General features: G+C 43.7%; 3 protein-coding genes across 8 annotated transcripts; all 3 read right to left on the bottom strand.

The window, feature by feature from the left end:
• Window positions 1-5,632: 5,632 nt before the first annotated feature.
• On the bottom strand, window positions 5,633-8,207 carry C2CD4D (C2 calcium dependent domain containing 4D). 2 transcript variants are annotated; one of them, XM_037143691.2, is made up of 2 exons: window positions 7,851-8,207; window positions 5,633-6,838 (listed from the first exon to the last, which is right to left on the bottom strand). In XM_037143691.2, exon 2 carries the CDS (start codon window positions 6,750-6,752, stop codon window positions 5,718-5,720), a length of 1,035 nt encoding a protein of 344 aa, XP_036999586.2. In that variant the 5' UTR covers window positions 6,753-6,838; window positions 7,851-8,207; the 3' UTR covers window positions 5,633-5,717. The 2 variants fall into 2 exon arrangements, with proteins under 2 accessions (XP_036999586.2, XP_053526442.1); XM_053670467.1 differs by lacking the exon at window positions 7,851-8,207 and adding an exon at window positions 7,433-7,666.
• Window positions 8,208-9,712: 1,505 nt separating this feature from the next.
• On the bottom strand, window positions 9,713-20,737 carry THEM5 (thioesterase superfamily member 5). 2 transcript variants are annotated; one of them, XR_005082265.2, is made up of 7 exons: window positions 20,611-20,737; window positions 19,506-19,707; window positions 18,292-18,430; window positions 14,236-14,346; window positions 13,847-13,971; window positions 13,409-13,541; window positions 9,713-11,280 (listed from the first exon to the last, which is right to left on the bottom strand). XR_005082265.2 is itself a non-coding variant. In XM_037143686.2 (6 exons), exons 1-6 carry the CDS (start codon window positions 20,731-20,733, stop codon window positions 13,507-13,509), a joined length of 735 nt encoding a protein of 244 aa, XP_036999581.2. In that variant the 5' UTR covers window positions 20,734-20,737; the 3' UTR covers window positions 13,354-13,506. The 2 variants fall into 2 exon arrangements, 1 of the variants encoding a protein (XP_036999581.2); XM_037143686.2 differs by lacking the exon at window positions 9,713-11,280 and having other exon boundaries at window positions 13,354-13,541.
• A 61-nt stretch (window positions 20,738-20,798) lies between these two features.
• Window positions 20,799-85,603, bottom strand: THEM4 (thioesterase superfamily member 4). Of its 4 annotated transcripts, none has more exons than XM_053670407.1 (7): window positions 85,302-85,603; window positions 59,416-59,517; window positions 57,185-57,371; window positions 49,942-50,116; window positions 49,292-49,402; window positions 42,152-42,276; window positions 20,799-20,884 (listed from the first exon to the last, which is right to left on the bottom strand). In XM_053670407.1, the coding sequence occupies exons 1-7, from the start codon at window positions 85,386-85,388 to the stop codon at window positions 20,838-20,840; spliced, it is 834 nt and encodes a 277-aa protein (XP_053526382.1). In that variant the 5' UTR covers window positions 85,389-85,603; the 3' UTR covers window positions 20,799-20,837. The 4 variants fall into 4 exon arrangements, with proteins under 4 accessions (XP_053526382.1, XP_053526385.1, XP_053526380.1 ...); XM_053670410.1 differs by lacking the exon at window positions 20,799-20,884 and adding an exon at window positions 39,089-39,533; XM_053670405.1 differs by lacking the exon at window positions 20,799-20,884 and adding an exon at window positions 39,089-39,453.
• Window positions 85,604-127,101: the final 41,498 nt, after the last annotated feature.

Raw genomic sequence — 127,101 nt, 5'->3', positions numbered from 1 at the left:
CTGCAGAAGTGAAATGGCATGCCCCTGGGCCAGTGGGCATGGGCACCTTTCTTCCTCCTCCCAGCTTTGTCTGTCATCCTCATAGGCAGGACAGGTTTCTCCACTGGTGAATGAACAGAATTGGAGTGGCCACCTTTCCAGCCACCGCTCCCCAGTCCCAGACAGCTGAGCCTGTGCAGCAGTGTCCCCACTGCTACCAGGGGCTGCTGACATTGGGGGGGGGGGTTGCCCACATTCTAATCCTTCTCTTGATCTAGCTTCCCTGCCTGTGCCCATCTCCTCCACCCACCCCACTCCTCTCCTCCTTCCTCACTTCTCCCTTTCTTTTCCCTTCATGTATTTCCCATTTCTTATTTCCACTCCTCTGTCATGTCTCCAGCCCCTCCTTTCGCCTCTATCAAGACCTGTCCTGTCTCACCTGCCTGTGTTCCCCTGACAGTCCCATCTCTCTCCTCCCTTGTCTTGTTCCTCCTCCCTTCCTCACTTCTCGACCAGTCCCATCTGTCTGTCCCTCTCCTCTGAACCTCCTGGCAGCCCCTTCCACCTGCCAGCAGGGCGTAGGGCCTCTTACCCCTCGTGGCTCGGTGGTGTCTCTGTGGGGCCCTGTCCCTGGGGCAACTCTCTGAGTGCCGTCCTTGCTGCCCTGGCTGCCCAGGAGGGCAGGGAGCAGGGCCCAGGGGAGGGGGGAGGGAGGAGGCAGGGAGCACCTGGCCCGTCAGCAGGCAGGGGAAAGGAGTGGCTGGCAGAGCGTCCTGGCACCAGGAGGGGACAAGGGGAGGGACCAAAGGAATAGACTTTGGAGCTCAGAGGAGCAACAGGGCAGGTGAAGGGAAGGGAAGGGGACTAGCATTCACCTACTGGGTGCTTGGCCCTTTGCCATGTATTTTATGTAAATTCATTATTTTTTTCAATCCTCACAACACCCACCAGGAGGCAAACATATTTACTCCAGATTTACCCATAAGCTAAGTGATTTAACACACTTTCAAAAGGACAGTAAGTGGTTGAGCTGTGATTTGAACCTGGGTCTTTGTGACTTCAAAATCACAGAGTGCTTTCTCCCTGACAGGTGACAGATGACAGGAGATGAGGAGATGGGAGGGAGCGGTAGGCTTATGTGCAGGGACTGTGCCTCTTCTTCAGGATGCGATCAGTCATCCCAGTGGTTCCTTGGTTCCTTGAGGCCTCTGCCTGCTTAGTCCCGTCCCCTCACTGCCCTTCCCTAGAATTCCTGGACTCCTTAATGCCTCTGCATCCTCCTGGGCTGTTGGGCCTGGGGGAGAGTGTGGAGGCAGAGGAACAGTGGGAGGGGAGTGGGGACGAGGGGTGCTACACTTCACTAGTCACGGGGCAGAAGGTCCCCCAGGCTGCGTGGGCCCACACTGGCACCTGCACCAAAGAAGGGCTCTGTGGAGGGAGGGCTGCAGGGTGGGGAGGCTTCAGCGGGTCCTGGATGCCACTTCTCTCACGCAGCCTTGGCCCAGAGTTTGATTAGCTGGGCCTGGCTCTCCTCGTTACCCAACAGGCCAGCTGGCTAGGGGCCAGCCTGCAGCGGGGAGGCTCCGGGCACCTCCTCCTGCTTTCCCTCACAGCTGGTAAACAGCAGAGCGAAAGCCGGCCACGCCACAGCCGCGTGACCTTCCCACTCCCCCCCACCTGGTGCACGTGGCACCTGGCGTGGAGAGGGCAGGCAGCTGTCCCTTCCCTCTGGGCCCTCCCGTCTTGCCATAGTCTGCTCCTGCCGGGCCCTGGAGCTTCCCACTCTGCTGCCATCAGCACCTCTGCTCCTGGGTAGCTCCCAGAGTCTCCCAAAGGTTGCAGCTTGAGGGACAAAGGTTAGAGGTAGAGGAGGAATTTCCAACTCCCCAAATGGTTGACAAAGGAGATGGGGAAGAGTGGAGTGGAAACTTTGGGGGACCATCTTGTATGGAGAGTAGGGTGTATGTCTGTATGTTTGAGCCTCTGACTATCCCCGTGTCCTTTTGGTAAATTCGTGGCCCACGTATCTCTGTGCACTTCCCTGCACAAAACAGGATGTTGGTCTGTCTGGGGGCTCTGTCCTTAGGCAGGCTTGAAATAAGAAGCAGAGCTCTCCAAAATGCCACCCCACCCAGCACCCTCTGGCAGAGGAGTAGAGGGACAGAGGGCAGAGGGACAGGGTGCTGGGCCATGATGTCCCCCTCCCCCTGCCCTCTGGTGCCTGGATTTGCTTCCACTCAGCATTTCTCTGTCTCTCCCTGAGCCTTTCCCTGTCTGTGGCTCTTCCATTTTCTGTCCTTTCCAAGTCTTCTTTCTCTGTCTCTTCTCTTTAAGCCCCTCTACCTCTGTGACTCTGGGTCCCAGGCCCTTCCTGACCTCTCAGTCATGGACACAGAGTGAGACCATGCAGAGTGCCCGGGAATGGGCTGTTGGCCGTGGCGCCGTGCCAGGCAGCCCTGCCTGCCCCAGATACCACAGGTATGGCTGCCTCTCCCAGCTGGGCCACTTCGTACACTGTGTAGGATGCGGAGGAAGTGAGGGGTGGAGCAGCGGGTGGGAAGACAGGGTCCTGGCCTCTCGGCCTAGGTGAGTCACATGCTCCTCAGATATTTTCCTGTCTCTACGCTTCTCCATCCCTAAAGAGCATGGATGACCGAGGTTCTTTCTTCCCAGGGCAGGAAGGCATCTTGGTCATCCTTTTGGGAAGTGCCCCTCACGCCTGACCTTCCTTTCTGCTCCAATCACAGCCCCTTTTCTGAATGAATCAGTCCTTTCAAAGCCGGGTGTTTCCTTTTCGAATACATTTTTATCTTCTTATGCAAGGAGGAGGCTGATAAGGATCGAGAGAATCATTTTACCCCCCACAGTGCCCAAGTTACTTTATCAGGCTGGGGCATCTCAAAGCAGGGGGCAAGCAGCCTGGAGCGGGTGGAGGGTGGTGGTGGTGGCTTGGAACTGGGGAGCAGTCACCAACTTCTTTCCCTTCCTCCCCACCCCCTAAACCACAGAAACCACTTAAAGCTCAGTGCAAGCCTGTCCTTCTAGGGAGGGCCTGGGGTTGTGAAGGGGAAACGTATGTGGGTCTTGGGCAGCCTGCCTGCCCTACCACCCTGGTGCCACCCTTTGAGGGGCCACCTGCTCTGGGAAGCCTGATCTCATGATTAGAGACCAGTTTTCTTTGGGTCCTTTCTAGCAGGTCCGTGCCTGGGGACCCCTCAACCTACTGGAGTGATTCAGGGAGCGGGCGGTACCCTCCCCCTCATCCATTTAAAAAGAACAACCCTCTCTTTATTAACATCTGTAGATCTTACAGCTTCCACCCCTCCCCCCCTTCCTGTCACAAAGGCCACTGTGGGTGGAGGGAACAGCTGGAGTTTGACCCCAGCTCCTGGCCCTGAACTTCAAGAAGGGTTGAAAAGCAGGAGCTCTGAATTTGGGAACCAAAAAGCTTGGTCAAGAATGTGTGCATCCTGCCATTTATTAGTCCTCAGTTACAAAGGGGTCTGACGTATGTGTTTGTGAAAGTGCTTGTGCTTGGAGGCCAGAGCAGTCTGTGGCAGGAGGTGTTCTTAGGACCTGATCTGCCCCAGGCGATACCTGTGCTGCTAGCTCGCCAGGAAGTTCCTCCAGGAACACCGCGGCCCCCATCACAGGGGGACAGTTCACAGCTCTGAATTCTGGGTGCAATGCTCCGTGATAGGGTGGACTTGGGTACTACCTCGCAGCCTCCTCCGGGAGGCAGGGGGCAGTGAGGGCCCGGGTGGAGCTACAATCCTCAGTCTTCCCTGTAGCTAAGCTGATTCCCAGGTAAATTTCCTTTTCCTCTCTGATCCAGCTCCTCAGTCAAATGTGTACATGTGCAGGTGGCAGTTAGCTGGGTGACACAAGGAAAATACAGGACCTGGTACAAAGAACTTGGTTCCTTTCTCCTCCCTCCTTTCCTCCATCCTTATAACTTTCCTTTCTTCCCTTTACCTGACTCTCCTTCCCTATGCCCTCCTTTTTTGTTTCATTTTTCTCTGTAACATATCACCTAGTTACATTTTTCCCCATGTAACTTATTTATTCTGTGTCTTGTCCAATCCCCACACCTGACTGGACCACTGCTGAAGCCATGCCTGTTGTCCTTCAGTGTTTGTTGGAGAAATGCACCAACAAAGGTTAAGTGACCTCAACATTTCTTTCCAGCTATTTTCAAATGGTCGTTGCAGGAAGATTTGGGGCTGAAGTAGAGGACTGTACTAGAGATAGCATTAGACAGCGGGGGGTGGGGGGTGGGGGTGTGTGGCCTTCATAGACTGAAATGGTTGGAAGGAGGAGACCCCTTTCAGAGTGACCCGGTAGGGAGGCAGCAGCTGGCATTGAGGGATATTATAGTGAAGTGACTCTGGAGCCAGACTCTGGGTTGGAACCCTAATTCTACTCCTCACTAGATAAGTCCAAAGTCACACTGAACCCAGTAGTACTTAGCTTTCATGGGGGTCGCTGACAGGAATAAATGACTTAAATTGTTGGAACCATAGTTCTTTGCCTGGTGATAATCTTGTTGGTCAATGCTACCACCTGGTGGACACCTGGAGCAGGTCATGTCCCTGGCCTAGGTGGCCTAGGGCTAGGGCGGAAGAACCTAACTTCAGGAAGCAAAGGAACTAGGGAGCTGTTTGAATGGAGAAGTGTGTGTGTGTTGTATTAGCTTTACACACACAGAGGTGTATCAAGATCCAGCAGGCTCGGCCCTGGATCAGGGCGCTCTGGAAAATGAGAAAGGGCTCAAAGGAAAGGGCCAAAGAAGCTGGCCCAGTGCCTCTCTCCTTCCCTCCTACCCTCCTCCAAGCCTGGCCTGAGCCAAGAGGAACCAGCTCCAAGGAAGGTGGAAAGGCAGAATAAGGTCACTGCTGACGTCAGAGACATTCAGGTAGGAGATAAACACAATCTGACCTACATTCATTCATCCACCTTCCACGCCCTCCCCCCACTCACGGGGGCGCCCTTTTCTGGGCATCCCCAGCTCTCACATTCCCATAGGACCCCCTCCTCACCCAGGATCTCAATTCCTGGGACATCAGATCTCGGTCATTCAGTACCACAGTGCTACTCTGGCTCTGGGCTCTGGCTTTGCCCCCCCAGGATGGCACAGGTGTGGAAGGGACAGGCAAGAGAGAGGACACCTAAAGGCGCTCCCAAGACCCACACATTTCACCTTTCTTCAGGACAGATGTGGCTCATGGAGGGAGGTGGAGCTCAGAGAGGGAGCTTTGATTTCCCCAGCGTGGCCCCAAGGAGCCCTCAGGGGAAGGTGGCTTTCCTCACAGAACTTTTTCTGGAGCGATTCAGCGATTGGAGGGCTCCCTGAGAGGGCGGGGGCCTTTTTGGACAGGGGCCCCAGGTCCTCCTCAGTTGAGATCTACTGAAACTAGTTTCTGCGTCTCTTGGGGCATGGAGCCCATGACTCTGCGTGTTTAACAAGCTACCCTGGTTTTCCGATGTCTGGTTATTCTGATGCTCTTTCGAGTTTGAGGGCAACTACTGTAGGTCTGCTCCAACTTAGACCATGTCGATGAGCTCCTTCCATACCTGTATGGCCAGGGCAGAGGTAGGGGGCTGGGAGGCAGACCTGAGAGTTTGTAGGGTGCAAAAAGTGGAGATATCTCACTAGAGATAAACAGACCTTTTATTAGCAAAAAATAAATACTCGCCAGGCAGATGGAAAGGAATGGGAACTGCAGACCGGTCTCAGACTACAGGCTGTGGTGTGTAGGTGCCAAGGAGGCCCCTGGACCTAGCCCCCCACCCAAGGGGGGCAGCAGGGCAATAAGGGGCGTCTCGCACTCCCCCAGCAGTGCGTCCCTGCGCAGCCCTGCGCCCCTTTCCAGCACCTTGGCCCTCAGTCTGCGGGCGGCCAAGTCGGGCGGGCCAAGCCCGTCGAAGAAGAAGTCCTCGTTGAAGATGGGGTTGGCGCTGCATCTGACCACGCGGCTCCGCTGGTCCCGCGGCCGGACGCGCGGCCGCAGCCCCAGCACAACGAAGCAGCCGCCGCTGCTGCCGGGGCCGGCTCGCGGGCGGGGCAGCCCCTCGGCGCTGACGAGGCGCAGCCGCAGCTGCCCGGGCCCCGCCGGGTACTCGGCGCAGAGCCGCAGCTGCCCGCCGCGGGGCCCGACGCGCACCACGCTGTACCGCGTGGGCCGCAGCTGGCGGCACAGGAAGTCCAGGTGGAAGAGCGGCGGCGCGCGCGGGCTGGTGTCGGCCGAGCTCGCCTCCTCCCGGGGCAGCGAGCGCGGCCTGGGCGGCCGGGCCTGGCCCGGGCCAGGCCGCCGCGAGCTGAAGGGCGAGGATTCCGGCGACGAGGCCGTGTCGCTGTCGGGGGCCCAGCAGAGGCGCAGGTCCGGGGCGGAGCCGTGCAGCCGGTCCGGCGCGGGGGGAAGCCTCTCGGCGGGGGCGGGCTGCGGCGAGTGGAACAGGGACTCGCGCCGGCGCGTGTGCGGGCTTTCCAGCAGGAAGGTCCAGCCTTCGCGGCCCGCCAGGTGCGGCAGCGAGCAGGCCGCCCGGAGGCCCCGCCCGCTCGCTTCGCGCGCGGGTTGGGGTCCCGCGCCTCCGGGGCCCGGGAGCCGAGGTGGGATGAAGAACTGAGGGATGCGGTCGGGGGTGAGCACGTTGGGGCAGGCGCGCGCGGTAGGGCCCGGGTCGCGGCGCTTAGAGAACAGGCTGCAGGTCGCCCACCGGGCCTCGGGCTCCGCGGTCCCCACCCTGTAGCCAGCTTTCTCCAACAGCCACATGCGGTGGATGGGGGTAATGAAAGTGCGAGCTCCGAGAGGCCAGAAGGTGCCAAATGCAGGGTCTCAGTGGCGGTCTGGGGAGTTGGCTGGACGAAGAGAGAAGAGGAGAGGAGTCCGAGGTGGGTGTCGCTGGAAAGAACACCTGGCCGTCCGCCACCGCGACCTCGCCCGGGGCCCACGGTGCGCACGGGCCCCTATTGGAGCAGGAAAATCCAAGGGCGGCGAAGTCTGGGGGCTCGGGGAGAAATGGAGGGAGCCGGGGGCTAGATACGTTTTCAGATGCAGGCCTTGGGACCTCGGAGTACACACCCATTAGTACTAAAGATGTCATCCACTTTAGAGTTAGAAAGCCGAACACACCCACTGGAGTCCTAGACTTCTGTTGTGAGACTAGAGTAACACCTGCTTATCAAGGTATGTCGTCACGAACGGACCCAGGTCCTTAACCCTCTTCATATACACACATTCACCCTGAAGAGACACCGTGGCCCTTGGCCGGCTCGCCCATCTCCAGCTCTCCCCCGCCCATTCCTTAGATCCGGGGTCTCCTCCAAGATCTGCTCTGGAGCCCCTGGAACCCCTTCCCCCCCGCTGCCTGGGCTGCTATATTCCCTGTTCCACCGCAAGCTTCTCCAGGCTGAGCAATCCTTCAACCGCAGCACCCTCCCGCAAACCCCCACCTGCATCGCCTCCTCTTGCTCCTCCCTCGCCTTCCGGAGTCGCTCCAGGCTAGAAGCAGACTCGCGGCACACCCAGTTGCTGCAGACCGACACCCAGGGCCAATCCAAGAGACGCACCCTCCTGGGACACAGAATCCCACCCGCTTTAAGCCCCGAAGGTCCGGCTGCCTCCCGCTCGGCCCCACCGCAACCAGAGTGTGCAGGGCGGGAGGGGCCTGGGCCGCCCCTCCCACTCTCCACTCCTTTCTCCCTGGCACCGAGCACAAAGGCAGCATTGATTCTCCGCCACCCGCACGGGCTCCGGGAGGCTACTGCCACCTTGCGCTCGCCGCACCCCTGTGTGCGCGGGGTTCCGACGGTCTGCCTGGGAGTCTGGGCCCATGCGGGCTCTGTCGGGCACCCAGAGGGCAGGCCTCACCTTTGGGCGGCCTCTGGGTCTTGGTCTCTGGTCCGGAGGCTTTCAGAGCATGAGGGAGCAGCTTCCTCTCTAGCTTGCTCCCATAGCCCAGGCCTTCTGGGAGGAGCTGGCAGGGGCCTCCGTTGCCTACGTACGACCTCTTTTCCTGGATAAACAGCGCTCTGTCTCTGTGGCCATCAGCCCGGCCTTCTTAACTCCTTCCTCCAGCCAGGTTTCTAGCAGCGTGCCAGCCCGGTGCCCCCGCCTCCTCTTCTGGGCCCGGGCTCCTTGGGAGTTGGAGAGGGCTTCAGTGAAGAGGGAGGTGGCCCTCAGCGTGCGGTGGCCTCCAACCCTCTCTGTCGCGCTGGCCCCACCCAGCCCTCCTAGGTGAAGCCCACACCAATCACGTCTTCTGCAAAACCCTCCTGCTGGAGTCGTGTCTTGGTCCCCATTGTACAGTTCTGGAGCCATCCCAATAGCTCCCAGACAGAGTCACTGGCAGTGACTAGTTCTCCGAATTGCAGTGGCCCAAGGAAAAGTGACCAGGGTCAGGATTTCTGAACATAGAAACACTAGGAAAGAGCTGGTTCTGCCAGTAGCCCAGGTCAGGCTTGTCTACAACTTCCCCCACCCCATGCTTAGTGGAGGGCTGTTAAATTGTGAACATGGAGGATGTCTCCCCTCCCCTCTTCTCCCCATAGGCGGAGCCTGGGACGCACAGGCCACTGCTGACAGTGTGAGACAGACGTCAACTGCAGGCCAGGCATACCCATCATCCTTTAGTCTCTCAACGCATTGAGCTAATTTCCTTTTTAGGAGGCTCTCCTCCGTCCCTGGACAGCGCCCCTTCATCCTTCAGGCCTGGAGGCCCTCTCTGACGCCCAGCACCCATAATTTTCCCTTGTGGCATCGATCACATTTTTTTCCCTGTGATTTATGCCTGTGATTATTTAATGTCTTACTACACTGTACACATCATGAGGACAGTGCTTAGAACAAGGCAGGTATTCAATCAGGATTGTTAAATGAATTAATGATATTAAGCAGAATTGTACTTGGGTCACTTCTTTCCTCCATTCATTGTGCCAGGTGTTGGGGGTAGATGGGGGGAGAGGAGTCTAAGGGGAGAGACAGACAATAAATGTGCAGAGAGCAACAAAAAAGATTGTGAAATGTAGGAAATAAACAAGATAATTATTTTGACCTGTGATATTTGAGGGTTTTGAGGGAGCAAGCATTTCTTTTGTGGAGACTCATGGCCACGCCCAGGCCCGCCATTCCCACGCCTCCCGCTTCTGCTCAGCCCTGGCCCTGGCGTCCTGTCCGGGGCAGGTGGTCTTTGTGTCATGCTGCAGCCAAGAACATCACGGCTTTGGCATTAGTCAGGCTGGGCCCTGGGCCCTGTGACACACTAGCTGTACTGTGTGGCCTCTGAGAGGCACCTTCATCTCTCTAGGGTCCACCTTCCCCATCTGGAAAGTGGGGAAAATATACCTAACCCTCAGAGCTGGCATGGTGGTTACATGAGATCACATGGGCATCAATGAGGTTGACTTCTGGTAAAGCACGAGACCACAGAAGCCCCAACTCAAGTCTGCCCTGACAATAAGGACACGTTTGGCTTCTGTAATAAGTCCAGAGGTAGGGTAGAATTCAGGGGAGCTGGATTCTGTGCCTTTATTCATTCATTTAGTCACCCATAGTTCTTTACTACCTTGTGGCAGGCACTGTGCCGGACTCTGGGGACACAACAGTGAGAAAACAGATAAATCTCCTGGCCAGATGGAGTTTATAATTCACTGGGGAAAGAAAGACAATAGACATAGATAAATTAGTGAAAATAGTATATTGAATGGAAGTCAGTGTTGGGGAGAAAATTAAAGTAGGGAAGGCTCACAGACAGTATCAGAAGAGTATGCAATTTTCAATAGTGTGGTCAGGGTGGCCACTTTGGGAACATAATGTTTCCGTAATGATATGAAGGAGGCAGGGAGGATATGTGAGGCTAAACTGTTCTATGTAGAAAAGTTGCAAACGCAAAGCCCCTGAGGCAGAAGCATGCCTGGAGTGTGGAGGAGGCAAAGAGGCCAGTGCAGCTGGAACAGAATGAGTGAGGGGAAGATGAGGTTAGAATTGGTGGAGCCTGTAACCACTGAAACAATTTCAGCTTTTACTTCTGGTGAGCTGAGAAGTGATGTAACTTGACAAGTGTTGGAAGCGTTGCTCTGGTGGCTGTAAGTAGGGGGATAAGGATGTAAGTAGGGAGATGAGATAGACTTTTGAAGTAATCTTTGCATGAGATAACTGGGGCATGGATAGGGTTGGAGCAGTTAGTTTCTGGTCATATTCTGAAGATGAAGTCAATAGGGTTCTTATCCCTATCGAAAGGAAAAGAATGATAAGGTTTTTGGCCTGAGCAACTGGCAGAATGGAGTTGCCATTTACTGAGAGGGGGAAGTATTAGGAGCTCAGTTTTAGATTTATTAAATTTGAGATGCCCATTAGACATCTAACTAGAGATGTGGAGTAAGCAGTTGGATATGCGAATCTGGAGCTCAGAGGAAAGATCCAGACAGGAAGTATAAATGTGGGCACCAAGAGAAATGTAGATGGAATTTAAAGTCACAAGACTTGATGAAGTGTAGGTAGCAAAGAAAAAGGATCCAAGGACCGAATCCTGGGCTCTCCAGCATTTAGAGGTGGGGAGGATGAGGAACCAGCTGTTCCAGATGCTGTGGCAAGGTCTGGTACGATGAGGCCTGAGAACTGACCATTGGATTTAGCAATGCAAAGTCACTGGTGACTTTGACAGGAGCAGTTTTGGTGGAGTGGTGGAGGCAAAAGGCACACTGGAGTGGCCCCGAGAAAGAGTAGGAGGAAGAGGGAGAGCAAAGGCTCTTGGAGAGTTTGCTGAAAGAGAAGAGAGAAGTGGGGTAATGGCCAGAGGGGGAGGGGTAATCAAGAGAGAATTTTTTCAATGACAGAACTAATGCTGTGCTGTTCTGCAAATGGGAAAGACCCAATAGAAAGGGGGAAATTGATAACACAGAAGAGAGGAGAATTTTGGGAGCAATATTCTTGAGTAGACAAGAAGAAATAGGTGTGGCGCATAAGACAGACCGTGCCTGCTGTGGGAACAGTTCACCCACAGTTACTGGAGAAACGGTGAAAAAAATGGGTGGAGCTATGGTGGTGGAAGCTTATTTTTCGTAGATGCTTCTGATTTCCCCGTGAAACAGGAAGCAAGGTCGTCAGCAGAGAGGAGGTGGTTCTAGGGGCTGGAGTAGAGAGGACCAGGAATAAAGCGGTCACCTAGGAGAGCAGGAGAGTGGATGGTGTAGGAAGCTGCAGGATGACCACTGGGCAGTCCCACAGTCCCACTTGAGGGTAGTGGTCATGACTTTAAAGTGACTGGACAGCGTGGTACTGTTCTTTCTCCAGCTGGGCTTGGCTGCACAATGTGAAAGGGGAAATGAACAGAGATTCGTATTTAGCCAGGAGTGTGCTCAGTCTTTGACAGTTTACCTTCCTGCTCCCTCTTTCCTTCCATTTCCTTCTCTTGGTGGATATTAAGTTAATGAAGTCAAGGGTGCCTACCAGAGCGCTCACTCTCCGCGAGCTGCACAGCAATGGGATTGAAAACCAACAGGAGATAATCTGCAGCCTGGCTGGATCAGTTAAGGTCCAATCAGGAATTTAGCACCTTTCTAGGCGGTTCAACAGAGGGAGTTTAACACAGGGAACTTGTTACAGAGGTATTAGAAGAGCTAAACAGTCAAATAGGATGGCGAGGGTTGTTTAGCAGGATCTGTAACCATGGAGGCACAGCTACTACTTGAGTTGCCTCCCAAAGCAAAGAGAAGAGGAGAAATACCTGACTTTTCCCTACTTCGACCTTTCAGTCTTTGGTAAAACTTCTCTAGTCCTTGACACACTCCTGGATATCACCTCCATATACTGGCCTGGTTGGAATCCTGTCCAGTGGAAGGATTTCACCTTCTTCCTGCGGAAGAAGCTGTTTCCCACCCCTGTCCTCCAGAGGTACCACTGTTTTCACTGACTTATTCATCAGTCCCCCTGGGTCTTGCCAGCTGGCTTGCACCTTCCTTTTACCCCAGGTTGGTGGCGCTCCAGGTACCTGGTTTCCAGCAGCAGCTAGGCCTTTGGCATGCTCAGCCTACGTGTACTTGGGCATTTGTTTTCTTTGTCCTCATAGTGACTCATCCAACTCATTATCTTCCCTCTAGAACTTTCCCCCTCTGATGGTCTTGCCTCCTATTTCACTGAGAAAGTCAAGGCACTCTTGGATGAACCCTGTCAACTTCCCCTCCTCTTCCGCCCCTCCCCTGCCCACTCCTTCCCTTTGGTCTCAGAATCATGCTGATGCTCTCCCATGACTACTGTCTCCAAAGTGCCCTTGACCCATCTCTAAGACCAGATGGCTGTTCTGTTGGATGACACCGCTCTCTCCCCTAGACTAGAGTTTCAGCCTCTCTCCACTGGCTCCTTCCAAAGCAGTTTATAAATACACCCAAACCTTTTTCTTTAAATAACATTTCAACAACAAAATTCCTGGAAAGAATCATCTAGTTTCACTTTGTCATTCCCACTCATTTTTTTATCCATCATAATCTGGATTCTGCTCCCACCTCCTAGCACAGGACACCAGCACCTTTCCCATGGCCACATCCGAAGGCCTGTTTTTACTTGTCATCTGTCTTGCCTTCTCTTAGCATTTGATACAGCTGACCTCACCCTTGTAAGGACCATCACTCCTGTGCCGCCTTAACAGGCTTTTTGTCCTCTGCCCCAGCTGCGAGCCTTAGTGTGACCAGTGGTTCTATCTCCGACCCCCTTTCCTGTCCTTCCTTTCTCTCCCCCCCACCCTCATTCCCCTCTCCTCCTCCTCACTTGCACTCTGCATGATCCACCCCCCAGGAGCTCCATGTCAGTTTTTATATTGATGACTTGCAAATGAAATCAGTCAGTCATCAATGTTGAGCTCCAAGCCATCATAACCAGGTTCCTGCTGTGTTCGCCACATGATGAAAGTTCCACGGACACTTCAAGCTCAATGCATGTGAAACTGAACTTATTATCTCTGCCCACCTCAAACTTGCTCCTTTATATTCCCAATCATGTCACCTGGAACCATCAAGCCAGAAACTTGGAGTCACCCCTGAAGGCTCCGCTGCCCAGATCCACCGTGTACAAGTAGTGGCAAAGTCCTGCACTCTGTGGTCTGTAACATCACCCATATCTTTCATCTTCTTGGCTCTGAGCCCTGTCAGGCCCTTACTCTCTCTAGTTTGGAGCCCTGCAAGGGGCGCTCTGTGACTCAGCTCCAGCTGTGCACGTCAAGGCCACGGGTCCTCTCTTTTTATTACTGTGTGGTCGGTGCCTCACTTAGCGCCGGTGCCTGGCAGGGGCTCGGTAAATCTCTTCCATTGGTGCAGATTGGGAAAGTGGGTGTGTGGGAGGCCCTGGAAGGGCTTTGACTTCCAACTACAGAAGGGTCTTGGGCTGAGAGCGGGGTTGTGAGACTTTATTTGCTCAGAGGAAAGTGCCCTCTCCCTCACCTCATCAGCGGCTTCCCTGGGGAGCCCTCCCTGCCCTGCAGTGGGTCCCAGGCAGGCAGGACAGTCAGAGGTAGGCTCTCCTGAAGGTAGAGGGACTGCTACTCCTGTTCCAGCTGCAGCTGAAGGAAAACACCTGCAAGAGAGGGGCAAACAGGTGGCAGGAATGAGGGCGGAGACGGCGGGAGCTTGGTGAGGTGCCCTGACCATTTGCATTCAGTCACCCAGCGCCTGGATCCTGTGGTACAAGCTGGGCAATCACACACCGGAAAAAATATCGTAGTTGATCTCTCCCTCACTTCGCCCTGTCTACAGCAGGTATCCAATCCCAGATTGAAAAGCAGGACCTCAGCTTGGGACTGGATCCTTAGTATTCTTTCTTCCATTTGTTCTGGGGCTGGTGGTGGCAGGACAGGGCCTGGGGCTGAAGGACCTCTTTACCTGAGGACTTGGCATAGATCGTCTTCTGGTCTCTGCTTTGGGCGACGCAGGACATGTGAAGCTTCTGGTCCTCAGTCTTTTCCACATCAATGTTCAGTACAGCCAGAGAGCCCACGGGGATCAAGCTGGGAGAGGAGGAGGCTTAGCTCAGCCTTCACACAAACCCCTGGCCCTCACTCCTTCACCCCTGTCATCCCCCATCCTTCTCTTCACCCCACCTTGCCTCAAGGACTTAAGTGGCTCTGGGCTCAGGACCCGCCTACCAGCTCCAAGAGCTGGGGAAGGTGAGAGACAGGCAGGGCTCCTGTACCCCAACTGCCTGGGACAGCCATCCCCCATGATCAAAAGAACCATGACTCACGGCCAGCACCGTGAGCATCTGTACTTACTTTTTGAACCTGATGTTGAGGCTTAGTGTGAACAGTCCCTCTCCAGCCAGGTAGGCAGTTTTAGAGAAGGTCTCGTCCATCATAGCTGCCAGGGACCCTCCGTGGGCAAACCTGGGGTGGGGGTGGGGAGCAAGGCTGGGCTGCAGCGCTAGGCAGACTGGTTTCCTGGCCTTCCCCGCCCTCAGGCACAACCACCCTGCCTCTACCTTTCCCGGGAGAAGAAAGGACACGGAGCTGGATCCCAGCTAATAGAATCAGTCAAAATCAAATGTTGCTTCAGCATGTGTTAGGTACAATTAGTTATTTTATTTCACCAGGAAAAAAGGTTTATTTTCCTGATAGAGTTAATAGGAAAACATTTTTCTGATTCATCACCTAATTGCTGGTAGCAGTTGCCAGGATTTGAGGGGCACACTCACAGAGGGGAAGGAAAACCCAGACTTGTTTGGCTTAGTCTCTGAGGAACAGGCAAGCTCCACCTTATGAGCCCGTGCTGAGCCCACATTAAAAAAGTATTGTTTGTTTATTTTTTTAGAGACAAGGGAAGGGAGAGAGAAATAGAGGGAGAGAAACATCAATCTGATCAGTTGCTTCTCTTATGCACCCCAAAATTGGAGCAGTGACCTTTTGCTTGGCAGGAGGACACCAAACCAACTGGGCCACACTGGCCAGGGCCTGAGCCCACCTTTTCAAGACAGGTAACTGTGAAAGCTAATTTATGACTCAAACTTATGACATAAAGTGCCGATAAGGCTCTTGAGCCTTGGGGGCTCTTGAGCAGCGCCGCTGCCTGGGAAAACCCAGGATCCCCTTCACAGGGTGTGGCCAGTGTCTGATTATTTGAAGTGCAGAAAACAATTATTCTCTCTCTGTAGGCTGACTTTTATGCCAACACTACTTCATTGTTGGTTAAGTTGGGGAAAATTGGAAGGCACCTGGCTTTAGAATGCAGATAACACAACACAGATTCCAGTTCCTGACATTCAAAAGCACAGTTCCAATTCTCCATGGACCCGGGCATGTGTCCGGGCTGCACCTCATGGGTTAGCTGTGATACAGCTCCTCCCACCAGCAGGCTCACCATGGAACCACGCCCACCTGCTGTGACTCCTGTTTGATCTGAGGCAACTTGTTAAACATTTCTGAGCCCTAGTTTTCCAGTATGAATTGTGAAAAAAAATTCTTATCAGATCAGTTGAGGTAATGGTTTCAAAGCCTCATATACACTTCTGGTCACTCCACTCCCCACACTGCTTGAAAGAGGGAGAAAGGGGTTGGTGTCAAAGAGCATAAGCTTGCCGCTTTCCCCTCACTGTCCTCACTGGCCAGGCCGGGACCATCGGCAAGTACCTGGATTCTGCAGGATGGCTCTCGGCCAGCCAGCAACCTACCTCTCCTTGCCTAGGGGTTGGGTGGGTACTGTACTTGTGAGACAATAGAAAATTTATAGATTGGTCTCTGCCCCCAGTTCCTGGCACAGAACTCTTGAAACCCTTGTAATTTCCAGGTGGATAGGAATCTTTTGTTAGGCAGATGTCTCCTGGATGCAGCAGGTCACTGGAAAGATCAAGCGTGATTAGAAACTTGGAATTTTCTGCCCTGACTCCTCCCCTGCCCCCCACCCCCACATTCTCTTGAGAAGGGAGAAGGACTGGAAATGGAGTTAATGATTAATTATGCCTACATAAGGAAGCCTCCATGGAATCCCGAAAGTATGGAGTTCAGAGGCCTTCAGGCTGGCAAACACACTCAGACTGGGAGGGTGATGCACCCCAATTCCACCAAGACAAAAGCTCCTGTGCTCAGGACCCTCCTAAGCCTTACCCCACACATCTCTCCATCTGAATGTTCCTGTCTCTTCTCAAATCCTTTAATAAACTGGTGAGCATGTTTCCCTGAGTTCTCTGAGTCACTCTAGCAAACTAATCAAACCCTAGGAAGAGATTGTGGGAACTTCAGATTTGTAGCCAAATCAGAAGTTATGAGTAACTTGGGGACCTACTACTTGTGATTGGCATCTGAAGGGGGTCGGTCTTGTAGGACTGAGTCCTTAACCTGTGGGATCTGACACTCTGTCCAGGTAGACAGTGTTGGAATTGAGGTAAATTGTGGGATACTTCACTGGTGTCCCAGAGTATTGGTGTGGGGAAGAACCTCCACATATTTGGTGGCCAGAAGTGTCAGAAGTGGAGCGTTCAGTGTGAGCAGCATGGGAGACGCAGGGGAAAGAAAGACGTAAGAACTGTGTTTTTCCCTGCACAGGAGGTCGACTGAACTGGGATTTTCTAATTCAGTAGTAATCTCTTCTCTGGACCCCTGCAGTACACTGACCTCAGGGTGGGGTGGTCCTCCAATAAAAGCCTCCCACACGTAACCCCCATCCCCACCTCCTTGAGGTTTTCCTCTTCAGAAAGGAGGGGATTCCTGAGCTGGGCAGGGCCCCGGCCTCGTCCACCGGGTCTGCATACACTAGTGTGGAAGTCAGTGTCTCCCTGGGAGGTGCCAAGGGCTGCAGTCTGAACGTACCACCCATGAAGGGGTTACGTCCACCAAACTCTGTGAATTCTTTTTAACTACATTTGGGTCCTTCTCAGGCCTTGGGACCCTGAGCTTCTTATCTCTCCTTCCTCTCTCTCCCTTGTAGGAATGCCAGTAACCCCAACAACCTTCAGTGACTGTCCAAAGCAGGCACTGGGATGGAGGAGAAGGTAGAAAGTTATGGATTGGGTGGCTCACTAGCCTTAGGCAAGAGGCTCAGGGACAGCCTGATTTTTTAAAAAATTCCTTACCTGAGAATATGTTTATTGATTTGAGAGAGAGGGAGAGAGAAACATCAATGTGAAAGAAACATCAATGTGAGAGAGAAACATTGATCCATTGCCTTCTGTATGCACCCTGACCAGGGATTGAACCCACAACCTAGGTATGTGCCCTGACCAAGAATTGAATCCGGAAACTTTTGGTGTGTGGAACGATGCTCCAACCCAGCCACCCAGCCAAGGCCACCCAGATATTCCTTGTGGATGTATTTATGTCCAGAGTGAGGTCTTTCCTAGCTCCCTTCCAAGTTTAGAGGGAGCAGAATGCAGTGGAGAGAGCAATGGACTTGGAGCCCCACTTCCTGGACTAGGGTCCTGCATCTGACCTTGATTGCATTGTGCTACCTTGGGCAAGTTAAGTTACCTTACCTCTGTGTGCATCAGTTTGCCTGTGGGTGTTGAGATCTGGGAAATGGAGAACATAGCCTGACCACAGCAAAACAGGCTGATTGTAATCTGTTTAGTTTTGAATTTTGAAACCCCACCCTGTTCCCGCGCTCGGTCTCTGTCAGCAAATAGCTAACTGCCATGTCTGCTTCTGTTCAACGCTTGCTTGCTCGCCCCTATATAAGGACTTAGCTGTAATCGCTCAGTGCGACTCTCATCTGCAGCCCTCTGGGCACCGTGTCTCAGGACACTCTGAGAGTTCGCCCCTGCGCAGGTTAAGCTTGGCCAATAAAATAAGATCAAAACCCTGAAACGTCTTCAAAAATTATTCTCGCGTCTGGTGGATATAACATGGGTAGAACATTAAGTGTGGATAGATGGTGTGTGATAGCTATTTTGTGCTTTATGGTTAATGAGCACATAGGCCCATGATATTATACCTATCGGCCACGCTGGTAGGTAGGTATTATTGCCCCAGGTTTTAGGTACGACGACTGAGAGCCAGAGGTTAAATTGCTTGCTTGGGCTTCCAAGGCCAGCAGTGGCAGAACAGGACTGGAGGCCTGGCTCCTCTTCCAAGTTCACTGCATCCCTCTCAGAGTGGCCTGTAAAACTTCTTGCTGGAAAATTTTTTCACTTGGGAGGAATTCCTGCAGCTGGGAGGGAGATAAGGAGTCTCTCCCTTATCTGCACAATGGGACTGGATTAAGTGACTCAAATGTCCTTGCAGTCTAGTGCAACCCCACCCAGCTCCTTAGGGAGAGGTAGTCGCAGGGCCTGGTGTATGCCCGATCTACCAAGCCCCAGAAGCAGCCAAGGGTGTCTACCCCAGCCTTGTCTGTAGTCTTACCCGGGGGCCCCCTCCAAGTAGGGGCCTGGTTGGAAAAGACAGACGGACTTCTTCTTGGATGGGTGGAAAAAGATGACATACTCGTAGCCTTGCCCTTCCACTGGGATGCACCTGGTGAAGAGGCGCCAGTCACCTTTGTCTGGGGAGAGAGGGCATTGGAGTAGCTGGAGAAGGGAGTGCACAAGGGCAAGGATGGAGTGCCAGTCGTTCAGCACCACAGGGTTGAGGCCTGAGTCAGGCACAGGGTCAAGGAGAGAACCAGAGGACATCCAGGCTCCACACCCAGGAGTCTTCCATCAGAGGCCAGAGGCACAGCCATGTCCTCAGGGAGCCCTTGGTCTGGAGGGAGAAACATTCAGGAAGTTCCCTGGCTAAGAGTGGGCATAGGATCAGGATCAGGTCAAGACTTTAACAGACTCTATACACTGAAAATTAAAAAAATGCAACTCATGTAATTCATCTATAGTAATTCAAAATAACAACAATACTAAACAGCAAAATAAGTGCAGAGAAGCTCACCAAAATTCTGATTCCCCCCACCCCCCGCCAAAGACAACTACAGCTATATCCTTTTTGGATGGGTATCAACTTCTTTTAAAAATTATTTTGGTGCCCTTGCTTTTTTTGTGCCATAAACCCAAGGGTAGTCTGTGTATCATACCACCCGTTCATTACTGGGCAGGAAAAACATACACATGAGTGAGAGAGTCAAGAAAACATGGACACACGCTTGCTTGTACCCAGGCACACGCACACACATATACGAGCAAAAAGATGGAGGTGGAAAACTCTGTAAATCTGGTGGGTGTTTCAGGAGAGTCGGCCTGGGCCTAGCAGAGCACTGATGTGGGCCATGCCTGCAGTGCGGGAGGGGGCCCCCCCGCAGCCTTTTGGGCTGGGGGAGGAGGATTTGGGGTGAGGCCAAAGGGCGGAGGGCTGAGATGGCAGTTCTCCTGTGGGGAGTCTAGGGTGAGCTCTTTCCAGATGGCAGGAGAGAGTCCAGACAAGCAGAGGATGCCTTCCCTGTCTGGGGCTGTAGCACAAGGGGTGGGGTTAGCAAAACAAAACAAAACAAAACAAAAACTTCTGGCTGAGAGTCGGGAGCCGGTAAGTTTCCTTCCCCAGCTTCTCTGAACACAGGGGAAGGGGCTGGCTGACCCGATTCCAGTGGCTGGGACAGCTGTGCTGATGAGCCCTCTCAGGCCAGGCCTTACCTGAGGTGACTGCTAACCCAGATGGGAGCTTGAGCCCCTGGATGTGATCTCTGTTGGACTTGAAGGAAGGCAATTTGATCCAGCCATCGGCCTTAGTCTTCTCCAGAAATTCCTGGTAAAGGCTCAGCATGTCTGGACACCAGCTGGCATTGGGAAGGGCATAATCCTTTAAATCTGTCTTCTCTGGGCAGAATCTTGAGACCTGAGTGAGAAAAATCAGGGAGATTAGACTAGTGCGCTCCTGAATTCTTGGTTTCCTTAATCCCTTCCACCAGTGGTGACCTGAGGGAAATGCCCATCTTCCTTGCAGGGGGTTTGGGTGACTGGGCTAGGAGACCTTAAGGCACAAAGTAAGGGGAGAAAAGGAATTGGGGCTAACAATTAGGGGCATGTTGCTTGTGGTTTGTGCCTGGCAATTATCTTGTTTTAAAATCTGTGAGCTGTTCTTTAAAGCTGTGAATTGCCAGTATTAATCCCACTGTAGAGATTGGGAAACTGAGGAAATATGGTAAGGCTGCCAAGCCTGTGAGTGTGAGAGCTGATGGTCAGACTAGAGCCCTTTCTGAGAGACTGTCTTCCCTGGGGGCCGACCGCAGTTGCGGAGGACCATGGTTACCAGCTCTCCTCCTCGGACTACTCCAGCTTGTCCACAGCTGTGGACCTGCCCCAGCAGGGTGGCTCCTTTGAAACGGGTTTTGAATGCCAGGAGAGGCAGAGAGGCATGGTACAGCCTGTGGGATGAGGGATCCCCTGTGGCTTCACACGCTTATGCAGCAGTCACAGCTGTAGGCAGTGAGCCAGGGGCTTGCCAAGATCACACACAGGGTCCTCCCACTGGGGACACCCCAGCTCAGCGGTAGCAGGAGGAGAGTGACTCACTGGATGGCCACACACAATTCGGGCCTGTACGACAATGTCCTGGTGGTCTTAGTTTTTGATCTAGGCTACTTGGTATCCCCAGAGCATCTTCCCTTTGCCAAATCAAATAGCTCCCCAACACATGTCCACCTGCCCTGGCCACAGTCTAGGAAGAGGAGATTGGGGTGCTCCTTATGTTCTAGGCCCCCAGGGAAAGGGCTGTCCATTGGCCGAGCTGGGAACTCACCAGGGAGTCTGTGGAGGATCCGAATGCTGAGGCAGGGTTGAGTCTGGGCAGCATGTGGGGGGCACCAGGAAGGGCTCTGTGGTGGCTGAGTCTTGCTGCCCCTTGGAGGCCTCTTCTTATCATGGCTGAGCACTGGGGTCCGGTTGGCAGAGCTGCTGGCTGACTCTTGAGGAAGCAGCAGGTGAAAGGACTTCTCAGCAGCACCTTGGAGCCTGCGCAGCCTGCTCTCAGGCCTCCCCCTTTCTGTCACCAAGCTTTCCTCTGCAACCTTCCACTGTAGGAGGCCAGACAAGATCAGGTTGGTTGAGAAACACCCATAGGTGCTTGGGGCCTTAGCCCCACCCAGGGCTTGGGGAGGAGCAGATGCTGTTAGGGCATGAATGTGTAGCAGGGCTGGTTTGAGTCCAGAAAGAAGTATTTGTTAAAGAAGCAAAAAAATGCATAGAGGAATAAATAGTACATGGAGGTGCGGAGAGCTGTCCTGGAGTTCTGCGGGGAGAACCCAAAAGAATTCCCAGAAAGCTAAAGGAAGCCTGTTTCTTTATAGGGTGTTGGTGGTGTGTCAGTGTATGTTGGTGTCTGCTCTCAAATCTTTGTTACCATTCTGGGACTCAGAAAACCCACCCAGAGCCCTTCGCCAGGCAAAAAGCAGCACGGGAATCCCCTGCCTGCTGGTCCCCAGCAGGGATAGACAGGGAGGGGAAGGACTTGGAGGGGGAGACAGAAAATCATGTGGGAGGAAGCAGCTTAGCAAGGGTGCTCCATGGCTTGGGAAACTCCAGGGAGGGGACGATCGATGGCAAACAGAAAATGCTGAGGGTGAGGGGAAGCATGGAGAGGGGGCAGGGGAAACTTTGTCACCGCTAAGCCTGGAAAAGAGGAAGGTTTGAGTTGGGGGTTGGCAGTGCTCAGCCAGCATTTGCAGGTTGTGGACTTTCTTTCCTCTGGTGGTGTCTCTTCTTTTCAATGAAAGCTGCCAGTTTTCAAGTAAAAGTCCCAGTTTCTAGTTCACTAGAATAAAGCATATTCTAAAGGTCAGAACAGTACAAATGTAGAGTTATGAGAATAATAATGGTGATGACGTTTTGGCAGGTTCTGAAAGAGCAAACTGATTTAACATGGAAATTTAAGAGTTTTGTCCCACCTTCTGGATTTGGCTGCCCTAGAAGACTAGAATATAAATATTTCCTCACCTCTTATGAAGCTTTGAATGAGACTTCCTCAAGGACTGGAGGAACTGTTTTTTTTATCTATCCTGGTTCTGGTTCTAACCAAAAATATGTGAATATGTGAATTAGTTGTCAACACTAAAACAGGGAGTTTCATACAAAGCAAAAAGGTCAGGTATCTCCAGGTAAGTGGGAAGATCTGGCAAGGGTGCATCTTCATTCCTGTGCAGCAGCAGTAGCTAGCTGGAGCTGACGCCCCGTGCCCTCTGGTTTGCCCTCTGGTTTGCCCTCTGGTTTGCCCTGGGGCCTCCAGGGTACTGGGTATTTCTTCATTCCCTCTGCCTGCCCCTGTGTGAGATTCTTGATTTGGAAGATGAGACTTGAGGAGGAGACAAGAGGAGTCTGAGGAAAAGGGGAGAGTAAAATCTCCACAGGGGCCCCCCCAAACTGGGAGCTGATCTCAGAAAGGCTGCCCAGGAGAGATGCAAGGGCTATTCTCCCAAGAGTCAGTAGTTGTACCTGGGAAAGGGAATTCTTGTTTCATTGCCTCGGAACCACTTGGGAGCTGGGTTATCACCCTTTCTGTGGCCAGACTTTCTTTGCAGATTGTACATCCCAGTGGAATCTCCATCTCTGGTTGCCTGACTAGAGGAGTAACACCTTCTGGGAAACAAGAGAAGATGATTGGTCTTTGCCCCGTGTTCCTGGCACAGAACTCCTAGATGGCTTAGAATTCCCTGGGTGACAGGAGTGTCTTTTGTTCTAAGGAGAGGACTCTGGGTGGGCTCCTGGATGTAGCTGATCACCAGAAGGACCAAGCCATCCATGATCAGAAACTTGGAATTTTTAGTTTCACTTCCCCTCCTGCAGGAAGGGGAGAGGGACTGGAGACTGAGTTAATAATTGATCATGCCTTTGTGATGAAGCCCCCACAAAATCCCAAAAGTGGGGTTTACAGAACTTCCAGGTTGGCAAACCCCAGCTCCTTGGAGACAGAAACATCTGTGCTGGGAGCCTTGCACACCACGGCCTATGTATCTCTCCTTCTGGATGTCCATGTGTATCCTTTATTGTAACCTTTATTATATAATAAACTGATAAACATATGTAAGTGTTTCTCCGAGTTCTGTGAGCTGTTCTAGCAAATGATTGAATCCAAGGATGGTGGGAACCTCCGATTTGTAGCCAAGTCTGAAGTTGTGGGTAACCTGGGGACCTACCACTTATAGTTGGCATCTGAAATGATGTCAACTCAGTTGTGGGTCTGCACTTATTCTGGTTAGTATTAGAATTAAAATGTGGGGCATCCGTCCAGCTGGAGTCACAGAGAATTACTTGCTGTGAGGGAATAATTCCCACATCTGGTGTCAGAAGTATTGTGTGGAGAGTAAAGGAGAAACACAAAATTTTTCTTATAGATACCTTTCCACTTTAGTTGTTTCACAATATTTGGCTAAATCAAGTTTCAAGTATTTACATCATTATGAGTTATGTACATTTTGCTCTGGGCCTTAGCACATATTATAGTTCTATTTCCTTTCTTGTATAACTCTTATTTTCCTTGAGCTGATAATTACCAAGGTTTGGCTGGATGCTCTGGTCTGGGGGAATACAGGGGAACTGAAGGAGTTGACTGGTGGTTGAGGTGATCAACTGTCATCTACCAGCTGGGAGGGAAGAGAGTCCAAGAGAGAAAGGAAAAGAAAATGAAGGTCTGGCCAGATCTGTGGTACTGAAGAGCAGACATAATGTATTCAAGAGTATGGCCAATTGAAGATAATTAGAAAAAAAGTGTCTGAGAGAACATTGATGGTGATGGCCAAACCATGGATGAGGCCCTGATTTGGGTAGCTGGAGAAGCATGGAGGAGGCCGGTGAAGGCCATCTTGGAAGAGAAACATTAGAATTGTGGAGAAAGCACTCTTCCCCTTTTCTGACTCTTTGCCCACTGTTTCACAGATCTTGTGGATTCTCCCTATAACAGTGATCCATTTCTAGATGTAGACTGGGGGGTCAGCTATCCAGAAAGATGGGAAGGTGCTTGACTAGTGCCTTGAGTGGTTTCTGTTACCTGGGCTCTGGCCCAGTAATTCTTCTGTGAACTCAAAGAGATCAAACAACCAGAGAAAAGAAAGTGTCTCCCCAGACCTGGGCTCTCTAGGGAAGCAATTAGAAAGGAAGAGGCCAGTCTTGTTGCCTGCCTGGTCCATTTCCAGTTTGGGATCTATGGGACAATGTTGAGTCTGGGGGCTTCTCTTGCTGAGATATTACCTGTTTCCAGAAACACATCCTGGATCTGACTGGCCAGGAGGTGCACAGGAGAATCGGCAGTGATGGGCTGGTAAATAGTTAACAACCAGCTCTTTGCACGGAGGAAGCTCTAAATTGGTAGCATTTGCCAATTTCTGTGGTATAAATGTTCCCGGAGTGGCTGATTTCAAGCTACCAGTGTGAAGCCACTGACACTCACTGTGAAGTTGGGAAGAAATGTGCACAACTGGCTCCTGCAAGTTTGTAGAAACTGGTTCTAGCACACCACTGGTTCTTTGGCGTGGAGAGAAGCAACAGGAGTAACCAAGGCCTTGGTAGGTGCAGCCATCACTTCTTGGTCCCAATCTTTTCTTCCTTTTATCAAGCTCCCAAGTCTAAAGTCATGTCACTTCTTTCCTCGGAGTTTCCTTTCCTCACAAGGCTGACTATGCTGTAGCACTTAGTCTTTCCAGATCGTTCTGGACATGTGGTGGAGCTCCCGTGAGGTGGGCTGCACTTCCAGGTCATTCTGTCGGGATGGCCCCCACCTGAAAGGAACTTCCATGGTGGTCCTCCCTAGATGCTATTGCTATTTTGCCCTCTGTGAACTCAATTCCTCCTGAAGCCTGGCCCTGCAGGCTCGCCCAGGGTGATTGCTGGAGGACTCCCAGACTGCCCATTTGCCTCTCGGTCCATGGCTGACCTTTAGACTGCTCTGGCTGGCCCGGCCCTCAGGGAAACTCAGTTTCTTGATATTATGACCTAAGGGTCAAGGGTCAGGCTGGGTGGGGGCAGCTGTGCACAACAGAGAGTGAGGGGAAAAGTGAGCAGACACAGAGTAGGCAGCCCTGGCTCAGCCTCACTCAGGAGCTGTCATGATGCAGGACAGGCCTAGTGCCAGCTTCCCAACTTTTTCAAGAAAAGCCAGTGCAAATCCAGACTTCTGTGTGAACCTTCTAACTTTTAGATGTTGCAATAGCTTTATTAAAAATATTGCATGAACCAAAGCAAACATCTCCAGCTGGATCTTGTCCTGTTGGCTGCTGATTGTGCCACATGGTGCCTTTCCTCCCACCATTCTTCCCAAGTCTGTTGCTTGTGTGCCCAGATCTAGTGTCTGTGCTCCCAGATCAGCTGTCTTTTCCTGGTTCCCTTTGGGAGGGACCTTCCTAAGATTCAGTTTGCAACATCAACACCCGAGGTGGGCCCTTTGGAAAGAAAAATAACTCTCACATGTCAAAGCCGGTTGGCTATATGTTGCCTCAGGGTTTTTGCTTTATCCAGTTTCTAAGGTTTTGAGTCTTGATTGCGGATGGGAAGTATCAGTGGGGATGCTTGGGGAAGAGGAGAAACTGAGCTTCAGACTATAACCAACACAGGGAAAAGGCTATCTTCACTGAGCGTGGGGCACAGCATGGAGGTAGAAAATGTGGTTGCTTAGTACTCTGCCCAAAGGGGCCCTGGGTGGCTGGACTGGTGGTGTGCCCACCTGGAAGGGCAGGGCTGTGGCAGAGGCCCATGTGCAGAAGGAACAGGGAGCTGATAGCAGGTGCTGGCTCCAGGTGCCACTGCCTGTGTGATTACTGGGCTGATGGAGGGGTTTGTACAGGGACAGAGAATGTGCCAGGAATGAGGGAAACCTGAGTTGCCCCCAGAAATGGGAGAGCCCCTGCCACAGCTCAGCTGGAATTGAGTTCCTGTTTGTAAACCCCTGAGAGCAGAGTCAGGACCTCTGCTCAGAAAGTGACAAATCCTGCAGGGTGTGTGTTTGTGTGTGTGTGCACACGCTCAGGGTGGACGCACAGGCACTACCAGGTCTGAAATCCCCTTTTCCTCAAACCCAGAAAATCACTGAAGGGGCAGCTTCTCCGAACCAGTGGAAAGGCCACATGGTGACACTGGCACATCTGCTTTACCAGCTTGGGGTACAAAGTAAGGTCACATTCCTTTTAAAAACATATTAAATGATTAATACCAGCCCCATGATATCCTGAGCCCCTTTGTCTTCTGAAAACTCTGATATAGGGTGTCAATAACTGTTCAACCAGGTCAGGGGCAAAGCTCACAAACCCGCTGAGTGTGTTGATGGTGACCCGGCTGCTGTCGAGGGCCTGGAACCCCTGTCCCCTTTCCTCAGGGCCAGGGGCATCCTGCAGGCGGAGCGTGTCCCCACAGGATAATCAGATGGTACAGAACCAAGTTCTGCAGCCATGATGGGGCATCACTTCTGCTGATGAGTCACAGAAGGGGCTAGGGTGTGGCGAGGGCCTAGGAAGGCTGAAGGAGAAAGGAGGCACCACCAGGCCTTGGGAGCAAGTGGAAGGAGATGCTCATTCGGTGATTCATCTCCCAAGTGGCTCCTGGAGGAGCCTGATCCCTGTCCCTCGCAGAGAAGCCACCCAGGGCTCTCTCACCTCCAGCCCTAAGCTGGGAGCCTTCTCCTTTTTGGAGCAGTTTTCCCTGCTAACCTCCTTGTAGCCACCCTTCTCCATCTCCCATCTCCACAGCCAGTCCTCGGACCTCCAGTTAGTGGTGTGGGGGAGGCAAATTTTTTTCTCCAAATTCTTCTCATCTTTCGCAAGAGTTGCCAGAGCCTCAAACACAGGCCAGAAAGGTCAGCGTCTGAAAAACCGGTTCCTCCTCCCTGGGAGCTGGTAGGCTCTATCGTCATACCTCTGGGGAATGTACCGTCTGCATTCCAGTCTTTGAAGGCCCTGGCAAGATTAAGGTTTGAAGAGGCAACCAACTGATATTTCTCTCTTATCAATGTTTCTCTCCCTTTCCTTTTCCAACCCTTCCCCTCTCTCTAAAAACAAACAAACAAACAAATAAATCTTTTAAAAAGTTTCATATTAAACTGCCTGACCATGGGTTCCTTCCTGGAAACTGAGCTGTTCAGGAGTGTCTAGCTCTGGGGCTCTGCCTTGGTCTCTGTCTATGAAGACAGAGAAAAAACCCATTGGGAGGGCCCTTCCTTCCTGAGGCTGTGACTCCTGGCCTTTAGCAGGGACGGGAGATTGGGAGATGTGGTCTTGAAACCAGAAAAGACACTGGTGTTTGGGCTGCCTGTCACTACTACACCCAATAAGCAATGACAGCGATTGCATTTTTATGGGCACTTTATTCAGATGGCCGGTGATCTGAGAAGGTGATGGGTTCATTCTCTAACAGACCATCTTGTTTTTTCTTTCCATGCCAAGGTTTTTATAGCAGGGAATAAACAAGGTACGGTGAGGGGTTTTGAAGTGTAGGGAGGATTAGGTGAAAGAAACTGCAACATTCCAGTCCTGGGCAGTTAGCTGTTCCCAGGGGTGGGTGGTTGTCTGTCTCTCCCTGGAACACAAAGGCCCGGATGCCTCCAGTTGTCCCCAGGCGGTGATCTTTAGCAGTGCCCCAGAAGGTCAGCTGTTTTCCCAGGAGCTAGGGTAGGTCTTATCTGGAGTTTCTGAAACAAAAGTTTTAACATATACACTACTTGCTAGGCTTATAACTTTTTACCTCAAACTAAAATTTTCCAACTCTTGAGTCCCCTAACAGTCTCCTTTGAGGGAGAGGTCTCCTGTTCATGGCTGGGCACTGGGCACATGGCACTGACATTGTGCCTTGGTGGCCTTGTCAGAATGGAATAATGCCATAGCTGCTCTGGTGTAGAGTTTGTTGGTGCAGAGAAAATCTTGCTCCCTCCCTGGTGTCCTCTGTTAGTCTTAGCTAGCCTGGCTCTTGGGCACTGCGGACCCCACTGCTTTTCTTTTTTAAAAGATTTTATTTATTTTTTAGAAAGAGGGGAAGGGAGGGAGAAAGAGACAGAGACATCGATTGGTGGCATTTTGCATGCCCCCCTATGGGGGACCTGGCCCACAGCCAAGGCATGTCAAGGAATTCCCTGACTGGGAATTGAACTTGGGACATTTCAGTTGGCAGGCTGGTGTTCAACCCACTGAGCAACACCAGCCACAGCCCCTGTGCTTCTTTTTTAGATAAACTTTTATTATTTTAATTCTTTTAAAAATTTATTGATTTTAGAGAGAGAGAAACATTGATTTTTTTTGTTGTTGTTGCACAGATGATTATTGTATGTGCCCTGATGAGGAATCGAACCGGCAACCTTGATGTATTGGGGTGGCACTCTAACCAACTGAGTCACACAGCCAGGGCTGACCCCAGTGCTTTACTCCCTGCCCTCCCACCTCTGGCAGTTGTGGCTTGAGTTACCTGGCTCTTTTAATGCACACACAAATATACAAAGAACTTACACGACTCCACTCTAAGAGGACAAGTGACCCAATTAAAAAGTGGGTGAAGGACTTGAACAGACACTTCTCCAAGGAGGATGTACAGAGAATCCAGAGACACATGAAGAGATGCTCAATATCGTTAGCTATCAGAGAGATGCAAATTAAAACCACAGTGACATACCACTTTACACCGGTCAGAATGGCTATCATAAACAAAGCAACAAACAACAAATGTTGGAGAGGTTGTGGAGAAAAGGGGACCCTAGTTCACTGTTGGTGGGATTGCAGACTGGTACAACCATTATGGAAAACAGTATGGAATTTTCTAAGAAAACTAACAATGAATCTGCCTTTTGATCCAGCAATTCCACTGCTAGGATTATATCCTAAGAACCCTGAAACACTAATCCAAAAGAACCTATGCACTCCAATGTTCATAGCAGCACAATTTACAATAGCCAAGAGCTGGAAGCAACCTAGGTGCCCATCAGTAAATGAATGAATCAAAAACTATGGTATATTTACACAATGGAATTCTATGTAGCAGAAAGAAAGAAGGAGCTCCTACCCTTTGCAACAGCATGGATGGAACTGGAAAGCATCATGCTGAGTGAAATAAGCCAGGTGATGAAAGACAAATACCATATGATCTCACCTTTAACAGGAAGCTAAACAACAAAACAAACAAGCAAGCAAAATATAACCAAAGACACTGAAATAGAGAACAGGAGGACAGTGATCAGAGGGGAGAGGGGAGGGAATTTCAGGGGAAAAGGGGAAGGATTTACAGGAACTAGTATAAAGGACACATGGACAAAATCTAGGGGGGTGGAAATGGGAGGGAGGTGGGAAGCACTTGGGGAATGGGCTGAGATGGGAGTAAAAAACAGAAAATTGTACTTGAACAAAGGGTAACAATGTAAGCAGTTTTTTGTTATGTTACTTCTTAGTTAAAGTGGGAACCTGAAAGCAGGTTTTGATAAGGAAAAGGGGGACAACCTTCAGTCTGAGATTATGAAAGTGAAATTTCCCGGGATGCACACTTTTGCCAGATACCCTCTCTCTGAAAAGGTGTAGCTGGACCAGTCTGATTCCTCCATAGGTGAAGCCCCACAGAACCCTCAGACCGAGTCTGGAGGTGCCTCCAGGAGCCTTTGGTCCAAGTTTCTCACCTTATAGAGAAGGAAACTCAAGTTCAATCAGGCCTCATTGGTGACATTTATAAAATATATCTCAATCTGTTCACTTCCCTCACCTCTCAACCATATGAAAAATCCCAGGGGAAGACTCTGATTACTTAGGTAAATGCCTTCTCTTTGGACCAGTGTCTGTGGTCAGTGGGATGAGGAGCCATGATTAACTAAAGCTGGTCCAGGGCCTGGCTCAGTGCCGAGGTGTGACTGGCAGTCCTCCTCCCCCACTACAATCACATGAAACCTGAAAGGGCTGTCAGCATAGTTCCGTTACCAGAAGATGGGAGGAAGAGATGGACAGACAAAAACAACTGATGTCCATGACAGTATCATAGCAATAGCCCAGCAGTGTTTGCCCCAGAGATGAATAGAAACAAAGAGGTCAGTCGTGAGAGGAGGGGCAGCTGAGGAGGCAAGTCCCATTGAGAAGATGGTGTTTGCGGGGAGAAGGGATGAAATGGAGGCAAAATGAAAGAAAAGAGGAGTAAAAGCAGCACTCTCTGATGCTCGTCTTTGAGGTGCTATGGTTCACAGTGCTTCAGAAACTCATGGAAGTTCACGGGCATGTTGCTAATGGACATGCTGAAACTTGGGTGACTTTATGGAAGCATTTTTTTTTCATATTTTAAATTTGGGCAGGGTGGATATCATTCCTGAATCTTGTTGCCAGTACTTTGCCTTTTGTCACATTTATCCTTACCTGCAGTGGTGGGTTTATCTTCTTAAGGACAGTAGTTAATTCAGAGGCAATCAACAGCCCTAGTACTGTCTGTTTACTAAGGAAATGTGTTACATTTATATTCATGATTTTGGATAATGGACAATTAGAGACAATTAGCTACTGCTTTATAACATCCACCTCTAGTCGTTTACACATATAAAATTATTATTATTTTAGAGGTTGGTTTCCTTTCTGATTCTAAATTGGACACTAATGATACAGCATTATCAAATTTTCCTTATTGTTGAAACTTTATCAATTTCTTGATCGGGGTATTGTTCTTTATGAAATAGACAGTTTAAAATATTCAGTGACAAAGGAAATGAGCTGGTTCCACCTCTGCCTTCTCCAGGACCCGTCTCTGTGGCGTAGCACTTCTTCCCTCAGACTTGAACACGCCTGCCTCAGTGCCCGGGTTTGTAATCTCAGGCAGACAGGAAATCCTGGTGTTAGAAGCTTGGGATCCGGAGTCAGAAGGATCCAGATGCAAATCCCAGCTTTGTCTCAGCTTCTTCATGTGTGAAATGGGAATAACCAGAGTGTCTACTCCATAGAGTGCCTGTGTTATTGGGGGAAATTTACTTAACCTCCCACAGTTTGCTCACCTGTAAAATAAGGCCATCAACAGTATATAAAAGTTAAGAAGGTAAGGCAAATATGTTGATATGATGCCTGGAAAATGGTTTTTAAGTAATAGCTATTACTTTTTCATAATATTTGTTCTGCAGTTGGTGAGAACCACTCTAGAGAAGCCTTATGGGTGAATTCCTCTTCATTTCACTCCTGAAAGGCTATGGCCTCATCATAACCAACCTCTGCATGTCTTTAGTGCGGATTCTCCCCTAAGGCAACCGAAGACACCACTGGCTGAGGAGGGCAAAGGCTTGCTTTCAAACCCATCACCCACCTGTTCATGAAGAAGGTTCTTTAAGGTCAGTGTAAATCACTGCCCCCGGAGGTTCACAGCCCTCAGCTTCTGGCTCCCTGCCTCCCCTCTCCCCTTTCGCACTTGCTAGATGGCTATGTTCTGGAAGCACAGGGCGGAGGGTACGGAAGGGCTGGCTTTAGGAGGTGGTGAGTGAACTGGCCACATGTTCCCAGGGGAGTTACTAGTTCGAACTAGTGAACTGTGAACTGTGAACTGTGAACTAGTGAACTGTGAACTTCAAAGGCCAATATTTAAATCATCAGAGTTTGGAGTAAGGGAAGGCTTATTGATCAAGAAGGCACAAGCTTGAGAATATGGGGAGCCTTAGGGCTTCCTCAAATCCATCTTAAGAGAGTCCAGAATTCAGGCCTCTTTAGGTCAGGGGATGGGAGAATAAGTGGGGCAACAGGCATGTGACTTCTTGGCACCAACAAGGATCCAAGGAAGAGCTCAAAATCTCTAAATCTTCGTTCCCTGGTCTGTTGACCTCTGCTGATCTGAGACTGGTCTTCAGGCTCCTGTAAATCTTTGATAAAAAATCACTATTTTGTAACTATTTCCCCACCTCCTTGGGAGAGGCACCCCTGGCAAGGCTGTTCTTGCAAAAACTGGAGCCTCAAGCTGAATTTCTCTGATTATTGGCATATTTATATCAGGAGCTATAAGCATGAAGGCAAGGGAAGAACCACAGGCTAGAATTAAGATAGAGTCAGAGAGAGTGAGCCTTTCACTGTTACGGGGGGACTGGGCTGGGACACTCATTTTCACTAATGTCATCTGTCATTGTGCATACACCATTCAGAGTGTGAATACTGAAGAACATGCCCCAAGTTTGACAGGTGAGCTGCAAAAGCCAATCCCTCGTAGGCAGGTGAGTCATATCTTACCCTGCCCCAGGGCTGCTCTTCCTGTCCTGCAGGAAGTCCAAGAAGCCAGGAGCCACCTAGGACTCCAAGAGCACCCCTATTCCTAACGTGGAAAACAGCAGTGGGGAATGCTGAGGGACCCAATCTCTGTGGCTGGTGCTCTGCTACCTGCAGAGGAACCTTAGTTCACTGTGGCAACTGAGACATGTTCCCCACTGACTCTGTCTTTCTTCCATAGTTACTGTGGCCACACAGGCACATCCTTGGTTCCATGAGGAGAGTCACCTTTACCTTCAGGTGGATGGGGCCAGAAGAGCAAGTTTGTTTCCCAAGAGTGAGGCTCACCTCTGGGGGCTCCTGTGAACCCAGTGGGCCTGGGTTCCCACTGCTACAGTGCTCTACAGACACAGTTCTTCAGCTGTGGTCACACGCAGAACCACTCAGGGCATGCAGATTCCACCACCCAAAAGGCTGTAAGGGGCCAGTTTTGGAGTCTGGCCAGCTTATGGCCCTGATTCCACAAAGCTCTTCCCTTTCCTACTCTTGCCCACTGCTCCTGCCTCTATCGGCCCTCTTCCCTCCCACTGCACTTCCACCCATGCTATCCAGGCACTTCCAGACAAGATTCTAACACTTTGAATTTTAGACCCCCAGGATCCTGTGCAGATAATCCCCCTTTTCCATACTGATTCTCTAGGTGCCATAAATCGGTAGTAAGGTGGGCAGGTGTGTGAAGGGCTAGAAAAATGGTGATTCAGCTCTACCTGTCCTGCAGGCCTGACAAGATTCCAGTACTGGAGACAGAAAGGTGGGTGATACATAAACCAGAACTGGCTACTTTTGTTGGAAAAATGTTTCCCTGTAATAACTCACCAGGTACTTCTCTGTTGATTCTAAGTTGAGTTTATCTCCTATTGGCTTTAAAGTTCCTTGACTATAGCTATGTTTATTTAATATATATGTTACAGAACAGGGCCAAAGGGGGGGGTATGATATACTATTACCAAAAGGAACCCCCACAAGGTTTGCTATGGAAACCTTTCCTCTGGCATTTCTGAGGAATGCCAGAGGGAAGACCGTCTCTCAATGCCAGAGATTTGTGAAAAGGAAAGGAAATAGTTATTTAAAGCTATATAGACTTAGAGTACTGACCTGATGTCTTCATTAAAATATTAAAGTCTTCTAGGATACCCACAGATGCACATAGTCCTTCCTTCTCCCTTTGCCCTAGTCTGGGGTACTGTATTTCGGGAAAAAAAGTAGAAAACCTGTGGTTCAGGCTCCTGGCACCATCGGCTGTCTCTCTGTCAGGATCTCCAGTTAATCCAAAGTCATGTGGCACCTTCTCATGGTCCACCAGCAAGAGTCCTTTCACCCCTTTTCTTCTAGGCAAAGTCTCTCCTGCTTCCTAAGCCGCATGGCAAAAGGGAACACCCCAAAGCCATGTGGTCCTTACTCTTGCCAAACCTGCAGGGTCCCCACTCTACCAAAGCTGCGAGGGGTTCTCCCCTCGAATGGCTGCCGAGCCTGGGTTTAAATCCCTGCACCAGTCTTCCTCTGCAGCCCCATTTCTGACTCCTCCTGCAATCCGTTAAACCTTCTAGCATTCCTGTATTATTTCAGGTTTACTGGGCTGCCATTGTAAGTCTGAGCAGGTGTGTCCCCATGTCTTGGAGCCAATCTTCTCCAAGCTCTCACACAGGTGCTGTAACCAGGGGGAGCTACACCCCCCTTACATCGTGGGTGGAAGTCACTTCCATCCCCCTGACTCAAAGCATGGCCACAGCTATTTAACATATTTATGCAACCAGTTAAATGTTATAGATATGTTAAATGACCGTGCCAGAGGTTAGCTGCAAAGCTGTGGCTGTACAAAGCAGCTCTGCATGTTCCTGCTCCATGAGTCTCTTCCCCCAAATCACACCTGTCAGGGGTGAGGGGTGAGGACATCCTATATATCTAATATTTCCTGGACACCTTGAGTTCTGGACCCCATTCCAAATCCCGATTTGGGCCCCCGCTCTTGGCTGCACCCTGTTATATATGGGCTCCAAACACTTAACACATTGCTGTGTCTTGTGGGCTCAAAAGTGTGCTGACATGACTCTCAACCAATATGGGCAAAGAGTGACAGTTACAGAAAACATGTGCTTTGCATTCACTGACTCAACCGCGATGGCAGTCCTAAAAAATAAGGACTCATGTTACCTCCGTTTCACAGATGAGTCAATGGGGGCGCTCAGAGGCTACCTAACTTGCCCAGAAGGTTAGGACTTGAACAGAAAGGACCTGAACCCGGGGCATCTAGCCCCGAAGCCCAGGCTCTGACTTCCTTTCACTGAGACAGATCGTGGGCTGCCAGAGGACTGCCTTCCTGAGGCAGCCTAGGCAGATGAGGAGCTAGCAGATGAAGAAGCTACCAGCCAGACACTGTAAATGTGGATTAAGTGTCTCCTTAGATGAGCAGCAACAGAAGCCAAGTTTCAGCAAGTTTTATCTTCTCAGGGCAAGGCTGTTCTAGTCCGATCACGTCCCTCTCTCCCTGGGGATATGCCACATATTGACCGCACACCTCCTCTGCACTGTACTAAGTGATGCATGTGAACTCCCTCTTCTACACCCCACATCCCTATGAGGTACTCACTGTTTTTAAAAATTCAGTTTTGTCCTGACATGTGGTTCAGTGGGTTGGGTGCGATCCTGCGAACAGAAAGGCCGCTGGTTCAATTCTCCATCATGGCACATATCTGGGTTGTGGCCAGCCCTCCGATTGGGGTGTGTGATTGATGTGTCTGTTCCACATTGATGTTTCTTTCCTTCTCTTTCTCCCTCCCTTCCCCTTGCTCTAAAAAAATAAATTAAAAAATCTAAAAAAAAATCAGGATCTCTTGACTGTAATAGTTATGATCCAAGAACATTTTTTAATTCAGTTTTTATTTTATCAAACTAATTTCTTGCATGGAGTTTGGAATCAAGCCTTGTGGAAGCAAAATTTATTATAAAAAACAGTGTATCTCCTCTGCCTTACTCCATTCGCATTTCCACAGACCCAACCCCTTTGAAATATTATAGCTGTTTCTTTCATTTTAAAAACTTGCTTAAAGTGCTTTTTGATTTTTCAGTGTTAGGTTTGTACTGGGTTACTTTGGTTTCACTTTCCTTACTAACATTTCCATATTTTATTTTGAATTAGAACCTATGAAACTTCAAAGTATACATATGCTGTTTTTAATAGAAGTTTTGTAAGATTCATTTAGTGATTAAATGCTGAGATTTCTATTATATTAAGTTTTCTCTTAACAAAATTAAAAAAAGGCAATCCTGGCATTGGGAGCCTCAATTCTGGTTTATTTTATTTTTAAAAATATCACAAGTCCTTAGTCTTTTATGCTGTGGTTTATTTGTTGCCAGTTTTCAAATTTTGAAGGCTTTGTTTCAACAGCACTCCTATGCTTTGATCACAAATACAGTACACAATGAGGAAAATTCAGTCACTCCTAATATCAGTCTAATAACTAGGCTTGCAAACCTGCTACATAAAAATGGTCAAGTACTACCTCCCCCCCACTGTAGGATTATGTAGTTTGGGATCATCCCTGCTACTCTCATTTAGATTACCTAATCCTCATTAGTTGTTTATTGCTACATTACCTCAAATTTTAGCAACATTATTTCTGAGGGTCGGAACCCACGAGTACATTAATTGGATGATTTTGGTTCAGGGTCTCTCATGAAGTTGCAGTCAAGGGAGCCAGGCTGGGGCTGCATTCTCTGAAGACTAGACTGGGGCTGGAAACTTCAGTTCCTTAACACATGGACCTCTCCGTAGAGATGCTCTTCACATGGGATTCCTCAAAGTAAATGATGAGGAGGAGGGAGAGAGGAATCTTGTATCTTGAAACTTTGCTTAACTCATTTATTTGCTCTAGTTTTTTTGATGGATTCTTTGGGATTATCTATATACAGAATCATGTCACCTGCAAATACTTCTTCCTTTCCAACTTGGATGTCTTTCTTTTCTTGCTCAGTTGCTCTGTCTAGGATTTCTAGTATTATGCTGAATAGCAGTAGTAAAAGTGAATCTGTTTTTTTCCTGATTTTAAGGAGATGGCTTTTAGTTTTTCACCTTTCAGTGTGATATTGGTTATGGGTTTCCTAGATGCCCTTTATTATGTTAAGGAAGTTTCTATTCTGAGTATTTCTGTCATGAAAGAGTATTGCATTTTGTCAATGCCTTTCCTGCACCCATTGAGAGGTTTATGTGGTTTTGTTTTATTGGTGTGGTGTAATACACTGATTAATTTCCTTATGTCAAACTACTCTTCTATTTCTGGAATAAACCCCACCTGGTCATAATGTGTAATCTTTTAAATGTGCTGTTTGACTCAGTTTGCTAGTATCTTGTCGAGGATTTTTGGTCTGTAGTTTTTTTCCTCCTTGTGGTATCTTTCTCTGCAGCTCACTTAATTTTATATACATAGTTAAGATGAAGAATAAACCAATCCTGTAATTCTGAGCTTATAATAGTAGTGCCAGACCAAAAAACACTGTTAAAAGAAAAAAATTTTAAAGATTTTATTTTTAGAGAGAGGGGAGGGAGGAAGAGAAGGACAGAAACATCAACTGGTTGCCTCTTGCAAACCGGGAATTGAACTAGAGACCTTTCAGTTCATAGGCCAACGTTTAATCTACTGAGCTACACCAGCCAGGACACAAATTTCCAACCTCTCTGAGACATAAAATCCATGATTGACATTTGGTGATTTAAATTTGAAAGAAACTGCCTTATTATCTCTATCACAGAGAATGTTGTATACGTGGTACTGAAAAATATATATTTGGCTAGGGTTCCATGGTGGCTGTTTATTAGGCAGAACAGTAATTTGGCTGCTGGCATAGAGAAAAGGCTAGGATCCCAAGAAGGTGATGGGGTGGGAAACGAGGGACACAAGCTTCCTTAACACAAAACAAAAAGGTTTTCTCGACTTCCTTTTGTTTCATTCTTGCTTTCCCATTAGAGAAAGAAGATATTTTTCATTTTTTTATTCCTCCAACAATGTATTTCTGCACATGACTATCTTCTATTGTGCTTCTTAGAAATTAAGAAACCTGTGGTTAAGACAAAAACTCACTGCCTAGTTTGTACTGATAGTTCAAAGATAGCTGGACACTGGACAACATCAATTTCCAATCTTTTCTTTAAAAAATATTTTATTTTTTATAGGGGAAGGAAGGGAGTGAGAAAGAGAAGGAGAAATCTGTTGCCTCTTGTACATGCCCTGTCCGGGGACTGAACCCACAGTCCACATACCCTGACTGGCAATTGAACTGGTGACCTTTTTGCTTTGTGGGACAAGGCCCAACCAACTGAACTGCACTGGTCAGTGCGATTCCTAACCTTCACTCTAAATGTTACTTACCGCTCTGTTAGAAAGGAGATAGTGGGCAATGAGGAACAGCTCCATGGTTTATGGAGGAAACTTGTGATAGAGAGGAGCTGGCAACAATTCTGATTCCACCTCCCTCCTTCCTGACTCTTTAGCCACCTTTTGCCAAATGTACTTTATCAAAATACAACCCCGTGAAGGCAAGAATGCCAGGGTTTGATGAAGCTTGAGAAAAGTCTGCTGCAGAGCAGAGAAACCATTCTGAGCTTACTAAGAACTCCTGCTCTCCTTTCAGCTGGGCTTGTGCAGTCTCATTCATATGATGCAATGTACCCTGGACGTGGTCAAACCAGTGTGAGAATTAAAACTAAAAATGGGTAGCAAAGGGAGCTGTGAGCGCACCTAGTAGAAAGAAAAACTGGTCATCTGGCACTCCTTCAGTTAGGTTCTTTCGCCTTGAATGTAGGTCTGATGTGCTTTAGCAGTTTTGAAAACCTGTTCAGATTCACTAAATGATTAAAGTACCTTCAATGTCTAAATTCCTACTTGTCAGGTGAAATGAGACAGCAGTGCTGGGCTCACTGCTTAGGCTCCACATGTCCACGAAAAGCAAGTTGTTAGAGCCGTCATAAGAGCCCACTGTCTCTGTAATTTCAGGATTAAATAGAAGGAAGACAGGGAAGAAAGGGTGGCTGTTGCTAGCCATGTAAACTGCAAAGCTGTCAGCCCAGGCAGCTCCGTGCCCCCCCCCCCCAGCTTTATCAGGATTTCCAGGAAGAGGAAATGGACAAACTCACCTCTGTACTGACCTGTCTGCTGTGGTCTTTCTTTTTCTTTTCCTTCTTTTTCATAAGAGAACGTTTATTTAGAAAGGTGCAGAGGTAGAAGAAGTGAGCCACAGAAAACATGGGTTCAGGAAACAAGTTACAGCAAAAGAAGGGCCCATGGAGCTTAGGAGAAAGATAGACAAGCACCTTATAAAATGAAAAAGGAAGGAGAGGTTAGGGTGTATTGGGGTTGGGGAAGAGAAAGAAAGGGAGGGAGAGAAAGAGAGAAGGAGAGAAACACCAATTGGTTGCCTCTGGTATGCAGTCAACTAGGGATTGAACCTGAAACGTAGGTATGTGCTCTGACTGGGAATTGAACCCACAACCTTTTAGTACATGGGATTGTTCCAACCAACTGAGCCACCCAGCCAGGGCTCTTCCCCAAATTCTTATGTTGAAACTCTAATGTCTAATGTGATGGTACTAATAGGTGGGGCCTTTGGGAGATGCTTAAGTAATGAGGATGGAGCCCTCATGAACGGGATTAGTGCCTTTATAAAAGAGGACCCAGAGAGATCCCTAGGCCCTTCCCCCATATGAGGAACAGTGAGAAGGCATCCACTATGAACCTGAAAGCAAGTCTTCACCAAGGTGACCATAATGGGGTTTTGATCTTGGACTTTCCAGAACCATGAGCAATAAATTTCTGTTGTTTATTAACTACTCAGTCTGTGGTATTTTGTTTTGGCAGCTTGAATAGATTATGACATGTAGGAAACAAATCCAGGCTCCTTCCAGTGATGGTAAATTAAGCTGTTGGTTAAGACACAACTGCCCATGCTAAAGATGGCACAGTGGTTTAACCCCTAGAATCCAAGAGAACTGAATTGAGGTACCTATTTCCACAAGAAATAGTAGTGTTTCCTACTGTAGTCAAAAAGGTTTGTTAAGAAACAACAAAGTTAGCTTTGTAATTTATTGATCATGAATGTACACATGTACATATTGCACATACATGCATATATGCACGCACATATTTGTTCCTTCTTTTGTTTTTCTGGCATGTACAAGTTTGCAGATATCACCCAAGGGAGAGCCATTCAAATGTCAGGAAAACCACTTATTCTAAGAACACATAAAAAACTGCTGATACTCTCACAGGAAGTGTTTTTATGTTAAAAAGTTTACAAGGTAGAAATAGAGTTCCTGGAGTTGTATTTGAAGACTGTTCTGGAAGACAGTGTTAGTAGGCTTCACACTATGGGGTGCTCAGCAGCGGGTGAGCAGAGCAGGACTGGGGCCACGTTTTCTTCTGGAGAAGGAGAGCCTTATGAAGGTAGAATAAAACTTATCAGAAACTCTTTCCACATCAAGCATTTTTTTCAGGATCCAGTTGTATAAGTAAGCCTAAACAAACAAACAAACAAACAAACAAACAAACCCCTTGAAGATAAGTCAACTGACTTCAACCTGATGGGACTTCTCTAAATAGAAATATATGTATTCAAAGAAAGGCATTTAGATTCATATTTAGATTCATTTTTTCAGCCAAACTGAGAATCAACTTTTGACTATCTCAATACTGTAATATTGTCCCTAGGTAACCAGATCCTCTACTTGGTCATTTTATGGTTCATTGTCACTTCCATTAAGGACAGTCAGGGAAGTGTAAGTAAGTAAAATTACAACCCAGCCATCTGGTACCCCTTACGATACTGAAAGGTTTGGTAAGATAGGAAGTATAAACCACAGCCTGAGATGAAGTTTTTAAATTTATGTATTCAAATTATTCATAATCTTCTTCCTGCTTCTCTCCTCTATTATTCCAGCAAACAAGTGATGCTTAGGGCAAAAAACAAATTTCTTTTTTTAAAAAATATTTTATTTATTTACCTTTAGAGGGGAAGGGGAGGAGAGAAGGAGAGAATATCAGTGTGTGGTTGCCTCTCGTGGGTTCCCTGCTGGGAACTGGCCTGCAGCCCAGGCATGTGCCCTGACTGGGAATCGGACCGCAATCCTCTGGTTTGCAGGCCTGCGCTCAACCCACTGAGCTACACCAGCCAGGGCAAAAAAAATAAATGTCTTAACACACAAAAAGCATTAACCATAAAGGAAAAGAATTTATGTGACTACATTAACATTAAAAACTTTTGTTCATAAAAAAGATAGTTCTTAAAGAAAATAAAAGATAATTTATAAACTGAAAGAAGATATGTACAGTTTAGGTATCCAATTAAAAATATTAGCTTAATATAAAATAATTATAAATAATTATAAACCAACCTACCAGTTCCCTTACCAAGGGCGGCCAATATTAATGTGTGTGACTTCCCTAAAATAGTTTATGCAATACAAATATATATAGATATGTTCACTTCCCTCCCACTTCTTTATTTTTCATTTTGAAATAATTTCAAGCTTATGAAAAACCTGTGAGACTACTACAAAGAACTATTTTCTCCTAAACCATTGGAGAATAATTTGCCAAAATTTGTACAAAATGACTATATAAAGTTACTCAACACAACATTACTTGCAAAAGCAAAAGAGTGGAAAAACACACATGTCCAACACCTCCAATTCCAACCCACACCATGGGGTTCATTTGCATTTGCTCTCTTTCCACACCTGGGACTCACTTCTCTGACAGGGAGAAACCTGGCTCTCGTGACTGCCAGCCCACACTGACGCCACCCTCTCTCTGTGGGTTCTACACCCATGCTGCTGTCTGTGGAGAAGCCTTGCTTAGCCTACTGGGGCTCTGACACCCTGTGCTGGGTCATGCACCCATGCGGACACCCGCCGTGCTCCACTCAGGCTCCAACAGGGTGCTGGGCCACAGCAGCCACCTCTCCCTTTGGCCTCCCCTTCGCCCTGAGGCTACCATGCCTGACTACATAAATTACTCAGGAAGAAACCGGTGGAAGGGAAAGAAGAAGAAAAGGGGAAGGGAATGAGAAGAACCTCTTTTACTTTTTCTACATTAATGATAACATCTGCATATTGTATTTTTCATTCAACATATAGGGTCCAACAGAAGTAATGCCTGCTTGAGTGTGGGTAGGGTAATAATATGGGTGTAATGTTTTATTGTTTTTTTAAAGATTTTATTTATCTTTAGAGGGGAAGGGGGGAAGGAGAGAGGGAGAGAAACATCGATGTATGGTTGCCTTTTGTGCGCCCCCTGCTGGGAACTGGCCTACAGGGAACTGGCCTGCAACCCAGGCATGTGCCCTGACTGGGAATCAAACCGCAATCCTGTGTTTTATAGTTTTAATTTGAACATTTCACCTAAAGTGTCATAGGGTGTGCTTGAGTGTGACGTTGTTATGTTACAGAATTACATACTTATGATTTTGTAATAAAAGGGGGCATTATTTGTGCTGGACCCTGTATATCAGTGAGGGCTCCATGTTATGTATGAAGAGTTTCCTTACTCTTCTTTAGGAATGGCACCACAACATTCGGAATGGCACCACAACACTCCGCAGTACTCTTAATGGCACACATTATACAGTCTGCAAATAAACTGTAGTCTTTTTAACCTGTCTCCTATCCGTGGATATCTGGGTCTTGCCAACCTTTCGTTATTGCACATAGTGTTACCTGAGTGACACACTCACTGGGACCCCGGAACAGCCACGTGCACCAGGATTTTGCACCTGTTATTACACTGGGGGGATGAAGTCCTGGAAGCGGGCCAAAGGGTACGTGTTTTGGTGATTTTGATCAATAACATCAAATACCTCCCTACCAGCATGTATAAGGAATATCTTTATTCTTAACTTATTCTTTGAATGCCAGGGAATCAAACATTTCTGGGCATATGTGACTTATAAAACCAAAGCAAAACAGACAAACAAACAAACAAAAACACCACCACCACCACAAAACCCAGAAAAACACAAACAATTTAATAAAATCCAAACAAATACCCCAAAGCAGAAACCCCCCCCAAAACAAACAAATAAACGAAATGACCCAAACCAAACTAAACCAAAATAAAAAAAGTGGCAGCTTCCTACCTGTTGCCTCCGAGTACAGGATATTCTCATCAACACTCCGAACATCACAGGAAATAAACACTTTCCTTCCTTCAATCTTATCAAGTTGGCTATTGATCACAACAACAGAACCAAGGGGGACAGGTCTGCAGAAGAAAAAACAAGGGAAAAAAATCAGTTCTTATCAGATTTATGTAACATTGAGACATGATCAAGTGCATGACAAGGGGTGGCAACTTATAATACTTAGGTTCAGAAAGAGCTGACTGTTCTCAATGAAATATTCCTTTAAAAAGCGGACCCCAGCAGCCACTCACATCCTTTTCCTCCCAAGCACCACTGCTCTGAGGTGGCTCCAGGGTGTCCGGTCCCTGACTGCTCTGCTGGGTTAGGTTCAGAGGACCCCCAGGGATTAATGCTTTGGGATGGCACAGGCCGTCCCAGCAGCCGATCCTGAGCAGTCTGAAGGCAGCTGAAATCCCTTAAAGAAATGAAAAGAGGACATGGCAGCTTCTTTCATTTTCCTTGTCATTATTGAAATTTCTCACCCAATCCCTTTAGAGTAACTTTCTCTAGAAAGGCACTTAATAACAACAAATTGCTGGTAACAGCTCAATGTGCTAATAAGCCTGTGCTGTCCAACAGAACTTTATGTGATGACAGAAATGTTACATATCTCAGCTGTCCAATATGGGAGCCACAGGTGACTGAGCATTCAAAGTGTGGCTATTGTGAATAAAAACCCGAATCTTTAAATTTATTTAATTTTAATTTATATTTAAATTAAAATAGCAACATGTGACTGGTGGTTACAGTCACCTTTGTGAATCCTGGAGGACACTACTATAAAGAAAAAGACCTTCCTGCCCTGGTCGGGTAGCTCAGTTGATTGATTAGAACGTTGTATACCAAGGTTGTGGGTTTGGTCCCCGGTCAGGGTGCATATAAGTATCAACCAATAAATACATAAATAAGTGAAACAACACATCGGTTTTTCTCTCTCACTTTCTTAAATCAATAAATTAAAAAAATATTCCTTTAAAGGTGAAATTATAGCTGGCAGAACAACATAGAACAGAGAGATGTGTCTTGTGCTCCTACAGTACCACCATGTGGATGAAGGAGCTACCCCAGGTGGAAAGGAAGTTATCACTGTGATTAACTTTTGCTTACTTTCCCCTCCCATTTGCTTTTCCGGAACCTCCTGACAGAACAACCCAGCTTTAGAAAATATTTCTTAGGCCAGTTCAAGATTTGCTAAGACCCAAGGGACATTAGGTGTTCTCGCCTGCCCAAATCCCCCTTTTCTACTAACATTGCTCCCTTCCTTTTTCCATGTCTTACCCTTTACCTCCTTCTGTCAATCACACACACTGACAGTGTCCCTTCTATGGGGAATCACCCCCATTCTTAACTCACGGAGACTGACTAGAGTTGACGGCTGACTCCCATCACCTCAGTACACAGCGAATGGTTGTGGGCGCTGGGCACAGGCCCAAATGGTCAGTCCTGGAACTCGAACTGGAGCCCTTGTGACTGGGTTCTTCATCTGCTGAGGCTTGTATGACACAAGCCTGCCTGGTGGCCATTGTGGCACTACATTAGGAAGGGTGCTTGAGGATAAAGCAGACCCAGAGGAAAGCGTGGCTGAGACACTAATGGCATCAATGAACACCTGCAGCCAGCCACACCTGTCTTCTCAGTCACACAGGCCAACAGGTTCCCTTCTTTCCTTAAGCTAGTGTGAGTTAAGAGTTATATCTCTTGTATCAGAAAGAGTCCTTAATTAATGAGAGGCTAAGAGAAAGGATCTCAGAAAATACAAAACAATATAACCACTATATTTATAAAGTATAATTTTGTAAATGAAAGTAATATTTAGGCACAGATTAGGTTGGTTGGCATAGGAAAGAGGCTTCAAATAATTTTCCTTAATTTAATTTTGCTACATAACTTACTAAGACAGTATTAGAGGCAGAAAAGAGATGAGAGATAAAAAGCAAAATTTAAAAATAAAAGAGAAAATACATATATATACAATAGAGAGTCTTAATAAATCCAAAGATGGCTTTTTGAAGGACTAATAATCTCTTTCAAGATAGATCAAGACAAACAAGAGCATAAATAAATACCATTAAGACCAAATAACTTCATGTCAATAAATTTCAGATGAACTATATTCTGATATATTTATTATGATATATATTCTGATATATTTCTATCATATATCAGAAATATATGATATCAAGATTGAAAAAAGATGAGGAAGCCTGAATAGTTGAATAAAGAAGATATTGAGGCCCTAATAGGGAAAGATCCCTAGTCTCTGAATCATCCCGGGGGAAGTCTCTCACTGACCAGAATACCACCCAAGACTAATTATAAACAAAAAGAGTCTACTGACTTAAGTAAGTAAAATTTTGGGACTATAATAGTAGCTAGTGTTTCCCTAACTGATTTACTATAGGTTTTTAAACAAATTCCCTTATTTTTGACTTCTAATTTAATGTGGCCATAGAACTTAGTTGTAAGATTCTGATTCTTCAAAATTTATTGAGATTTGATTTATGGACCACTATATGATCAATTTTTATAAACGCTCATGTGTGCTTGGAAAGAGAGTATATTCTCCAATTACTGGGTATAGGGTTCTATATCTGTCCAATAAATTATACTTGTTATCTCATGGTGTTTAAATTTTCTCTTTTCTAATTTTTTTGGTCTGTTTCTCTATCATTAACTGAGAACAGTGCGTTGAAATCTTCCACTATGAAAGTGAATTAGTCAGTCAGTTTCTCCCTGAATTCTACTAGTTTTATTTATATACTTTGAAGTTATTTTGCTAGTACATACTGATTCAGAATTGTTACTATCTGCTACTGAACTGAATCTTTTATTATGTAGTCGTCTCTATCCCTAATATAACTTTATAAACAATTAATTATATTTTTTCTGATATTCTAACCCTCTTCTTGTTCACTTTTTTCTTTCATATTTTTCTTTCCTTTTGTCTCATATAAACAGTTTATAGCTTTTCACATTTTATAATCTCCTTTTTAAAAATAAATTTTATAATCTCTTCCTTTGAAATAAGTTTGGTTCACTTATTATATTTAATGCAATTACTGATTTATTTAGACATTTCTTTTTTAAAAAGATTTTATTTATTTATCTTTAGAGGAGAAGGGAAGGAGAGAGGGAGAGACATATCAATGTATGGTTGCCTCTCGTGCTTCCCCTGCTGGGAACTGGCCCTCAACCCAGGCATGCACCCTGACTGGGAATCGAACTGCAATCCTTTGGTTTGCAGGCCCGCACTCAATCCACTGAGCTACACCAGCTAGGGCTATTTAGACATTTCTTTTATTGGCATTCCATTTGACTCACTTTTTTCCTCTTTCTTGCAATTTTAAAAATGAAAATTAATTTTATTTACCTTGTTTTTACTTTTCTACTAGTTTAGGCTTTAGTTATACATTCGTTCCTCTCTACTGAAAAATACAGAGATGTTGAACATTAATTATGTTTACCCTCTCTCAAACTACATGCTATTTTTGTTCAGTATTTTAGCTGTCCTTTTTTTTACTTCCAAGAATTTAGACATTATTGTTACTTATATATAGACTGTTTAGAGTTATATTATCTACATGTTTACTTATGTATTTGCTCACTATTCTGTCTTTTCATCCTTCTGCCTGGTGGGATTACTTTCCTTCTTTTTGTGGAACATTCGTTAGAAGATCCCTAGGTATCATCCTGTTGTTTGTAAACTTTCTCCATTTTGTTGAAACAAAAATGCCTTTATTTTGCCCTAATTTTTAAACTTTAGTTTTTCTGAAAGCATGATTCTGAGGCAGGATAATAAGAAGCTGGGCAAATTTCTGGGTAAGTGGGATGGGGAAACTGAGACAAGATCATTAAACAAGGCCAAACAATTTGAACAACTCACAGTCAACTAGTGAGTCATGAGACCTTACTTTCCCTAACCAAGGACACCTGAGAGCAAATGGTTTATACCTCTCCTCCCTAACCAGAGAATAAATAGCTTAAATCATCCTGTTTGGGGAGATAGAGAACAGAGACTCAGTTAATGCCATTTATGCTAGCCAAACCCAAGGACTAACAAAGGGGAACAAAAAACAAAAAGCCAATTAGAGCTGGAATGATCCAACATAAAAGTGAAACAGTAAAGAAGACTAACGACTAATCCCAAACTTCCCTATCTGTTAATTTATTATGCACTAGCATACTAAAAACACACCTGGCCCTGGCCAGTGTGGCTCAGTTGGTTGGAGCAGCATCCTATAACCAAAAGTTTGCTGGTTTGATTCCTGGTCAGGGGGTGTATGATCCCCAGTGAAGATGCATAAGGGACGCAACCAATCAATGTTTCTCTCTCTCTAAAAGCAATGAAAAAATGTCCTTGGGTAAGGATAAACAAAACAAAACAAAAAACAGCCCCTGGAAAGCTGATGAATATTCTGCCGAAACCCTCCCCTATGAAGAGAGATAAAACCCTGAGGACAGAATACCAGCATAGGCTCACTCTTGAGCATAGCCTTGCCCCTTCTCGGGCATGAACTTTTTACTTCCTCTTAACCTCTATGGGTCCCCATGAGACTTGCAGCCAGGGGAGCAGCAGGCAGTGGCAGCTTGTCCCAGGCTTACCCCCTGATCCTGTCTGCAAGGCTCCCCTTTCCTATGACTTTCCAGTGAGCTAGAAGCAGCCCCACCTTGGATCACTTCTTTCATATGACATTTGTAGGGAGCCAAAGCAGAGCACAACCTGAGCTTTCCCCTGTTGCTTCTTCTATCCTAAATCCTTCCTTTGTTTGACTGTCCCCAGCTTTAATAAGCACATTCTCAAAATCACTTGGACTTGTATTGTGAAATCTTTCCTGCATGAAGTCAAGAGCCCATACACTACAGGCCAGCTTGAGGCAGACCTGATCCAGGCCAGGCTCCTGTCCGGTGACAATTACAGGGTGCGCGTTTCTTTCAGGACTCTTAAGATATGTAATTATCTTCTGGTTTCCATTACTGCTACTGAGAAGCTAGCTGCCAGTGGGACAGTGCCCTCCTACTTCTAAGAAACAAGACTGCTCTGTTATGAGTACTGTTAGATCGCTGACTGTTTTTAAGATCTCTTTGCCTTCAGTATTCTTTAATTTCTTTGTAATATATCTAGATATGAATTTATTTTGATTTATCTTGGTTTGATTATGTTGTGCTTTCTATAGCTGTGGACTCATGTTTTTCTTTAGTTCAAGAATATATTCACCTGTTCTCTCTCCAAATCCTGGATATTCCTTCCATGCTCTCCACTCTCTTCTTCCAGAACTCTGAATAGAGCACATTTGAACTTTTCATTTGTCCTCTGGACCTTAACCTCTATTTTATATTTTTCACCTCTTTTCTTATTTTATGCTAGATTCAGGGTAATTTCTTCAGTTCTCTATTTCTGTTCACTTTCAGCAGTGTTTAAAGCCTTTTAACCTATCCACTGAGGGGTGCTTGTCTTTACACAATTACATTTTCATTTCTAAAAGTTTTAGGTTCTGTGGCCAATCTGCTTAGTAATTTTTGATAGCTCCTTAATGCTTTCTCTTTTTGTGATTTCATCTTTTCTTTTATATTGTGTATCTGATTATCATAATATATAAGTCCCTGATGATCAGTTATTCATGGTTTCTGCTGATTCTCACTTATTGCGGTTTATTTCCTTGTGAATTTGACACAGGGTCTAGTTGTTATGAAAGGGAATGTCCTTTGGAATTTCTTTTCTGCCATGTTGCATGAAGAAGTCTATTCCAGAGCTTCCCAACCAATATGTCATGAATGGGTTATAGAAATGCTGACATATTATTTTTCATCTGGCTAGCTACCACTAATAATTAGCTGCTTTGTCTATTTATCCTAATGTGCCAAGCACAAGGAAATAAGTCAGCATACTAAAAGCCCATAGCTAACATCACCACACTCAATGGGGGAAGACTGAAAGCTTTTCCGCTAAGATGAAGAATATGGCAAGTGTGCCCACTTTTGCTTCTTCTATTTAACTTATTACCATAAGTCTTAGCCAGAGTAATTAGGCAAGAAAAAAGAAAGGCATCTAAACTGAAGAAGAAGTACATTATTTCTGTTCACAGATAACATGATTTTATATGTAGAAAACCCCAAAGCGTCCACAAAAAAACTGTTAGAACTAGTAAATGAATTCAGCAAAGTTGCAGGATATATCAACACACAAAAACCAGTTGCATTTCTATACACTAACAACAAACAATCTGAAAAGGAAATTGAAAAAATGATTTCATTTACAATAGCTCAAAACTTACACAGGAATAAACAACCAAGAAGGCCCAAAACTTGTACACTGAATATCACAAAACATTGCTAAAAAAAATTAAAAAGATACAAGTCAGTGGAAAGACATCCTGCGTATATGAACTAAAAGTTAATACTGTTAAGATGTCAATATTAACCAAAGTGATCTATAGCAGTCAGGTCATCCTGCCTATCATGAGAACACACAAAATGATTTTTCTGATCATTAGCATTAGTCTCCATTAATAGGAATCAGGGATGTTTGTAGCTATTCCTTGCCCTGGCTTATATGTGCCTTATTGTTGCTAGAAGTAAAAGTAATGATAATAACAATAGTAGCAAGCTGCTAACAGTATTTAACATGAGTTACTGAGTATTTGTTATGTGGCCAGATATTGTTCTAGGTGTTTACATGGACTGATTCATTTACTACTCACCATGAGAAGTGATGAGAAATTTATGGTCCCCAGGATAGGATTTTCCTATGACTTATCCTATCTCTGGTATGTAAGAAACATGAAGTCTCTTTCCAGTTCCCTTGCCTGACATAGGGGCAATTCTGAGGCACACATTTCACTCCAGAGTTCCATGTATGATCAGGCTGAAGCTCCCCTTTGCACGACTGTGAGAGCTCCCGTCCTGCTTGGTTGGCTTCTTCCCCTTTCCTGTCCTGCTTCTCCCACTGCCCTGCTAGTTTCCTCCGGGAGCACTTCCTTAATAATTACTTGTACACAAATCTTTGTCTCAGGGTCTGTTGCTGGGGAACCTGACCTGTGACACCTGAGAGAGAATACTCATGAATTTACCTTTTCTTTATTTTTTTCATGAATTTACCTTTTAAAATTGATGTTGAGATTGGCAGTCATGACAAATCCTTTGGCTCTCATTGCAGATATACCAACAGTAGCATCAATCATGGTTGCAAGAGCACCTCCATGAAGGAATCTAGTTACAACAGGAGGGAAAGAAATGTTGTTAAATAGTGTGAAAAGAGAGAAACATTATCCAAGCATCTCCATATATTGTAATTTGCTTATGTCTATGATCAGTGTACTAAATGTCAAATATCCATGTCCCCAACTTCAATAGTGTAGTATTTGTAATAAAACAGAATTTAATGGTAGTCAGATCACAAACAAGCAAAAAGCTAAAATACCATTTAGAAAATTTATATTTTTGGTAAACTAGCTATATACATCATTGTTTAAAGATTTAGGAAATGTAAATAAACAGAAGGAAAAGAAAAATAAAAAATTATAAGGTCATCTAGTGACAAACCACTGTCAACATGTCAAAGATACTGTCTCAAACTGGACTCTACTGCATTATGTCCTATGCTTCTGTGACCATAATTTATTATAAATACCTTTCCAGGTGGATAAATACATCTACATTAACATTTTAATGCCTTCATTCTATGAATACTTGGGGATACAGCAAGATAACAATCTTTTAGACCCACAGGTCCAGGCTATCATTCTTACCCGAACATTCCTTGCAGGTGAGGGCCTCCTTCAAACAAGCAAACTGTCCTTTTCTCAACATCATTATAGAACATCACATGTTCAAAGCCCAGGACATCCTTAAGGCTTTCGGTGAAGACAGGGGCCTGTGACAGTTGTTCTTTGTCTATAAGTTTTGCAGTTGTAGGGAAACAAGCTGGGTGGTCACATGAGAAACAGATATGAGAAAGATGTAACAGAGCTATAAACATCTGTGCCCTGCTAGAATAACAGGTCAATAAATGACCGATTACAATGTTAACTAAAGGCAGCACTGACTGGTATGGCTTAGTTGATTGGACACTGTCCCACAAAGCGAAAGGGTGCTGGTTCGATTCCTGGTGAGGGAGCATTACTTGGGTTGTGGATTTGGTCTTTGGTTGGGGTGTGTAGAAGGCAATCAACTGATGTTTCTCACACTGATGTTTCTCTCCCTTTCTCCCTTCCTCCCTCTCTAAAAATAAATAAATAAAATCTTTAAAAAAAACTGAAGAGAATGGGAGGGTATCAAAGAAACAGAATATAAGATCTTTGCCCTTATGGAATTAACAGCCTAACTGGGGACATAGTAAATGTAAGTGAAAGAATAACAAAGAACTTTCTCATACATGGCAAACATGTATGTTTCTCATACATGGCAAACATTTATGGTACATAAATGCTGAGGATATACTGAATAAAATACTAAGGTGTACACAGAAGTCCTTCTTGGAATAAATGTGGTTTAAATGAGATTTAAAGCCCTGGCTGGTGTGGCTCAGTGGACTGAGCACTGGACGAGGTCGCTGGTTTGATTCCCCGTCAGGGCACACACCTGGGTTGTAGGCTGGGTCCCCAGTGGGGGGTGTGCGAGAGGCAACCACACATTGGTGTTTCTCTCTTTCTTCCTCCCTTCTCCTCTAAAAATAAAGAAATATGCCCTGGCTGGTGTAGCTCAGTGGATTGAGTGTGGGCCTGTGAACCAAATGACTGCAATTCGATTCCCAGTCAGGGCACATGTGTAGGTTGCAGGCCAGTTCCCAGCAGGGGACGTACGAGAGGCAACCATACATTGATATTTTTCTCCCTCTTTCCTTCCCTTCCCCTCTAAAGATAAATAGATAAATAAATAAATCTTTAAGAAATAAATAAAATATTTTTTAAATAAATGAGATTTATTTAAAGAAAATGAATAATGTAACAGGAGGTTTTCTTGCAGAAGTGAGTTTAGCCTGAGCAGAAGAGAGTTATCATAGGGGATCAGAAACCAGTTTAGTCCAGCCTACTATTCCATGTGATTATGACTCTTGACTCTTAAGTTCCCAGACTTAGGGTTAGAACCATTAGGGTTCATCAAATCAAATTGAGTTATAATCAAGCTTTAAAAAGAAGCAGAATGCTTCACATATATCCTGGGGAAGTAGTAGTACAATTTTTCAATTGGACAACTGTGTACAAGTTGTATATATTAGGTTGTCAGTCAAAATGCAGGTCACTTCAAAAGAAAGACTGAAAACTACTGCTCTAAACAAAGGGCATATTTGTCCTTTCATATCTACTTCAAGATTTAACTCCCAAAACTCTTAGCTTTCTTTCACAGGTCATTATGATTTGCTATGTATAACATTATCTAAGTTTCTTTTATTACTACTGAATTAATGTTTACTGACTTGGAAAAAGATATGAGAAGATCTGGGAGAAGTGGGAAGAAGGTCAGGAAGGGTGACTTTTACTTAGGCCATGAGCATCCTAAGGGTTGGGCATCCTGTCTTTTAGAATTTGTATGCTCAACAACTGGAATAAATATGTACTCTATATTCTCTAGCAGCTGTTGAGAAGATTAATGATTTAGAGGTTCAATGAAACTTAAAACTGAGCACCAATATCATGGTATAGTAAAAAAGAACCTTCTCCTGGGAATTGGACCCACAACTCACTCCTTTCCTCATACTTTATCCACACAGTGAGGAGATAAACCTAAATGACTTCTAAGATCTGACATAATGAAATTTCAGGGTAAGATAAGCACTGAACCTTTTAATTTTTACTTAGGAGTCCAAAACTTCTGGTCTAGATTCGAACCTTGGGGTTATCTCATAAAAATGAGAAAAATAAAGATGATGGAATAAGTTTGTTAGAAATGCAGAATCTTAGGTGCGACCCCTGACCTACTAAAGCATGACCTGAATTTTAACAAGGTTCCCAGGTGCTTCATATTCGCATTTAAATCTGAGAGGCACTGGTATTTTAAAATATGGGATAACAATGAAGGAAGCAGAGGAGTAACATGATAGGTCGGCATTTTCAATTACTCTGCCAGCTGGATGAAAGGAGGGATTTGGGGGGCATAAGAAAGATGAATGAGAACACACACCACTGAAACATTATAAAATCACAGTCACCCAGGTTACCTACTAGGTGGGATGATTTTCTCCAGCAATGCTCAGCTATATGAGGACCTGAGCAAAAAAAGAGATGGCAGATGGTTACACTCATCCAGGGCCCCAGGGCTGGGGTTTTCCTAAATGAGTAGACCAGAGAGGTTAAGATAGAAGAGGGCAACGGGAAGGAACAATGGGAAAGTAGAAGACTTAATGAACTGAAGGTTTTAATGAGGTCAAAGACTTGTTTCTGTGGTGCCCTTGAACAAGTAAGCTAGAAGGAAAAAGGTTGTCATCCGAAAACAGGATGTCTAAATGTGTGGATTTGGAGATTGTGCACTTTCTGAAGATGATAAGGCTCAAGATGTCCAAGATGACCTTGGGAGTGTGTAGCTGGGCCGAGTGAAAACGTTCACAGTTGATGGGGAAACAAATGAACCGAAGAGCCATGGTGTAGATGCTGGAGTTGCTGAGGACGGTGAACGGAATTGGGTAGAGAGGCAAATGGTTAACCAGTAGCTGAAATGCTCAACATGTGAGGGAGAAGTTGGTAGATGACAGCAAGCAGGGGAAGAAGAGGAGGGAGATAAACACAGGTGGTATAAACCTCAAAGGAATGAGGCTTTTCTCAAAGAAAGGGGAAGTAATGGTGTGAAAGCAAGTATAGATAGTGAAGAGGACCTCAAATTCTTCCCTATTCTGAGAGGGTCAATTTCCAGGCATGGGAGGGTGAGTAGGTTAGATGAGGGGATGAGCAGAACCATATGGGAACAAAACCGTGGAAAATACTGACATTTAGGGAGCAGGCAGAGAGAAATAAAGAAGATTGGTCAGAGAGGTGATGAAACCAGAGAAAAACAGTTTCAAGGTGAATGAAATCAGCAGTTAGGGTTGAAAAATGTCCACCAAATTCGGCACTCAGTGGCTTAAGTGAAGATATTTCTGTAGAGCTGTTTAGGGTAGAAGCCAGACTGCCCTGGGTTATGGACATTTAAATAATTGTGTGATATGGTAAGTAGTGAGAATGGAATTAGTAATATAGATTACTATTTTTCTGCTTCATTTTAAAATAGAGTAATTCCTGTTTCTATCCATTGGAGGTTCTACTTGTATAAAGAAACTTATAAACTCTATTTTTTCTTGGTCAAGGTATTTTTTTTAAAAGAATTTTACTTACTTATTTTTAGAGACGGGGGAAGGTGGGAGAAAGAGAGGGAAGAGAAACACTGATATAAGAGAAAAACATTATATGCAATCTGACCAGGACCAAATCCAGAACCCAGGAATGTGCTCTGACCAGGAATTGAACCAACAACCTTTTGCTTTGCAGAACAATGCCCAACCAACTGAGCCACATTATTCAGGGCTTGGTTAGGGTAGTTTTATTTTTGATTCATTCAGTCCTTCAGCAAATATTGAAATATGGTACCATGAAGAAACAAAGGTAAGGAAAGGTAAAATAACTTGTCCAGAGTCATACAGCTTTAAATTGTGGAAATAGAATTTGAATACAGACACTACACTGCAACCATTAAATTAGCAAGTTGCCAGCTTTTGGATGGCCCCTAAAGCCATAAAAATGAATGAGATTACCAATGGAGTACTGAGAAAGAGGACTAAGGCCTGAGACATGGGGCACCTTGACATTAACAGTGTGAGGATAATGAGGTATCAGCTGAAGAAGCTGATAGACTGCAGTATCCTGGAAGCCAAGTTTAAGGAGATGGGAGTCACCAACTTTGTCAAAAGCTGAGCGGTCACTAGCAACATGAAGGTTACTGGTACCCTTGGCAAGTGTAGCTTTGATGAAGTGGTAGGAGTGAGAGTCTGATTGGAGTGGGCTCAACAGAGAGTGGAAAGAGAGAAATGCAGTTGTGGCACATCTGCATGTTGATGAGAAAGCTCTCTCAGAAAAGGGACATCCTAAAGTAGGCCAAAGGGACAGAATGCAGTGCATAACTGGAAGGCTTAGCTTCTCCTAAGAGTATGGAGAGTTCACTTAAAACAGGAAAAAGCAGAGCATTTGGACAGTTGCAGAGAGGAAGTTAAATGAGGCAGTGGGAGCTTGGAAGTTCTATTCTAATTGTTTTTATTTTTTCTCTTACTGATATAGGAGGAAAGATCAGCTAAGAGTCAGACTTGAGGAAAAGGTAGGAAATAGCCAGCTAGGAGAGTAGCAGAGGGAATAGATGAGGGGAAAAAAGAAGCATGATTGTCAGGCTTACTTCAGTTCACTTTTATAAAACCATTCAAACCATACCTTTTAAAATATATTTTATTGATTATACCATTACAGTTGCCCCATTTCCCCCCTTCATTCCCCGATTATCATTAATAGAAATGTGGTGACGGCAGAGAGAAAAACTATGTTTCAGTAGCATACCTTTGTGGATATCAGATCCTATTGCTGTTCACTGTTTTTGAGGTTTTGTTATCTACCTGCAAACTGGCTTGGACCCTAAATTCTTCTAGTTTCCTCCAATACCTGGCTATGACTCTCCAAATTAATGCTTGCAATTTTCTCCCACCCTTTTTACTTGGAATCACCAACAATAAAAGCTGCTTTTCCTGAAGCTCTGTGAACTGAAGCTAGACAATGTGATATAAACTTCAGAGAAATCACCATAACGGCTCAAAATGGACAACCAACTGGACTGTTATTGTGTGGGCTACTCGGATAGTTCACTGAAATATCTGATGATACCACCAGAGACATTTAAAACTGCAAACCAGGAAAATCTGTCGGAGTGCCACAGCCTGTCCTCACTCCATCTGAAGATGCTCAACATCTAAAAATCTTCTAGACAAACTGCCCTCTGGATTAAAAAACTGAGTTTAAAGTTTGGTCTATTATCCTTTGTTTTTCTTTTGTTTCCATAGAAATGAGTCTTATGAAATACACAGTTGCTCACACCATTCAGACACTACTTGTAATACTGCATCCTGAATTGAGACACAACTGGGTAACTGGAATGATCTAGACCCAGGACTAAGAAACTGATTTGGTGAGATGGAGCAATCTACCAACTCAGCTTCTGGAATGTAAAACTTCTTAGGGAAGCTTCAAAGGCAAGGAATAAAGAGTAGAAAAATATGCCGCCCCTCAAATCTGGCTCTGGCTCTTAACCCTTCATTGGGGTTATGCTGGAAACAGCAGCTGTAAGAGATCCTTTGAGGACAGAATAGAAGTTAACCTTCTGTGAGGGAAATTTACATTTATGAGGAAAATCTCCATTTCTAAGGGTGGTTCCCTTCCTGTATCAGAAAGAGAAGGATAAGTCTACATTAGAAGAACCTTATCAATGGAGAAAGCACTTACTTAAATCTGCCAAACAAACCTTTACTCTTGTTTGCTGCTTTTCCTGCTAATCTCCCCACAATTTCGCCCTCTCCATGCCTTTCTTTTGTCATTAGGTGCAGATGGCATTTAAATTGACGTCTTAGACAACCTTGGGGAATTACTTACTACTCCCTGGGTATTTCCCAAGCATACAAAAGGGATTCATGTTAAACTTCTGAGTTTTGTTGTTGTTCTTGTTTTTTTTGCAAAGCAATGGGCAGGAAAGAAGGTGGTTCACTATTTCTCCCAATTTCTATCCCAAGGATCAGGCACCACATTTTAGAGAGTAAAAAGTTCTCCTTAAAAAAAAATTGGTGCACTTATTTTTCCACAGTAGCCATAGGACATTTTATGTTTTATTTATTTAATGGTTTGTCTCTGAACACCAGAGTGTCTGCTCCATGAGGGCAGAGAGTTTATTTAGGTAAAGGAAAAGAGCCTCTTACACAGGTCCCCTAGTATGTTTCTTTCCTTCCTTCTTCTCTTTTCTTCCTACAAATATTTATAAGGCACTTAGTATGTACTGGGTACTGTTGTAACCACTGGAGATATAGTAGGAAATAAAACGTGGACCTTACCTGCTAGTGGTGAGAGACAAACCATTAAAGAAAACGCAAATTTACATTAACAATGGCATATTATTAAGTAAAAGAAAATAATCTGTAAACGATTCTAACTATAAGGTATTCTGGAAAAGGTAAAACTATGAAAAAGATCAGTGGTTTTCAAGGGCTCAGAGAGAAGGAGGGAGGGATGAACAAGAGAAGCACAGAGCATTTTTAAGGCAGTAAAAGCAATTGGTATGATAATTTTATGATAGGTATATGTCATTACACATTTGTCAAAACCCATAGAAGTACAACTAAAGAGTGAACTCTAATGTAAAGGATAGACTTTAGTTAACAATAATGTATCAATACTGGCTCATCAATTGTAATGAATGTACTACACTAATGCTAGGTGTTCATAATAGGGAAAGCTAGGGTGGAATTCTGTACTTGCCGTTCATTTTTCTGTATATCTGAAACTGCTAAAAAAGGTCTTAGTTAAAGAGATCACACACACATAAAGAAGAACAGGAATTATAATGTGTGTATTGGAGGTACAGTAGGTTGCTTTGGGGCTCATGAGCCTGGGTGATGCGGGGGTGGCCTAAAGCATCCTAAGCTTATTTGGGTGGCAGAGCCATACACTGAGGTAAATGGTAAAATGATATGACTGATGACAGCCTCAATGCAGAGAAGCAATGAGGCTGTGGGATGGTGGAAGCTCTCTGGGTTTTTTAAAATCCTGCTAATGGTGATGAGGATGCCTGTGTGGGAGACAGTCCTATTTTTGGCAAAAGGCTTTATGTGTTGCCACAATCTGCAAAACGTATTGAGATTTCTGGCTTATAAAATTGGAGAACACAGAAACCCCTGTACTATACTCCTTCCTTTTTCCAAGTGGTAACCAGTGCTTAAATCTGTTCTTAGTTTTATATTTGAGATTTAAATATTCTTTATGGAAGAGTCACTGTTCCTACCATGAAAAAAGGTTATGAAGTCCTGAACATTTTGAAGTCTTTTATAACTATAGAAAGGCAAAAGTGTCCAGGAGCCATCTTCACATTTCTTCATGAACTGGTCAAAGAGGAGTCTCATGTCCTTGCTCCAGCTGGGTTTGGGGAGAGAAGGGTCCTTATGAATGACTGTCTCAAAAACAAATGATCTCTAAAAGACAAAGAGAAGAAAAGTAAGAGTAATTGGAGGTACATCCTATGCCATAACATATTCTCCTATTTTTGAAGACTATTGTACTGCTTTTCCTTTTCCCAGAAGCTTGATTTTGGAGAAGCAAACTTCAAGGATTATCTGGTCCAATTTCCTTGGGAAAAACAGGACACAGAGAGAGCGAAATGATTTGCTCAGTGTCACCTGACTAGCTATTGGCAGAGACAGCATTAAGCCCAGGTCCGTAAACTCCCTCTTTTTTTCCCAAACCTTAATCAAGCACAGTTGAGCCAGGTACTGGAGATTAAGAGAGACGATGGATAGACATTCTCCACCATGTAAAAAGTGGGGTATGTTACTAGTGGGGTATGCACAAGAATCGAGAGCAAAGGGGAGAGGTATTCATCTCAGATTGTAGCTCGGGATGGGGTTCTCTGACCTGAATCTTTTTTTTTTTAACTTTTTTTATTGATTATGCCATTACATTTGCTCTATTCCCCCCTCCCTTCCCCTCCACCCTGCATACCCCTCCCCCACCATTTCCCCCTTTAGTTCATGAACACGTGTCTCAAATTCTTTAGATTCTGTATTTCCCCCTGCTATTCTTACCCTCCCCCTATCTATTTTCTATCTACTGTCTATGCTACTTATTTTCTGTACCTTCTCCCCCCTTCCCCTCCTCCCACTCCCCTGTTGCTAACCCTCCATGAGATCTTCATTTCTATGGTTCACTCCTGATCTAGCTGTCCTCTTAGTTTGCTTTTGTTTTAGGTGTGGTTGTTAATAACTGTGAGTTTGCTGTCCTTTCACTGTTCATCTTTTTTATCTTCTTTTTCTTAGGTAAGTCCCTTTAACATTTCATATAATAAGGGCTTGGTGATGATGAACTCCTTGAATCTGGTCTTATCTGAGAAGCACTTTATCTGTCCTTCCATTCTAAATGAAAACTTTGCTGGGTAGAGCAATCTTGGTTGTAGATCTTTGGTTTTCATGACTTGGAATACCTCTTTCCAGCCCCTTCTTGCCTGTAAGGTCTCTTTTGAGAAATCCGCTGACAGTCTGATGGGAACTCCTTTGTAGGTGACTGTCCCCTTAGCTCTTGCTGCTTCTAGGATACTCTCCTTCATTTTAATCTTGGCTAATGTAATGCTGATGTGCCTTGGTGTGTTCCTTCTTGGGTCCAACTTCTTTGGGACTCTCTGAGCTTCCTGGATTTCCTGGAAGTCTATTTCCTTTGCCAGCTTGGGGAAATTCTCCTTTATTATTTGTCCAAATAAGTTTTCCACTGGTGGCTGTGCCCTTTCCCCTTCTGGTACCCCTATAATTCGGATGTTGGAATGTTTAAAGATGTCCTGGAGGTTCCTAAGCTTCTCCTCATTTTTCTGAATTCTTATTTCTTCATTCTTTTCTGTTTGATCATTTTTTTCTTCCTTCTGGTCCACTTGCTTGGTTTGAGTCCCAATTTTCTTTCCATTTCTATTGGTTTCCTTTGTATTACCATTCATTTCAATTAGTTTAGCTTCCATATGTTTCTCTAATTTGTGGCTATAATCAACCAGTTCTGTAAGGATCCTGATAACCAGTGTTTTGAACTGTGCATCTGAAAGACTGGCTATTTCTTCATCGCTTAGATCTATCGGTTCTGGGGCTCTGAGTTGTCCTAGAGCCATTTTTGGTCTATTCGTGCTGTTAAGTAAGCGGAGCAAAGCCTTAGTTGTTTACCAGGACGGGGAGACCCAGGTCGCTGGTTTGTGACGCTGTGTGTGGGGGCGTGGTCAGAGAGGGAGCAATGGCGGTCCTCTCCGCTAGCCCAGCCCGTCCAGTCACACCACACGCCTTGGGCTTGTTTATCCGATCGGAATTGTGCGAGGCTGCTGCCCCGCGCAGGCTTCCCTTCTCACTGGTTTCTCCGCACGTAAATGCGCGACCGACCGACCCGCCGCGCCTCTTCCCTGTGCGCTCCCATAGCTAGCTCGCTCACGATCAGCACTTTCGGCTGCTTGCGCGCTCACTGTGCACCACCCGGGAATTTTTTCTTGCTAACCTGTTCCGCTGCTGGCTTCGCTCCTCCTACCGGTCCAGCTGAGTATCTAGTTGTCCTTTGGACTCCGTATTGTCGATTTTCCATGTGGCTTGGTTGTGACTGCTGTTAAAAATAGTTGTTCTTAGATTTGGTTGTGCACACAGGCAAGGTGGTTCCTCCACCTACGTCTCCATCTTGGCGGAAGTCCCTCTGACCTGAATCTTGATGAGACAAGCAGAAATTGGGCAGCTAGAAAGAGTATTTTAGGCAAAGAAACAGTGTGCAGAAGCATGGAGGCATGAACCAATTTTGAAAGCCATATTATAGTTCTCTGAAATTAAATAGTAATTATTATCCCCATTTTACAGATGATGAAACTAAGGTCTTCAAGAAGCTTAGTGTTGTTTTGGTGCAGAGGGAGGAACAGATAGCTAGAGATGCAGGCAAGGGCCTGTGAGAAGCCTTCACAGTAAGCTATCTGGTTTGAATTGTGTCTGTAGTACTCTGAAGAATTTTAGACAAGGAGAGACATGATCAGGTCTGGCCATGATATAAAAGATAGTAGGAGTGACCAAGATTGGATTGGAGGGCCATATTCTGAGACTACTGGGATAGCCCAGGTAAAAAACTACAAGTGCACAAAGCAGAACTAGATGACTATTTAAATAAAAAGAGTGAGGGAAGAAGAAAAACACAGGAGCCAATCCCAGGTTTCTGAAATGTCCAACAGACTGGGTGACAGAACCAATTACTGAGAAAGAATATAAAGAGGAAGAGGAGGTCAGGGAAACAAATGCTTGGTCACAGTAACAACAGCTTCTACCCATGAAATTTCTTTGGCACTGAGCACTGCTACCACTACCATGGCCAGGCAACAAGGGGAATGAATGGTGCAAGGGCCCTGAAGCAGCAGGACGAAGGGAATACCCAAAGGCACCACAAAGGAAAATTGGTCCTTTTGAATTCTTCAGAAATTTTGGGATCTCACTGATCATAGAAGCTATCAACTTTTAAAAAATATATATTTTATTAATTATGCCATTATGGTTGTTCTATTTCCCCCCTTCATTCCCCTCCACCCTGCACACCCCTCCCCCACTATTCCCCCCCTTTAGTTTATGACCACATGTCTCAAATTCTTTAGATTCTATATTCCCCATATTATTCTTGCCCTCCCCCCTATCTATTTTCTACCTACCATCTATGCTACTTATTTTCTGTGCCTTCTCCCCACTTCTTCTTCCACTCCCCTGTTGCTAACCCTCCATGTGATCTTCATTTCTATGGTTCTGCTCCTGATCTAGCTGTCCTCTTAGTTTGCTTTTGTTTTAGGTGTGGTTAATAACTGTGAGTTTGCTGTCCTTTCACTGTTCATCTCTTTTTATCTTCTTTTTCTTAGGTAAGTCCCTTTAACATTTCATATAATAAGGGCTTGGTGATGATGAACTCCTTGAATTTGATCTTATCTGAGAAGCACTTTATCTGTTCTTCCATTCTAAATGAAAGCTTTGGTGGATAGAGAAATCTTGGATGTAGGTCTTTGGATTTCATGACTTGGAATACTCCTTTCCAGTCCCTTCTTGCCTGTAAGGTCTCTTTTGAGAAATCCGCTGACAGTCTGATGGGGACTCCTTTGTAGGTGACTGTCCCCTTCTGTCTTGCTGCTTCTAGGATTCTCTCCTTCATTTTAATCTTGGCTAATGTAATGATGATGTGCCTTGGTGTGTTCCTTCTTGGATCCACCTTCTTTGGGACTCTCTGAGCTTCCTGGATTTCCTGGAAGTCTATTTCCTTTGCCATATTGGGGAAGTTCTCCTTTATTATTTGTTCAAATAAGTTTTCCACTGGTGGCTGTTCCTTTTCCCCTTCTGGTACCCCTATAATATATTGAATGTTGGAATGTTTAAAGATGTCCTGGAGGTTCCTAAGCCTCTCCTCATTTTTTGAATTCTTATTTCTTCATTCTTTTCTGTTTGGTCATTTTTTCCTCCTTCTGGTCCACTCCTTTGATTTGAGTCCCAGTTTCCTTCCCATTACTATTGATTTCCTGTGTATTTCCATTCATTTCAATTAGTTTAGCCTTCATATGTTCCTCTAATTTGTGACTAAAATCAACCAGTTCTGTGAGCATCTTGATGACCGGTGTTTTGAACTGTGCATCTGAAAGTTTGGCTATTTCTTCATCACTTAGATTTATTGGCTCTGGGGCTCTGAGTTGTTCTTGAGCATGTTTTGATCTGTGTGTGCCTGTTAGGTATGAGGAGTGGAGCCTTAGTTATTCACCAGGGAGGGGCCACCCAGTTCGCTAGTTTGTGATGCTGTATGTGGGGGTGGGGTCAGAGAGGGACAATGGTGGTTCCCTCTGCCGCTTAGTGCCGCTAGGGCCTGCGTGGTCCGTCTCATCGCTCGCTCCTTCACCGGTTTATCCGCGCCCAAATGTGTGACCGTGATCAGCCCTCAGTGGGTCCGCCCGCTTCTCCACACCTGTGATCCGCCCACGGTTGCTGGCGCACCTGGGTCGCACTCCCATGTCAGTCTGGTGGATCTCTTCTGTCTGATCTCACTCTGCTGCTGGCTCTGCCCCTCTTACCAGTTTGGCTGAAGGGTTCGTTGTTGTCAGACTTCTGTGTAATTCAATTTTCTGTGGTTTGGCTGTGTTTTTGTTGCTAAAACTTTATTGTTTTTAAAGTTAGTTGTGCGAGAAGGCGCAGTGCTTCCACCTACGCCTCCATCTTGGTGGAAGTCCAGAAGCTATCAACTTTGTAGTGTTCTACTTCCAGCCACCCTTAGCAATTCATTCAGATTCAAGGTACCTACAACACTTGGAATGTAGCCTGAAATCATAACATGGAGGCATGTTTACTGTGATGGATTACCAGCTATCCAGACTTCTGTTGACCCTGGAATGGCTACAATCCTGGCCCAATGGTAATTTTAGAGAGCCTGTCTCAGGAACTCTATGGGCCTAGAAACTTCCTGGCTGAACAAAAGGAAGTCTTAACTTCACAAGGAAAAATGAACAGGGCAGAGAACAGGCCACTTCCTATAGCTCAGGAATTGTATCTTTGTTTGTTCCTTATGGTTTTGTATTGGCTCATCCCTTCAGAACTCAGCTCAGAAAATTTAGAAGAGAAACAACAACAAAACCCACCCATTATCTCTCCATCTTAATACACCAATAATAAAATTTTGACATATTTCCTCCAAGTTTTTTGAAGCATAAATTTTCTTACTTTTAAAATCTAAGAAATAAAATTTTTTGCTTCATCACTTAAAATTACTTAGTGTTCTCTTTTTTATGTTCTTCATCTCAATTATGACCATTTCCAACATTAGAAAAATAGTCCTTTAACTTATGTACTATATTTATTTAGCCATGTAGTTGGACATTTAAGTTGTTTTCCATCTTTTGCTGCTTTAAATAAAAATGTTCATTACAACATTTGAATATAGCTTTTTCTCTATCTTAGATTATTTCCTTAGAGTCCAGTTTAATTTTTCAGCTTTTAAAGTACATGATTTCTGGAAGTGACTTAACAGACACAACTAGTCACAAAATAGTAATGTATCAACCAATCCTGGTCAAATGAGAGGTAGGCTTTGAAGTCATGAGTCTGGGTCATCTCATCCATGGGTCTCATCTTAAATAGACAATTCTAGGATTGATCAGTTTTAGTGTCATTTATGGACCACTGCAACAGAAATAATTTAAGATTTTTAGGAATTAGAATGACTCCCTTGACTATGGACTCTCTTACCTGATTTTAACTTTGAAAGTCTGGTATTTAGCTAAATGTAGCAAACTTTTTTTAGCTCTACTATGTGCCCTGGTTCTGTGCCAGGAATAGGTAACACATAAAAAAAGAAGACTTAGGGCCTTCCTTCAAGTGCTTGTAGGCTTGAGTGTGAAAAATGCTAAAACAGAAGTAGATATAGACACAGAGTGACTTTCAGGAAAAACTTCAAAACGAGGAGTGATTTCTAAAGGATACTATATTTTGCCATGTATAATGTACACTTTTTGCCCAAATTTTTTGAGGGAAAAATAAGGGTGCACATTATACAAGGTAGTCCTAATTCTGTACCTATATATATGTTTTTAATTCTTTTATTTATGCTTATGTATTAAAAGTAACTCTAGTAAGCAATAATGATATCTGTATGCTAAATAACACCCTGGAATACTATAATCAGTTTTGTTTCTAATATAAATAAATTAAAAATTAAATTAAAAAATTAAAACAAAAGTTTTTTCCTGAAAGTTTGGGCCAAAAACATGGGTGTGCACTATACATGGGAGCACATTATACACAGCAAAATATGGTAAAAGTTCACTATGGAGAGAATGGTATGGTTGCTCCGAGCTGAGACATAGAAAGATGAAATAGTCAAATGACGTGTTGGGGAACTGCTAGGATTTCAGTCTCAGGAAGCGAGTAAGGTGCAAAGAGAACAGCAGCCAGATGCAGCCAGATGTGGATGGCAAAGTAGAAGGAGCATCACACTGCAGAGCCTGTCTAGACTTAATCAAGGGCTTAGATTTCATTTTTCTAGGTCAATGTTTCCAAAGGTCAATACAAAAGGTAATTTTAGATAGCACAAGGGTAAAATATATATATTTTAAAATGCATATTATAAAAGGACATAAATAACATATCACACTTGTGATTTCACAAATTTATTGCTTAGGATGAAACTAATTAAAGAAAGGGAGTTTTTAAAGGATCATGAAGGTGGGACTTGAGTGATAAAATACTTTTTTCCCGTTATGGGGAGACTTAAAGAGTTTTAAGCAAATCACTAACATAAACTTGTAATTGCAGAACCAGCTCAAAATGATCCTATCATATTTAATGAGATATTGAATTGCTTTACTGAGACAAAGACCAAAATGCAGGTCATGCAACCGAAGCATGGACAGAGAAAACTATGACCTCCAGCTATACCTGGAACCAAAATTTTGCTCTGCATCTTGCCACGGAACCAAAGAGCCAGGATATAACCAAAACTTGGAACGCTTGGAACCCTTCTAGAAACAAAGGGTCCACTGTCCAGGAAGATCCAGTGTTGATGTCCCACTATCATAAATGGACAAGTTTCAAGACCCTCCAATTAAAACTTGTCCCTCTACATACCTGTTCTCCTAACCCCTTAAAAACTCTTAAGCTAATCCAGTAAGCAAGATGGATCTGAGGCACTGTTGGTGCCTCAGATGTTCTTGGTTGGCACCTTTGTAGTCAATAAGCCTTTCCTTACTTCAAACTCTGACACTTTTAATTTTGGCCTTTCAAACTATTGGGCACATGGGTTGGTAGCAATGTGGCAAATCAGTAGGAGCTGATGCTCATAGCAGACCAGCCCAGCTGGGTTTCCCTCCTGAGCAGCTGCCAAAGCTGTTTTGCCTTGGGAGCTCAGGCTCAGGAGAATCTGTCCCTGGTAGCACTGGCTGCCCTAGGCACACAACTCGTTTAGAATAAGGAAATGTCTTTGGACTTCAATCAACAGCTGGTTTTATTTCTGAGGCAGGTTGCTCTGGTGTGAGCAGTTAGGAATCCTTCCTCTCTATCTGGGCTTTCTCTCCCTTGGGATAAAGCCATTTGCATTTTGAATTTAGTAGGGGGCCTTTGTCTGAGGGTAGGATAAGGATGGTTCTACTCTACCTATTTGTCTCTTTGTTTTTGGTAGACCATTTTAAATTTGTTTGTTGTGCCTATATATCTGTGTCTGTATTTTGAAAATTTGAGTTTATAAATAAGAGAGTGGTAAATTCCAGTTCAGTTTCATGGGATAGGCCATTAAGATGCATTCTTTAGAACTGGACTGCCATTAGGACATGATTCACAAGCAATGTGAGGTCATGGTGCAGCTGAAGGAAGCTAAGAAGAGCCCAGTGTTGCAGAACCTAAGCAAAACAGTGAAAGAGAAGATGATGTGTTATTAACTCAGACTAACCCTCCCACTGCACCACTAACCACTGCCTCCTTATGAGGGAACGGATGGTCTCTTGGCTGCCTGCCCAAGCAGGGTGTGAACCCTAGCAGCTGACCCTGAGTGACCACTGAGACCAGTTTTTATCTAGGCTCAACTGCTGGGAGCCTCCTCATGACAGAGTGTTCCAGGCTACCTTGGCACCATTTGTTTTTTCCCTTTTAAGAGAAGAAACAGCCTTTGCTTACTGGAGAGTACTCAATGTATTGTCTTGTTCGTGTGTTATTTGTGTGTCAATCTTGTTTTGTGCATACTTTGTTTATTAGCTTGGAAGTAATAAGTAAATGGCACCTGACACCTCTTCCCCTCCTCCATCTTCTTTGTCTCCAGACACATGGTGGTGGCAGCCACCATCCTGTGTTCACTCTCCCTCCCAGTGCCATCTTCCTCTAGGAAAATCTGCCACTTTAAATTCAGGTGTTCTGAAACCACTCCTTTTATTTTCTGAATTTTTCATCTTTATGGTTCACACTCATTTTCCATTTTCTGTTGTTCATGTTTGTCAACAAGTCCACATCAAGAGGCACCCTTGAAGGAGAGGATACCAACCCTTTCAAATATGATGGAGTGTATTCTTTGATTAATTATAATTACTTTTAAAAGGGGTTTAAAGGAATTCTTACAGCATGCAAAGCTTTGGTCATCTGAGCAAAATCTTAACAGTCCATCTGCCAGAAACAATTTGGTTCCAATTTTTCCTCTGAGTTTTGCATTGTACTCAGGACACAAAAGCTAGCATTTTTAAAACGAAAGTTATGCACTCTCTATGCTTATCTGTGTGCTTCATATACCTACATGTTCTAGATATAGCATATTTCTACTACTGAATGGTACTGCTAATTTGTAATATTAAAATGGCTTAAACAAGCACTTAATAAGAATTCCAAAAAATATAATAGAAACTAACCCAAATGCTTTTCAGAATCACCTGAGAAAATATTCTACATTTAAGCAGGTTATGAGTTTATTTTGATTAAATAGGCATATCTTTAGAATCATCAGCATTGCTCCACTTGGGTTTATTAGTCAAACAAGTTCATACTATCTCTCTTGCAAAAACTTGTCATCAAGAAAAATAACTTGGTATGATAAAATTTTCGTTAGTGATTTGCCTTGGCTGGTATGGCTCAGTGGATTGAGTGCCAGCCTGTGAATCAAGGGTTTGACAGTTTGATTCCTGGTTGTGGGCCAGATACCCAGTTAGGACCCTGCAGGAGGAAATTGATTGATATGTCTCTGAAACGTTGGTGTTTCTCTCCCTCTCTTTTTCCCTCCCTTCCCTGCTTTCTAAAAATAAACAAATTTTTTTTTCAGAAACAAAATGTTTTTATTTTATTTTATTTTTTTATTTATTTTTTTATAAATTTATTTATTTTTTGAATTAATTATGCTGTTACAGTTGTTCTATTCCCCCCTTCATTCCCCTCCACCCTGCCCCCCCAACCCCACCATTACCCCCCTTTAGTTTATGTCCATGTGTCTCAAGTCCTTTAGGTTCTATATTTCCCATACTATTCTTGCCCCTCCCCCATCTATTTTCTATCTACTGTCTATGCTACTTGTTTTCTGTACCTTCTCCCCCCGTCTCCTCCTCCCACTCCCCTGTTGCTAACCCTCCTTGAGATCTTCATTTCTATGTTTCCACTCCTAATCTAGCTGTCCTTTTAGTTTGCTTTTGTTTTAGGTGTGGTTGTTAATAACTGTGAGTTTGTTGTCCTTTCACTGTTCATGTTTCTTTAACTTCTTTTTCTTATATAAGTCCCTTTAACATTTCATATAATAAGGGCTTGGTGATGATGAACTCCTTGAATTTGGTCTTATCTGAGAAGCACCTTATCTGTCCTTCCGTTCTAAATGAAAGTTTTGCTGGGTAGAGCAATCTTGGTTGTAGGTCTTTAGATTTCATGACTTGGAATATTTCTTTCCAGCTCCTTCTTGCCTGTAAGGTCTCTTTTGAGAAATCTGCTGACAGCCTGATGGGGACTCCTTTGTAGGTGATTGTCCCCTTACCTCTTGCTGCTTCCAGGATTCTTTCCTTCATTTTAATTTTGGCTAATGTAATTATGATGTGCCTTGGTGTGTTTCTTCTTGAGTCCAACTTTTTTGGTACTCTCTGAGCTTCTTGGATTTCTTGGAAGTCTATTTCCCTTTGCCAGATTGGGGAAATTTTCTTTTATTATTTGTTCGAATAGTTTTTCCACTGGTGGTTGTGTCTTTCCCCCCTTCTGGTACCCCTATAATTCGGATATTGGAGCGTTTATAGATGTCCTGGAGGTTCCTAAGCTTCTCCTCATTTTTCTGAATTCTTATTTCTTCATTCCTTTTTGTTTGATGATTTTTTTCTTCTTCCTTCTGGTCTACTCCATTGATTTGAGTCCCAGTTTTTTTTTCATCTCTATGGTTTTCCTGTGGAATTCCATTCATTTCCCCTTAATTTAGCCTTCATATGTTTCTCTAATTTGTGGCTATAGTCCACCAGATCTGTGAGGAAGCTGATGACCAGTGTTTTAAACTGTGCGTCTGAGAGATTTGCTATTTCTTCGTCACTTAGATTTATCTGTGGGGCTTTGAGGTCTTCCTGCGACATTTTTGGTCTGTTCTGGCCCTTTAAGTGGGAGGAGCGGCGCCTTGGAGTCCCAGGTCGCTGGGTTGTGACGCTGTATGTGGGGGCGTGGTCAGAGCGGGGAAATGGCAATGGCACCGCCGCCGCAGGTCCAAGCGCTCACTCCCTCACCCGCGTAACCACGCAACCTCAGTCAACTCGCTGCCACCGCCTCCCCACTGACTCCTCCGCAGTCGCTCCCCCGTGGGTTGCTCACTAGGTCCAATCCTGGGTTTGGAACCCGTGCGACTGGATTCGCGCGCCTGGATTCCGCGCCCGGGTCGACTCCTTTGTAACTCCTCACCCGACGCCGGTTTCGCCCCTTACCGGTCGGGCCGAAGAATTTGTTGTTAGCGGACTTCCGAAAAGTTCAGTTTTCCGTGTTCTGGTTGTGTTTTCTGATGCTAATATTTAGTTGTCCCTCAACTTGGTTGTGTGAGGAGGCAGGCACATCCACCTTAAACCTCCATCTTGGCCCAAAAAATTTTTTTAACTAAAAAAAATTGGAGCTGGCTAAGATGGAGGCATAGGTAGACACAACTGTGCCTCCTCACACAACCAAAAGAAGGATAACAAAAAATGTAAAAGCAAAAAACAACCAGAACTGAGGTATGGAAGGCCAACAATTAAGGAGTTAAAGAAGAAACATTCATCCAGACCGGTAGGAGAAGCAGAGACAGGCAGCCAGGTGGAGCGGACTCATAGCAAGGAGGTGGCTGGAGGACTGGTGTCTGACAGAGCAGGTGGTCCCGCATTTGGGTGCAGATAAACTGGGAGGAACAATAGGGAATCGAGACAGACCACAAAACTCAGGGTTCCAGTGCTGGGAAATAAAGCCTCAAATCTTCTGACTGAAAAAACCTCTGAGGATTGAGGTGGTGGGAGAAACTCCTAGCCTCACAGGAGAGTTTTTTGGAGAGAGCCACAGGGTCCTAGAATATACACAAAACCATCCACCTGGGAATCAGCACCAGAAGGGCCCAATTTGCTTGTGGGTAGCGGCAGGAGTGATTGAGTGCTGGCCAAGAGCAGAGCAAGTGGCACTGTTCCCTCTCAGACCCCTCACCCACAGGCAGCTCCAGCAGGCAGCAACAGGGATTGTCCTGCCCTGGTGAACACCTAAGGCTCTGCCCCTTACTATGTAACAGGCAAGCAGAGACCAAAAAAAAAAAAAAAAAAAAAAGGCCCAAATGAAAGAACAGATCAAAGCTCCAGAAAAAAATACAACAAAGTGACGAAGAAATATCCAACCTATCAGATGCAATTCAAAACACTGGTAATCAGGATGCTCACAGAAATGATTGAGTATGGTCGCAAACTAGAGGAAAGAATGAGGTCTATGAAAAGTGAAGTAAAGGAAAATATACAGAGAACTAACAGTGACAGGAAGGAAACTGGGACCCAAATCAATGGTTTGGACCAAGAGGAAGAAATAAACAGTCAACCACAACAGAATGAAGAAACAAGAATTCAAAATATGAGGAGAGGCTTAGGGACCTCTGGGACCACCTTAAACGTTCCAACATCCAAATGATAGAGATGCCAGAAGGAGAAAAGGAAGAGTAAGAAATTGAAAACTTTCTTGAAAAACTAATGAAGGAGAACTTCCCCAATATGTCAAAGGAAATAGAGTTCTAGGAAGTCCAGGAAGCTCAGAGACTCCCAAAGAAGTTGGACCCAAGGAAGCACACATCAAGGCACATCATACTTACATCACCCAAGATTAAAAATAAGGAGAGAATCTTAAAAGCAGTGAGAAAAGGAAAGAGTTACCTACAAAGGAGTTCCCATGAGACTATCAGCTGATTTCTCAAAAGAAACCTTGCAGGCAAGAAGGGGCTGGAAAGAAGTATTTGAAGTCATGAAAGACAAGGACCTACATCCAAGATTGCTCTATCCAGCAAAGCTATCATTTAGAATGCAAGGGCAGATGCAAGTGCTTCCCAGACAAGGTCAACTTAAAGGAGTTCATCATCACCAAGCCCTTATTATATGAAATGTTAAAGGGACTTATCTAAGAAAAAGAAGATAAAAAAGATGAATGGTGAAAGGACAGCAAACTCACAACTGTTAACTGAACCTTAAAAACAAAACAAAACAGCCCTGGCTGGTGTAGCTCAGTGGATTGAGCGTGGGCCTGCGAACCAGAGCATCGAGGTTCGATTCCCAGTCAGGGCACATGCCTGGGTTGCTAGGCCAGTTCCCAGCAGGGTACTCACGAGAGGCAACCACACATGGATGTTTCTCTCCCACTCTTTCTCCTTCCCTTCCCCTCTCTCGAAAAATAAATAAATAAAATATTAAACAAAACAAAACACAAACTAGGCAAACAACTAGAACAGGAATCACAGAAATGGAGATCACATGGAGGGTTATCAACAGGGGAGTGGGATGGGGAGAAAGGGGGAAAAGGTACAGGGAATAAGTAGCATAAATGTTAGATACAAAATAGACAGGGGGAAGTTATGAATAGCATAGGAAATGTAGAAGCCGAAGAGCTTATATGTACGACCCATGGTCATGAACTAAAGTGGGGGGAATGTGGGTGGGAGGTGGTGTGCAGGGTGAAGGGGAATAGAGGGGAAAATGGGACAACTGTAATAGCACAATCAATAAAATATATTTAAAAAATTAAAAAAAATTAAATTCATAAGTAGTTGAAGAATTGCTAGAAGCAAGTAAATTAAATAAATGTAAGTAGTACAAAATGTTTCTTTTTGGTTAACTTTCTATCAATAATTATATTGTATATGTGTACTTAAAAATGGTTTTCTAAAGGTCTTTGGCAACTAGAAACTTTAAAGTTTGGTAGCTAAATTGAATGATGGATATTCATGGAATATGTAAGTCATTACCAATTAAGAATGTTGCTTACATTTTAGCTGTAGCTAGAAATTAAAGTTTCTAAAGGTTAAGAATTCTAACTAATCTGGAAAAAATGTATTCAGTAAAGAAGGTATAAGTATGAAGATACATTTTTTTTGAGGGAAGAGAATTTTGTGCTGAAATGAGGCTGGTTTTCAGACTTGGGAGAAAACAGAACAAAATGTAAATATAAAAAGAAAAATTGTGTCATATAAGGAAGGTTTGTGGAGAAGAAATCCTAAGAAAATATATTTTATGTGAGGTCAAGGTGAATAAGATTGAAATAAATGTGATCGAGTACATTTATTTATTTATTTATTTATTTAAAACATTTTTTAATTGATTATGCCATTACATTTGTTCTATTCCCCCCTCCTTTCCCCTCCACCCTGCACACCCCTGCCCCACCATTCCCCCCCTTTAGTTCATGAACACATGTCTCAAGTTCTTTAGATTCTGTATTTCCCCTACTATTCTTGCCCTCTTGCCTATCTATTTTCTACCTATCATCTATGCTACTTATTTGCTGTACCTTCTTTCCCCTTCTCCTTCTCCCACTCCCCTGTTGCTAATCCTCCACATGATCTTCATTTCTATGGTTCTGCTCCTGATCTAGCTGTCCTCTTAATTTGCTTTTATTTTAGGTGTGGTTGTTGATAACTGTGAGTTTGCTGTCCTTTCACTGTTCATCTCTTTTTATCTTCTTTTTCTTAGGTAAGTCCCTTTAACATTTCATACAATAAGGGCTTGGTGATGATGAACTCCTTGAATTTGGTCTTATCTGAGAAGCGCTTTATCTGTCCTTCCATTCTAAATGAAAACTTTGCTGGATAGAGCAATCTTGGTTGTAGGTCTTTGGTTTTCATGACTTGGAATACCACTTTCCAGCCCCTTCTTGCCTGTAAGGTCTCTTTTGAGAAATCCACTGACAGTCTGATGGGAACTCCTTTGTAGGTGACAGTCCCCTTAGCTCTTGCTGCTTCTAGTATTCTCTCCTTCATTTTAATCTTGGCTAATGTAATGCTGATGTTCCTTGGTGTGTTTCTTCTTGGGTCCAACATTTTTGGGACTCTCTGAGCTTCCTGGATTTCCTGGAAGTCTATTTCCTTTGCCAGAATGGGGAAGTTCTCTCTTATTATTTGTCCAAATAGGGTTTCCACTCGCGACTGTTCCTTTTCCCCTTCTGGTACCCCTATAATATATCGAATGTTGGAACGTTTAAAGATGTCCTGGAGGTTCCTAAGCCTCTCCTCATTTTTTTGAATTCTTGTTTCTTCATTCTTTTCTGTTTGGTCATTTTTTCCTTCCTTCTGGTCTACTCCCTTCATTTGAGTCCCAGTTTCCTTTCCATTACTGTTGGTCTCCTGTGCATTACCATTCATTTCAATTAGTTTAGCTTTCATATGTTTCTCTAATTTGTGACTATAATCAATTAGTTCTGTGAGCATCCTGATCACCAGTGTTTTGAACTGTGCATCTGAAAGTTTGGCTATTTCTTCATCACTTAGATTTATTGGCTCTGGGGCTCTGAGTTGTTCTTGAGCCATGTTTTGGTCTGTTTGTGCGCGTTAGGTATGAGGAGCGGAGCCTTAGTTGTTTACCAGGGTGGGGCCACTCAGGTCGCTGGTTTGTGACACATGTGGGGGCAGGGTCAGAGAGGGAGCAATGGTGGTCCTCTCTGCTCGCCAGTCCGTCCCACTGCCCCAGCCTGTTTATCCAAGTGGAAATGTGCGAGCCCGCCGCCCTGCACCGTGCGGTCTCAATGCTCGCCTCTTCACTGTTTTATCTGCATGCAAATGCTCCACCGACCGCAGCCAGCCAGCCATGCCTCTTCCCTGTGTCCGCCCATAGCTAGCCCGCACCGTACCAGGGATCTGCGCCTTCAGCTGCTTGCATACCACCTGGTTGGTGATCTTTTTTGCCAACCCGCTCTGCTGCTGGCTTCGTTCCTCTTACCAGTTTAGCTGAGCATTTCATTGTCTTTGGACTCCGTATTGTTGATTTTCTGTGTGGTTGGGTTGTGTTTATTGTTGTTAAAACTTTATTTTTAGATTTGGTTGTGTGCGGACACAAGGTGTTTCCACCTATGCCTCCATCTTGGCGGAAGTCCCAAGTAAATTTAAATATCTAAATTAAGCTGATACAAAATGAGAGTCAGGTTTTATTTTTGTTTTTGGGGGGGTTTTTTTGATTTGAGCTTTTTTACTTTCTGAGTCTGGTTTTTTTTTTTGTAATTCCTTTCCCACTTGTTTCACACCTTCAAATTTAGTAGCATGTATTATTTGTACTTTAAGCATTTAGACCCACCTTTGTTTGCATTTCTAATTTTATTTGTGTAGTTTTGTTTTTCTTGTCCTTTTTTTTTAAGATTTTATTTATTTATCTTTAGAGGAGAAGGGAAGGAGAGAGGGAGAGAAATATCAATGTATGGTTGCCTTTCATGTGTCCCCTGCTGGGAACTGGCCTGCAACCCAGGCATGTGCCCTGACTGGGAATCGAACCGCAATCCTCTGGTTTACAGGCCCGTGCTCAATCCATGGAGCTACACCAGCCAGGGCAGAGAGTCAGGTTTTTTCTCTCTGCTAAAAAAGACTATTGGTCTGCTACTGATACCATAAAGTTTTCTGCCTAGAAACCAGATTCGATGTTTTATCAAATACTTTTGTTTTATATTGTCTTAATCAGGTACTAGATTCCATAAGAAAACTGAGTATCCATAGTAAGAACTAAATTTTGCTAACAGTTATGTAAACTTTTGTATGTCTTTAAAATATTTTCTGTCACTTTGATTAAATGAATAATTATTACTTCATAATAACTTAACGATCCTATTTAGTCAACTTTGGATACATTTTGATAATCTTCCCAGGGTTCAGGGTTTAAAAAGAGATTTTTCTTAACCTGGAAATGGCTTTGGATTATCCCAGGGGCTTCTGGAACGCCTCAAAGATTTGTTCTCTCTTTATAAACCAAAATTTACACTAATTAGGCCTATTTGATACACTAATATCAAATGGGAAACTTTGTAAAATAAATTGTGTTGTATTAAATGCATATATTCTTTATTTGATTACATTATTTTTTCCATTACCATTTATCCCCTCTATTCCCTTGGGAGGGAGTGGGTGGAGATGAAACCTCCACCCACTCCCTCCTCCCTGCATATGTATATATTCTTATTAGTAAAATGAGCTTCTGGAGATCATAATCTTCAAGAGTCTAAAATGTCCTAATATAATATTTTTGGTTGTAATTCTCTTTGGTATCTTAAAATATAATGTTAGAGAAAAAAGCAATTTTCTTCATCAATTGCATTATAATCAGATCTACAACCATGCCATTTGCAGTTTTTTGTCATTTACAGACAGTCATTATTTTACCCTGATACTTTTGCAAATGTTTCATCTTCAGAAAGATCCAGGAAGAGGACTCTAACATTCTAAAATACTGGTCTGTGAGAATAAGCTTTCAGGTCATACCTTTAAAATTGATGAAGAATTACTGAACTTTAAAAAGTTATTGCATTCATAAAATGCTGGCAAGTAATAAAAATAATTGATTATATGGAACTCAGTGAACTGAGGATAATTATAATATTTATGAATTTTTATTTAAAATATTGTTGATTTAAAAAACTCTTTTCACTGGATCCAAGATGGCAACAGAGTAGGTGGAAGCTACATTAACCTCCTCCGAAGGACCAAACTGGAATTACAACTAAATTATAGAAATCGTCCTGAATAACCAACTGAACACTAGCTGGAAAGAAGCCACACAACCAAGAACTTACAGAAGAAATCACATCACCACAATGAAACTGGTAGAAGTGCAGAAGCTCGAGAGGGCTGGCTGGGTTCCTGTAGGCAGCTGCTAAAGTTCTGGAAGGATATGATTATCCAAACATGTTTCCAATTTTTCTCCCATCAAAACTTCTCTTTTCCTGAACCTTGCAATTACAAACTGCAGCTGGATGACATGAAATACATTTCAGAGAAATTGCCACAACAGCTCATGCTTAAACAATCTCAGTGACTGATGCTATGTAAGCCAAACAGTTTGCCTCAGCATGTGATGACATCATTACAGACATTTTAAACTACAAAGGATGCTTCAGCCATACATCTAAAACTCTCTCAACTGACAGCCTTATAAACTTAAAAACTGATTTATAATTTGCTCTGATCATTAACCTTTGCTTTTCTTATTTTCAAAAATATGCATCTTATCAAATACTAATATATGGAATTTAACCTGTATTGTCAGCAGTTTGTTGTACAATCAGCCAGCTCAGTATGTTGCATTTATATAAACACTTCTACAGAAGTTGAAACTCACCTAGATAAAATTAGACAGGAAGCCAAGTAGCTCCAAAGACCCCCTGACAAAGATTCAAAGTTTGACCTCCTCCATGATCTTTTTAGTTGGCTTCCCGAAGGTATCAGATCCTTCTTCTGATTTGGGTTACAGACTAAATAGTGTATATAAACAATAGCTAAGCCTCCCTTTGGGTAGGTTGAACTTTGAATATGAATCCTATCTCCTTTACTTGCTGCAAGTAAATAAAACTACCTTGTGAAAACCATATCTTGTTCTTGAATAGAGCACCCCAAGAAGCCAACCCCTTGAGTTTGGTAACAAATTTGGTGACTCCATATGGGACTCTTGTAAAAGGATATCCTTTTGGCTTGGTATAGATGCTTGGCAAATCATTCAACATCATCACAGCAGCTTGGCTGAGGCTTATTTGCCTGTGTCTTTGCTGGATGGAAGATCTATTCTACATAAGATCAGCACCGACTTGGTGCTGATCACTAGAGTGGCTGCCTAACCTGACTTGACAATGAAGTAGAGTGGTTGAACCTTTTTCATTCAATACTTTGAAAGGTCAGCCCCTGTGTTTGCTTTAATTAGTGTCTCTATTCTCATATTGGGCATAGGGTTATCAGAAAGGTAGTTTCAGTTCTGGTGTGCCCTGGGTTTCTGGTTGGTTAAGCAGGAACTGTCTCTGGGATGCTGGACTCAGGGCTCAACCTAGGTTTAACTCTAGAAGATTGAGAGATGCAATCTAAGACATCATTGGGTAATGACCTCTGGTATGATTGCCTAACTCTTGAAGGCTGAAGAACGCCACCTGCTGGCAACCCAAGACATCCTTCGGTGAGAATCTCTGGTCATCTGTCCTGCAGGAGTTGGACTATGTGTGTATATTTTCATTTGTCTTGTTTGTCTTTTTTGTTTATGTGTGTGTTGGCAACAGGAAACTCATATTGATCCCCAGATGCAGAAATTAAGGGTTATATATAAATTAAGAAATATAACAAATGGGTCAGTGGTAGAAAACTGCCTGTCTTACTCAAGGCAGACTTGCTTCTGGCTGAGTCTACTACGGATTTGGGAGGCACTGTTTTCTAAGTGCAGCTTCTTTGCTTTCTCAGGTTTCAGCACTTACTAACCACACATAAGTTTCTCCCCTCTCTCAGCTTCCATCCAAGGAGTGCACTCTTTGAAGAACCCCCAGCCAGGGGGGGAACTCCTGAGGGGAAACAGGAATGGCACCCAGCCATTCCCTGAACAATAAGGTTCCCATCAGGCAGGCTGCACCACTTTCATTAAGAAGGACAAGCAAGTGAGCGCATGGTTTCCAGTGGAGGTGATACGAGATAGAAGAGAGAATCTCTTACCTAGAAGACAAGCAAGTCTGAGAGGCAAAGGTGTAGCTATGAGACTCCGGGGCCAGTCTATGGCCAATGGTGTAAAGATATATGGAAAGAATAATTGGGTAACTGGTGTTATATGGAAAGAATCACTGGTTTTATCTATGAGCGCTGTGAATAAGATTCCCACTGCTTTCCTTCCTCTGAGGAATAAGGGAAAAAATTATATGATACATGTCTTCAAAGAGTCTCATTGATATAAAGAAATATTCTATTAGCAGTTTTGAGTTCAGAAATTTTCGAAAGGTGTGGTGACACAGGCCAAATATCCTAGGAGTATTGAAAAACAAAACAAACCAAAAAGATTACCTGACTGGATTGTTGCCAGAAAGAGAGAGAAAAGTCTGCTATGATTTAAAAATGTAGTTTGAGTCAGCTCTACTGGACTTGCAAAACGAAGCAACTGGGAACAACCACATGTATGTATTTTGAGTAACAGATGTCAAAAGGTTGGCCTTCTTAGATTCACAGTATGGGAAGAAGGTGGAAATGACACAGGAAAATGAATTGCTTTTAAGTAAGAATTCAGAGTGGTCTTAAGAAGTAATTTACCAATTGTCTGTTCCTTCATCTCCAAGGATGGTTTTGAGATCACTGACTCTAGGCAGTATAGTCATGCATTCCCTTGTGTCAGTGTCCAGTTAAGTTCGGAAGACTTCTGAAATCTTAGCTTCTTTTCTGAGCAGTAGCCTATTAATTCCCCCTCTTGCCTCTAAAGTGAGAGAGCTTGTTCTCTCAACCTAGGCTTCACCCTAGAAGGTTGAGAGATGCCTGTGCATCTACAGGCAGGATGAAGTGCTTCTAGGCTGTGTTATCTCCTTGGAGAGTGGCCCACACTCAGCCTTTGCAAAGGCCCCTATGGCTTTGGGAGTCTGCTGATTGGCGGTGGTATGGGCTGACCAGGGCACTTGCTCTTTTGTGGAAGTAGCAACGTGGAGCAGCCTAGTGTTTTGTCACAGTCAGAGGCAGACATGGAAGTTTAAGAACAGAATACTGCACTGCTAAGGTGTGAGCTGGAAGGGAGGCAGGTGCAGGGAGGAAACCACACCACCCAGAACCTTCCTTTTAGCAAACTGGGTCTGAGTTGTGGCATGTTAGTTAAGCTGTTAAACCAGGCATCCCAGACCTGTCCTCTGCCTCTCACAGTACCACCTGTTAGAGATGGGGTAGGGGGCAAGCCTTGGGGAGGCTTCTCAGCCCATCTTCTCTAGCAGTCTAGAAGCCAGAGGGCTGAGAGGAGCTGGGAGATAATTGCAGTAGGAAGTGATTTTGCTAGCGTGGGTGTCTAGGCCAGAGAGAAGAGGTGAGGTGAGGAAGTACCTCATGTGAACAGCCCTTGCAAAATGGGCTCTCCTTACTTTTCCCTCCTGCTTCATTATACCCTGTGGCCACAGCTATTTCCTGTATCTTCTTAGCTCAGAATCAGAGCTTCACTCCTAATGTTTCCAAATTGGGAACAAGGGGTGGAGGAACCAGAGTTCGTGAAAGATGGAAACTGTAGGTTATATACAACTCAGGTGATCTGTTCATCTTAAGGCTCATCTCAGCACCTACTGGGTTTAGGGGACAAAGAGGTTGCAAGTGAGTGGTGCTTTCTCCCTGTGACCTGATTTTCAGAAGGGCTTAAGTCTCTGAACTGCAGCTATGCAGCTGGCCAACTAGGGAATGATATCCAACAGAATGTTTGATTACATAAGGCCTTGGCTATGTGGACCTCAACGGCTTGTTTGACCTTAACCTTGTCTTGTGTGTGTGTGTGTGCACATGTGTTTATATATTTCCTGGGGATGCCTCCTGTCATCAGAGGGAGATTTTCTGTGATGCACTGTGTCAAGAGAGTGTGTGCAAAGAGCCATTATCAGGACTTCCTCATATGCTGTCCTCCCTCCCCTGGCCAAGGTGTCTTACAAGGTTCAGCTCTTTACTTAGCCACATGGCAAACATCACTGTGCTTGAGAAACTATGGGATACTGACTGGATATTGTAAAGAACTGTCATGTCTGGTATCCCTGCCTCCCCCCCCCCCCCAGGATTTCTGTGCTTCATCTACTGGGCGCACCCGTTCTGCATAGCCATTTCCTGCCCAGATCCTACCTGTCCTTCAAAGTCCTGGACAGACTAAGCAGCTTAATAAGTGATTCCCAAATAAAAATCACGGTATCTTGGATCATATGGAAATCAAATATGGTTGATTTCCATATGGAAAGGAAGAAGAAGCCTCTTCCCTCTTCCCTCTTCTCTCCCTTGCTGGCATCTTTGTCCTCAGATATGCTGTTATTCTGGTCCATTTTGCTCATTAGATACCCACCGGAGTGCGAATTTATGACTGGCAGTGTCTTGCTCTCCTTGATTTTCCCCCTTCTTCTGTCTTGCCTCTTACGACACAAGTCTCACGTTAGAGTACTGCTTTCTTTAAGCACTCCTATTCTTATGAATCCCCAAACCTAGGGGATCCCAGAACTTTCAAAATGAGGCAGCCAGAGAATTTCACTCTTCTAACTCAAAGACATACTATGTCCATGTTGAACGGGAAGCAGCTACAGAAGTATGACCCTTGTCCCCATTTCTTCAAGAATGAGGACTGAAAATACTCAGGAGGAATTGTTAGATAGGACAAAGGTGCAAAGATCTGGGCATTCTTACTATATGCTATTTTTGCTAAATGTTAAAATGTAGCCCAATAATTTGCAGACCAGGTGTAAACAGGAAGAGCCTGACAGAAATTTAACTGGATAAACATAACCAATGCCAAGAAGACATGAACATGTAATTGACAAAATAGTGTATATAAGCAATGTAGAAGTCTTCCTTTGGGAGGACAGAGTTTTGAATATAAATCCTTCATCTTTTACTTGCTGCAACACATGTCTCATTCTTCATTAGAGAACCCCAAGCCGTAAACCCCTTGAGCTTGGTAACAAATGGCCAACACTCAAGGTCCTTCAATTAAAATTTGCCCCACCAGCACTTCTGCATATCTGTTCCCCCAGCCCTAAAAAATGTGTACCTTGAAAAATAATATACTTACTAAGGGCCCCTGGTGAATAAATGGGCACAAATTTTTTAAAATAGCCCAGCAGCCATTTCTATACAGTGGTCTCTCTCACAAACTGCACTTCAGGGAGAAGCCTGCACTGCACTGCCTGCTTGCACTGCATTCCTGCCATCTGACCCAGCTCTTATAAAGGAGTTCCTAGAATCATATTTCATCCAATAGGACTGAGGCCTTTCCTTATCCAATTACCACCGGCACCTTCACCAACCAATCAGTGTAGTTCAATTCTGGTCAGTTGGGACAGTGTCTTTTGGACCATTCAAACTTCAGTGATTTGGAGAACTTGTTTGCAATCAGGACAGACCAGTCAGGGACCAGGGGCAGGCGCAGGCTGTCTATGTAAGTTAGCTCCCCTCTGGCTCTGGGAGGGCACTTTTCCTTTCCACAGAAGGCTATGTTTCCCTGCCTGAGTTGAAACACTGAAGATGTCTCCCTGGAGCAGAGTGAAGCAGATCAGTGCAGGCACAGCTAGATAGCTGGAGACTGACCTGGCCTCAGGGTGGGGGGTGGGGTGGGGTGCCTCATAGCCCTGGTCCATCACAACTGAGCTGCTTCACAGCTGTGCTGTATCACACAGTTGAACTGTTTTGCACCGAATAATTTTTCTTACTGCAACCCAAATTAGGGATTCCTATTCACCTTGAACTGGTCCCAACAACCATTGGATTTGAGGCACCATTAAGTCTCCAATCTTCTCAGTTGGCGCTTTCTTGATCAATAAACTTTCCTTATGCCAAATTCTGACATTTTGAGTTTTGGCCTTTTGAGGCAAGGGGCACGTGAATCTGGGTTCTGTAAACAAACTTAGGTTTTAGAAACCTCCCTCTGGTGTAATGGATTAATTGCAAGGTGAGAAGCAATGGTAGGGAAACAAGTTAAAAGATTGCTGCAAAGGTGCAGATGAGATAATGTTTAGAAACTGAACTAGTGACTTCCACCAAGATGGAGGTATAGGTGGATGTGCCGTGCCTTCTCACACAACCAAGTTTAGGGACAACTAAATATTAGCATCAGAAAACACAACCAGAACACGGAAAATTGAACTTTTCGGAAGTCTGTTAACAACAAATTCTTCAGCCCGACCGGTAAGGGGCGAAACCGGCATCTGGTGAGGGGTTGCACAGGAGGACTGGTCGGAGGGACCCAGGCGCGGAATCCAGACCTGCGAATCCAGACGCACGGGTTCCAAACGCAGGATTGGACCTAGTGAGCGACCGAGCAACCCACCAGGTGAGCGACTGCAGAGGAGACAGTGGGGAGGCGGTGCTGCGTGTTGACCGCGGTCGCCTATTTGCGCGCGAGCGGACAGGCGAGGGAGTGGGCGGTTGGACCGGGGCCCAGCGTCCCCACGGCAAGCGGCAGTAGAGGGCGCCGCCATTTCCCCGCTCTGACCACGCCTCCACATACAGCGTCACAACCCAGCGACCTGGGAGTTCCAAGGCGCCGCTTCTCTCACTTAAGGGGCCAGAACAGACCAAAAATGTCGCAAGAAGACCTCAAAGCCCCAGAGATAAATCTAAGCGACGAAGAAATAGCAAAACTCTCAGACGCACAGTTTAAAACACTGGTCATCAGGATCCTCACAGATCTGGTTGATTATAGCCACAAATTAGAGAAACATATGAAGGCTAAACTAATGGAAATGAATGGAATTCCACAGAAAACCAATAGCGATGAAAAGGAAACTGGGACTCAAATCAATGGAGTGGACCAGAAGAAAGCAAATAATGGCCAAACAGAAAAGAGTCAAGGAGCAAGAATTCAAAGAAATGAGGAGAGTCGTAGGAACCTCCAGGACATCTTTAAACGCTCCAATATCTGAATTATAGGGGTACCAGAAGGGGGAAAGGCACAGCCACCTGTGGAAAACTTATTTGAACAAATAATAAAAGAAAATTTCCCCAATCTGGCAAAGGAAATAGACTTCCAAGAAATCCAAGAAGCTCAGAGAGTACCAAAAAAGTTGGACTCAAGAAGAAACACACCAAGGCACATCATAATTACATTAGCCAAAATTAAAATGAAGGAGAGAATCCTAGAAGCAGCAAGAGCTAAGGGGACAACCACCTACAAAGGAGTCCCCATCAGACTGTCAGCAGATTTCTCAAAAGAGACCTTACAGGCAAGAAGGGGCTGGAAAGAAATATTCCAAGTCATGAAATCTAAAGACCTACAACCAAGATTGCTCTATCCAGCAAAACTTTCATTTAGAATGGAAGGACAGATAAGGTGCTTCTCAGATAAGATCAAATTCAAGGAGTTCATCATCACCAAGCCCTTATTATATGAAATGTCAAAGGGACTTACCTAAGAAAAAGAAGATAAAAAAGATGAACAGTGAAAGGACAGCAAACTCACAGTTATTAACAACCACACCTAAAACAAAAGCAAACTAAAAGGACAGCTAGATCAGGAGTGGAAACATAGAAATCAAGATCTCAAGGAGGGTTAGCAACAGGGGAGTGGGAGGAGGAGATGGGGGGGAGAAGGTACAGAAAATAAGTAGCATAGATAGTAGATAGAAAATAGATGGGGGGGCAAGAATAGCATGGGAAATATAGAACCTAAAGGACTTGAGACACATGGACATAAACTAAAGGGGGGTAATGGTGGGGATGGGGGGGCAGGGGGGGAGGGGAATGAAGGGGGGAATAGAACAACTGTAACAGCATAATCAATTTAAAAAAATAAATTAAAAAAAAAAAGAAACTGAACTAGTTAGAGATTAACGAAAAGATTTAAGAAATATTTGAGATATTGGGACCAAGAGACGTGATAGTGGGAGAGGAGAAAGTAGAAAGAGTTTTGGATGATTCTAGAGTTGTGACTTTGAAGATTGCAATGGGCAGAAAGAAAGAGGTTTTGTTAGTGTTCCTGTGTGAGTCAGGGGGCAAAGAGTAGGAATGAAACTATTAATTTTAGCCTGGGGCACGATGAGTTTAGGACCCCAGATATTGTGAGAAATAAAAATAAAAGTTGCAGGATTGAGCGCGGGCCTGTGAACCAGACAATCGTAGTTCGAATCCCAGTCAGGGCACATACCAGGGTTGCAGGCCAGTTCCCTGCAGGCCAGTTCCCAGCAGGGGACGCACGGGAGGCAATCATACATTGATGTTTCTCTCCCTCTCTCCTTCCCTTCCCCTCTAAAGATAAATAAATAAATAATTTAAACATAAAAAATAAATAAATAAATAAAAGTTGCAGTCCAAGGAGACAGAAACTAAGAGATACTTGAAGTAAACGTACTCGTAAATTCAGAGAATGGATTGCATATGAGGGCTGTTAGAAATAATTATTATCTTCTGTTGCCCTGAGTAGAGCACAAGTTTCCTTTGATTTTTGTTTATATATTTTTCATGTGGAACTTGTTAAGTTACAACTTTAAAAAATGTGTCTCCTGCCCTGGCTGGTGTAGCTCAGTGGATTGAGCACGGGTCTGTGAAGCAAAGGGTTGCTGGTTCTATTCCCAGTCAGGGCACATGCCTGGGTTGCAGGCCAGGTCCCCAGTAGGGGACACATGAGAGGCTACCACACATTGATGTTTCTCTCCCACTCTTTCTCCTTCCCTTCACCTCTCTCTAAAAATAAATAAATAAATAAATAAAAATGTGTCTCCTTTTAAGAATAAATTACTGGCTGAGTAGATTAGAGCATCATCCCAATAGGCCAAGGCTGTGGGTTTGATCCTGGGTCAGGGCACATATAAGAAGTAACCAATGACTGCATCAATAAGTGCAATAAGTGCATCAACCTTTAACAAATCAATGTTTCGCTCTCTCTCTATCTGCCTTCCTCTCTAAATATCAATAAATACAAATTTAAAAAGGGTAAATTATTGAACATAAAGAAACATGACCTATGAGCCTATAAATACTGTTAAATATTCTTGACACAGATTACAAGGCACCGATATATAATTTAAAAAAAATGAATTATTCTTTGTTATGAAATTATTAGCATAGGACAATTTCTTTTCCAATTTGCACTTTATTATTCTTTAAACTAAAGAACGCTACAAAAGCTTCCAGTTCCTGCTCCATACAGACACGTTCCCTCGTATACGTTCCCTTATTATTGGGTTGGCCAAAAGTTCATTACGTTTTTTCCATAAGATAAAAGATACAGTTTTCATTTTCACCAATAACTTCATTGATTTGGATATTCTGAGTATGTTGTCTATATCTCACTACTGGCTCCTAGTGGGTAGAGGCCAGGGGTGCTGCTAAACATCTTCCAAAGATGTAAACATCTTCCACATCTTCGTATGTGGGCATACGACAGCCCACAGCAAAAAATTATTTGGCCAAAATGTCAAGAGTACCAAGGAACTTCTCAAACCACTTTTGACACAGCACCTTTTTCATACACAGCACAAATCTTTTTTTTGCACTTGAGTTGTGTTTTCACCTTTCTTGAAATAATAAAGCATAATATGCCAAAAGTGTTGCATATCTTCTTCCATTTTCAGTATTAAAATCTCCGCAAAAAAATTCACCAATTTTGATGTTTTTTAAAAATGCACACTGACTTGACAGCTTGTATTTGACAATACAATCTAACGAAATTGTTTTGAATGAAGTTACAGACAACTAAGCACTACTAGAGTCATGGTATGGAAAAACATAATGGACTTTTTGGTCAGCCCAATACTTCATTATAGCACATTGTACACAGTACAAATGTTGCAATTTCACCTCTTTCTTCCAAACTAAACTAATATTAATTGTATGAACAATGAAACAAAACATAGTAATAAGAACAGTGATATAAGGCAATATTTATCTACCACTAATGTCAGGCAGTGTGTTAAACATTTACTTGCAGTATCTCCTTTAAATCTTTTTTTCTAGTTTTTTTAATAAAAAAAAACTTTAACATTTTCTCTCTCTCTCTCTTTTTTTTTTTTAAACATTCACTTTTCTGGGCCTCAGTCTCCTTTCCCAGAGGGTCTGGAGCTGAGGCAAAGTGATTTTTTTAACATATTCTTGTTTTTTTAAGATTTTATTTATTTATCTTTAGAGGGGAAGGGAAGGAGAGAGGGAGAGAAACATCAATGTATGGGTGCCTTTTGTGCATCCCCTGCTGGGAACTGGCCTGCAGAGAACCGGCCTGCAACCCCGGTATGTGCCCTGGCTGGGAATTGAACCTCGATTGTCTGGTTCACAGGCCCGCGCTCAAACCACTGAGCTACACCAGCCAGGGCTCCTTATCTTATAACAACCTTTAAAGACGAGAAAACTGGCTTAGAAAGGGTATGATTATCTGACAAGCAGAGAAAATTAGGATCAAACCTGTGTAAGAGAGTGCTCTTGTCGTATGGCATCATTTAATGGTTATTAGCCACCCTGCAGGGATTCTGACCCAACCGCACTACGTGTTTTCTGAGACCTCGTTGGAATAACTTTATTAATAGCAAGTGGCAATCCTTCACATACAGACCAAATACCCTGCACGGTTTCGAAAGGGGGGTAACCCCCCTACTAATCTCTCTTGGTTTAAATTTCAGGACTGATAGATCCTTTGACCTTGGCAATACTAAAGCCTTTCGGAGCTGAGGCTAGTTTTTAATCTGAGATCAACTGGTTGAGGTAACAGATAAATAGCGTAACGTATCTGCTACTGCGCACGTTCCTGACAGAAAATCTACAACGTCCACTTCGGCCACTCCACCCGCGGAACTCACCCGCGCGGGTCCTGAGCTCCTCACGCGGCCTGACACATCGCACAGGACCCCGAGCGTGTGCAAGCGCGCGGCGCAGCTCCGTAGCATGGCTCTCCGGGCGCTCGAGAATCTGGACTGAACCGAGAGAACTGCAGGGTCAGAGGCTGCCTACGGCCGACTCACTTCGCAGCCTGCTCGCTCCTTCGCTTAATCCACCGTGGGGTGGGGGGGAGGGAAGCCTGACGTGAAAATAACGTGTTTGCGAGGGCCTGTGAGCCAGAAATAGCTTGACAGTCCGCAGTTCCCAGGCATTGTTGAGGCTTGGAGGCGGGGGAGGGGGGCAGCCCCACCCCACCCCGCCCCGCCCCCTGGCGCCTGAGTGATTGGCTGAGGACTGTTGTGTGCGGAAGGAAGTCGTTGTAGTCTCCCTTCTTACGCCGCCGTGCAGCTCCTACTCTGCTCTACCTTGTTCCCAAGTATATGCCCCTCTAAATAATTACTCAGTATTATGTATCTACAGAAAACTTTGTACCTAGGCAACAAACACATGGGCTTTAATATAACAGAATTGGCCTTTATAACTAGCTCAAACATAAAATTACTCTTTGTCCTAACCTAGTTAGTATTGCACCATCAGACCTCTTCCCATAGCTTTTTACTATGTAAATAGATGATTCCTCCCCTTTAGACAGGTGTAACAACCCCCCCCCCCAGTTCCAATGTTAAATAAAATGATCAAATTCTAACGCAGCAGATTTAACACCAGAAATATTATGGGAAACTCTTACTCAAGTCTTTTACATTTCTACTACTACAGGGGGTTTCAGTGTTGGCCTAAAGAATACACAAGTTTCTCATTAAACTTTATTTAAATGAGTCTTAAAATGCCGTGACAAATTTTTGGTGAAGTTATTTCCATTAAAAAGTACTGATTTAAAAAACTAATAACTTAAAAAGTGCCACTCACACAGACAAACCCAAATGGTCCACAAAACATTCTCTTTTCCTTTTGAAGCTTTTACCATGCATTGTAATCATTAACCATTCTTTGTCTATTAAACCTAAATGGTCAGTTGTGATATATAGTTCTGAGACTTCCACCCCTGATTAAGACTGAAGTGACAGGAATTGAGGGTAATACCCATTTAGCCTTCTGAGCTTTCTGGACAGCTTGGTGACTTTGCCAGCTTCAGCTGCCTTCTTGTCTATCTAATGCCAACCAAGCTGTTAGATGAAGATTCTGGTAATGAATGAGGTCAGCTGAACCAGATAAACAGCATTCTTTATAGAAATCTGGTTTAAGAAAAGTTATTTTTGCCTTGGTGTGCCATGAGTAATGAAAGCACCATTCATAAATACTTATAAATGTTCAGTACAGATTTTAAGGCTCCAGCTTGTGACTAAGGAAACAAATCCACTTCTGTAGTTGTGGCATTACTCTAAACTGTGGTGCCTTCACTATTGTATAAAAGTATTTAGGATTAGACACTAATCCATATGCCTTAAAAGACTTGAAAAAGAAAGCTACAATAGATTCATAGTGAAACTGTTCTTATATAAGTTGCTAAATCCCTGAGCAGGTCAAGTCTCAGTGAAGTCTTGAGAGCAAGTAGGAGTCGGCCCAGCAAATAAAGCAGGAGTAAACATGCAGGTGTGGAGTTTCCAAGAGTGAGTCTCCATGTTAAAGGAGAGTGTGGAGTCAGTTGGCAAGTTCAGGGAACTACCAATAGTTCCTGTGGTGTTTGGGCATTGGTTAGGAGGGAGATGCAGGGAAAAAAGAGGTTGGGGAAGCAGGCAGGGCCTTCAGAATCCTGAAGGACTATTACCGCCCATACTGATGTGCTTGGGGTTTACTATCTAGGCAGTTTGGAGCCACAGAAGGACTGTTAGCAGACAAGTAACATCTGATTTATATTTTAGAAATATCATGTTGGAGGCTGTGTGGAAGTTGCATTGGAATTGGGCACTCTGTGGGGATTGGTAGCAGTGAAGAGATTGGTACTAGATGAGACATGGGGCATGGGAGAGGCGGAGTCACGATGCCATCCAGGTTTCCTGGCTTTCATGGTGGGGTTGGGAGGTGGAAGGTACTCTTCAAAGTGGGAAAAAGGAGAAGTGTGTTTAGTGGCAAAGGAAAGAAAAGTGAGTTCCGTCTTAGACTATAATAAATTGGAGATACTGGTGTAGGCGTCCAGAGGGCAAATAGAAAAGTCAGGAACTTGAGTGTAAGACCTGAAAATGTCCTTTGAAGGTAGGATGGTAAGAAGCTAGGCAAATTCCTGGGTAAGTGGAATGGGGAAACTAAGACAAGGTAATTAAACAAGGCCAAACAATTTTGACAACTTATAGCCCATTAGAAATTGTAAGACTTTATCTTCTCTAACCAAGGATACTTGAGAGTAAATGGTTTATACCTCTCTCCCCTAACCAGAGAATACATAGCTTAAGTCACCCAATTAGTGCCATTTGTGCCAGTCAAACCCAAGGATGGATGAAGTCAGGGGAACAAATAACAAAAACCCGATAAGAGCCAGACAGACCCAACATAAAAGTAAAACAGTAAAGTGGACCAAAAAATAATCCAAATAAAGTTGGATTCCAGCAGTTTCTGCCTTCCACAGCCTCAATCGCTGCTGATTTTTATAGCCGGAAGTTATGGGTTCTTATCTCCCTGGCACTGGAATCTGGGCTGTGGGACTGATTTGGGGCTGGGACACCTTGTTCCTGAGATATTCGTCATGATTTTTATCCACATGGGTGTGGGACCAGTCCACTCTGCATCTCCACCTCTCCTACCATTCCTGCTGTAGTTTCTTCTTTAATTCTGTAGTTGTAGGACTTTCATTCAGCTCAATTTGTGACAGTTCTGAATGATGGTTGTTCTATAGTTTAGTTGTGATTTTGATGTCAGACCACTTTCCTACACCTTATACAAGAATAAACTTAAAAATGGATTAAAGACTTAAATATAAAGCTTGAAACTATAAAACTCCTATTAGAAATCATAGGCAACAAAATCTCTGACATTTCTCTTAGCAATATTTTCTTCTTATATATCTTCTTGGCCAAGGGGAACAAAAGAAAAATAGAAACAAATGAAACTACATTAAAATGTTTTTGCACAGCAAAGAAAACCATCGAGAAAATAAAAAAACAACCTATTAAATGGAAGAAGACATATGCCAATGACACATCTGATAAGGGGCCAGTATCCAAAATTTGTAAAGAAGTCATACAACTCAACACCAAAAAACCCCCCAACAATCCAATTAAAAAGTGGGCAGAGGACCTGAATAGACACTTCTCCAAAGGGGACGTACAAGTGGCCAATAGACGTCAGTAATTACCAGTAATCAGTAATCAGTTTATTTTGCAATCAGATATGCAAAATAAAATCACAATGTGATATCACCACACATTTGGCAGAATGGCTGTCTTCAATAAATAAATAAATAACAAGCATTGGCAAGGAAGTGGAGAAAAGGGAACCCTTGTGCACTGTTCATGAGAATACAGATTAGTGCAGCAACTGTGGAAAACAGTATGGAGGTTCCTAAAAAAATTAAAAAGGGAACTGCCCTATAACTTAGCAATTCCACTCCTGGGTATACTCATACAGTTGTAGAAACCTAAAACACTAATTTGAAAGCATATATGCACCCTTATGTTCATTGCAATGTTATTTACAATAGCCAGGATGTGAAAGCAAACCAAATGCCCATTAATAGACAAGTGGCTAAAAAAGTAGCAGTACATATTTACATAGGAATATTACTTGGCCATAAAAAAGAATTAAATCTAACCATTTGTGACAACATGGAGCCTATTAGGCCAAGTGAAATAAGTCATACAGAGAAAGACAAATACCATATTATTCCATTTATATGTGGAATCTAAATAATAAAATAAACAAAATAGAAACAAACTCATAGATACAGAGAAAAAAGAGGGTTGCCAGAGGGTAGAGGAGTTGGGGGACTGGCTAAAAAAGGTGAAGGGATTAAAAAGTATAAGTTGGTAGTTACAGAATAGCCATGGGGATGTAAAGTACAGCATAGGGAATATAGTCAATAATATTGTAATAATTATGTATGGTGCCAGATAGGTCCTGGGAATATCAGGGGGAAACATGTTGTAAAGCATATGATTGTCTAACCACTGTGCTGTACAAATGAAATTAATAAAAAATAATATTGAATGTAAATTGTAATTGAAAATAAAAAAATTTTTAAATGCAATGAAGTCCCACACATTAATAAGAAAAAGTCATCAACACACACACAAACCACACAAGGCTTGATCAGGTGTATCAAAAAAGAGGATTTGCAAATAGTCAATAAGCAAAGGAAAGGTACTCAGGTTAGTTATTAGTGAAGTGCAAATTGACTGTATACCAATACAAGGCATGTATTAGTATACATGCCTATCAGGATAGCTACTAAAAAAACACGGAGGATACCAAGATTTGGTAAGGATGTGGAGCAACTGGAATTCTCATACCTTGTTAGACTGTAAATTGATAAAACGTTTTTGGAAAACTGGCAGTATTTACTAAGATTGAAGAAGCACATTCCCATGATCCAGGAATTCCACTCCTATGTAAAATACTCAACAGAAGTGAGTGAAAGAGACAAGGAAAAGAATGTCCAGCAGTAGAACAGATAAGCTGTGGTAAACTCATAACATTTCTTTACTGTAATGATAAAGAATGGACCCTGCCTCACACAGCAGCCTGGTAAACCTCACAAACATAATACTGAGTGAAAAAAAGCAGGCATACAAGAGTAGATTTAAGTTTTATTTAAATTACCTTCAAAAACAGGCAAAACTGCCCTGGCTAGTGTGGCTTGGTGGATTGAGCGTCAGCTTGCAAACAGAAAGATGGCCGGTTCTATTCCCCATGGGGACACACTCTTGACTTGCGGGCCAGTTCCCCAGTTGGGGGTGTGTAAGAGGCAACCATTTGATGTTTCTCTCCCTCTCTTTTCCCCTCACTTATCCTCTTACTAAGAATAAAATAAAATCTTAAAAAAAACCCACAGGCAAAACCAATTTAAAATGATAGAGGCCAAGGTGGTGTTACCTTTGGGGAGTGGGTGATTGATAAGGACAGGACACGAGGGAACCTAGAAGTGTTACCGAACAGGAGTGCAAGGGGGGCAATATTTGGCCCACCCAGGGATGCCAAAAACTGCTACAGAACAACAGGGCCCCCCTTCCCAAGGACGGTATGCTAATACCTACTGGGCTAGTCTGTCTGCCGCCAGAGAAAGACATCTCTCAATGCCAGAGATTTGTGAAAAGGAAAGGAAAGGTTTATTCAGAGCTATACGGACTTAAAGTAGTGACCCAATGTCCCCATTAATGTATCGAAGTCCTTTAGGATAACCACAGATGCCCACAGCACTTCCTTCCCCCCTGCCCTAATTCCGGGTACTGTATCTCAGGAAAAGAAGCACACGTCCGTGTTTCAGGTTGCTGGCACTGTCAGCTGTGTCGCCATCCAGGCAGGATCTTTAATTACTCCAAAGCCATGTGGCACCTTCTCATGGTCTACTGGCAAAGAGTTCTTTTACCCTTCTTCCAGGCAAAGTCTCTCCTGCTTCCCAGGCCACGCAGCCAAAGGAAGCACCCCAAAGCCACATGGTTCTCTTCTACCAGAGTTGCAGGGCTCTGCAATCTGGCCAAAACTGCATGGTACTCCTCTCCACCAGAGCTGTGGAAAGGGTAGGGTCGCCACTCTGGCAAAGCCAAGTGGCGATTCTCTGCTGAAGCCGCATGGTGATTCTCTCACATGGCTGCGGGAGTCCCCATTCTGGCCAAAAGCACCTGGTTCTCCTTCTCATATGGCCAAGAGGAGGTCCTCACTCTGCCAAAACCCTGTAGCTCTCCTCTTCACCTGGGCAAGAGGGGGTCTGCACTCTGCCAAAACTGCGTAGCTCTCCCTCGAATGGCTGTCGGGCCTGCGTTTAAATCCCACGCCAGTCCTCCTCTGCAGCCCCATTTCAGACTCTTCCCACAATCGGTTACACCTGCCAGGACTCCCGTATCCTCCCAGCTTTACTGGGCTGCCATAGTGAGTCTGGGCAGGTGTGGCCCCATGGTGTGGAGCCAAGCAACTCAACCTCTCACGCAGGCACTGCAACCAGGGGGAGTTGCCTCCCAAATTACATCCTGGGTGGAAGGCACTCTCTTCTTCCTGACCCAAAGCATGGCCACAACTATTTAACATATCTATGAAACCAGTTAAAGGTGATAGATATGTTAAATGACCATTCTAGATATTATCTGCAAAACTGTTGCTATGTAAAACAGCTCTCCATGGCCCTCTCCATTTGTCCCTTCCCCCCACTGACACCTGTGGGGGGTGGGGTAAGAGGTGAGGAAATCTTATATGTCTTTCTAATATTTCCTGGACACCTTGAGTATGGACTTCATACCAAATCCCTTTTTGGGGGCCCCCCTCTTGGCTGCACCCAGTTACAGAAGGATGCTAGTACCATTCCAATTCTTTTTTAAAAATGTTTTATTAATTATGCCATTACGGTTGTCCCATTCCCCCCCCCCTTCATTTTCCTCCACCCTACACACCCCTCCCCCACCATTCCCCCCTTTAGTTTATGTCCATGTGTCACAAGTTTAGATTCTATATTTCCCATACTATTCTTGCCCTCCCCTGTCTATCTTCTACCTACAGTCTATGCTACTTATTTTCTATACCTTCTCCCCCTCTTCTTCCCCCCCCACTCCTCTGTTGCTAACCCTGCATGTGATCTCCATTTCTATGGTTCTGCTCCTGATCTAGCTGTCTGCTTAGTTTGCTTTTGTTTTAGGTGTGGTTGTTGATAACTGTGACTTTGCTGTCCTTTCACTGTTCATCTTTTTTATCTTCTTTTTCTTGGATAAATCCCTTTAACATTTCATATAATAAGGGCTTGGTGATGATGAACTCCTTAACCTTGACATTATCTGAGAAGTGCTTTATCTTCCCTTCCATTCTAAATGAAAACTTTGCTGGATAGAGCAATCTTGGTTGTAGGTACTTGCTTTTCATGACTTAGAATACTTCTTTCCAGCCCCTTCTTGCCTGTAAGGTCTCTTTGTAGAATTCAGCTGACAGTCTGATGGGAACTCCTTTGTAGGTGACTGTTCCCTTATCTCTTGTTGCTTTTAGAATTCTCGCCTTCATTTTAATCTTGGCTAATGTAATTATGATGTGCCTTAGTATGTTTCTCCTTGAGTCCAACTTCTTTGGGACTCTCTGAGCTTCCTGGACTTCTTGTAAGTCTATTTTCTTTGCCAGATTGGGGAAATTCTCCTTCGTTATATTTTCAGATAAGTTTTTCACTTGTTGCTCTTCCTCTTCCCCTTCTGGTACCCCTATAATTCGGATGTTGGTGTGTTTAAAGATGTCCTGGAGGTTCCTTAGCCTCTCCTCATTTTTCTGAATTCTTGTTTCTTCATATTTTTCTGTCTGGTCATTTTTTTCTTCCTTCTGGTCCACTCCCTTGATTCGAGTCCCAGTTTCCTTTCCATCACTATTGGTTTCCTGTGCATTTCCCTTCATTTCAATTAGTTTAGCCTTCATATGTTCCTCTAATTTGTGACTAAAATCAACCAGTTCTGTGAGCATCCCGATCACCAGTGTTTTGAACTGTGCTCTCTGATAGGTTGGCTATCTCTTGGTTGCTTAGAAGTATTGGCTCTGGGGCTTTGAGCTGTTCTTCTTCTTGAGCCATAATGTTTTGGTCAGTTTGTGCCTGTTACATATGGGGAGGAGCCTTGGGTGTTCTAGGGCAGGGTAACCCAGGTTACTGGGTTGTGATGCTGTATGTGGGGGCAGGGTCAGAGAGGGGCAATGGCATTTGTTCTGCCCTCTCTCAGATATCAGTCTCCTCTGCTGCTTCCCACAAGCAAATTTGGCCCTTCTGGTGCTGGTTGTTGGGTGTGTGGGCTTGTGTACATTCTAGTTCCCTGTGGGTCTCTCCAATGAACTCTTTGTGAGTCTGGGAGCGTCTCCTGGCACCTCAAACTGGAAAGTTTTTCCAATTGGTGCTTTTAGGCTTTAATTCCCGGTGCTGGGGCCCTAGTTTGAGCAGTCTGTCTCACTGCTTGCTCCTGTGCCTGGTTTGTCTGAGTGTGAATGTGTGACTTCAGTCAGCCAGCCGCCTTGTGTCCTCCCTGGGTCTGCCTGTTGCCACCCCACACCTGGGACCTGCCAACCACTGCCTGCTTGCCTGGGTCGGGTCCGGCCACTTTTTCCTGAGCAACCTGCTGACTCTGCCCCTCTTACCAGTCTGGATGAATGGTTCGTTGTGGTCGGACTTCCATACAGTTCAATTTTCTGTGTTTTGGTTGCGTTTTTAACTAAATCTTTGTTGTTTTTAAACTTGGTTGTGTGAGGAGGCACAGTGTTTCCACCTACACCTCCATCTTGGCTGAAAGTCCCAATTCTTGAAATAAGTGGTGGTTACATGGGTATATGCTTTTGTTTAAACCCACTAAGCTGCATGTAAATTTACATCATACTCTTAATGTCTTTTTAGTCAATTTTGAAATAACAGGCCACCGTTTTGATCTGTTTTGCGGGCATGTCTTTCTGACATGCTTTATTGTTTGTAAGAATGTTATCCTGTTCCTTACTTTAAAAAATAATTATAGCTTTATGAGTATTCAACCTAAACCCTTTTTTTGTTGTTGCTCATTTTTATGTGAAAGTAGTTTTCCTGAACTTTGAGAGAATGAAACAAGACAGCATTTCTAACTCGACAGAGCTCCCTTTGCTGTTCTGGTGCAACAGTACAAACATGAAGCCTGATTTCTGAGATTCCTGGATCTGTTCTCCCTGACTTTGATCAGGGCCTTGTCTCCTCTCTTGTCCCTGTCCTGCTCAATTTTTATTTCACTCTCTGCATTTTCTCTCCAGCATGGGGTTCTGTCCTGAAAGGAAGCCTGGGAGATAAGTTTTGAGAGTTCGCAGGGGCCAGACTGCTCCAGCCCCTTCGGTCCTTACTGTGGGTCCCTTGCACTCACCTAATACTGCAGAAACCAAAATCTCTCGAGCTCCAGCTGTGCCTTGTGAGAACCTTTTGCTATTTTGGAGTGCTTCTGTTCTCTGGCCCCATTTCTTTCTCCTTCTCTCCATGCATGCTTTGTGACTATTGATTTGTCCCTGTTTGTTTTTATTTCGGCATTCATGGAGACATTTCACCCCCTAGTTTTATTGTCAATGTCCACAGGGTTTTGGTTTTGCAATCTAGTTGCTTGTCTTTTTTTTCGTGACAGGGTTCAGAGAGATTGACAAACTGTGCTGCTGTCACCGCTGCCTCTATCCTCCCAGAATCCCCTACACAACAGGTGTGTGTACTCTGCTCTATGCATGTTATAGACACACATATATTTAAATAGCCTTTGTTTTTTAGAGCAGTTTTAGGTTCACAGAAAAGTTGAGCAGAAAATACAGAGTGCTCATATATGTCCTTTCCTCCTAAACATTTCCCTGTTATTATATTAACATTTTGCATTAGCATGGTACATTTGTTGCAATCGATAAACCTAGTGATACATTAAATAAAGCCCATACTTTACATTAGGCTTCACTCTTTATGTTGTATAGTTGTATGGTTATACAACTTAAGATACTGAGATACTGAGACCTTAAGACTTAGACTCACACAGGGGTTCTCATTGAGGGAATTCTACATAATGCAGTGAGTAATATCGGTGCCGTAACAACAAGTCCCACGGGGCTCTGTAATGTCTCCCAATGTGGTTTGATTGCACTCAAGTCCAGTGGAATTCAGGGAGATGGAAGAGACAGAGCAGGGCAGGCAAAACAACACTATATATATATACAGCTTCCTGGCAATTGGCCTAATCTGGAGGAGAATGTACTGGGATTTGCATATATTTCAGATAACCCTACATGAAAATTTTGATAGATATTGAGAAGCAGTGCCAACATTACAGATCTGTTTGCTAATTGGACATTCTTTCTCAAATGCATGCCATTTTTGTTTTGCCGGAGAAACTGTGCTTTAGGTTGATACTATATATGAGGAGAGTTTAGCTTTAAGCATGGTTAGTAATAGTCCATTGACAACTGTGACATCTTACCAGCTTGTGAAGACATACATGAGAGATAATGCCAGACTCTTCATGGCCTTTTTATACCCCCTGTTTTGTGTCTCAGTGTGGGGCTATTTGAAGCTCTATGTTCCACAAAGTTTGTGGTTTTAATCCTTCCAATTAAATTGCAGTAACTCTGCCTTCCTTTTTTTTCTTTAAAAAGTTCTCCTTTAGTTTATTTTGAAATTATTGTATCACTGAATACACAGAAAAAGTACATCATAGAGACAATTTTGATAATATGTTCTGACCAAAACTGCATATTAACCTGAAATAGCCAAAACACTATGTATCAGTTTCTTATTGCTGTTGTAATAAATTACCACAAACTCAATGGCTTAAAATAACATAAATGTAGTAGAGTTCTGGAGGTCAGAAGTTTGAAATGGGTCTCATGGGACTGAAATGGAGGCGTCAACAGGCTGGAGGATTTATGAGTCTGTTTTAGTACATTTTCCAGCCTCTAGGGGTGCCCTTATCCCTTGGTTTGGGGCTCCTACGAGGCAGCTAGCTGTATTGCTCCAAACTTTCTGTCATCACGTCTCTGACTTTCTGCTTCCCTCTTACACATTTAAGAACTGTTGTAATTACTTTGTGCTCACCCAGATAATCCAGGATAATTTCCTCATTTCAAGAGCACCCCCCAACTCACCTCTGGCATAGTGCATTTGGCCAAGCGAGGTAAAATATGCCTAGGCTCTGGGGATTAAGATGTGGACATCTATGGGGGCCCACTATTCCGCCCGCCGCAAGTGTATTTAGATATTTATCTACTCTAAACTTATTCTATTCTAAACTTGTTTATCTATTCTCTACTTATTCTATTTACTTTTATCCTGAATCTTCTGGATGTGTGGTCAGTAGCTAAAATTTTGGCTATTTTAAATATCCTTTGAGTAATTAGGAAGATTTTTTGCATTTTTATTTCCTGATATAATTTTAGGCTAATTTTCCTCAGTAAGCAAATACGTATTTCAATACCTAATAGTTTGTACCTTTAATTGATGACTACTGTCTTATTTGAGGTTTATAAGAACTTCAAAACATAGTCATTTGGGCCTTCCACAAATAGATTGCTTTATTATTTAACCTTTTTGGTTTTCAACTTGGGTATAAAAGAGCTGACAGGCATATACAACGAGACCTTGGGGACAATTTTCCTCTTCTGTAAAAAGAGGGGTAAGATGCTCTGCTTTCCCTGTCTTCAGTTCTTACATCCATGGCAGGACTCCATGAGACAATGAAGTATGTTGAGTGATTCAAACTTGTTCAGAAATCACCACCAGGAATACACATCCTAGCTAGCTCTCCCTGAAACCTGGACTACAATGCTTGTCGCCATCAAATCTTATGGAATAGCAGGGGTGATAGATCTTGAATTGTTGCTTTTCAGAGGTACTGCACGGGTAGTACTGCCAGGTACATTGTACAGCAGAAACACGGAGGAGTGGCTAACCAGCAGTGTCTGTGTCTTCCTCTGAGTGGGATTAGAGTCGGAGAAAGCAGGTTCCAAGGCATAGAAATCTGTCATGTGAAAAGTCGGTAGGTGAATGCTCTGCCATGTTTGAAGGGCTTTGAGAAAAAAGTATCACGCTTCTAGTGGAAAATGAAGTGTAAGTCACCGTGAGGACAGCACTTCTCACACAGCAGTTGGCAGCTGCAGGAAACATGGGATCTGTCACTGCAGAGCAGAAACTGCAACTCTCCTCACAGGGAGGAACTAACAAAGATTATTATGATTTATTATTTACATCTCCATGGCTTCTGGTATCACAAGGGGAACAGAGTTCTTAACAATGTACTTTTCTCTTTGTAATAAAGTAACAAAATCTACCACCGACTGAGGAGCTACTTAGTACTGGATACTGAATGAAGCACTTTGTACCATATCTCTTTTAATTCTCACAGCAGCCCTGTAAGGTCTATCTTTACATCTCCCTGTTAAAGGTGAGGAAACAGCTCGGAGAGTTTAATGAGCTTTTCCAGGATTACACAGCTAGTAAGTTGTGGAGCAGGAATTCAAAGCCAAGTCTTTCTGATAAGGCTCAGGCATTTTAACAAAATCACAGCAAATGACACTACCAGTATTTTATAAATCATGATAAAATCTGTCATTTCATTTATATGGAGAATCTGAAAGCATAATCTCAAAATGGTTCCCACTCATTTGTAAAATAAATAACTAGAAAAAACAATGCCCAGAATCATACACTTATTGAAACCCATAGTTACTCTAGCTCACTGTTGGACCCAGGTTCCTGTACAAAGGTTAAGTATGGTCTGATTAAGTCACATTAAAAAAAAATAAAAAGAACAAGTTGCCTTGAGGACCTGCAGGGGGCATAGAGGTCCATTAAACCTGGTTCTCATTAGTCTTTAGCACCATTTAGAAGGAAGCCAAAGGGCCACGTGACAGGGGTTTCACCCTGGGGGACGGGGGAGTGTGGGCAGGAGTAAAACAAAGTGAAGCTTACAAATGGGAAGAAGATACGTCATACTTTTCTCCTGGCTGCTTTCCTAGCACATGTCTCTTTCTTTACTTAAAAATATTTTTTTGTTTTAGTATTGTCTTTAAACTTTCTTTCTAATTCTGTCCACCACAATTAATTTTGTTTTCTACATTAATTTAGCTTCTTTGTTCCTTATAAGTCACTCTCCTTTCTACTATTTTTCTGGTCCCTTTAGATTATTTCTCTTTTTTTAAGAACTTCGCATTGGTCTTAAAATGTACTCATTTAAAGTTATCTCTATGCATGTACAGTAAAGGTAACATGGCAGCACTGATACTGTAAAATAATTACTCCCAAAAGAAGAGAGTGCTAGTAGGTACTCGGTGCTTTGGAGAGGGGTAAGGGTGGCAGAGGGCACTGAATTAAAATCAAGCGGAATTGAACATAATGGCAATACTTACACCTCAGTTTGGGACAAAGGAGGAAGTTTAACAAATGATTTGAACTGAGATATGTTGAAATTGCTATTTATTTTACTGCTTTAGAGAAACCTTTTCAGTGCTGTACCTTCACACGGTGGCTTCCTGCAACCTACAAAATTGCGTGAGCTCAGGAAACTTCACACACATTCATAAAAGATAGTGAGCATGAAGTTATATTCAGACTCATGGGCTCATCGACTGTTCAAGAAGAAGGAGATATTAGACAGCATCCAATCACCCCCCTTTCTCTTCCAGAGTGACTGAGGATCGAATTGAGACTAAGGACAAAGAGCCATTCTTTGACTCTATAAAACTCAGCCTAGACCCTGGTCGGTAGCAGGTATTCTGTAAATATTTGCTATGTGAAAGAGAAAAGTTGAGACCCAGAGAAATGACTGATTCAGAAGAATCTTAAGAACTTCATACAGCAAGTGTGCTGTGGAGCCGGGCATGGGCCTGGGCCCTGGACCTGTGTTTGCTGGTCTCGCTCATCCGTATTGAGTCACTGAAGCATCAGCTCCACACTCTTCTGATCTGCACATCAAAATTTAAACACAGCTGCAGGTGGTGTGTATGTTTTGAATTTTGTTTAATTTTTTTCATTTAGTAATATTTTGTATTTCCAGGTATATTTGTTCTCTGTTGCTACTTTAACAAGTCACCACAAGTTTAGCAGTTTAAACAACACAGAGATATTGTTATCATACCGATCTGTAGATTAGAAGTGGAACCCAGGTCCCACTGGGCCAGAATCCAGGTGTCAGCAGGGCTGTTTTCCTTTCTGGAGGCTCCAGGGGAGAATCTGTTTCTTCGTCCTCTCTAGCTTCTAGAGATGGCCCCTTCCTTCCACCTTGAAAGACAACAGTACTGACCCTCTCTGCCTCTTCCTTTCGTAATCACATCTTCCTCTGACTCCTTCTTCCGCTCTCTCCTTGGCCTTTAAGGACTCTGTGACTACGTTGGCATACCTGGATAATTCCTAGCTTGAGGTCGACTGATCAGTCGCCTGAATTCCATCTGTAACCTTAATGCCCCTTTCCCATGTTATCTAATTTATTATAGGTTCTGGGGATTAGGACATGAACATCTTTTGCAGGAGGTGCATTATTCTATCACATTAGATACCAGTATAGTTGACGTGTTAAACATCTATTTGACCAGTTAAAACACTTGTTTGCATGATCTGGAAGTAAATGAATTCCCTTTAAATGGTGGGCTCCGTGAGTAGGCTTCTTTCATCATTTATTGTCCAAATCCCCTTTCAAAAAATTCTTTGTGAGAGCAGGCTGACAGTGACCAGAGAGGAGAGGAGAGGGAATTTCAGGGGTGAACAGTTTGCAGGAACAAGTATAAAGGACACACAGACAATAACAAGGTGGGGGGATGGAAATGAGAGGGAGGTGGGGAGGGCTGGAGGGGTGGGCTGGGATGGGAGTAGAAGGCAGAAAACTACTTGAACAACAATCAAAAATTTAAAAAATTCTTTGTAATGCTTCATTTGCTCTCTTAAAACAAAATTAATAAATAATATAATGGCTATACCCATAACTTAAAAAATATAATGCCCAAGCATTTTCCTTCTGTAAAGAAGGTATAAAAGGAAAATAATTTACAATAAAACATTATTAACTCCAATATGTAATTGGTCAGGCACAGCTATCTTAGAAGACAAAATGATGGAATAAGACTCTTGGCAAGTACACATGGAATCGCGGTGATTCGATGGTTATAGGTCCTGCCTCACACAGGTGTGCTGGTGATGCAGATTTGTTGTTAGTCCTCTAATTTTACAAAGTGTGAAGAATTCCTGAGAAAGTTCTGAACAACATGAAATTCAGCTTCGCTTGCTTTACATGGTAGTTATATTCCTGGAAAATTCAGTAATATTCAAACAGTGCAAAAATGCTCTGCATTTACATGTAAAGTGGAAATAGGCTCCAGGTTCAGATGAGCACAAACAAAATTTTTACCTACAGGAAAACTAGGAATATGTCAAGTTACGTAGGCTGTGGGGCAGTCCTCCACTGCACCGACCCATGGACCGGAGCGCATCCAGCATCCAACCCTAACACTAACCCTACGCACAGCGAGCCAGCAGTGCCTGCCAATCATTGTGACAACCAAAAGCAAAGCAAAACAAAGCCCCCCACATTTGTACATTTCCCAGACTCTTTCTAGAGGGGACATCATTCTTACTGAAAATCACTGATCAGTGGGGTCAGCATTTTTAAGTTACTTGTGATTTTTCAGTGGGAGAGATAAAAATAATACATTTGACATTTGTTTAATACTAATTAGGTGCCATCCACTGTTCTAAATACTTAATCTATTTTGACTCAAGTTCCCAGTGATGTAGGGTCCATTATTATCCCCAATTTATAGATGGGGAAATTGAAGCTTATCAAGGTTAGGCAACTCATCTGAGAAAACATAGCTAGGAAATAGAGAGATTGGAATTCAAACCAAGGCATGTCTGGTCGAAGTTCGTCAGAGTAACCCATCATCGCACCCGGAATCAGAGTGTCAGAGTGTCCTACACAAATTTGACTCAGCCTGCTGCTGGGGAAATTGATGGGGATCATCTGACTTCCTTTCGAGCTGCCCTGCCTTCTCTCTCTCTCTCTCTCTCTCTCTCTCACACACACACACACACACACACACACACACACACACACACACACACACACTTTCTTTCCCTCTGGCTCACTGGAAGAAATGATGATATCATAGCTGCTGCAGATCTGTGAATGATGGTACTGGTGGAAATGAGTCAGGGACTGTTCATTGGAAAGATCAGGTTTGTGTGTATGTTATATTTTCACTACTGATCTAGTAACTTGGTTACCGTTGCTTGGTAACTATATGTCGTTCTAAGGGATTTTTTAAAAAATTGAAACTGGCTCTGGTAGAAGTCCATACAGATTTTTCTACCCACTTTACAGTCTCTAGTCCTCACTACCATCATGGGAAAACAAATATCCAATAGTCCTCCAGGCCTTACCTTTTCCAGCCCTCCTCCCTTGTGTTTGGCATAACTCAGAACTGCCCCCCCTTTTTTTGCCAAATATTGTGAATTTAGACATTCGAATCCCTGGCATGGAATCGCTTTATGGTATCCTTTAAAAATCACTATTTTTAGATTTTTACTGGCAGAAGTCTAACACTTCTGTCCTTCACTAAAGAAGAATTGAGTAAATTTTGGATTTTGAGTGGTTGACCTCTGACCACACTGCATTTGAATGTATCAGTAGCCCTAGTCTGAGAGGGGAACTCAGTGGAACCCCAGGACATTAGGGCAAAGGCACTAATGGAGTCCTGCCCCTCAGCTCCAGCGCATGGCTGCCCCGGGACAAGTCCCCGCCGTGTACTTGTTCTGTGGCCTTGAGTAGGTTACTCAAACTCTGCCAGACTCAGTTTTCTTCTCTGTGGACAGAGGTGGTAGTATTAGTCCTTAACTCACTGTGTTGCTGTGGGGGATGAAGTGAGATGATGAGTGTGCAATAACCAGGCCAGTGGGCGATGAAGGCAAATAATAACATGGGCATGAACTTAATATCATGAGTGCTCCAAGGTTACCAACCTTTAAAGATCAGAAGCAAATATGCAGGGGGTGTCACTAGTGGCCAGAGGTTGTGAATCCGTGGCCTGTACATATTTGGTCATTCATGCAGTTCTTTAAAATAATTTAGTAGGTAAATTATTAATTTTCCAACTTTAAAATCATATTTCCTATAACAACCTCAATTTCTTCTCTTGAACATATGGGAATGTCTGAAAATCCCCTGCCCTCTTTCCTACAAGGCAGCAGTAGGCTGGAGCTGAGGTAGGGCTGTCCCCATGGCCACTCTTTCTTCACTGACTTGTGATCTGCCAGCTCCAAGGCAACTGAGTTCGCTGCTGCCTGGTGTGCAGCACATTGCCCCCAGTGCCTGCACCTGGTAACAGTGGTGGCCAATGTGTGTCCAGCCCCTCCTGTGTGGAGAAGCTGGGAAGCAAGAACCCAGCAAAGCCAAGTTGCTAAAGTCATATCATATAAGAATTTCTGTAGCTGAACTGGAGTGTCAATACTGTTACCCGTTTGGGCAGCTTTAAGTCCATTCTTCAGAAACATTTCAAGCTAGTGGACCAGAATGTATTTACATGCCTGTCACATTGGGGCATTTAGGTGAAAATTCAAAAGGAAGTTCTTGGATCAGGAAAATGGCTCTGGTCAAATAGCATTTCTACGGCTTGTCTTTTCCCACTTCTAATACATCTAGACAAACCCTAGTTTTGAAACACTCCAGGGTGCCTCACTGATCTCACTGGGGAAGGGCAGAGTGAGAATATTGGAAATTCTCAAAATACTCTTAAAACATAATTAATGTAAACCCTTGATGGAACTAAACAGTCCTGCCATTGGGTGGGAAATGAGAGAAATGGCGGTAACCAAGGGGTAATTTGGGGACTTTAGCCCCTCCTCCTTCTCATAAGTACCTCCCACAATGACCCCCTCACCCCAAGTAAATATGCAACTAAATAAAATAACCTTTTTGGTTATCACAATTGAACCTGAAAGATAAGTACTCAGCTCTCTCCCCTTCCCAGACTGTTACCCCAAGACCCTTCCTTCTTAGAAATCCTTGAGGAAATGCGGGAAGGTTGATGGCAGCTGGCAGCCCTCCCTCTGAAGGGTGTTGTGAATTAAAACAGTAGAAATTGGGTCCCATTCCTCAGAGCTGGCCATCCCTGCATTAGTGGATTCGTAGCAAACAAAGTGGCTTTATAGTTTGCTTTCTGAAATCCATCTGATCCCCATTTTGAACTTGATCCAAGTATTGGGTTGGGCTGTAACAAAGTGATTGTGCTTGACTTCACCCTGTTAGGGATCCAACATTCTGATGAGGTCCCTCATCTGTAAAAATACTTTAGCAAAACTGAACATGAGCAAAATAGAGATGAATTAGATAACTAAAGCTTTTCATATTGTGGTGTCTCAGTTAGCAAGCAAGTGGACCTCCGCACGTACCACATTTTAGCAGGCGAGCTGAGCTCATGTGGAAATACGGTAAGGTTCACCGAATGGCAAATTTTTAAATTAAAAACTGAAGTGTGTGGCAGGATGTCCAAGGAATTGTTACATGCCCTTGGCATTATTTAGTTTCTCAGATCCTCACAACAACATGAAGAAGGGGGAACTATTACTAACGCCCTTTTATGAGTAAGGAAACTGAAGCACAGAGATGTAGAGTAACTTGCCCAGCCCTATAGCTACTCAGTGGCAGAGGTGGGGTATGAGGCCAGGCAGCCGAGCTGCAGGGGCCACATTCCGACAATAAGAGGAACTTCTGGCAATCACGGTTTGCTGACTTCCCTGAGGCAGGCCTGACGTGGCGATGAGCCCAGCATGCTCCACTATTGTGGCACTGTGGTTGTGCATCATGACACAGCATAATGCTGCAAGCCCAGAATAACCTCACGTTACCTCTGATGACCCCAATCATACCTAAGAAAATTGCTAGCCCACAGTGGCAGAATACTTAAATTACTTCAGTGCCTAAAAAAGTGATTTAATTTAATTATCAGTTTGCTTTTGCATTGACGTTCAACCACACCTCTACGCTGAACCGCGCTCTAAACGAATGTGGTCATTGCCTCCTTTTTCAACCCAAGTCTCAACAGCTCTGGCCCAGAGCTAACAGCCCTCCTGAGCTCAAGCAATTTAAGCAGCCTGGGGCATTCTGATGAATGAGGACATTTTTTCATGACATAACGCTGTCCTGCATGTCCCTAATGGCCCTCTTTCGGTAGACAGGGTCTGCGAATTGGGTTTCCGGGAACAGCAATGAACTTACACTGCTCCAACCCCAGCAGAGGCCCCTTGTGGTGATGGGTGGGATTTGGGGAATGCCTGACTAAAGTGGGCAGAATCTGTGCCTGTGAAAAATGCCAAGTCTGCCAGGTATAAGAAGGAATTTAGGTTGACTGACACCAGACACAGAACTTTCTCCATGTATCTGTGAGCAGAGCATAATCATTCTAGTAACCGAGTTTCTACTACACCACTTCTTACATTTTTGCTTACTTAGCAGTTAACTCACCAATGAGAAATCCATCCTATTTTAGTCTTCAAAGCCTTGATATAATAATTTAACCTTAACAAACAAGCAAAAATCCCAAACCAAACAACTTGTGAGGGTTTTCCTCTGCTACAACCTGAGGTCATCAGATAGAGGTTAAGCGTGTGGGTCTTTGAAATCAAAGTGCCTGAATTTGAATCCTGGCTCTGTGACTTACCAGTTGTGTAATCTTAAGCTCCGTGTCTCAGTTTCTCCATCTGTAAAATGGGAATAATAATAAATGATACTGTGAGGATTCAGTAATTATTATCTTTGTTTCCCAACATCCTCAGGTAGTTCCGTGTTGTTTGTAACTAAGTCACAGCAGAAACATACCAAATGGCAGCTGTTAACAAAAAAATTAGGTGTGTTATTTTTGGATCTCCCCTTTTTTCTTTGCTTCTTGCACAGCTATGTGACAATTCTGTTATGGGCCAAGTGGCCTCTTCCTGTGATTAATGTTTCAAATGTATAACTGGTCAAACACACACCAGGAAAAGAAATGCGGTAGTACTTAGTCTGACCACACCCAAATGAGGGCAGATGCTAGGCTGTTGCCACGGTGATGAAGAGTATTTTGTAAAACACTTGGCTTGGGGGAGAGATGTGAGTCATACTCCTGGCTGGGTGAGGGGAGGGGGAGGGCAAGTGCTTTCAATTACAACCGCCAGCCAGATCAATACTTGAGTTGGGAGACTCTCCTGGCTCCTGCAGTAAACCAGAGACCTCTCAGATCTGGGTGCGGTTGTTTACTTCGTTCCTTTGTCTTGTGGACATTTCCTCTTATTTCCGTCCTCTGCCTAGAGGGAGCTATAGATTCCCTTACACTCTTCCATATATATCAAGAAACTGCAAACTTAGTTCTGAAAAAAATATCTGTTTTCCTATGAATCGCGAAAGAAATAAACCTAGCAAAAGGCTTTTGCGCGCCGCTGCTTCGCCCATGCCCTGCTTCTTCACACATATTTATTGGCCATGAGTTGGGCATGCTTAAACACAGGACTCAGCACTTTATTGTTCACTGGGGTTAAGCACACGGGAGGACACTTTTCAGTCAGAAGTGTTTGAACCACCACAGGCATTGTAATTTCAGGGTGGAAAGTCTGTACCAGATGCGACTCCTCTGGAATTTACTAGCTGATGGAAATCAGTAAAACTGCAACAAGCAAGCTGAGAAGCAAGTTACATGCTGTCTCCTAATAGGATGTGCTACAAGCCTCAAGTGGTAGTCGTGAATTAATAATGCTCAGTCGTCATTGACTACCCATGGCACACTGAGCGGGAGCAGAATGTAGACATGCCCTCTAAGAATGACATGCTAATAAAAGTCAACCTTTCAGTCCTTAATAAGACCTAACCAGGTCTTATTAAGCTGTCGTTCCCAAGGCCCTATGCTAGGTCCTAAGCAGGGAAACACTAAAAAGCACAGCCCTTGCCTTCTAAGAGTATCTAATCTAGATGAGAGAAGACAACAACCAAACAAAAACAAAAAAACCAAACGGAGAACAAAAACTGGCAAAATCTGATGCACAAGGTAATATTAAATGAATAGTACCAGCAGTGGCAATGCATGTACGGGGAAAGGAGAAACTGCTGTGGGCTACAGTGAAGGGAGGTGGGATGTGAGATGGGACGTGATGGATGGCTGGGAAGAGGAGAAAAGACACGAGCAACAGTGCAGAGGTTGCGTCTCAGCACTGCACCTTTGTCTATGTAGGTATGTTGGGACAGGCCGAGGGAGGGTCCAGATGAGACACGTCCAGATGAGACACGGTGTGCGGTGCCGTTAGCACACAATTAGCTGGTCAGCAGCACAGAGCCTACTGATTGTGGCGCCAAATAAAACCAGGAGAGCCACGCAGCGTCCAAAGGGGGCTATTTAAAAATTTACGATAATGGCCCTGCCAAGCTAGGAAAAGACAAGAAAAATACACAGTCAACTCAAGTCATGCAGTAAATTACAAAAGTTTATACCATAATTCTATCAGGCATGAGGGATCTGATGAATTGGCATTGACATTACAGTTACTCGGGAGCCAAATGGTAGGTCTCATTAACCAGAAAAAAATGAAAAAGAAAAAAATACACTAAATCCACGAAGTTGGTTTTTGACATATTTAAAGGCATTTAATTAATTTGCAAAGGCACCTCTTAAAAGTGACTATTGAGTTTTGCTTGATTGATACTAGAAATACGGGGCTTTTAAATTTCACTTTAAGCCAAATATTAATCTTAAAAATCAAAGTAATGCAAATAGTTTTTCTCCGTGTACAACCACTGCTGTGGAGAACACCAACAGCCTCACTGTGGCGTGGGGAAGGGTTCACTGGCAGACCTTTGGGGCAGGAAGACCTTGGCAGCTGCTGGAAGGCAGAGCACAGCATGGAGGGTGTCCATGGTGAGTCAAAGGTGGTGCAGGCAGGCGGTGGTGCGTGCTAGGTAGAGGGCCGTCAAGCATTGGGATGGAGTTTGGGGGAGGAACTTTAGTCCCTGGAGGCGTGAGGAGGGGAAAAAAAAACCATTGGCAGCATGGGCTCAATAACGTCAGGTGCCAGAAATTCTAAGTGGCAGGAAGTTCTCTCTCACACGGTAAACAAGCACAGGGAAAAAGAGAACTTCTTTTAGGGGAGAGTATGTGGAAATCCAATGAAATATTTTCCTTTTACTTTGCATCTAACAAAGCATGTAGTAAGGATAAAACTGGTATTGTTCTCTTTTTTACATTGGACATTCATTATTAACCTGGACCTTTTAAATATAGAATTCAGCTTGGGCTGCGAGTGGGCCAGAATTCAAAGACCTGGTGTAAAGCACATTAGGATAGAAGAGCTTTTAAAAAATAACACTGATTTGGGTCCCAGCCCAGACCAGTTGAATCAGAATCTCTGGGGGTGGGCCTCCGGCATCAGTGTTTTTTCCAGAGGTCCCCTGGGATTCTAGGCACATCCAAGGCTGGTGCCCACAAATGTGATGGAAACCGGGTCCTGAACTGGAAGCAGAAAGACCAGGTTTAGAATCCCAGCTCTGACACAGCTCACTGTGTGTTCCAGGGAAGTCGCTTTAACTCTCTGGGCATCAGCTGTCTTCACTAAATAAGATGGGGCTAGAGGATCTCAAGGTCCCAGCCAGCTCTAACATTCTGTAATCCGGAGGAGAAGCTGCCTTCTTCATTAGTTCAGATACTGATTTACTCACAACGACAACCCAACCAGCCACTCACTCCAGAGAAGTTTCACTGAGGAAAGGAGGTGCTAGCAGTCACTCCAGAGAGATAGGCAGGAACTTTGACAGCTGGTCAGGTAAGTATAGAAGGAAACAAACAAACAATAGCAACAGCAAAAGCAGACTCACTCCCCACGGCTTGCTTGTATGCTTGTTTCTAAATGAACTTGAATCCTGGCCTGGTAGCTCAGTTGGTTAGAGCATCACCCTGATGTGCCAAGGTTGTGAGTTCGATCCCAGGTAAGGGCACATACAGGAATCAATCTATGAATGCATAAATAAGTGAAATGACAAGTCAATATTTCTCTCTTTCAAATCAATATAAAAAGTGAATTTGAACTCTCAGGTGGAGGCTTATGTCTTGTATTAGTTTTCTGTTGTAGTAAAAAAATTACCACAGACTTAGAAGTTTAAACAACATATTACATATTGTCTTAAGGTCCCATGGGTCAGAGGTCTGACATGGACAGTGTCACACGGCTAAAATCCGGGTGTCCCCAGACTGCGTTCCTTTCCAGAGGCTCCAGGAGAGGGGCTGTTTCCTTGCTCCTCTGGGTTGTCGGCAGAATTTAGTTCCTTGCTGTTTGGTGGCTGTCATCTGAGGGCCGTTCTAGGGAACACCACTTTCCTTGACCCATGGACCCCTTTCTCCCTCTTCAAAGCCAGCAATGGTAGGCTGAGTCCCCCTTGAGGACCCTATTAATCTCTCCTCCTCTTCTCTCTCTCGCCTCTAGCCCAGCCAGGACTAATATGATAATATTGGGCTCACAAAGATAATCCAGGATAATCTTCCTATTTTAAGGTTCTTAACCTTAATCACAATTGCAAATTCTCGTTTGTCTTGCAAGACCCCATTCACAGGTTCTAAAGATCAGGATGAGGACCTGGGGGAAAAAGTGGAAAGAAAGGCATAACTCTGCCTACGCTGTACCTCTAGGTAATGACTTTTTTTAACAAGACAAGAAACAGGACTGGAGCTTGTGGTATAAGGTACTAGGCCTTAGTTATATCTTCAGAATCCCTGCATAATGTCGACCCTGGAGGGAATGCACATATTGCTCTCATATGCAAGGTTCCCCCAATAGGAAGAGGGAATCCCAGACACTGAGATGCTTGGTCTGGCTTTTCCTTTTCGTTCAGGGATAAGAAAATATCATGTCTAATTCTATTAGTGTATATTCTGTAAGATCAGGTATCAATGGCTGAAAATAACCTCTCTTCTGGACCAGAGTTTTTCACCTCTATCCATGGGATTCTCTGCTTTTCTAGGGGTCCTTTAGAAAGAAAGTCTGGCCCTGTGGGTTATGCTTAATTTGTTCCCAATGCATCTTCAACAGTAACAACATTAGGGAATAGAATTCGGGGCATTAACAAAAGTGAATGAGAGAAGACGCTATAGACTCAATAAAGATGAAAATAATTTCTATTTTTTAGATATTCCATATCACTGACCTGATCTGAACTTCAGGTCAGATGGCTTTGAGCTCTTAATATAGGACTGGCAAAAGTATATTCATCCGATAAGCATTTCCTGGGCACCCACTGTGTGCAAGGCACAGCCAGTCCAAGGATGTCTGAGAGGAAGTGGCGGGTGTTGTCCTCATCGACAACAGCTGTGGGGCCAACTCCATGTTCCTTTGAAAGGGCTGGCCTTGTTGATTTGGAGTTTGTGCACCTCCCACAATTGTTCAATGACAGACAGGAACCCAATCCTCCTTGGACTTATGTCCCTTTAGTCAATTAATTATTCAAAAGATTGTTTCCACTTTCTAGCAGGAGGAAAAAATACACTGTCCTTTGACTTTTTCTTTGCTTTCTCAGGCACAGCTTTTTTTTTTTTTCCTGGTAGAGAAAGGAAACAGGTTTTGTTTTGAAGAGGATGAGCGTATTGCATTCCAAAGCTTCCCACTCTGGTGGCTGATTCTGATAAGCGGAATTTGGGAAATGTTGCTGAAAAAAAAAAAAGATGTTTTTCCTCATCTTCCATCTTCGATTTGAGCAGTTTCCCTTCACAGAGGGAAACGTTTCAGTTCTGGGTGTTGCTGTGTGATGGACTGGAAAGAACACAGGCAAGAAAGATAAGCCGGCCTGGATCCAAGCCCTGTCATTCCTCGGTTATGTCTTATTTTGTGGGTCTCTTAATCTCTAAAGTTTCCGTTTCTTATGGGAGAATGAGTAGTATCTACTTGTATCTTAGTTTATAACAACAGAAACCAACTGCACATTTAATTGTGCACTTAAGAATAAAGGATTTTCCTGAAAGAATATTGGATAGCACATGGAATCTTGAGAAAGGAAAATACACGTGAACAAGAGCATCCCAGTAGCTGCCAGGACCACAAAAAAGTACATTACAAAGCTGGTCTGGTGGAGAGAGCGATGCCTTGTAGCTGGACAGTGATGCTGCTGACATTGGGCACTAGATGCCAGGTGGCACCCTTGCCCTCTCTGCTCATGGAGACTCAGGATTGCTGCCCTCCCGCCCTACCACCAGTACAGAGGATTCTCTGGAGTCTCCACTTTTCAGTATCAATAACTCCCAATTCAGTGTGTCTGCTTGGAGAATTTAGGTCATCTGCTAGTTCCTAGCAGAAGAAGAGTCCGGGAAAGCAAGTATTAGTATTTCAGCTTGAATAGTGAGAGGTAGACTCTTCCCACCCACCGAAAACTCCGAAGACTAGAAAATGTCTAAACATAGGAAGAGGATCCAGATACCAGATAGTCCCCACTCCCCCACCCCCCAAAAACTACTACAGACCATCCCCTTGGTGGTCCAACATTGACCTTCTTCAATTTTTCTATACTGATATTTGCAAAAGAAAAAATTTATCTCGCACAATCTGATGCACCCATAATTCGTATAATTTACATACTCTTACCCCTTCCCCAAGGGGCATACGTCAGTTAAATCAGTTATTGTGTTCATCTCCAAATCCAGGTATCTCTAGATGGTGTCCACTCCTTCAGGTCAAATCCCATCTCTATGTTTTAGGATATATAGTCTGAGTTGTAAAGTTAATAATCACCAGCATCTTCTAGATAAAAGAGAGAAAGAGAAAAATTGGTTTAAGTATATATTTACATATATGACATAGCAAGAAAGAAAATATGGGTAGATACTATGTTCCATATTTCTGTACTAGGTCACAAGGCCAAAGTAAGTACTTCTGACTTCCCTCCTTCATTCTCCTTTCCACGTCCTTTTATCTTGGCAGACTGATGTTCTTTACACAGTGGTATGACCCAAACCTCTACTCCAGGGGGTCCAAGCCCTTGGCAGTCCTGTCTGTGTCTCTTCATTCTGATCATTGGACGTGGCAGTACTAAGCAGTTAGCCTAAGGATCTCTTCTCCCCAGCCTCATTATGTGGCAGCATTTCTATTTTCTCTTGCTATTCAAGATCACTTATTTCTAACAACACTGTAATAAGAACAAAGCTCATTTCCCCAGTAACATCAGGATCTGACCTTGTACTTGGCTCCACAGGGCAGGCTGCGATCTACTCTGGTTGAGGCCCAGAGGCAACGAGTGGGCTGAGTGGGAGATGAACCTGCTTCCCCTTGCCCGGTGCCTCCCCCGAGCTGCAGGACCATCAGGGGATGCTGAGGCAGTTTCATGGGACAGGCAGGGATTGGCAGCTTTGGTTGACGAGGAAGACTCAGTGAGAGTTAGGTTTCTGAATGCTCTGAGTGGGCCAACTGCTACCCTATCTCGTAATTCCAGTGGGGCTGAATTCTTTCTGCGCAGTGCCCTAAATCTCACACAAGAGATCTTGCAGGGCTGTGGATCGAACATATAATTTGGTGATCCACAAAATTAAACTTTGTGTTTTTTGACTCTCTCAGTCTTGTAGTCCTTGTAGATAAGTTTTATGTTTAAGTTGTTAACATTTTTTTGTGGTAAAATACACATAAGAGAACTTTATTATTATTACTATTATTTTTATTCTCACCTGAAGACATTTTTTTCACTGCTTTTACAGAGAGAGGAAGTAACATCGATTGGTTGGCTCCTGTATGTGTCCTGACTGGGGCACTGAACCTGCAACCTGGGTATATGCCCTGATTGGAATCAAACCAGCAAACTTTCGGTCCATCGGACCATGATCCAACCAACTGAGCCACACAAGCTAGGGCAAGAAATTTGTTTGTTTGTTTGTTTATTTATAATCCTCACCCGAGGATATGTTCACCATTTTATTTTTAGAGTGAGGAGAGAGAGAGAAACATCAGTGTGAGGTAGAAACATTGATTGGTTGTCTCACTTACATGCCCTGACTGGGGATCAAACTGCCCTTGGGAATCAAACCTGCAAAATATTGTTGTACAGGATGATGCTCTAAGCAATTGAGCTGCCTGGCCAGGGTGAAAACTTTATTTTTTTAAACTTAAAAATGTTTTGAATTTTAGTCCATGTTGTTCAGGTAAAAGGTAAGAATTTGAGCTTATTATTTTCTGTCTCTGTTCTGTCCAGAGACATCAGAAGGAACCACTGCACGCCACAGTCCTTGCAGAACGGCATTCCCCGCACCGTTCATCTGGGTCTGTGACTGCTTTGTCTCTCAAATCTTCCCTCCAGTGGATTCTTCCATGTGACCATAGGTAACCGTTTAATTAGCAAAGATTCTTCCTAGTTCTTGCTTCTCTGGGCACTAGCTTCTGATGCAGGTCTGGATCAGTCTATCTGATAAGTGGCCCAGGCCTCTGCTAACTTCCTAGTTGTAAGGGAGTCTTGGAGAGTGAGTACCTGGCTTTTCAGCGCTTTAAAGGGAGACACACAGCCTTTCAACCACACTCATAAAAGGAAACTCCTCAAACATATGCAGGGAGTTCAGATGCTGGGCAGCCTACAAACTGTCCAGGATCTACTGTACTTCCTTATGAGGTTCTGAGGAAAATTAACAAAGATTTGAGATATTTACATGACATCTAACATAGTACCTGGTACATACTATATCCCAATGTTATTTCCTACCATCTTCTCAATTACTAAAACCAATAGGATTGAGTCATGAAGGATGGGGCTCTGAATATGCAGTTAAAATTAAGCACTGAAAATATAATGTATGATTTAGATCAAAGTTTAATAAGCAAGTTAGAAAGAGTTATATTAAATCATAGGCCTCTGATAGAAGACTTCTGATATTTTTTATATAAATATTGACATTTTATTTCATTTTTTTACTTAGTTGAATTTTTTGAAATTATATTTTATTGATTATGCTGTTACAGTTGTCCTGAGTTTTCCCCCTTTGCCCCTCTCCACCCAGCACACCCTCAGGCAATCCCCAGACCATTGTTCATGTTCCTGGGCCATGCATATAAAGTCTTTGACTTTTCCATTTCTGATATTCAACTTTACATCCCTACGGCTATTTTGAAACTATTTTTTAATTCCCTCATCTATTCACCCACCCTCCTTCTCACCTCTTCCATCTGGCAACCTTCCAGTAATTAACTTCTTTTCTCTTCCTTTTAAGACTCTCTCTTTGTCTTTAACCTTTTAATAATGATGTGTCATGGATGGGGTGGGCCTCTTTGCATCCATCATAATTGGGACTCTCTGTGCTTCCTGAACTTGCATGTCTATTTCCTTCACCAAATTAGGGAAGTTTTCTTTCATTGTTTTTCAGATAGATTTCCAGTTTCTCGGTCTTCCCCTTCACCTTTTGGCACCCCTATGAGATAAACATTGGACCTCTTAAAGTTGTCCCAGAGGGTGTTATACTATCCTCATTTTTTAAATTCTTTTTTTTTTCTTGTTGTTCTGCATGGTTGTTTTTTGCTTCCTTTTGTTCCAAATCATTGATTTGATTCTTGGCTTCATCCATTCTACTGTTGTTTCCCTGTAAATTGTTCTTTATACAAATTAGTTTATCTTTGTTTCTGACTGGGTCTTTTTCATGCTGCTGAGGTCCTCACTAAGTTTCTTGAGCATCCTTAGAAACAGTGTTTTGAACTCTGCATCTGATAGCTTGCTCATCTCCACTTTGTTTAGCTCTTTTTCTGGAGTTTTGATCTGTTTTTTTCATTTGGGCCATGTTTCTTTGTCTCCTTGTTTTGGCAGCCTCCCTGTGTTTGTTTCTATGTATTAGGTAAAGGTGCTTTGACTTTGTGTCTTGGTAGTGTGTCCTACTGTAGTAGGTGTCCTGTAGGGTCCAGTGGCACAGCCTCCCCTATCACCTAAGCTGGGTACTAGAGGTGCACCCTTTGTGTGGGCTGAGTATACCCTCCTCTCATAGTTGAGCTCTGGTTGCTATTGGGAGATCAAGGGGAGAGATTTACCCAGGCCAGTCAGCTGCAAGGACTGGCTGTGACCACTGACCACCAACCTCCACCCTCCATGGAGGATCAGCTGTGCAGGGGCAGGGTGCTGGTGCTCCAACATGGTCTGTAGCTGTCCCCTGGGTGTGCTGGGCCTGGGGTTTCCTGGGTGGTGCAGGCCAAGGTCAGCCCCCACCTGTTATTCTTGGAGCATCCTGTCTGAGCTATAAAGCAATCTGAGATGGCTGCTACTTGTGCTGGGCTTGGAGATTTTCAGGTGAAGCCAAGCTGTGACTCTGATCTGGTTGCCACTAGGGCTCACTGAAGTCAGCTGTTGCTTGTTTGATAGGATTTAGGAGTCAAGATGAGCCATTCTTATGGCAAAGCAGCTTTGGTGAGTCCATAAGTTGGGAGGGGTAGTAGCTCTGTGGATCTCCAGGGTGGGTCACACAGCGTTAGCCAGGTTGATGGAGTCTCAGATATAGTACCAGCCTTCTGGCTCTGGTGGGCAGAGGACTCAGCAAAGGGTCAATGGCCTCTCCTCACCCCTGTGCCAAACACTTCAGTCTCTCCCTGTGTACCACTGGTGCCCTTCAAGCTGCCACCCTAGTGCTGAAGCTCAGAGTGAGTGAGTCTGCATAGGTGAGTGTGTGTGTGTGTTTCCCCAGAGGACCTGCTTAGGGCTCCAGCAGACTCCTTCACCACCTCAATCCCTTTTGGTTTTCAAAGCTGGAGTTTGTGGGGATTTATCTTCCTGGCACTGTAATACTGGGCTGGGGGCCTGGTATGGTTCTGGGACTCCTTGTTCCTATGATATCCCTTCTGAATTTTTATCCATGTTGGTGAGGGGCCAGGCTGTTCCATGTTTGTGCCCCTCCTAGGAGTCTGGATAGATGTGATATCTTCAATTCTGTAGTTGTCAGACTTCCATTCAACTTGATTTCTGACATTTCTGAGTGATGGTTGTTGTATATTTTAGATGTAATTTTGATGTGGTTGTGTGAAGAGGTGAGTCATGTCTGCTTACATTGCTCTCTTAACCAGAAAACTAAATATTGACAATTTAATTGAGAAAAAGCATGACTATGTGGCTTTTCTTTCTTTAAACTTTCTTTAGTAAAACCAGCTCACCTATTTTTATCTGGTTCATGTTATAAAAAGGACATAAAAGGTTAAACAGAAATTGTATCCATCTTCGCCTATAAAAGTTGTTTAGACTGAGCATAAATTCTCTATTGTAGCAATTTGTCATTGGCAGGAATTCTGCTCCTACTTGCTGTTCTATCTGGGTGTCTGAGTTAGTTCTGCATGTTTGGTTGAAACTTATGAATACATACATATAAGAGAATCTCTTATACATACATATAAGAGAATGTATGTATAAGAGAATACATACATATATGAGAATCTCTCATATAAGAGAAATGAGAAAATACTATTATGACACCCCAAGTGAATCTGGAGTCAGAATGAAACTGTATGAATTTTCTCCTCACAAGCTGCATTGAATTGGAGGCTCCAGAGGCAACATTTATTGGCTTAGGAATATTAACTTCATCCGTTGCCTTCCATAAACAACAAAAGAATGTCACCACTCAAGATTCACTCTGCATGACTTGTGATTCCTTCACATGTGTATACATGCATTAATTCATTCATTAAACATTTACTGAGTTCCTAGTATGTACTGAATATTATGTCAGGCTCTGGAAACAAAGTGATGAAAAGACTTGGTCCCTGACCTTAAGATGTTCATAGTCTCATAGGTAAGACAGATGTTTAAGCAAGTAATTGTAGTGGAGTATAGTGATTAATATACATACAAAGAAGAGTGGTGGCTCAAAGAGGCTTCACAGAGGAAGGGAGGCTTGAGCTGAATCTTGAAGGAGAACATAAGTGTTCCCCCAGGAGCAGGGGAGAAGGCCTTTCAGAAAGAGTCATGGCCTGTGTGCAGGCATGAAAGCATGAAGTAGCCTGAATCTTTAAAGAGCTGCAGGTAGGTAGGAGTGCATAGTGGGAGGGGGATGGCAGGAGAAGAGGTTGAGGGGTTAGGCTGAAGCCAGAGCTTGGTGCATCTTTGATGCCCTGCTAAGGAACGTCCACTTCATCCTAAAGGTATCATACTAAAGCACCACTGATGGGGCAGCTTTGAATTTAGAGCAATTATTCTAAGAGCAAACTGTGTGATCAATTGGAAGAGGAGGCAGGGGTGAAACAGTGAAAATGGGGGCAGGGAGTCCAACAGTGCAGAGAATATGGCAGAGGTCTGTGAGGGATCCTGGAAGCTGGCAATATCCACCTTTGACTACATCTCTGTTGGATATGACAAAGGTATTAAAGCTGTACTCATGAGGAGTCCTGACTCTTATCAGATCACTTCAGTTTCCTAAAACGAAAGAATACCTATGCAGGGTGATAGAGACAGCTAGCTGATCACCAAAGATTCGTGTTCCCCTTTCATGATGTAGATGTTTAGGAAGTAGATGCCCAGCCAGGAGCAAGATTAGCAAGCTCTGACCTCACAGCCTGGTGGGGCCATGTGACTAGTTCTCTGCAAGGAATGCGAGTGGAAGGGCTAAAGTGGTGAAATATCAGATGTGAACTCCTCACACTCTGTCCTCCCTCCTCACCTCCTGCCCCTGGCTGACCGGAAGTCCAAGTCGCCACTTGAAGGAGAGCTGCCAGACCTGCCTGGACTTACTGTGCTGTTTGACTCTGATACAGCCTGTCTTCTGTTGCTGAATTACAGAAATCTATTAGACTTTGAGGTCTCGTTGCTAAATGGCTAAGGTTCTAAGTCAGTTAATAATTATGCATTATTTTGGCAGTGATACTATCCATAGACCTGTGTAGTTTGTGTCCTCCATGGTTGCTGAAGTTGGAAGTTGGTCTACTCCGTGTTCCACAGAGTGACTCAGGTGGCAGCCAGAAGGAAGTTGAACCACATCATCTCACGCTGCTTCTCTGAACAGTCCTGCCAGTTTGGCTAAGTTATACGTAACTTGTTGTGAGCACTGTTTTGGTTCTTCTTTCCTTTTCATTTCCACAAATATTTTTGAACTTATCATGTGCCAGTGTTAGTCTTAAAGTTTTATTTTGTGCCTGGAACTATGCCAGATTGCTCTGGTGAGCAAGGAAGAGATGGTCTCTGCCCTCCTGAAACTTAGAGGGTTCTGGTGGAAGCAGAGAACTAAAGAACCTATTACAAAAATAATATAAGTGCTATCTTCAGGGTGCCTTGAGAGCAGATAGAAGGAGCACAAAACCTGAACTTGGGAATTTGGGAAGGCTTCCTAAAGGAAGTGGCATTTGAGCAGACATATCAGGGTTAAGTAGGAATTAGGTAGGTGAAGAGTAGGAGACAGTGTTCTAAGAAGAGAAAGTATGTGCAGAGGCCTGGAGGAGAAAGCATGAAGGAGCTGAAAGAGGTTCTGTGCACCATGAGAATAGAGTGCAAATTGGGAAGCGGTAAAGGTTAATGTTGGAAGAGGAAGCAGGGGCCCAATGACGAAGGGAACTGTAGACCACATAAGAGGACTGTCTTAGGTGGGGGTTCAGCAGAAACTGAGGCAAGGGTTTGGGTGGGAGTAGTTTATTTGGAAGGTGGCTCCAGGATGCATGGTGAAGGAATGGGGAAGTAGGACAGAGTAGGGAAGAATGTCTGTAAAGGCTGTGTCAACCAGCAGGGCACTGCCCTGAGCAGCTGACGCTCAGTGCTACTGCAGACCCCTGAGAGACGTGCAGGACTTGCCTCTTAGTTACCACATCAACCTAAGGAATGACGCACATTCATCCAGCACTTGTGTCCCTCGGTTGAGGTTGTCACTGGCTCCTAAGAGAATGGTCTCAGACAGATGGAGAGACTAGGGAGCCATTGCACGCACAGGAGCAGTTTGTCGGTGGTGTCCAAGAGGATGGGGACAGGGCACTCACAACCTCCCACAGGTATTTAAACTGCATCCTAAGTGGAGAGAATTGCTTGGAAGGAGGCAAGACTGAACTAGGCAGATTAGTTCAGTTACTTTACTAAAATTTCCTTTCTGCTTAAATAAGCCTGGGTGAATTTTGTTATTTGAAACCAAGAACCTCAAAAATGTCAGCTTTTTGTATTTGTGGGGTTGACTAGGGTGGGGAAGATGCTGAGTACAGTTTTTGAAAAAGATTTTATTTATTTATTTTTAGAGAGAGAGAAGGGAGAGAGAACGAGAGGGAGAGAAACATCAGTGTGTGAGAGATACTTCGATAGGTTGCCTCTCGCACAACCAGGGACTTGGCCCGAAACCCAGGCATGTGCCTTGAATGGGAATTGAAGTGACCATTTAGTTCGCAGGCCATCTCTCAATCCACTAGGTCACACCAGCCAGGGCTGATTTGCTAATATGTTTTTGAAGATTTTTACATCTATGTTCGTAAGAGATATTGGCCTTTTTTTTCTCGTAATGCCTCTGTCTAGTTTTGCGATTAGAGTAAGGCTAGCCTCATAGATGAGTTAGGAGGTACCGTATTTTTGCTGAGCACATTTTTGGCCCAAACTGTCAGAAAAAAATCTTTCATTTTGATTTTTTAAATTCAGTTATTTGTTTATTTATATTTAGACATTTGATTTTTGTATTACAAAGGAATTTTAACATTTATTTTTGAACATATTGAACATATTATGGTACAAGAAATTTTATGTAACAAATAATCACAAAACATAAGAACAGATACAAGGTATTTCAGGTACTACCATGTATAATGCACATCCTTATTTTTCCCTAAAAAATTTGGGCAAAAAAAGTGCTCATTATACATGGCAAAGTATGGTATTCCTTTTACTTCTGTCTTCTGAAAGAGATTATATGAAATTGGTATGATATCTTTCTTCAGTATTTGATGGAATTCACCATGAATCCATCTGGGTTTAGTGCTTTCTGTTTTAGAAGGTTATTAATTATTGATTCTGCTTTTTTAAAAAACAGATACAGGCCTATTTAGATTATTTATCTCTTCTGTGAGTTCTGGCAGATTGTGTCTTTCAAGGAATTAGTTCATTTCAGTGAGGTTATCAAATTTGTGGGCATAGAGTTGTTTATAATATTTCTTTATTATCTTTTTGATGTCCATGGGATCTGTAATGATGTCCACTCCTTTATTTCTGATATTAGTAATTTGCATTCTTTCTCTTTTATATTGATATTTTCAAAAAACTAGCTTTTGATTTCATTAACTTTCTTAAAAATAAAAAAAATTATATTATAGTTGATATTCAATATTATTTTATTGAATATTAATTCAGGTGTACAGCATAGCAGTTAGACAATTGTGTAATTTACAAAGTAATCTACTCAATAATTTGCGTATCCAGCTGGCACCGTACATAGTTATCATGATCTTATTGACTCTACTTTTTATGCTGTACTATATACATCCCTGTAACTATTTTGTAACCAACAATTTGTACTTGTTAATCCCTTCACCTTTTCTATCCAGTGCCCCATCCTCACTCCACTCTGGCAACAATCAGTTTGTTCTCTGTATCTATGAGTCTGTTTCAATTTTGTTTGTTTATTTTGTCATTTAGATTCCACATATAAATGAAATAATATAGTATTTGTCTTTCTCTCTATCTGACATTTCACTTAGGATGATACCCTCTAGGTCCATCCATGTTGTTGTAAATTATGTTATTTTATTCTTTTTAATGTGACAACTTTTTTAATCCACTGTCTATTGATGGGCACTTGGGTTGCTTCCATATTTGGCTACTGTAAATAATGCTGTAATGAACATAGGGGTGCACATGTCCTTTTCAGTTAGTGTTTTGGGTTTCTTCAAATATATACCCAGAAGAGGAATTGCTGGTTTATAATGCATTTCTATTTTTAATAGTTTGAGGAACACCCATACTGTTTTCCATAGTGGCTGCACTAACTTACAATCCCACCAAAAGTACACAGGGTTCCCTTTTCTCCATGTCCTCACCAACACTTCTTTGGTGATTTATTGATAATAGCCCATTCTTACAAGTGTGAGGTGGTATCTCACTGTGGCTTTAATTTGCATTTCTCTGTTGGTTATTGAAGCTTAGAATTTTTTCACATGTCTATTGACCATCTGTAGGTCCTCTTTGGAGAACTGCCTGTTCAGATCCTCTACCCTTTTTTCAAATTGGATTGTTTGGTTTTTTGGTTTTGAGGTGTATGAGTTCTTTATAACTTTATCTGATGTTTCATTGGCAAATATCTTCTTTGATTCAGTAGGGTGTTTACATGTTTTGTTGATGGTTTCCTTTGCTGTGCAAAACTTTCTAGTTTAATGGAGTCCATTTATTTATTTTTTCTTTCGTTTCTCTTACCTGAGGAGCTACATCAGAAAAAAATATTGCTAAGAGTAAGTAATGTCAGAGGTATTGCTGCCTAAGTTTTCTCTATGAGTTTTATGTTTTGAGTCTTACATTTAAGTCCTCAATTCATTTTGAGTTTATTCTTGTGTATGGTATAGGAAGGTGGTCTAGTTTTATTGTTTTACATGCATCTGTCCAATATTCCCAGAACCATTTATTGAATAGACTGTCTTTATCCTACAGTATATTCTTGCCCTTTGTCATACCTTAATTGACAATATAAGCATGGAATTACTTGCGGGCTCTCTACTGTATTTTATTGATATATGTACCTGTTTTTATGCCATTACTATATTGTTTTGATTACTGTAGCCTTGTATAGTTTGAAAGCAGGTAGTGTGACTCCTCCAACCTTGGTCTTCTTTCCCAAGATTGCTGTGGCAATTTGGAGTCTTTTGTGGTTCCATATAAATTTTTGGATTACTTGTTTAAGTTCTGTGAAAAACACCGTTGGTATTTTGGTAGGAATTCTGTTGAATCTATAGATTACTTTGGGTAGTATGGGCATTTTAATGATGTTATTTTTCCTCTCTGCATGCCATTTACTTGATTCTTCTTCAATGTGTTATAATTTTCTAAGTACAGGTATTTTAACTTTTTGATTATATTTATCCTTGGTATCTTGTTTTTATTGCAATTTTGAATGGAATTGTTAGTTTTTCTTTTGATAATTCATTATTGGTGTATGAAAATGCAACCAATATCTGAATATTTATTTTGTATTCTGCTTCTTTACTGAGTTATTTTACTAGTTTTAGTAGTTTTTTGGTAGAATCTTTTTAAAAATATTTATTTATTTATTTTTACAGAGACAAGAAAGGAGGGAGAAAGAGAGGGAGAGAAACATCAATGTGTGGTTGCCTCTTGTGTGCCCCCTACTGGGGAATTGGCCCACAACCCTGGCATGTGCCTTGACTGGGAATTGAACTGGTGACTCTTTGGTTCTCAGGCTGGTGTTTATTCCACTAAGCCACAATATCCAGGGCTGTTGGTGGAATATTTAAGGTTCTCTATATACTGTATCATGTCATCTGCAAGTAATGACATGAAGTCATGTTTACAAGAAGTTTTACATTTTCCTTTCCAGTTTGAATGCCTTTTATTTTTTCTTCTTGTCTGATTGCTGTAGCTAGGACTTTCAACACTATGTTGAATAACAGTGGTGAAAATGAAGATCCCTGTCTTGTTCCTGATCTTAAAGAAAATGGTTTTAGCTTTCCCCCACTGAATATGATGTTAGCTGCACATTAGTCATATATGGTCTTTATTATGTCAATATATGTTCTCTCTAGTCCTACTTTGCTGAGAGTTTTTATTATAAATGGGTGCTGGGTTTTGTCAAATGTTTTTTTTCATCTATTGATAAGAGCGTGTGATTTTTATCCTTCATTTTGTTTATGTGTGTGTCACATTAATGGATTTGCAGATACAGAACTAACCTTACATCCCAGGAGTAAATCCCATTCAATCATGGTATATGTTCTTTTTGATATATTACTGAATTCAGTTTGCTAATATTTTATTGAAAAATTTGCATCTACGTTCATGAGGGATATTACCTGTACTCTTCTTTCTTTGTAATGTTTTTGTCAGGTTTCCAAATCAGGATCTCAAAAAATAAGCACAAGAGTACTCCCTCCTCTTTAATGTTAGAATACTTTGAGAAGTATAGGTGTTACTTTCTCTTTGAATGTTTGGTAAAATTCATCTGTGAATCCATTCAGTCCAGAACTTTCATTTGTTGGAAATTTTTAAATTACTAATTTGATTTTGTTGGTTGTAATTGTTATGTTCAGATTTTGTTTTTCTTCTTGGTTCAGTCCTGGAAAGATTTATCTATTCCTTCCAGATTGTACAATTTGTTGGCATATACTTGCTTGTAGTATTTTCTTATAATCCTTTGCATTTCTGTGGTGTCAGTTGTCATTTCTCCTCTTTCATTTCTGATTTTGTTTACTAGGGTCCTCTATCTGGATGAGTCTGGATAAAGTTTTATTAATCTTTTTTTTTAAATTTTTTTATTGATTATGCTGTTACAGTTGTTCTATTCCCCCCTTCATTCCCCTCCACACTACCCCCCATCCCCACCATTACCCTCCCTTTAGTTTATGACCATGTGTCTCAAGTCCTTTAGATTCTATATTTCCCATGCTGTTCTTGCCCCCCCCATCTATTTTCTATCTACTGTCTATGCTACTTATTTTCTGTACCTTCTCCCCCCTTCTCCTCCTCCAACTCCCCTGTTGCTAACCCTCCATGAGATCTTCATTTCTATGTTTCCACTCCTGATCTAACTGTCCTTTTAGTTTGCTTTAGTTTTAGGTGTGGTTGTTAATAACTGTGAGTTTGTTGTCCTTTCACTGTTCATGTTTCTTTAACTTCTTTTCCTTAGATAAGTCCCTTTAACATTTCATATAATAAGGGCTTGGTGATGATGAACTCCTTGAGTTTGATCTTATCTGAGAAGCACTTTATCTGTCCTTCCATTCTAAATGAAAGTTTTGCTGGATAGAGCAATCTTGGTTGTAGGTCTTTGGATTTCATGACTTGGAATACCTCTTTCCAGCCCCTTCTTGCCTGTAAGGTCTCTTTTGAGAAATCTGCTGACAGTCTGATGGGGACTCCTTTGTAGGTGACTGTCCCCTTCTCTCTTGCTGCTTCTAGAATTCTCTCCTTCACTTTAATCTAATTATGATGTGCCTTGGTGTGTTCCTTCTTGGGTCCAACTTCTTTGGTACTCTGTGAGCTTCCTGGATTTCCTGGAAGTCTATTTCCTTTGCCTGATTGGGGAAATTCTCCTTTATTATTTGTTCAAATAAGTTTTCCACTGCTGGCTGTGCCTTTCCCCCTTCTGGTACCCCTATAATTCAGATGTTGGAGCGTTTAAAGATGTCCTGGAGGTTCCTAAACCTCTCCTCATTTTTTGAATTCTTGTTTCTTCATTCTTTTCTGTTTGGACATTTTTTCCTCCTTCTGGTCCACTCCTTTGATTTGAGTCCCAGTTTCCTTCCCATTACTATTGATTTCCTGTGTATTTCCATTCATTTCAATTAGTTTAGCCTTCATATGTTCCTCTAATTTGTGACTAAAATAAACCAGTTCTATGAGGATCCTGATGACCAGTGTTTTAAACTGTGCATCTGAGAGTTTTGCTATTTCTTCATCGCTTAGATTTATAGGTTCCGGGGCTTTGAGATCTTCTTGAGCCATTTTTGGTCTGTTCGTGCCCTTTAAGTGTGAGGAACGGAGCCTTGGACTCCCAGGTCACTGGGTTGTGATGCTGTATGAGAGGGCGTGGTCAGAGCGAGGAAATGGCAGCCCCCTCTGCTGTTTTGCACTGTTGGGTAGGAGCAGAGCCTTAGGTGGTTCACCAGGGCCGGGCCACTCAGAGTCGCTGGGTTATGATGCTGTATGTGGACGTGGGGTCAGAGTAGGGAAATGGCGGCGCCCTCCCTGCCACTTGCCGCGGGGACCTGCTGGGTCCCGGTCCAATCGCCCACTCCCTCGCTTGTCTATCCGTGCACCAATGCGTGACCACAGTCAACCCGCAGCCCTGCTCCCTTGCTGTTTCCTCGCGGTGGCTTGCTTGGTCGCTCGCTGGGTTGCTCACTAGGTCCAACCCTGCGCCTGGATTCCGCGCGCCTGAGTCCGTCTGACCGAGTTTTCCTGTGCAACCCTGCTCCACCAGCTGCTGGTTTCGCCCCTCTTACCGGTCAGGCTGAAGAATTTGTTGTTAACAGACTTCCGAAAAGTTCAATTTTCTGTGTTCTGGCTGTGTTTTCTGTTGCTAATATTTAGTTGTCTCTAAACTTGGTTGTGTGAGAAGGCACGGATATCCACCTATGCCTCCATCTTGGCAGAAGTCCACCCTCGGTCTCATTTTTAACCCATTCTTTGTTTAGTAACATGTTATTTAGCCTCTGAGTATGTTTTTTTATATTTTTTAAATAATTTATTACAAGTTTTATATCACTGTGGTCAAAGAAGATGCTTGATATGCTTTCAGTCGTCTTGATTTGAGTCCCAGTTTCCTTTCCATTACTATTGGTTTCCTATGCATTACCATTCATTTCAATTAGTTTAGCCTTCATATGTTCCTCTATTTTGTGACTAAAATCAACCAGTTCTGTGAGCATCCTGACCACCAGTGTTTTGAACTGTGCATCTGATAGTTTGGCTATTTCTTCATCACTTAGATTCATTGGCTCTGGGGCTCTGAATTCTTCTTGAGCCATGTTTTGATCTGTTTGTGCCTGTTACGTATGAGGAGAGGCGCCTTAGTTGTTCATCAGGGCGGGGCCACCCAGGTGGCTGGTTTGTGATGCTGTATGTGGGGACGGGGTCAGAGGGAGCAATGGCGGTCCTCTCCTCCACTCGCCCCCTGCCTGTTTATCTGAGCACAAATGTGCGAGCCCGCCACCCTGCACCTCGTGGTCTCAATGCTCGCCTCTTCACTGGTTTCTCTGTGCACAAATGCTCGACCGCAGACAGCCAGTTGCGCTTCTTCCCTGTGTCCGCCTGTAGCTAGTCCGCACCTGGGATCTAAGCCCTTGGCTGCCTGTGCACTGCCAGGTCAGGGGATCTTCCCTGCCTGACCAGGCTACAATGCTGGCTTCGCCCCTCTCACCGGTTTAGCTGAGCGGTTCGTTATTTTCAGACTCCGTATTGTTGATTTTCTGTGTGGTTTGGTTGCGTTTATTATTGTTAAAACTTTATTGTTTTTAGGTTTGGTTGTGTGAGCAAGCAAGGTGTTTCCACCTACGCTTCCATCTTGGCAGAAGTCCTGATTTCAGTCTTCTTAAACTTAGTGAGAATTGTTTTGTGTCCTAACATGTGGTCTATGCTGGAAAGTGTTTCATGTGCACTTGAAAAAAAATGTGTGTTCTGCTGCTTTGGGACAAAATGCTCTAAAATTATGGATTAAATTATCTGGTCTAATGTGTCATTTAAGGCTGCTGTTTCTTTGTAGATTTTCTGTCTGGAAGATCTACCCAGTGATGTCAGTGGGGTGTTAAAATCCCCTATTATGACACTATTTCTGTTAATTTTTCCTTTTATGTCCATCAGTATTTGCTTTATCTATTTTGGTGCTCCTATGTTGGATGCATAAATGTTCACTAGGGTTATAGCCTCTCATTGAATATCCCTTTATCATTACATAATGTTCTTCTTTGTCTCAATATAACCTTTGCTTTAAAGTCGATTTCATTTGATATTAGTATTGCTACCCCAGCTTTTCTTCTTTTCAACTTGCATGAATTAGCTTTTTCTAACCCTTTACTATTAGTATCTGTGTGCCTTTCAATTTGAAGTGGGTCTCTTGTAGAAAGCATATAGATAGGTCTTGTTTTCTTATCCATTTAGCTAGCTATCCTATGTCTTTTGATTGGAGCACTTAATTTATTTCCATTTAAAATGATTATTGATAGGTATGTAGTTATTGCCATTGTGTTACACATATTTATGTTACTTTCCTGTTAATGAAGTCCCTTTAATATTCCTTGTACAATAGTACTGATTTGGTGGTGATGGAGTTCTTCAAGTTTTTCCTGTGTGGGAAGCTCTTTATTTCTCCTTCAATTTAAAATGATAGTCTTGCTGGGTAGAGTAATCTTGGTTGTAGGTCCCTTGCTTTTCATTACTTTGACTATTTCATGCCAATCCCTTATGGCCTAAGTTTCTGTCGAGAAATCAGCTGACAATGTAATGGGAACTGTCTTTCTCTTTCTGCTTTTAAGGTTCTCTCTTTGTCTTTAACCTTTGCCGTTTTAATTATAATGTGTCTTGGTGTGTGCCTCTTTACATTGATCTTGTTTCAGACTGTCTGTGTTTCTTGGTCTTGTGTATCTTTTTTCTTCACCAGATTCAGGAAGTTTTTGGTCATTATTTCTTCAGATAGGTTCTTGATCCCTTACTGTCTCTCTTCCTCTTCTTCTGGTAGCCCTATGATGTGGATGTTGTTATGCTTGATGTTGTCCCAGAAATGGGTTGTGTCCTCTGTGTTCTCTTGTTGATCTCTCTGATTTCGGGGTGGGGGTGGGGCAGCACTTTGCCCTGTGACCTCACTTTTCTAATGGATCTAATGAAAGCTGTTGACTTTTCAGTTTGTTCAGCTTTTCACTTGTGGTTAGGATGAAATGGTGACTTCCAAGTTTCTTAAATGTCAGACCAGAAACCTATGCTTATACTTTCATGTTGAGTTTTAGAGGCCTATAGAATATCCAAGTGAGGTTGTTTTTATATTGATGGTGCTTAAAGGGTGGGGGGCATGGAAAATTATATTACCCAAAGGTAGAGTTAATGTGGGAAAAGCAAAGGGCCTAGACAATATCCTTGAGAAAGATCAACATTTAAGGGAGAAGAAGAGATGCTAACAAGGGGGAACAAGAATAAACATGAGAGGCAGGAGGAAAATCAGAAGGATGAGGCCTCATGGAACCCAAGGGAAGAATGTTTTGAAAGAGGGACTAACCAACAAAAGTGAATCCTGCTGAAAGGTCTGATAAATTAAAAGCTAAAATTCGTCTATTGGAGATAGATTTTTGGTAGTTTGGGTGAAAACATTTTTGGTGGAGTTATATGGATATAATACAGATCAGAAAGAACTGAGGAAGACAAGGTGAGAAAATGGAGATGGCAGGTGAAAATAAGTTTTTTTCAAGAAATTTTTGGGGTCTGGATATGATGGTGTATTTTTCTTCTAATAAGAAGACTTAGGCAATACAAATGTTAATGAGAATGAGTGGAATGAACTGGTAGAAGGAGTAATAGAATAAAGATATATTGGGTTGGC

Source organism: Artibeus jamaicensis, unplaced genomic scaffold (assembly GCF_021234435.1).
Source record: "Artibeus jamaicensis isolate MK-2021 breed Jamaican fruit bat unplaced genomic scaffold, CSHL_Jam_final contig_1715, whole genome shotgun sequence".
Classification (NCBI taxonomy): domain Eukaryota; kingdom Metazoa; phylum Chordata; class Mammalia; order Chiroptera; family Phyllostomidae; genus Artibeus; species Artibeus jamaicensis.
This window is presented reverse-complemented; position numbering and strand designations above follow the sequence as displayed.

Bases quoted from the DNA above. Each gene is read 5' to 3' on its own strand.
- C2CD4D (XM_037143691.2), bottom strand. From the start codon at position 6,752: ATGTGGCTGTTGGAGAAAGCTGGCTACAGGGTGGGGACCGCGGAGCCC.
- THEM5 (XM_037143686.2), bottom strand. From the start codon at position 20,733: ATGATAAGAAGAGGCCTCCAAGGGGCAGCAAGACTCAGCCACCACAGA. The intron at 19,708-20,610 runs GTGAGTTCCCAG...TTTCTCACTCAG, and splicing joins GATCCTCCACAGACTCCCTG to GTCTCAAGATTCTGCCCAGA. The intron at 14,347-18,291 runs GTAAGACTACAG...CCCCCACCCCAG, and splicing joins TACTTGGAGGGGGCCCCCGG to GTTTGCCCACGGAGGGTCCC.
- THEM4 (XM_053670405.1), bottom strand. From the start codon at position 85,388: ATGCTACGGAGCTGCGCCGCGCGCTTGCACACGCTCGGGGTCCTGTGC. The intron at 50,117-57,184 runs GTAGGAACAGTG...GTGACCACCCAG, and splicing joins CTTCATAACCTTTTTTCATG to CTTGTTTCCCTACAACTGCA. The intron at 39,454-42,151 runs GTAGGAAGCTGC...TACCTTCATAAG, and splicing joins CCTGTACTCGGAGGCAACAG to GCTCTCCTTCTCCAGAAGAA.